This window comes from Phragmites australis, chromosome 15, assembly GCF_958298935.1.
Source record: "Phragmites australis chromosome 15, lpPhrAust1.1, whole genome shotgun sequence".
Taxonomy (NCBI): domain Eukaryota; kingdom Viridiplantae; phylum Streptophyta; class Magnoliopsida; order Poales; family Poaceae; genus Phragmites; species Phragmites australis.
In genome coordinates, this window is record NC_084935.1 from 27,098,400 (window position 1) to 27,213,572 (window position 115,173).

Sequence of the window (115,173 nt, forward strand, 5' to 3'; positions counted from 1 at the left end):
AACACGAAAGCAACAACATATAAAACAAGATATAAAAATATCACTCTAGCATTCAAAATCATTCTAACAGGAAAAGAGATAAAGAATAAGTTGACACTTCCATCTCAAAGAATACAAACACACTACGCTTTTCTGAGAAGCTATATACTGAGAAGCCAAAAAATTATTATAGAAAACAACAGCCTATTTCCAAAAACAACTTTTCAGACAAGCCAAAAACGTAGCTTTTCAGAAAAGCCCAAACAAACATACCCTAAATACTAAACTTTCTTATTTATTACATCACGGTAACACAAAAGTGAATAACTATGAAGTATACCATGTGCTGCTTCTCCCATCCCCTCATGTCATACATCAGTTACCTAAAATGATTAAGCAAAGGTGAGATATAAAATCTTAGCAAGCAAATTTGTTTTGACAAGCTATTTAAACCATAAGTTGATTAAGCATGAATTTAATATAGGAATTCTCAAGGCATAAGGCAGGTTAAGATAGTATCATCAATATTAAAGAATAGATTCGAATAAATGTCACAACAACACGCATAACTATATATCCACAATAACATATAAATGTTATTAACTCCTATGAATGTATAAGAATACAATAACATATATTCTTTTACATCGCACCCCTTCTCAGGCAATGTACAATATGTATCAGTATGATCGTGATCTTTACGACATAACTTCCAATATATATGCAAATACAAATAGACATGGTAGAAATATGCCGCACTTGCATTAAGGTATACTACTAATAATACTTTAACTTCATTTTCAAGTCAAACAGTAACATAGTTCAGCAAGAATTATAGCAGCATAAAGATAGACCTAAGGCAATGATTAAATATACTTAAACGTAGAATAGCATAGAGTTCAGATCATAGTTAATTTTTTCATGACTCAGAAATAAAAGTGTAGGTGATGAAAATAACTGAAAGTGCATCTAGGCCCCTAAGTGGGTTTTAGTGATAATGACAAAGTAATTAAAGAACTAATGAGTTTTATGAGTTATGGACAGGTGTTAGTTCCATCAAGTGAAAAAATGTGACGCATTGTGAACCCCCAAAAACGGATAAAGGAAAGTGGTTTGGCTCCTATGCTTTTTAAATTCTTTTATGCTTTATATTTGAGTTTAGGATACCGTACTATAAAGGGGACATGAAATCTACTTGGTTGTATAGAGACAGTGGTCAAAAGTCCAAACAAACCCATGAGAGTCATAGAAAATTAGCCCTAAATCTTTTATTTCAGAAAAATGAGGAAGGTCCGCACTTTTCTGCGAAGTATCCGCACTCGTGCGGAAGGTCCGCACTTTTCTGCGGAGGGTCCGCACTTTAGTAAGTTCTCGGCTAACTGCGGAAGGTCCGCACTTTTCTGCGGAGTGTCCGCATAAGTGCGGAGGTTCCGGACTTGTGCGGAGGGTCCGCACTTTTCAGAGTATAACAGCTAGTTTTTTGAGTGTGGAGTATAAAAACCCCACACCCTTCAATGCAACAGCACCTGAGCTTTTCATAAAGGCTTCTAGCTCATTAAAAGCTCCTTTCCACTCCCCTTTTGTGATTCTTGTTGAGATCTTTGCTAGGGTTGAGTGAGTTTAAGCAATAGTGCTAGTGAAGTACAAAGCCATCTTTTGAGCACTCGTTTCTTCGTCAAGCCGGTGGTTTCAAGTTCTTTACTCTTGGTGGTTCGTCCACCTAGATGGCTAGGCATCGCACGTTGAGCTCCAAGTTTGTGGTGAGCCCCGGGACGTTTGTATCACCCCGACAAGTTGAGTAAGAAATCCGAAGCTCGATCTTTGTGGTCGCTTTGGGGAGGATAGGGTTGGAAAAGATCCGGCTCTTTGTAAGCTACTCAACAGAGACGTAGGCACTTCTTTGTGAAGTGGCCGAACTCCAGTAAACAAATTCTTTCGTCAACTTTGTTCAGTTTCTTGCATTTAGTTATACTCTTTTGTTTGAATGGAATTCTAGGGTTTAAACCCGATCTATCTCGTTGTAAAGTTTGAGCTACAAGTATTTGGTCTTATAGGTTGGCATGTATTTACTGGTGCTTGGTAACTTGTAAAATTGTAACATCTTATCTCAGATTTCACTCCAGTTCAAGTTTTCCCAAAAAGTCCGGAGTATCCGCACTTTTCTATTGAACCTCTGGATAAGTGCGAAGATTCCGGACAAAAGTGTGGAAGGTCCGCACTTTTTCTGATCCGCTGTTTTAAGTTCGTAGAATTTTTAGGTTCCGCATATTCACCCCCCTTCTAGGTGACATTTCAATAACAAGTCAAAACAGTAGCAACATAACAATTATGTTTACTTGTCTTCAACTGGCGATAACAGCAAACTTTAAGTGTGAGATAAAACACCACCACCTAAACACAACCATATCTCAGCACCAACACTCCTCATAATATGAAAATACAGGATACAAAGCGCTCATAAGCCCGAAACCCTCGATGAAGCAAAACCAACAAAAAAACAGCACACACACATTCTTTTGACAGGAGCAGCAATACTTCTTTTTTCGTATCTATTTTTATACCATAGATATGATAAAAATAAATATATTTTAGGAAGAAAAGACTTAGGGCTATGACTTTAGTTATGGCGACATAATTTTTTTTATGCCTCTAAGGTCTTCTAAATGGCCTATCAAGACAACTCTGGAAAGCTATGATTAATTTCAAACAGTAGTCACTCCAAACTGAATATTTTCAAAAATACTCAACAAAAAATTCTAAAATTTTGTGGACATGTATATCACAACATAAGCTTCAGCTTTGGTATAATTTGGATCTACATAAAACATCATTATCATGGCCTAATCAAGCTCTAAATTTTCTAACGACAACATGATAAACAAACAACAATATCTCCTAAACCGTATGGGAAAAAAAAATGAAATTCATACAATAGCTAGATTTCACAGTTAGCTACAACTTTCTTGTTGACCTCTTCTGCAGGAAAAATCATTAAGGTTGCGAAAACATCTGCCAAAGCAGAACACACAAACTGCAGTTTCAGATCAGAAACAAATCAAACAGTAGAATACAACCATAACTCCTAAAGCGTGTAGGCAAAAATTCTGAAATCATTGCAGAAGCTAGGCCTTGAAATTAGCTACAACTTCCTAGTTGATGGATTATGTAGTAAAATTCATCTATGACACCAAAACCTCAACGACATCAGCACTGCCCTATCTGCTTACGCGCGGAACAAACAATTCGACATCAAACCACAAATCCCCTCACTAGTTCCTCTCGAACCAAGAACAAGCTACCAAAAACATCAACAAAACATGGGGAACAGCAGGGGGATTGATACCTAGGGTTCCTTGATGGAGAACAATGGGAATTCACAGGGATACGCCGGGAATAAATCCTTCCCCTCCTAATCCCCCCTTCTACTCCTCTTTTCTCCCTTTCTCTTCTATCTCTATTACACAAGAGCAACAGCAGGGGAGGGCGTCTAGCAGGGGGTGGGTGGCGGCTAGGGAGGTGGGGGAGGGGTTGGTGATTTAGGGTTGAGGTGGGGGATGACCAAATAGGCCTTGGGCCCAAGGGGAACAAGGTTGCCCAGGCTGGTGGAGCCCCACGGGGGTTTGGCTTGGCCCTCCCTAGCAACCCAGAGCCAGTCCAAGGCCAACCTTTTTGCTCCCTCTTTAACTCCACGAAAAACACAAAAGGGAAAAAAGAAACACAGCATCCTAACCGCGGTAAGCAGATTCCAACCTTTTATTCTTTTACGTATTCTAAAGTAGAAAACACCTTTTCTCACTGTGCTCCTCCCGCCACTTGAAAACCAAAAGTGATAGAACTGGAAAAAAAATGACGTTTTAACTTATCGAGCGTTACACTTTCAGAATTATTCTTTTTATTTCAGGGGATATTATGTGATCGTCTTGTGTTTTTAATTGATATATGATTGACAAGTTCTGGCTTCATGCAAACACGAAAACTGATGCACTGTAGCTACTTTTCATTTTTCAGAACTATTCGCCTGATTTCGATGAATGTTTCTATTATCATTTGTGTTCTTAGCTGATACATGTTAATTTTTCTTCTATATGTTCATACCACATAATTTATCATGGGTCGTCAACATTTCAAGGCAACCAACATGTGAGTCTTGGATTCAACCTATTTCCATAATTACAAAATGTGAGTTTACAAAGAAATGTATTTTAGAATAGGCTTAATATGTGAACCATAGTATATCTCATGAAAAAAATCTCTAAATAATATCATGTTTGGACCTTTTTTTCACTCCACTTGCCAGACATATGAACTCCAACTTTACTTGCACACCTTTCACATGACTGAGGAAGAAACAAACTACCAACCAAATGTACCTAGCACTAGCATTGCACAGCACAGCATGTGGGAGGCAACCAAAATTGATTCCTGCAGGCTTTATTTTGGTGGCAAAAGGTTGGTGAACTTGTATTTATTTCATGATCATTTTTACCCCTTTCTTATGATTCCAACCTGGCTCATAAAATGGCTCAGTTTTTTTCCCATGTGAGCACATGATTTCTCAAATTGAACAATAAGTGAGCTATTAAAAATTTGGCAAGAAAGTATCTTCTTTTTGAGGTCCCAGTGATTCCGTGGAAGTCATATTTATTATGCTCCTATTTTTCTCCTTGCTAAATGGACAAAATTGATCCTTGGAGGCTTGGAGAGTTGACTGGTCAACACCAGGGCAACTGCTAGTGAACAAGAGAGGCAACATCAAGCATGACAAGCTGTTGAAGGAAGGACACCACGAGGACTGCAATCCATGTGGTGTGAGCAGGGTTAACAAATGCGTCTGAGAATAAAAACCGAACCCAGTGCATTCTTCAAAAACCGGAGAATTCGGTCAAATTTAATATAATTTTATCAAATTTTTGAATTTTGAATTGGATTTTGATCAAACATCACTCAGTTTTTAAATGCGAACCAGACCGAATTGATCGAAAACCGCGCATTTCGAGCAGTTTTCGTCGCATTTGTTAACCCTTGTGAGGCAAGACAATCAAATAAATTATTTTCATCACTTTAATTTTTTTAATACATGGTAGAGTGATTTGGGAAATAATTTGATAAATGTTTTCTAGGATTTTTCATGTTAGTTTAGTGCCTAAACCAAGAGACATTTCATGTTTCCACTTAAAGTCATGGTTTCCATGTGACAGCGGTGCCAAATTCAATGAGATATTGTTCTGGAGATATGAACAAATACTAAACATGAATGGATCTTTTTTGGAAGATGAACAGATACTAAACTTGCTCTTGCATTCTTCAGAAGATGAACAAATACCGTCGTCACCATAAATTTGACAACATGATTACTTAATCGAAACAATATGATATACTATATGACAACATGATTACTTAATCGAAACAATATGATATATTTGACAACATGATTACTTAATCGAAGGTAATTTTCGCGAAAAATTTCTGCGTTCCAAACAGAGTTTTTTTTCTTCTGGAGCTGAACAGAGTTTTTCTCTAAGCCTAATCTTTAATGGCTGAAAAGAAAAAAAAGAAAATAGAAAAAGGACCACTGCTACATATAAAAAGGCAGGAAAGGCTAATGATAGGGACGATTAGATCTGGGCCGCTGATTATTTAAGTGCGCCCTGCTCGCTTCCCTCCCTCTCTTTTTCCTCCCCGTCTTGCCCCCCACCCAAAACCCTAGCTCGCCTCCCACCATGGCCGCCGCCGCCGCCGCCGCCGCCGCCGTCGACCGTATCCTTCAACCCTACTGTGGATCCCTCTCTTTCCCCGCTGCTCTCTCGTTTTTCATGGTTCAAGGTTCTCGAGACTTGCGCGGATCTCGCGGTCCTCGGTTTTTTTTTTTCCTTTTTCGCGTCTCGCTTCCTGGTGTTTTGGAGGGGTTTTGCTCATGGAAGGTACGGGTCTTTTGGGCTCTGTGCTTGATTCCTTTCGGTGTGGCGGAGTGCTTGGAGTCTTTGATCCTCCGGTTCGTGCGTTTCTTGCCGCGGTGATTGAGTTCGGATCGATGGTTAAACATTCTTTTTAATGGCGGAGTGCTTGGAGTCTTTGATCCTCCGGTTCATGCGTTTTTCGTTGGTTGGGACCGGAGTTGATTGGTGAAAACCATTTCGCGTGATGTTGCGGTTGGTTTCCCTTGACCTTTGTTTCTCCAGATGCTACGGATTTGCTGCAGAAGCTGGCTCTGGACCCGACAGGCGACGCCGGCGATGTGCCCGCGGTGAAGGAGGAGGTGAGGCCCGCGTACGCGCCCGCAAGATTCTCCGATCACCAAGTGATCCTCGAGTTGTGTGTGTGTGTGTGCTCTGGAAGTTTGGTTGGTTGATTTGATGCGATGTTCACTTTGTTGTTGCAATTGTTGAAGGCTTCGGCGAAGGGCGTGGAGGCGGCTGTATTGACCCTACAGCCGGGGATGGAGCGTTGGGGGACTCCGCAGGTGCAGGATTACAAGGACGCAAGCATGTACTACGGTGCGTACCCGGCTTACGCCTACGGAGGTAATCAGCTGCTGGGTTTCAATTGTTCCATGCTTGAATTCGTAGTAGAATGTTATGTGAACAGTTTGTTCTAGAGTTTCAGACTCCCTGTTTTTGTGTCCATCTGCAGCCTATGGTGGTTGGGGGGAGTACTCCACATACTTGAGCCATGATGGAGCACAGACACCGACTGCTGTGAGTGATTCTTCTACGTTTTATATGTTGTTTGTGACATAACAATAATAATCGTCCTGATTTTCATGTGTTTGGACTTTGAAAGTGCATTCAGATTGAATAATCTTCCTCATTTTCATGTGTTTTGGGTGTATTTGGATCGAGAATAATGCTATATTCGTTGGTTTATTCAGGGTGCTTATGGTGACTTGTACTATGGCTACCATCCATATGGTGTTGCAACTTTGGGGCATGATGGTCAGATGTATGGGTCTCAGAATTACCAGTACCCATCCACATACAACAAGCAGCAGAATTCCACTGCCAAGCCGTTGTGCGAAGGTAAAACTGAAAATTTGGCTCCATTGCCGCATGGGGATGTCTCCACCAACGGTGTCGATGGGGTGAAAGGTCTGAAAAATTCGAACCTGCCCCTGAAGGCAGACCGGAATACGCCAGGTTCCAATGGCTCATATGGTCGATCTAGTGGGCGTTCTGGTACCTACCAGAACCAAGCTAACTGGTCAGCCTATCCGTATTACAGTAGTCAGATCTTCTCTGACAAGCAGCAAAAACTTAACAGCAATCGCACTTCGACCACTTCCAATGCTAAAGTCAAGGGACAGTCTAGGAATCAAAACATGAAACAATATCCTCATCTTATGGTAAGCTTTGGTGCTTTTAATGTTTGCTAATGCTGTTTTAGTTCATTTAGTTGAGGCTAGGTTTTTTTTTGTGATACATATACTGTCTTTTTTGGTTCAAATGCTTTGCTTGGTATAATTCTTGTTGGTCACTTGGTCTTACTCATCTGATTAACTGTTGCTTGATGAAGGACCTGTTAATTTTGGAGCAGAATTCTTTTCTACGAGTATGTTAGTTAATATCACAGGGGTGACATTGCATTAGTTATGGCATTCTGATTAGGTGCAGTAATGCTTGTGTCTCCTGTCTCTGAGCAAGTTCAGAGATTTACTGAATGGGACTTTACACCTTTCTAATCATGAGACTGTCTTGATGGTCTGCAGACGCCAACTTCACCAATGGGACCACCACCAATTTACTCAGCTAATGGAGTATATGGGTATGATGGGAATTCTTATGGATCTGGCCTTTGGTATGGATCACACATGTATAGTTCTGGATTATATGGTGGATGGAATGCACCTTGGGATGGAAAGTACAAGTCCAAAGGAAGAAGCAATGGATACTATGTTCATGGCAACGGAAACATAGATGGGTTTAATGAGCTGAAAAGAGGACCAAGAAGTGGTTTTTTCAAAAATGACCAAGGGCCTGGAGCTACTAATGAAGTACCTGCAAAAGAGCAGGAGCTTTCGGCTGTTGATGGCCCAAATGCTGCCATGAAGGATCAGTATAACCAGGCTGACTTTTTGGAAACATACTCAGATGCTAAATTCTTTATTATTAAATCATACAGTGAGGATGATGTTCACAAGAGCATTAAGTACAATGTATGGGCTAGCACGCCCAATGGTAATAAGAAGCTTGATGCTGCATATCAGGAGGCTAAGGAAAAATCCAGTGAATCTTCTGTCTTCCTTCTTTTCTCTGTAAGTTTATGTTTCTTTTTGCGAGAAACTAAGTTTTACCAATGCTCTTAGATTTTCTAATGAGATGGTGGGTTTCATTTTCCACATGTGTTCCATTTTTCAGGTGAATGCAAGTGGTCAGTTTGTTGGTCTTGCTGAGATGGTGGGTCGTGTTGAGTTTAGCAAGACAGTGGAGTATTGGCAACAGGACAAGTGGACTGGCTGTTTCCCTGTCAAGTGGCACATTGTGAAGGATATTCCAAACAGCTTGCTGAAGCACATCATTCTTGAGAACAATGAGAACAAGCCTGTGACAAATTGCAGAGATACGCATGAGGTTAGAAGAATGGCTGGTCATTCTTTTGTTTTTGCCTTTTTCTTTGTCCCAACCGATTCCTGAGATCTACAAGGCTACAACGTTAGAGGACATTGCCATTAGCGCTATCATAATAAATTGTGTAGGCCTAGTATGCTATCTTGCTACCATGCTATTAAGTGCTTGATGCTTCTTTGTTAACATGTAGTACCATTGGAATGAAGGGCTCAGTGAGTTTGTGTACTTTCTATGGTGGTTTAACAGGTGAAGCTTGAGCAAGGACTTCAAGTGCTTAAGATTTTCAAGGATCATGTTTGCAAGACATCTATACTGGATGACTTTGTTTTTTATGATAACCGCGAGAAGATGATGCAAGAGAGGAAAGCAAAACAGCAGCAGTCACTGAAGAAGGTATGGAATAGCTTAGCATCTTTGATCGACTGCCCTTTATTGTGTTCTAAAATCGCACGCTGATTGTATATGGTTATACATTTCTTGCAACTGCATATGTCAAGATGTGTTATTAAACATAAACTATTTGAATGCTCCTGTGTTGCTATGAGTACATGAGCAAGAGCTGACAGATTATTTTGCTTTCTTACCTATATGCAAGATAAAAACTTCTTGGTTTAATACAGATTATTTTTTCTAATTAATTCATTTTTGTAAAAAGAGAGGCTTGATTCAATACAGCTACCTTGATAACTTATTTATCTGACACTAATGAGTGGCCTGTAGGTCACGGATGTGAAGCTGCTTAACACTATTGACACACAGCAGAAAAGGCTTAGTGGGGAGCCTGGATCACAGAAACTCACTGAGGTTGAGGTTGGCACCTTGAACAAAGAGCCTTCGCATGACAAAGCAGGACAGAAAAATGATGTGAATGCCTGAAAGGAAATGGTGGTGCCCCACAAGACCTTAAATCTCCAACTGAAAAGTTGGCAGGTGCAAATGGCTGTTAACTTTGTTGTCATCAGCTCAGCCATCGAGGGTAGTATGGGGTGGAACCTTGTAGGTTGTGAGGGCTTCGGTTTGAGACAATTACAAATCCCATTAAGCGTATTTGTTGTTCTTGTTTACTATTTCCCCATAGCTTGCAGTTAGGAGTATAGTTCATAGGAGCTAGAGGTTTAACTTGTTGCTTGTGTTTAGTGATAGTTGTGGGCTGTGTTCTGGCTTATTAGGTATTTAGGAATAGAGGTTGATTAACTGGGTTTTGCAATGATGGATCATGGTCATGGGTTTGAGGTATTTTCATTTACTTTCTGCCTCTTTCTGAATTCCGGGCAAGTGTAGCCTTTTCTTAATGTTGGCTGATGTAAGAACCTGAAATGAACCTGGGAAATCAATCCAGGAATTTTAATATTGTTTTTCTGCAGTACTTCCTGGTCTATGCGAAAATTGTGAATGATTCTGTGTGTGAAGTTTCAGCAATCGTTACTTTCTGTTATTGTTGTGATCCCAAGTTTGTTGAGAAGGGTGGATTGTACTTTACATCCTCCTATCTGTGCCTCTACTGTTATATTGTACTGCTTGCAAAATTTTTTTGCAAGGGATACATGTGAACTATAAATGCTTGGCAAATTTTGACGTGAATTGTGCTGTTCGCTTATGAACAGACGCAACATGTACTTTGGTGAATGTTGTAACTTTCTTCAGTTAGGTTGGTTTCTGCAGAAGCTTCGTACTGCATTCTCTTGAAAAAACAGTTCTGTGATAGATTCGTTACTGAGGATCATTGTCACGTGCAGTACTTATCATGGGCCATGTTTATTCAATTCAGTAAGATGTTTATTTACTCAGAATTATTGACATGTACAGAAATTGTGATGGATAATGATGAATCTTTGGCTCTGCAGCTTAACAATGAGATGGTTGGAAAGGGCTGGAGCTCTTGATCATGGAGATGGCCTGGCAAGATACTGCAGCCACTCTTCAGGTAGCCCTTGGTTCCTCTTGAGCGTCCTGAATACAGTTTTTGTCAAGGGCACGGCCAGAATATCGTATTCCTTCGGTGGCTGCAGTGCAATTCAACAAGAATTTTATTGTTCAGAGCAGTTGGTAGCTGCAATTCAGAGTCTTAGAGCACTCAGAAGAGTGAACCATAACATACCTTGGGGACCTTGAGTAGCTTCATGTTTGCTTGCTCCAGTGTCTTCTGACCCTTCCTGGAGTTGCATCTTGAACATGCAGTCACCTGCACAATTCAAAGATGGACATAAAACTAGTAAGAGACCACAACAACTAGGAGTCTACTGAGCAAGTTATGCACCAAATAATTTTTCTTTGGGAGAGATTGTTCGTAGAATTCAAGAACTGTAGTAAAATAACAAGAACAAGATAGTAGAAACACTAGATTTACGTACCAAATTTTCCCATTCCCATTTACCACCACGCGAAATCGGAATAACATGGTCAATGGTCAAGTTGTCGCCGGAAGAGCAATATCTGCAGGTAATGCAGCCAATCAATTTCTAACTAACTGAATAAAGATAAAATATACTTTTCACTCAATGCAATCCTAGCCTCTCTTCTCCACTGAGAAATCATGCGTCTCTCTTTGTCCAATAAAAATACCTCAAAATCAAAGACAATTGGAAAAATCAACAAAGATACTTAAAAATTAAGAAGAAAAAAGGTATATTGTTCAAACATGCCAAGGGAAAAAGCGCTGTGTTTAAACCTTACCTATGCAAGGAAAAATGAAAATTCTGCAGTAATGCTATACAAGGGGAAATGAAACTTCAGCAGTATTGTAGTACTTACTGACAGATAAATCCGTCCCTGTAAAGTATGTTTTTACGGCTAAGGCTCTGCTTGACTCTTCTCCTCTTGACGACCTGCAGCAGCTGCGGAACCTGAAGAAGAGGAGAGCAGCAACAACACAGTGAGGTGATGAACTGATGATGCCAATAACTAGAGATAAAGAGGTGATGAACTGATGATGCCAATAACTAGAGATAAAGAAGCTAATATATTACACACCCTCAGAACTGCAGGGATGTAGAAGGATCCGCTAGGCGAGGAGACGGTTTGATCGTAGTACTCCAATACATCGGCCTGCATAGCTAAAACGATCAACATATTATCAATGTGTTGGTAGTGCAAGTAATCATGAAATTTGATCAGCACAGATCCCAAATGATGATCTTGGAATGGCGATGAACCGTTGGTTGGCAGCAGAGAAGCTAACCTTCTCCATGAACTCCAGACAAATCGCGCGCTTCCAGCAGACAACATTGACAGGCCTGGGCACACTTTCAAGACTCTTTAGGATCAAAATGCACAAAGTATCTTAAACTTCGAGAACAAGAGTGCTATTTAAAATTGGAAATGCCATGCAGAATGTTCATGGTTGCTGGTATGGAAGAAAACACTAGTTTATCAACAGTAAATAATGTTACACCAAGAGAGTTGCTACTCTTGCTAGACACATGTGCAGATGAATCCACTCTCTTTATCTGCTACCTACAATAACTCCAAAAGTATAATATTTTGATGAAAAAAGGTTCGAAACAAGAGAGCCCATTTGATCCTGCAAGCAAATGGGACCCACATGTCTGATATGTGGACCCAGAAGCTAATGTCCATAAACCGCTTCAATTGCTTAGTTTGGTCAGATGCTTTGTTCATCTGCTGATCACTTACTCGACGTACTTAACTTCATGATGCAAGCTACGAATAAATCTTGTTAAAAATTAAGGTTTTTTTAGTATTGAAAAGTAAATGATACGAGCTATATGATCAGATCATTATTTTTTTGTGATCACAACACAAGTTTTAAGGCTACCTGTAGGACAGATCAAGAACCAGGCCCCTGAACCCGGACAGCTCGTCGCCGGCGAACTCCTCCTCGTCCCCGACGTCGACGATCACCACCTCGGCCTCCTCCTCATCAGCGAGCTCGTCGTCCTTGGTCGTGCTCCGCCCGCCGGCGCCGGACCTGTTCCTCCCGCGCGCGCGCGCCAGCCACGCCGGCGCCGCGGGCCTGCTGCCGGTGCCACTGCTCCAGCACAGCGCGCTCCCGCTCCGGCCGCAACCTCCCGGCCGCCGGCCGAGCGGTCCACGCACGTCGCGGCGCAACGCGAGCGGCGCCGCCACCTTGGCTGCCATCGGCCGGGCGTTCGAGTGTGATCGTGGGGAAATGAGTGAGTTGTTGATCTTTTGTTGCTGCTTTGTTTGTTTGCCGGCTTGTAAGGTGGGAGAGAGAGGCAGAGAGCTTGGAATGGGGTGTGGGGGAGGTAGAAGGCTCAGAGCCACTGGTTCTTTCGACTGCATGTAGGAAATATCTCTGTTGATTTTGGACTTTTTTCTGTCATTTCCTCGAGAGGGTAAATGGTTTTTTCTTCTACTCTTCTTCTTCTCAAGAATATGAATAAACCGATAATTTGCAACTCAAAAGATTGACTCTTAAATTATAATATCACTTGTACTAATAAAATATAGAACCGTCTGAGTTAATGATTGTGGATCAGAATAGCAAAATTATCATGTTCGCTCATTTAGTACTCCAACTTAAGAGAATCATAAGGTCTTCACATATTCTTCTCTCGCCATCTATCGATTGGTCCGCAGGGGTGGATCCAACGGCGGTGGAGGCACTGTTGGTCAGCAGAGGGGCACCATGAGGAGTTGAGGAGGAAGAGGACTCAACAAGGAACTAGCTAGAGGAGAAGAGCAACAGGGAGGAGATATTGATTTTGAACAAAAAGAAAGGTAACACATGTAAAGTGTTGACGGAGGTCGAGATTGTACATAAGGGAAGAACATGGTCTTTTGGTAGAAAACAGTGTGATTTCGGACTTAAAAATCGATGTCAACGAATTAAAATTTTCCTTTTGATTGCTCAAACCAGGGTTTGCATGTTTCTATTAGGATTCCAACGCGCATACGAGCTGTCACGGGCGTGGGTTGTCTTGATCCATGCGATGACTAATGTATTTAGAAATGTAGAAAGGCGAAGTGACTCAGTTTGTAGGGTGTTTATAGTGAAACCTGTTTGCTCAGGTTTTAGTTATAGATTCGGTACGAGTGCTCGTATTTTTTAAATTAAATTTTGAGATGTATAGTACATACATATGTGTAGGACATATGTGAGTGTGTGCGTGCGCACGTGTGTATCCAACTTTACTCTAACAAAGTTAAGAATAGGGATGGCAATAGGTCCAGACTCGTCGGGGAATATCACCTCATACTCGTACCTATTTCAAACAAACACGTCCGCTACAATATTCATACCCTCACACAGGTGCAATTTTTATCCATACTCGTACCCGTGCGAGTAACGAGTACCTGATGAGTAACTCACACTCGTAGTCGTATCGCTGTAGGGTGGGGAAGGCTGGGTCACCAGGATAGTTGGTGAGGCGGCGGCAGCCAAGATCTGGACTGAGACAGGCAGAGACCATCGAGAAGGGCAGCTGACGACAGTGACTAGGATTGGGCGAGACTTGGGATAGGCGACGATGGTTTGTGCTACTATGTAGTTGCTTGGACTTGGAGGCGACCGTATTAGGGAGGATCTGGTGGCGACGGTGATGGCCAGGACTGAGAGGGGAATGATGGCCGAGAGAGGAACGATAGCTGGGAGGGGAATGATGGGTCGAAGATGGCTAGGATCTGGCGACTCTGTGACGGTGTCCGCCAGAGGGATCAAAGGAACGACCAAACATGAGTCAGGAGCAACCAAGTGAGTAGCGGGGTAGGTCATGGTGTTTTAGGTTTCATTTGCATGGGTGAGTTGTTTGGGCTACGGGTTACATGAACTAGATTCTACTATAGGGATCTATGGGTAAACAGGTTTGAGTACTACAAGAACAAATTTGAATCTGCTCTATAAATAGATAAGGTTTTTACTTGTTAACAGATCCACGAGTAAGAGAAATGTCCCATATCTAATCTCTAATAGAGTAATTACTCTCAAATAGCAGAAAACAACCCTCTTAAAAGGGTTCACCTAGTTGACGCACTAACCCGACCCGATACGTCCAGTTGTCGGGTCTCGGAATCCGATATTTACCCAATAACAACAAATGAGCACGTGCGGAGGCGCGACACGTTGGCAGGCGCTCATCGTCAGCGCGTGCTTATCTCCCCACGTCACTCGCAGCCGCGGGGCCCGAGGAGAAGAGAAGCAGAGCACTGCAGCGGCTGATCCAGCTGTTCCAAGAATTGCTCCCACTCCCATCTCCTGGGATAGCTCAGGTCGGAGAATCCCCGATTCCTGGAGGCGTCGATGGCCACGAGGACGTTGAGGGAGGTTGGGAGGAGGAGCTCGGCGGCGCTGGGGATCGGGCCGCGAGGCTTCTCCGGTGGGAGCGCTGGGGCGGGGGTGGCCGAGAGGAAGGAGGGAGGAGGAGAGGGAGGGAAGGCAGTGAACCTGTTCACGGCCGTCAACCAGGCCCTCCACATCGCCCTCGACACCGACCCCCGGTGAGCCAGCCTCCGGTTCTCGACCCCCTCTTCTGTTCTTCCAGTTTCAGCTGACCTCCATCTGCTCTTGCATGCCTATCTGAACATTTGCCTTGAAGTGACATGCTGTAATCGTATCAGCTGATTTGGCGAAGATACCGGCTCCATACTTTGCTTTTGATTTTTCAGTCTAGGCGAGTGTCAGATTTCTGCTTGTCGTATGGGCTCACAAGTGATTCTAGGACATCGAAGATATGATGTCAATAACAAACCTGAACATCCAGATATTCCAATTCAACTTTGAAATAAATCCCTCCGTTTCAAAATTCCAGTTCACTCAAGGTTGTTATGCACACAGTTTAGTCACCTGAAGATAATTTCCATTTCGACAGTGCTTATGTCTTTGGAGAGGATGTGGGTTTCGGTGGCGTCTTTCGCTGCACAACAGGGCTTGCCGATCGGTTTGGCAAGAATAGAGTATTCAACACACCGCTATGTGAACAGGTGCGCCTTTGCTTCGCGTATTTGCTGACTCTTATGTCAAATTTACAAAAAAATATTTGAAATTTCAGCAGCGAGGTCAGGCTGACTGGCTGAGAAGCCACCTATTTCTGACAAAAAGTTCAATATACTATTATTGATTCTGAAATACGTTACTGAACTTCCATTGGTTTCAATAGTAGGGACTGCATCTAATCAAGTTATTATTTTTATTAATGCACCTTCATTTTCCTGACAAGTTCTACTCAACAGGGCATTGCTGGATTTGCAATTGGCCTAGCGGCAATGGTGAGTCATGTACAAAGTTGATCTCTTCTGTGTGATTCTTTTATGGGAACAGTACGGGGAACCCTGCTGAAATAGTTGTATTAGTAAGATTAAAGCACAAATTATAACACAACAGAAAGTCTAATAGGTTCCGAGGACCTTAAATCTGAACAAGATACAAATGAAATTAATTTACCCAATACTAGATGGTCCAAGATAGGTTTTGTTCATGTTGTACAGTTTCAAAACGAAAATCTTAATAGTAATTATGGCATATAATGTGGTACAGCCTGATTATTCTTTTAAATAGGAGATCAGGGTGTAACTGTGATCATATTTTCTACCATTTTTGTATAATTTGCTTTGCATAGCAAGTTGGCTATGGCACTCAACTAATCAGACCTTAGCTAACTTTATAATTGGTTTATCATACACTATTACATCCAGTTAATTAAAATGTGAAACTTCCACTCTTTGCATCACCAGTAAGTTGATGGTACTTCTTGTTGATCACCAATTAAGATTTACAAATCACTTGTTCACTCCTAACATCTTTGCATAAATATACAAAAGAATAAAAATTTAACCATCCTAAATAAGCCTAAGTTTTGATCTAAAAAAGAAGCTTAAGTTTCTTTGCCTCTTTCAAGCAGGGTAATAGAGCTATTGCAGAAATCCAGTTTGCGGACTATATCTTTCCAGCCTTTGATCAGGCATGTCTCTAACTTCATTCAGTATTGCCTTACCTACTATAGTTCTTTTTGTCCGTACGGATGGCAACATGTTCATTCAAATGCTTTCTTTGCTTTGAAAACATGATATTATCTTCGTCTCAGGAAGTGCCTTGTTTCTTTGTTCCAAGTGCACCCGAACCTTCTTTTTTCACAGTGAAATCCCTCTACTGCAGATATTTTTGCAAGGCTTCATTTCTTCAACACTCAATTTCTTATTTGAGGCTATTTGTTTCCGGTCTATATTCTTGCCAAATTCAGTGAATATATATTTGTTTGATCTATGTTTTGTGTCAACCTATTCATACATGATACGAACTTTGGATGCAGCTTGTCAATGAAGCAGCTAAATTCAGATATCGGAGTGGAAATGAATTTAACTGTGGAGGTATTTATTTCTTCCCAACATTTCTGATGGACTTTTTCTATGTTACATGCTGGAGTTGTTGATTGAAATACCCGTCTTTTATAGGTCTAACAATTCGATCTCCTTATGGTGCTGTTGGGCATGGTGGTCACTACCATTCACAGTCACCAGAGGCTTTCTTCTGTCATGTTCCTGGCCTCAAGGTTAAGTTTGTGGCTCTAGCATACTTTCATCATTAACTATTATCCTTTTCCAATACATGTCGAACAATATTTTCTAGAATGTATGCCTGCATATATTCTTCTGAACATATCTACAACTAAAGCAGCAACACATTCATGGTAAAGGTAAATGTTAATATTGTTACCCTATTTTTTTAATTGATTCACTAGAGTATTCTACCTTTAAAGTGGGTTCTCAACTTGCGGATGGCGCTGTTAGGAGGGCTCTCACGATCCGGCGACTGCTTGCCTCCTCCCACCAAGATCCACCGAGATCCACCAATCCCTACAACAAATCCTGCTTGCCCACCCTCAATACGAGTCTCCGCATCTTTCCCTTCCCTGCTTTCATCTCAGAACCCGTTAGATCTAGTTCCTCTTGCCCATGATGAGGAAGAGACAGTTCCGAAGACCCCAGATCTGCAGCTTAAGAGGGATCATATCCAGCAAATTCCATAGTACCCTTTGCCAGATCCGCTGCTTCAGAGGGTCGTCGCTGTTTCTGGCAACCAATTCGGTCAGGTTCTGGTGTATCCGTAGGCGGCAGTCGCCGATTCGCCCTCAGATGGGGTCTTGGGGCTATCAGGTGTCCCCCCCCCCCCTCGGATCCTCTAGCGCATGACCTCCTGTGGCAATTGGCTCAGCACGCGGGCTTCAGCTGCGCTAAACTTTGGCCGTCTTGCGAGCCACTGTTTTGTCTGAACTGCAATTGATGGAGCAAGGTGTCGCGAGAAAGTAAGTTTCAACGAAGGATGGAGCTGCTCTTGCTCGGCGCTCCTCCCCTAGTCCGGTGAAACAGTGGAGTCTCCAATCTCAGTCTTACTACAGCGCCGAGCCTTCTTCACTGGCAGCCATGGAGATGCACAGCCCAATGCAGGGTCCAAAGAAAACAAGGCACACTCTGCTACGCACTGCAGCCAGTCGTGTGAGCGGGAGACCCATACGTCATTGCGTTCACCAACTGAACTACACGCCTGTGCAGCAACTCTAGGGGCATCAGCCGCTTCAGAGCTCAAGGCTAGAGACGATTGTGGGGAGACTTTGTGTGATGAAGGATGGCGCACGGTGAAAGGTAGATACTGGTGGAGGAAGGAACCTCAGCCAAGGACCACTTTTACTTCCCAACTATCTGCTAGTTCCCAGCAGAGGAAGGAGAGCTACAAGAGAAGGATGCAAGGTAAATGTTTCAATTGTCTAGCAAAAGAGCACAAGGTAGCGGCTTGCAAAGAACCCACTCAATGCTGGAGGTGTTGGGGTTCTAGTCATTGAGCATTCTAGTGCGCTGCTTTCTCAAGAATCTCCAAAGCTCCACTCTCCCAGAATCTCCACTCACACTCACCATCAGCCAGCTATAGCTCTGCTTCTGCAAATCGGTCATACCTCCAGGCACTTCTGAACAACCTGCACCCGCCCAACCACGACGGAGAAGACCCAAGTAAGGTCCCAGCTGTGACCAAGAAGAGCAAGAAGATGATGGTGCCGTTCCCGGGGTTCCCTTCAGCTGAGAGCAAGAAGTTGATGGTGCCGGTTGCTAGGGGCCAAACACCTAGGCTGCCGGTCGAACGGTTCGATAGACAGCCGGAGGCACACCGGGATTGGAACAGAGACGATGAAGATAGAGATGACGACAAGAGGTGGGCACGACGGCGCAAGAGCACATCACCCTGGTCGCGTGTCACTCGCCGTGACCCAGGGTACGCCGCACCACGAAGAGAGGAGCGGGGGAGGCCGTTACATCGAGACCACAGAAGGCGTCAAGCACGTACTGGCCCACTCTCCCGCAGTAGCCCGTTGTCGCCCAAGAGGGTTCAAATCCATGCGCCACAATCCATTGATACATGCGGGCATTTGGTGGAGGACCTGAGGACAAGGAGGCGTGTAACCTTCACCTCGCCGGTGGCGTTTGTAATGGGGGGCGCAGGAGATGGGCGGGGGCAAGAGCCACTGAAGGAGGAGTATGACAACACGTTGAACAACAAGGGCAAAAACAAGTCCGACTAGGTGCCGGAGCAGCAGGGTATGGGCTTACACGCTGAGAAGCTGAGAGAGATCAACAACAATATGCATGCAGAGCTACACAAGGGTATAAGGCGGAAACAGATGCTTGAATAGAACGTAGAAGTCTTTAACAAGGAGAACCGTATGCTTGATGTTAGCCTAGCAAGCAGCCAGGACCCTAGCCAGCATTGGCATCGAGGGTTCGTCTGACACTTGGGTGTGCTAGATGGAGAGAGAAATCTATGAGATTCACCCACCACACGCCTACAGACAGATAAGTGAAGATCAGCCCCGTGGAGATGATGATCGTGGGCGAGGCATTGCTGGATCGAAATTGGGTAAGCGATATTAGAGGCGCGCTTTCGGTGTTGGCATTGGATGAGTAATTGCTACTTTGGGACCTGGTGGAAGCGGTGCAACTACATGAAGGGGCACAGGACCGCCATGTTTGGAAGCTTTCAACATCGGGGGTCTACTCCACTAAATCGGCCGATCAAGCTTATTTTGTAGGATCCATCAGGTTCGTGCCGTGGAAACGTATATGGAAATCGTGGGCACCTTTGCACTACAAGTTCTTCTTGTGGCTTGCAGTGCTCAACCGGTGTTGGACGGCATAGCGACTGGCTAAGCGGGCATTGTCGTACCTGGTGCGATGTCTGCTTTGTGATCAGGACGACGAGATGATCCAACATCTGCTAGTGTCGTGTGTGGTTGCCAGACAGGTTTGGCTTGCTTTGCTGCAGCGAGTGGGCCTCCAAGCTGTTGCGCCACAACCTGATGCTCGCTCTTTCTCTAGCTGGTGGTGTAGCGCATTGAAAAGGATCGACAAACAGCTGGGAAAAGGATTCAATACCCTGGTGATCCTAGGTGCTTGGGAACTCTGGAAGCACTACAACGTTTGCGTGTATAATGGAGGGTCCCCATGTTGGGTAACGGGCAACAGAAAAAGAGTTGGAGTAAACCAATCCAACGTCGTGCACGTCAAACTCCTCGAGCAATTTCTCGATCGGATAAGCAATCAACCCTGCGCAGGTGGTCACGCTCCCCGACCAACTCCGAGCAGGTGGTCGTGCTTCTCGACCAGCTCCCGATCAGGTTTGTCGCGTCCTCGACCAGTTCGTCACGGCCGGCGACCAGTCTCGAACACGTCACGATCAACTCGCCGAGAAGATCAGCGCCGCAATAGCAACAACGTCTCTACGGTATCCACACGTATTGGGCAGAAACGCCGAGCGCCGATGTGCTAGCACCGCACGCGCGGCTAGAGTTTTGGGAGATCATATAGAAGACTACAGCTAGGGTTTCAGAGTGGCTCAACCTTAGCACGTCTTACCCACGTCTCTCTTTATATAGAGCTCGTCAATGGACTCTCACCTTGAAAGCTCTTTAGGACTTTAACTTCTCATGGATCATAATCCAATCAAAACCCATATACGAATACAATTCGCATGTTTTGTTCCAACATATTAAGTGTGTGACCCGTTAGGTTTATGTACAAACGGCTACGACTCGGAAACCCTTTCCAAACCGAAATCAATAGCGGTCCCTATCAGGACATGTTGACTCCCGATTATACACAAAAGATCATATCGGCTGAACCATAATATACACATGCACTGATTCCTTCGCCTCATGATACCAGTCAAGCTCAAGACGAGATGCGTGCCATCATTGTGATAGCTCGATCATTCATTCGATCAAGTAGTGGATTCATCATGACTAACTATTTAATCATATTGGTATGACTATGCACTTTCTTGACCCAACTACCTCGAGGGGCCCAGAGATATCTCTCCCATTATCAAGGAGAGGTAAATTCCATCTTGATCGCTTACACCCCACGAAATGTTTCATGACAAGCCTGAAAACTACCTTTATGACTACTCAATTACGGAATAGCGTTTGACAACATCAAAGTATGTCACTACACATTCTGGGACTCAATGACGATCTCAGATCTAAGGATCCTACAGGTACACCATTGAGATAACAACTGATGGCACATCATAAATAACAATCCCAGCAGTATCTCAAAGTGGGCATATTCAACATCATGTTCTCTAACATAAATGTCCACATTATTGATTTGGTATCTCTATACCTGTGATCTATGAAACGTGATCATCAATCAATACATGTGCTGGTCTTATGTATCATCACAATGATTGCGACCAGACTAAGAATAATATTCTAAACAAAGAGTTTCATGAACAAGTCACATACTTGTCAATCAATGTAAAAGTTAGTCATTCTTGGAATAACATATTATTCAAAAGTACATTAACATAGACGTGTGATATAATCATCTTTATGATTGCCTTTGGGGCATATCACCTTCACCCCGGATGTGAACTTTGTCCTGCGAGCTGTAGGCCTGTAGCCGATGAGGGGGTGCTTTGGTGTGCCGCCGGTGCCCATGAGTTGAGAAAGCTTTTGGCAAGCTAGCCTTTTTGCCTTAGGTCGTTTCTTCCTTTTACCTGTGGCGCGCATGTGTACGCCTATTTTTCGTTTATTTTCATTTCTCCCGGTCTTGACCGGTGTTATTATGTACTACCTTTACTCCCCCTTAATGAAATGACACACAACACTCCTGTGTTTTTCGAGAAAATAAATTCGTATTGTAAGTTTTTTGGTATACTAAAAACACAAAGAATTTCAGGTTGTCATACCGCGAAGTCCACGCGAGGCTAAGGGATTGTTGTTGGCTAGCATCCGAGATCCAAATCCGGTTGTATTTTTCGAGCCAAAGGTAGATAAACTTTAAAATATTCAAGTGCTAGGATAGCTGCATAAGAATCACCACTGTACTTTGTAACATTAAAAGTAGCTTTCATCTCTTTCTACAGTGGTTGTACCGTTTGGCTGTTGAAGAAGTTCCTGAGGAGGATTATATGCTGCCTTTATCTCAGGCAGAAGTGAGCATATTTCTATCTCGTTACTGTATTGGTCATCAGTAAATCAAACTATTTGTGCAACTTGTGTTCTTTAGGTGATTGCGGAAGGAAGTGATATAACACTTATTGGCTGGGGAGCTCAACTTGCAGTACTAAAAGAAGCTTGTGAAGATGCTGCAAAGGTCAGTAGTTCACATAAGCTCTTAAACGTAAAAGATGTTAGCATTGTGAATCTGGTATGCTTCGCAAAACCTGCCTTATTATACTTGGGTTAAGTCCAAACAAACTGGATATTCTGCTATATTTTGTCCTGACCTCATTAATGGGAAGAATGGTTTATAAGTACTTGATTATATATGAGCCACATGTTGTGTGTGAAACACTGGACGAAACATCTAGATGCAGTTAAAATGCGCATGCTCATCTGGAAAGACGGATTTTCTTTACTAATTAGTTGATATTGAAATAGAACAAATTTTTAACTACGACTGGCCATTCTGTCATAGTGATGATGCCAAGGTTAGCACGGGTTGTCCTTGTATCTTAGCGAAAACTAACATTACTTTCGGAAAAGATATCATATAATCAAGTAGTTGCAATTTGCAAATGATGCTTGTATTTTTCTTCGAGCTTCTTGATTGTTTCCGTACTTTATCATATCCATCTCTTCATGTTTTTCTCACTTCTTCATAGAGTTTAGCTGACACTACTATATGGCAGGATGGAATATCATGTGAGCTTATTGATCTAAAAACACTGATACCGTGGGACAAGGAAACAGTAGAAGCCTCAGTACGGAAGACTGGAAAGCTCCTCGTAAGCAGCACTTCGCTCATGTTTATTATCTTTACCAATTTTCATATATGAAATACTATATTTATTCCCTAAAAACTGTAACAGATTAGCCATGAGGCTCCGATCACCGGGGGGTTTGGTGCAGAAATTGCTGCATCCATTGCCGAGCGCTGCTTCCAGAGGGTAGTTAATCTTCCAAGTTTTTGATACAATGAAACACATATAGGAATGGTACTTCATCGTGAAGCTCATCTGATCACATTCCTGAATTGATCTGTTCCAGTTAGAAGCGCCTGTAGCGAGGGTCTGCGGCCTCGACACTCCTTTTCCTCTCGTTCACGAACCATTTTACATGCCCACAAAGAACAAGGTAGCTTCCTGATCAGTAACTATCCGTCCTAAGCTATGCAGCTATATAGTGTCTAATCAAAGTATGCATATGTGCAGATCCTGGACGCTATAAAAGCAACTGTAAATTACTGAAGTGCCAGACCAAGCTACTGCTGTACATGTTCCTTGATGGTACATGCATAAAAATTCTGTTCTCCATATGCACATATGTGATCTTTACATTGCTGGCCGCTGTACCCTGAACATGCATGCCAGAAACTAGCTTATTCAGCAATATTGCACCAATAAAGTTTCAAAGATACAAATGATTGTTCTGCAACTGAATATCAGGCTCCTATCTCATGATACAGTGAACGCGTTGAGAGTACGTTGTGACACACTAAGTACTAAATGCGTTGTGCCTAGAACATGCAGTCACAAATTGTGGTCATAAAGTTAAGTTCTATCCGAGTATCCGACTATGCCTGTGCAGTAGAAGTATGCACTTAAAAGCGCCGCCGACATTTCTTACAAGATTCCCCGAATAATTTTCACCTTATGCCAGTGTGGAATGCGTGTTTTTCTCGTGAAGTCCTGTGCTGAACTGATGGAATGAGTACTCAACGGCCGGTTGGACGAGAATCCCCTGACTTCACGCATTGAAGCGTGTGGTCAGGCTGATTTGACGCGTCAGTGATAAAGTCACCGTGACATCGATGTCAGGTTTCGGATCCCGCCCGGTTATCTGCACCATCCAAAGCTGTTCTAACTAGATGTTTCAGTCTTCACTTGGAGCTGGAGATGTCGATGCTACTGCACTTTAGGACACCAGATCCAAACAGAAACGCAGACCACAGATCGTGGGAACGCAAGAGGCGTCGACGGCATAGCTCTTCGTGAGAGGCCATAGATCGTGGGACCACGGCTCACGAGACGCAGGCGCCACCTCGTCGTGCTCTGGACGCAAGCGCCGATCGACCGACGAGAGACGTGGACCGCGCGCGCGCCGCACGCGGGAAGTGACGCGCGTAGATAACACTGGACGCGCGCGCCCGAGGCGCAAGAATCCCAGAGCCGATAGAATGGCAGACGCTAGCAGCGCCGCCGCAACGGCCTCGGCGCAACCGGCGGCCTCCGCGCCGCTGGCCGGGCGCGTGGCGATCGTGACCGGCGCGTCGCGCGGCATCGGGCGCGCCATCGCGGCGCACCTGTCCTCCCTCGGCGCGAGCCTCGTGCTGGGCTACGCGTCCAGCGACGCGGAGGCCGAGGCGCTCGCCGCGTCGCTCCCGCGCGCGGTGGCCGTCCGGGCCGACGTGTCGGACGAGGCCGGCGTGCGGTCCCTCTTCGACGCGGCCGAGTCCGCGTTCGGCGCCGGTGCGCACATCCTCGTGGCCAACGCCGGCGTGCTCGATGACAAGTACCCCTCCCTTGCGGACACCACAACCGAGTCCTTCGACCGCACCCTCGCCGTGAACGCGCGCGGCGTGTTCCTGTGCCTCCGCGAGGCGGCCAACCAGCTGCCCCGCGGCGGCGGGGGCCGGATCGTGGCGGTGACGTCGTCCGTGGTGGGAAGCCTCCCGACGGGGTACGCGGCGTACACGGCGTCCAAGGCGGCGGTGGAGGCTATGGTGCGGACGATGGCGAAGGAGCTCAAGGGCACGCGCATCACGGCCAACTGCGTCGCGCCGGGGTCCACGGCGTCGGACATGTTCTTCGCCGGGAAGACCGAGGACATGGTGCGGCGCAACGTGGAGAACAACCCGATGGAGAGGCTCGGGGAGCCCCGCGACATCGCGCCGGTGGTCGGCTTCCTCTGCACCGACGCCGCCGAGTGGGTCAACGGCCAGGTCATCAGGGCCAACGGCGGGTACGTGTGATGCTCCTTGACATCGATTGCTGTTAGCCATTTTGGCTGGATGGAGTGTATCAGATGTTCCAATAAAAAAAGTGTGATTTGAAAAAGGGCTCGTCATCGTCTGATAGGGAGCATACAGTGTCTTTTTTTTTTCTCGAATACGCAAGAGAATTACGTATATTTGTATTAAGAAGAGAAAAAAGTTTAATACAACTGACGATCGGTCAGAAGGTTCCAAGATTTCTTATAGGACAATTATAGATTGAAAATCAATCGAAAAGCACAAGTAGCGATATGAACAATTAGAGCACAGAACCAAAGTTGTGCAGCCGCTGTAACAGAGTGCCTAGGTTCGTAGCACCAATGAGGCACCAGCGTTCCACGTCGTCTCGAATTAGAGATGTAAGAACGTCCGAAGACACACGGCGACCGTTGAAAACGATGTCGTTGCGTGAGAGCCAAATCCGCCATGAGGTTAGGAGTATCATGGAGTCGAGGCCCTTATGGAATTCACCTGCCACATGTCTCCGGAGTTCCAGCCACCAGGTGATAAAAGAGACGTCCACCGAAGGGATGGCCACGCCCAGAACGTGCCACCATATCTCGCGTGGTAGGACACAATGCAACAACAAATGGTCGATAGTCTCCGGCAGCTGGGAGCAATGGGCACACGCGTCTTCATATTGAAGGCCATGCTCTTTTTGCGAGCAGCAGTCCAGAGACGTCCGTGAAGCGTAAGCCATCCAAAAAACTTTACCTTTGATGGCGCTCATGTTTGCCGGATCAAATTGGTGCCAGCAAAGAGCGTGGATCCATTGAACAAGAAGTGGTATGCTGATTTCGCTGAATAAACACCGGTAGTTGACCATTTCCAAACAATTCGGTCTCTTTCGTCGTTCAGAGCCACGGACTAAAGCTTGGACCAGAGCTCCAGATATTGAACGATTGTGGGAACAGTAAGAGGGCCGGAAATGTCTACGATCCAGCGACTATTGGACAGCGCGTCCTTAATAGTCCTAGAGATCCAGCGCGACGGGATGATGCATTCAAGGAGGTCCGGCACCAGGTAGCGGATGGAGTGACCGTTAAACCAAGCGTCATTCCAAAAGAGCGTAGATTTATCGTCGCCAACAACAAAAATGGTTGAAGCATTGAAGATAGCACTGACGGCCCGCTCATGATGGAGAGGAAGGGCAGCCTAGGGTTTCGAAGGGTCGGTCTGTTGGCTCCAAAGCCATCTGAGCCGTAGGGCTAAGCCCGCTCTCTTGAGATCCGAGATTCCCAATCCGTCATACACCGTTGAGCGGCACACGCGCTGCCAAGCCAGAGTGCAACGTCCCCCCAACGCAATTTTGTCACCAGACCACAAGAAAGCTTTCCGGATCCGATAAATCTCCTTAGCAACCCAAGGTGGGATGGTGATGGAGATGAGCGTATGTATTGGCGTCGAAGAGAGCACGGCCTTCACCAGAGTGGCACATCCGGGCTTAGAGATGAGCTTGGCTCGCCAAACTGGGAGTTGACCAGCTACCTTATCCACCAGGGGTTGAAGGTGGAGCCTACGAAGGCGACTAGTTGAGAGAGGCACGCCAAGGTATGGGATTGGGAAAGCTGAGCATGCAGAGTCTTGCAACCGTATGATGCAAATAGAAAAAATGTTTCACGCAACATCAACATCTAGGCCAAAAATCATTTCCGATGCAAACAGCAAAAAATCCCGCCACAACATCAAGCTTATTCCAACTCATCTTTTGCTAGTTCCAGGCAAGACAAAATCCCCTTCTCCTCAAGTAGGAACAAATATGTACAGCTACAACAAACGAAATCCACTTCTAAAACATCTAGAAAAAAGCCTACTGCAACAACCGGAAAAGGCATCTTCATATCCATCTCCATCTCGATGTAACTGACCGAATCCTCTTCTGCAACATCCAGAAAAGCATAGCTCAACATCCAAAAAAAGCCAGTGTAGCATTGCAACATCCAGCGGAAACTACCGCAACATCAAGAGAGAATAACCATCGCAACAAATAAAATTACTTGTTGCAACATCCAAAAATCTCAATCTCCATCTCGATGAAACAAACCAAAGCGGCTTCTTCAACGTCTAGAAAAGACCATTGCAACAAATCAACTTATTGTTGGAACATTTCGTTAGAGCTACTGTAACATCAAGAAGGAACAGCTACAAAAAATCATTCTGCATGTCACAACAATCGGGATCGACGTATGAAATAATCAAAAGTCAAATTAAACTGATGCAACGTCCCAAATCACCTATCGCAACATACCGCATTTTGCCCATCAATACCTTCCTTCTCTCTTGATGCCCCCCTCCTCGCTGATTTTCAATTGGCTGAAAATTTCTCATCTTTCAATCACCTAAAACAACAAGGTACGAAGCACGAAGCTGCAAAACTACGTAAAGTTGTTCCATGCTGATCTAATGGTTCACGGAAGTGATTGAAAAGTGAAGAAATTCCAGCCATTTTAATAGTTATCAGGCGCTTCCAAAAACCATTTTTTGGGTGGAAGAATGGCTTTTCCAATTCTCAAGTGACTGTAAATTACGAGAAGAACTTCAATTCGCTACCAAGAGGTTAATGCCAAGGGAAGTCAGAATGAAGGATTCAATGTGCCCCGAATCATAGCGGGAGGGAGCGGACTGGCAATGAGAGTTAGAGGCGAATCATAGATGGGCGGTGGGCGGCAGAAGACATTGTTGCCTTGCCGGAAAGGAGGAAGAAGGAAGTACCCCGCACCAAGCAGAACCATACAAAGTTGATTTTCTTTGGTTCTATCATCGTTCAGGTGATGATTAAGATTATATTTGATAGAGCTCTAGTTTCTAATATCATATTAAATCTTATGTTTGTAGGTTAATATATAGTGAAATAAGTCTCTATTTTTAAATTAAAATAAAAATAAAATAGCTCACTCAAACACCGAAACTTTTAAATAGCATGTGCGAGCTAAGGAATCTGCTCGTGCACGACCTTTGTGTACTTTTTGGCGAAAAAGGTTTGCTGAAAAACTTTTTGTGAAAAACTTTTCGTGCAAAACTTTTTTGTGAAAAAAGTTTGCGCAAATTTTGGTGAATTTTTTTTTTGTGCAAAACGTTTTGCAATAAGTTTTTGTTCATACTTTGGTGAAAAACTTTTTGCCCCTTCCCAGATTTCTTTCCCTGGGTTGGTCACAGCGCACAGCGGTAGCAGGTGAAAGCTACGCCGTCAGAAAGATGCGCTAGCAAGCTTTCTCTCGTTTGTGTGAATTAGCACGGTCCCCCACATATCTTAACTATAAATATAGCTTTAGCTTTATAAATTTCTAAGCTAAAAATATTTAGCTCTAAATTTTTTTTAAAACTAAAGCTTTGTCAAATAGAATCTAAATTCTTGTGAAACTCCCATGGTTCCGAGCAGACCTTCAATTCAAAGCTGATCGCTAACAGCTACGTAGAGCAGAAAGACACAACGCTGCCGGCCGCGTACTAGGCGGAGCCAAGAAGAAGCTAGCAGCAGATCAGTGACACGTCTACTCCCTACATATTTACAGCTCGCAAGTGCGTTGCCGTATGGCAGACGCCGCCGATGCCTTCTCCCGCTCGCCGGCCGTGTGGCCATAGTCACCGGCGCGTCGCGCGGCATCGCCTCCCACATTTCCTCGCTCGGCGCCAGCGTCGTGGTGGGCTACACGTCCAGCGCCGCGGAGGCCGAGGCGCTGGCGGCCTCGCGCCGTGGCCGTGAGGGCCGACGTCGCGGACGAGTCCGCCGTCCGGGCGCTCTTCGACGCCGCCGAGTCCGCCTTCGGCGGCAGCGCGCCGCTCATCCACGTCGCATGCGCGGGCGTGCTGGCCAACGCGGAGAGCCTCACCTTCCTGTCCGCCACCGCGGCCGAGGACTTCGACCGCATGTACGCCGTGAACACACGCGGCGCGTTCGATCCTGTGCCTTCGTGAGGCGGCCAACCGCCTGCGCTGTGGCGGCGGGGGCCGGATCGTGGCCATCACGTCCTCGTTGGTGGCGTCGCTGCTGCCGGGCCACGCGGCGTACGCGGGGTCCAAGGCGACCGTGGAGGCCATGGTGCGGCGCATGGCCAAGGAGCTCAAGGGAACCCGCGTCACGGCCAACTGCGTCGCGCCGGGGCCCATGGCCACGGACATGTTCCTGCCGGAGACAGCACCGAGCTGGTGCGCCGCTCCGTGGAGGTGAACCCGACGGGGAGACTCGGAGAGCCCGCCGACATCGCCCATGTCGTCGGGTTCCTCTGCACCGACGCCGCCGAGTGGGTCAACGGCCAGGTCATCCGGGCAAACGGCGGCTACGTGTCATAGGCAGAGTCACTGCCTTGTGGACCACCCGCTACTAATACCTCGTCGAGGTGGTGCGTATGATTGTTGTGTGACAAGTTGTATGATCACGCATGATCTCTATCATATCACTATTGGAAATCCCATATCTACAACAATGCTAAAGTTAATAAACAAGGTCCAATCATAATTTTTATGTTGAATTCTTTTAACGTTTGGGCATGATTTAATATCCCTTGGGAGATTATAAAACTAATTTAAATGTAAAATGAAGTTTAGAAATATGGATCCAAGTTCCCTCTATCCAAACAAGCCTTTAGATGATATTATTGCCTCCTACACGTGCCCCTTTTCGGCGAGTTCCCTCTTCCTTCTCAAAGAATACAGTAGTGTTATTTTTCATGGGTCTAAAAATGGCATTTGCTTCAGGCGATACATTTCAATCGTCCAATCGAGATCTGGGTGTCCAATTATCATCTTCTTCCTCTGTTCCTGCCGCTCTCTACTCTCCCTTGCCTACTGCATGCCTCCACCATATCCGGCAACGGGGATGCCGTTGAATCCATGCCCTCCGCCTTGTCGCACTAATCTGTCCGTTTTAGAGCTCTCCCACCCTAGCACCGACCACTGACGGTCTGTCACCTCGCCTATGGCCGACGGTGTCCCTGCCACTCCACCCCCATGTCCATCTCCTCTAGTTGGCTTACATGCCTCCTCTAGAGCCTCTTCTAAGTCCATCAACCATGGAAGAATCCTTAAATCCCAAAACCCCTAATCCTAACCCCTGCAGGCGTCCACCGTTTTTCATCTCCTAAAATCGTGCTCATTTTCAGACATATGAAGAATAGGAGGATTGTATAGAACTAGCAACTGCATACGTATTTTACATACATAGAATCAATCTAGGATATAGTAATTTGAAGAAGCAAAAGAACATAATATAATAAAAAGAGATATTTGTATACACAAAATTCACAATATGATCATATAATTTTAGAAAATGAAATAATGGCGAGTAACTGGATAGTAGGGTGGAGGAGACCGTATCATCTAGAATTGGTCATCCGTAGCAATGTTATGAGAAGGATCAAAAGAGTGAACGATTTGTGAGATAATGAAAACAATTCTCGTATGGTACCTTGGTGTAAAGATAACGTGAGGGAGGTGACCTCCGTGGTAGACGGCGGTGAAGGTGACATGCGGGTGGCGGAGCACCCTCTCCAGAAAGCCAGCGTTGTAGGCAAAGTCCTGGAGATGGCGTACTCTCTGAAAAAAATCTAACGATGAATATATGAAAGATAAAAATTAGATATCTAAGTATGAAAGATATATAAGAAGAGATTGAATGTTTTTTAAATGTATGAAAATAAAATATTGAATGTCTAGGTATGAAAGATAAATAATAGCATATTGAATGTATTTTTATATGGGGAACGGATTCAATTTTGCACGATGACCGTTTAATCAATTTGGATAGACGGTGAAGATTAATCAGATATATCATAACTCATATAATTTACCGAAATATAGAAGTATAAATATGTTAATATCGCCACTTTTCCTCCGTATATTTTCAAGCATCCTCAAGTTTTTTCATGCCACCACTAAATCTGAGCACAGCCTATCTTAACTGATGATACCGAGGTACGGCCACAGATTGATGGGAAGGTATCGGTTGGTATGATTTAGGTCTGTTTGTTTCAGTTAGAGATTCTGAAAAGCAGTTTATAAAAGTTGGATTGTTAAAAGCTGGATTGTGAAAAGCTTTTAGACTGTAGATTCTAAAAAAATTTAATGAACAGTTTAGTAAAATGGACTTTCACGATCTATCAAAAACTGAGGAAAACCAGCTTCTCAGATTCTCACAATCCAACCAGCAGATTTTAAAAAGCTATAACCAAAAGCTGCCTGTTTGTTTCAGCTTCGGATTATAAAAGCTGAAAGCCAGAATCCGAAGCTAAAACAAACAGGACCTTAAAAGAACATTTAAAATTACTTTTATAGTCACCTCCATCCATCCTTGATAAAGGCAGTTTCTATCTATAATTTTTGAAAGAAAAAAGAAACTCTGATTCTAAAATTAGATCATACTAATCATATTTTTTATTTCGTTTTCTTCTGATTTCCCTTTTTATTTTCGTTCCTTTTATTTTTTTCATCTATAGTAATTTTATTTCAAAAGAATTTATAAAGAGAAAAGAGATAATTCTATCCTAAAGAGAATAATTTTGAAAAATCGTTAAAGCATTGAATAAAACAAAAATTATTTTACGAAGTAATTCTCGTCCACGTAGAGATTGCCCTGGGATGATCTTAGTCCTGTTCATACGGCCTAACATTAAGCACATACTGTATACGCGGGTATGACGGAGACTCCGACCTAGGCGGGTATAGATGGATACACGTGTACATTAGTAGCGAAAATAAATAATACACGCGTACGACCGTATACAAATACGTATCGTGTCCGTTAAAATTTCCTTGTGAATCGTGCGGCACGTGCAGCACCGAGTCGGACACGTGGCGCGAATCCGACTCGAGCACGGCCACGACTCCACGAACGCCTGCGCCTATATATCTCGACCGCCAGAGCCCGACAGATCAGATCAGGTCCTCTTGGCGCGCGCGTACATGATCGAACCCGCCAGTGCTCCGATCAAGATGCGCTTCGTCTCCAAGCCGGCGCCGGCGGATGTCACGGAGACGAACTCGTCGGCGCCGTCCACGCCGTCGAGCTCCTCCTCATCGGATACGACCGCGCCGCCGTACGGCGCACTGCGCGCCTTCTTGTTGGAGTCGGCCGCGCCGTGCGCGACGCTGTCGTCCCAGCAGCCGATGTCGGGCGCGGCGTGGGGGCTGGCGCCGGCGCAGCATATGCCGCTGCCGTTCGCGACGGCGGCTGCGCCGCGCGTGGAGGTGCGGCAGGTTTGGGCGCATAACTTCGACTGGGAGGTCAAGCTGATCGAGTCGCTCCTGCCCAAGTTCCGGTACTTGGCCGTGGACACGGAGTTCCCGGGCACGGTGTACCGGCCGGTGGGGCCGGCGTACATGCTCACGCCGGAGAAGCGGTACGCGCTGCTCAAGGCGAACGTGGACGAGCTGGAACTCATCCAGCTCGGCCTCACGCTGTTCGACGCGGGGTGCCGGCTTCCGGGCCTCGGCGGCGGCTCCACGCGGTACGTGTGGGAGTTCAACTTCCGCGAGTTCGACGTCCGGCGCCACCGCCACGCGCCGGAGTCGATCGCCATGCTGCGGACCAAGGGCGTCGACTTCGACCGGACGCGCGAGGACGGCGTCGACGCGTCGGTGTTCGGCCCGCGGCTGCGCAAGTGGCTGCGCGCCGGCCTCGGCCGTGCCGGCGTCGTCACGTTCAGCGGCGGCTACGACCTGGCGTACCTGGTGAAGATGATGTTCGGGCGCGGGTACAAGCTGCCCGCCACGGCGGAGGAGTTCGAGGGCGTCGCGAAGTCGCTCCTCCGGAGGAAGCTGTTCGACGTCAAGGAGATGGCGCGGCACTGCCCGAGAGACCTCCGCGGCGGGCTGGACAGCGTCGCCATGAAGCTCAACGTGTTGCGGACCGTCGGCGAGGCGCACCAGGCCGGCTCCGACAGCCTGCTGACCTGCCACACGTTCATGAAAATGAGGGAACGCTACTTCGACGACGATGACAAGCTGACGAGGGTCGCCGGTATGCTCGCCGGGATCACGGCATTCTAATCAATACAGACGTGTAAATATTTTACGTTAGAATCGGTAGGACTTCGTTAGGATTTAGGATGGAAAGTAAAACATTTGATTTTTCATTGCACAACATTTTTATTGCATAATTCGAAGCTTTTCTTTCTTTCTTTCGTCTGGCACTTCTCCTAAGACTGCAAAGTGCCATGTCATCTCATAAAAAATCTTACAAAAGTGCAAGAGAGGTATTTAGAACATTGGTAAAGTAAGAAGGAAATATCAAGATTTCGACATGGCAAAAGGGGCAATGTTGGAAGGCCAATGCCACCAATTTTGAATTGCAGCATCAAAACCTCTAAGGCTCCGATTGGTTCTCGGAATTGGGATTGATGAATTGAATTGGGTCTCAAATCCAAAGCCATGCAAAAATAGAAATGAGACTCCAATTTAATTCAGCTATGTGGGTCACAAATGAATTCCGTTTTTGGAATCCAGCTCCATGCCAATCCCAAATGTTGTTTGGACGTGTTATTTTTAGAATTGATAGAAAGCTTCTTCCAGAGATGTGATAGGCAGCAGCAATCCGACGACCGGACTTGGGGAATAAAAAGGAGGCAACGACAACTAAGCAAACGAGCAACATCACAACAGGAGGCGACAAATTGATCAACCTTAGGGAATAAGGAGGTGGCGCTGAGAGATCTTGATGGTGTCGCCAAAGTTGGGGAAGATGGTGGCAGCGCTGGCGGATCTCGATGGTGTTGCTGGAGTTGGGGAAGGTAGAGGCGACACTAGCGGATCTTGATGGTATCGCCAAAGTTGGGGAAGACGAAGGCAGCAGCAGCGGATCTCGACAGCATCATTAGACTTGGGGAAGGCGGAGACGACACCAGTAGATCTTGACGGTGTTGCTAGAATTACGGAAGAAGGAGGTGGCTTGGCGGACTTGGGAACAAGGGCGGCGGAGTCCGACAACGGTCGGCGGTGGAGTCCGGTGGTGGTCGGCAATGAAGTCCAATGAGAGGCCACCAGAGGACGGGAGGGGTCATAGGCATCGGGGTCGCTGGAGCCTGAGTCGGAGAAGGTTAGATACTTAGATGTCGTCGATGCTTCCTGTGTTAGTTGTGATTCCGTTTGGAAGACGTGCGATTCAGAAGGGTTGGGCTCGGTATTGATGAGCTCTCAATCTAGTTTCTCTCAAATCCAGATAGAATTGAGCTTCAGTTCTATTTGTGATTCATTGTCCATCCAAACAGTTGAATTCAACTGAGCCCAATTCTAATTCAACGATTCTAGCCCCAATTTTGAGAACCAACACAGACACTAAACAAACAGACCTAATTTGATAACCTCGATAACACATTAGCTGCTCGAATCGCAACCTAAATTGAACTTCCGCATATGATTCCATCTAGGGACGAAAATGGATGGAATAAATCCCAACCCGTTTCGATCCGTTTTCTATATTTTTTCCAATTGTTTTCGGATTTTCAGGACTTGCACGGAAACGGGACTAAAAAAGTTTTGTTGTTTTCCCGGTCGTGTTATCAGTATCCAGTTTTTAATTAGGAATTTCCTTTTTTTTCCAATTGAAACTAAGCTTCACAAATCACAATGTAGCCCACAGGTCAAGCCCAGCAAACTAGCCCAAACATCACCCAATCCCAAACTTCACCCAGACCCCAGTGGCCCACTCTCAGTCGGCTACCGACCTACCTATGTTATTCAAGCTCTTACGCCTACGCCGCCTCTAACCCTAGTCTTTGTGTGATTGTATGTTACGTCGAGTACTCAAGTTACGACATGATACCTGTTCTTCAGTTGAGACTTATATCATTAAAGGGTCTATCTGTGTATGGTATGAATTATTTTTGTTGGTGTGGATTAATTATGTGTCGCGCTAATACTTAAAGTCATGGTTATATAAGTCAGTGTTCTCAGTTTGAATTATCGGTTCCCGATCGATACCGGTATGTTTCTATTCTGTTTGATTTTTTATATCCCGACATTCTGGAGTTCATACCCATTTTTTATTCTATTTTTGAGAGAAAAATTGAAAATGAAAATGGTTATGGTTTTTCTGACCGTTCCTTCCCGTTTTCATCCCTAATTCCATCCACTATTCCCACTTAATGACTTCAGAAATAGACAAGGCTACGAGTAATATGAATGTACAAAAGGATAAGCTAGACATTTGTATTGACGAACGCAAAAAATAAGCTAGATATTTAAATAATGGGAGTACAACTCATGGTCTTTGCATGAATAAGACATCAAGAATGCACACAACGATAATGATAAGCTAGATGATTCTCATTAAGTAACTAAGGAGAAAACATGATGTGTTCAAGATCTAAAAAATAGTGGGCAAGCAATAAGCTGGGAGAGTGAAGGGGTTGGCACCAGGGTTTCAAAATCCGAACTTGGATAAAAAACTAGTCCCCGGTAGTTTCGTCAATGTTTGCGAATAACGCTCGAAAACCAATGAAAACCAGTAAAATTTGGACAAATTTTGCAAAAAATTGAATTTGACCAAATTCTATCGAATTCCCCACCGGTTTCGGTTATCGAACCACAGCGAATTGACCAAAATTCACGAATACCGACCAATATTCGGCGAATTGGTAAACCCTGATTGGCACTCACGGGAACTGTAGCGCATTCGAAAAAACAAATGACACATGACAACGCCGACCACTCCCCCCACCTTTGGATGTTAAGCGGAAATGCAAGTGAAGCAACTTGATCTAGCAGCTGGGAAAGTGATGGGGCAACAATGGTGCTGCATGTTAGAGTATATGGTATATGATACACAAGAATTCATTTGTTATGGTAAGTTAGGATTAGATTTCATCCTATCTCTATGGTTGCTTGATATCCAAACAATCTGTATTCTATATATTCCGCTCTCGAGGCTCAATACAATACACACAAAATTACCTAATCCACATATTATTTCATAGCATCACAGGTTTAGGTTCTTATCCTAGGCCGTAAACCCTAGCCACCACCAGCTTCCTCACCGCGCACCCCCCGGGAGATTGATCTCCATGATCTCCGCAGAGGGCAGCTTCGCCTGTACCTAGGGTTCGCACCACCGATTGTGTTGATCGACCGCCCTGGAGTGTCTTTTCTCGATCCGTTGATCGGGGTTTTCTCTCTCGCTGGTCATTTATTGATGTTTCTTTTGGGTTTTTCTGATTCAAGATCAGTTTGCGTTGCCTGCTGCCCGTCATCTTCACGCGCCTTTCCTCTAACCTCGGTACGATGACACCGGCTCCTCCACCCGCGTGCGGCATGGCCGGCTGCTCTTCGTTGACTCCACACCAATCTCCGCTCCCAGATCAATCGACGTGGACCACTCGCACGTCCTCCCTCCTGGACGGATCCTCTCATGCGTCGTGCGACACGTCCATTGAGCGGCACGTTCACGGCGACGGCTCCTCCCATGCGAGCGATAGTCACCCGTCTTGGCACCACGCGCCTGGATATACACCAATGTCTCCACACATCTCTGTCACCATCTCCTACGTCGTGCTGGATCTCCACGCCACATCTCCACACGATGGTCACCACTCCACACGCCACGACTTCACCCCACACATCTCCGTCCATGTTGCGTTGCCTATCCACACGCCTGGATTGCACCACATTTCCAGTCTCCATCTCCATATCCCGCACGCTGTCGCCCGACCCGTTTGGTTCGCGTCGCAAATCGTCCATAGACCATGACTACTCATCTCGACTACTCATCCATCGACCACAAATGCTCACACCACCCGATCACGTGCTAGACCGTCACCCCCGACCATGGCCACCGCTTGACCAGATCGATGTGGCCTCTTGACCAAGCCTCTCACCTGTCTCTGCACGCGCTGTCGCCAGTACATCATCACTACTGGTACATCATTGCCTACACCACTAGGAACGCCTCTGCCACAATCGCCTCGCCTCGCTCGCCCTCGGTCTGATCAACCAACCGCGTGTGGTTCCTCCCGACCAATAGGGCGTGGCTCCCATCGGCGCGTCTTCCTGAGCACCGGGGCTAATGCTGAGTTGCCTTTAGACCGCAGTGCTGACACCCGTGGCCATGCCTCCATAGCGCCGTCGTGTCCTCCCAAGCGCGGTCCGGCAGAATAGAGGATCTCGTCGTTGCCTTTCATCGCTGTCCTGCGTGCCACGACGCTTCGATCAATCGACGTTACCTCTCTCGGCGCGTCATCGCCTCAGTCATTGGTGCATTTGATCTTCATCACGTTGTTCGGGTGTTCTTTACCATCTTCTTTGAGAACTGCCGCTACGCTCTCTCGGACACTGGCGTCGCCACTCTAGGTCGCTGGTTCTGCCTCCCTCTACCGCCTTCATCCAGCACAACTTCGTCACCAATGTCACAATCTCTTCCCCCAACTACTTCATCTACTCCGGGAACTGCGGGCTGCATCAACACTCTTCTCCTCGCCGCTCTGCGCACCGCAACCGCCGAGGCCTTTTTTTGCTAGTCCCTCAGACACTGGAGCATTGTTGGGCTCCCTACCTTCGTGCGCCCGATAATGGCAACACCGGTGTGTGTGCCTTTGTCCCTAACATGTTCTCGGGCTTAGCAAACCCGGTGCATACCTCGTCCTCAACAGCCTCGACTGAGTCGACTTTGGCATCGACCTCTTCTCAACAATCACCTCATCCGTGTCACCGTCTTCTTCCATCGGGTCTCCCTGCGCCTGTTACCATGGCGTCTTTTTGCACCCATGGCTTCATGTGTGGCTCCCTTGACCACGACAACCCTGACTACGGCTATGTTGACCATGGCTATCTCACGCATGGCATCCTCAGCCATGGCTACTCACCTCGCTCTCGACTACCTTGACTTCGGTACAAAAGGCTACCATCTACATGAGCAACTCATCGATTTCTTCAGTCACAGCATCTGCATAGTATTGTTTTGACTGCGGGGGGATGTCATTCGTCTTCCTCTCCAGTCTCATCATCTACGACGCTCCTGCTGTGACCACGGGTGATGTTAGAATATATAGTATAAGATACACAAGAATTCGTTTGTTACAATAGGTTGGGGTTAGATTCCATCCTATCTCTACGGTTGTTTGATATCCAAATCATATGTACTCTATATATTCCGTTCTCGAGGATCAATATAATACACACAAAATTAACCAATCCTCATACTTTTTCACCGCAGAGGGCATCATAGTCTTGCAACAAATTTCTGTCATGATGGATGAAATTTTGCTCTAGGAGGGTATGATATATGATGTGGTTACAACGCTCCCGAAATGCTTTAACTATTTTTTAAAAAGGCTTATGGAAATTGGTGCACTATCCTGCAGATGCAGCATGTTGAGACCAAGATAATGGACTTAATGGATGCGAATTTAATTAAAGATTTTACTGTAAAAAAATTAAAGATGCATTATTTTTACTAGATTGCACCATTGAAGGCTTTAGATTCAAAGGGGTTTCTTGCTAGGTTCTTCCAAAGCTAAAACTACTTGGGATGTGTTGAGGGGTGATATTGTCGATGTTGTTTAACTATAGGTTTCATTGACACCTCTATATTCCTAATCCCAAAATTGGACTCACTAGATGATCTGATTTTCGCATTGCCTGTCTTTGTAATGTTTATTGTTTAAAGTGGACTCAAAATACTTGATCAATAGATTGGCATCCGTAAAGGCACAGAAATTCAAAGGTTCCTTTAACCATCTAGCGAACATATGCTTGTTAGAGCGTCCCTAAATTATATCTAAACCCATCAAATAGCTGTATGAAAGTCCTTTATCCTCATTTGCAATATTTAGAGACACCGCAGCTGCATATATAAGGCAAGCCTTCACGTAGGCAACTTTAGTTAACAAAAGGATCGAAGATATGAATCACCTTTAATTTGCCACAAACCTCATGAATCTAGGTGAAAATACATTGCTCACATTTCTTAAACAGAAAGATTTTTTGGGTATTGATTGTTGTATAAAATTCAATGTGGTACAAAGGCAACGGCCTCGAGCTCTATGCCTGACTGACACAGTTTTAATACAAAATAATCCTGGCCTACTTCTAGTCAATCAATACTATATATTAAAGCTCCAAGAATTAGAGTGATGGTAGAGTCCAAGGCACTGTAGCTATTGTTGTAGGTCCTGCATATGTATACATGTATATATGGATACAGATATATATATATATATATATATATATATATATATATATATATATATATGTATGTATACATATATGTATATGTACATATATACTTGTATGTATGTATAAACATATTCATATATTTATATGTATAATATATTTTTTGAAAACTTCAGAAAAATAGCAAAAGGTATAATAGTTATATTGATAAATCGGTTGAAATAATCTAAAATACACAAAAAAATATCTAAAACTTAAAAAAAATATGAAACAAATTTTGTTAGGTTCGTATTATTATTATCTACATATTAAAATTATGTGCATGCATAAAAATAATATTATTTTCCCCATAATTAAATAAATATGTTAAATATTAATAAATTTATAAATAAATATTGAGATATCCAAAATTAGTGGACATAGACTTCTTTTATCATGTTTTGTGAAGAAAAAAACGGACGCGACATAAGCATACCAATCCGTTTAATTTAGACGTGAAAGAATGTTCAACGGTTGGCAATGTTCGCCAAGTTAGTGCTAGCTGCCAGGGTACCACCACGATATTATGGAAACTGATGGTATGGACGGTCAAGGCGCCTTGGCATCCATATATAGGTTATGCAGGTGGCACCATAGACGTTGATGGGCTTTGATGTTGAAGAGACTTTGCTAGCTCAGTAGGCCCGTATACTGCTACACATGGGGACTACGGCACCTCTTGTCTTCTTCCTCCTCCTTCCTCTTTATTCTTTTTCTATTGTGCATAATCATGACTAGGGATTTTAATTTTGTTTTACAATTTTTTCGTTCACCGATGAAAAGATCAAAATTCATGAAATTTTATCAAAATTTTGGTTATTTTTCGTCATCTACTCTGTTGGTCTCATATTTTAGTGAAAGAAAAATTCTGTAATTAGATATTTCGTTACCCTCCGAAATTCCTAAAATTTGTGAAATTTCGTCGAAATTTAATCCCTGATCATAGCAGCTGGTGTAGAAACCCTAGGAACGCCATAGGCACTTGGACAACATAGAGTGGTGGTGCACCGAACTTAATACCTACTATGACATGTTTTCTTGTACTCAAGGGGCTGTTTGGATCTCGCCTTCAGGAAAGTCAAATTTTGATCATGTTAAAATTAAGGTCATGTTAAAATTTGGTCATGCCAAGCAGTATTTGTTTTGAGATCAAGTTAAAATTTTGGCGTACCCGCGGTCATTTTGGATGTCAAAATCTTATCTAGCTTGGCTATAGAAAAAATTTTGCTGGCCAAATTTTTTGAGCAGCCAAATTTTAGTTTTAAACCAAATAGAGCTAAATTTTTTAAATATGACTAAATTTTAGCTTAGCTTATTGGAGGTCAGAACCAAACATCCCCAAATTTTCTCTCCACTTTCCACTTATAGTAACCAAAACTGTCCTATATTTGGCAGGTGGTTCTACTTTATAGGCGCCTTACAAGCACCATTGGTACCTGCCAACCAAGTGCTGTCAGATCAAAGTCACCAAACAACCTTTTTGTCCACAAAATCCACTAAAACCACACGCAATAAGCACGTTGCTAAGCTACAGTAGCGCTGTGCCATCATATCACATAACGCACAGCGTGCATGTACGCATTCTACACCACCAACTGATTATCATCACCATAAACCAGCAAGAAGACGCAGGATTAGCTAAAAAACTGCAAGCTTATTATTCCCGATCGCCATTGCACAGTTTGTTCCATATCCATTACATGCATCCATGAAGAGCTATGCATCTAGCTAGGCGACCAATTCCTGCGTCCATGGATGCACCACCATTACTGCATATGAGCTAGAGATCAATCACTTCTCCTCCTGTCCGCTATGGCCGTCGCCATTGCCCCGGCCTGCCATGATCCACGACACGAAGGCGTCCATGGTGCTCGCGTCCGACCGGTAGTGCTTCTGCGTGAACTCGAGGAACTCGCGCCACGTGAAGTCGGGGTACGCGCGCGGGCGTTCGGCGCCGGCGAGCGCGTCCGGCGGGCGGACGACGCGGTCCAGCTGTGGGTTGAGGAAGAAGGTGAGCGACCTGCGCGCGGCGGCGCTGTTCACTACGGCGCGGTGGAGGCAGCTGGCGTGGCGCCCGTCGGTGAGCGCGGCGAAGGTGTCGCCGATGTTGACGACGAACGCGTCCGCGAGGGGCCGCACGGCGCGCCACGCGCCGTCGGTGAACACCTGCAGCCCGCCGACGTTGTCCTGGTGCAGCAACGTCAGCGACGTCGGGTCGCGGTGCGGGCCGGTCCCCAGCGTCAGGTGCGGCTGCCGGCACGGCGGGTAGTGGTTCAGCCGCATCACGGAGTCGCCGTCGGCGAAGAAGCCGCGCAGCACGCAGCGATCCGGGAGGCCCAGTGCCGCCGCGAGCACCTCCGTGATGTCCAGCGCCAGGCGCGTCATCACGTCGCAATACTTCTGGTACACTTCCCTGCATTCATGCGGACACGTAAGAATATTACTCGATCTTTGCACTGGGATTAACACAATGTTTTGTTTGTGATGATAGGCTAAGAAATAAGTGTAGCAAGAATCAACTAGATTTATAAGTAGAGTTTGCATGCTAGAGAAAAATAAAATATATATCCCCATCTACATCTGGAATCCAAGTATGTTTGCCACACGAGGGTTTAAAAGATGTCCAAAATGCAGAAGTTTCACAGGAAACAATTCAATGCCCATACCATTGTAAAGAAAGAATCCCGTGTTCTAAAGAGAGCGATGGTTTTGCAAAAAATTAAAAGATCTGATTGCGGAGAGAGTACAAAGTAGGCATGGGTTTTTGACACGAATCGATTGACGTGCAGCACGTACCCCATGTAGCGGTACTCCTCGCCGAGGACGGCGACGAAGTAGTCAGCGACCGCGCGCTCGCTCCCCGACGCGGCAGAGCAGTTGAACGACAGCGTCTCCTTCCACGGCAGCTTGCAGTCGAACCGGCCCGTGAAGCTGCTGGCGTACCCGTGGTTCTCCCCGGGGCGGCGCTGCGCGCGCTGCTTCTCGACGAGCGGTCGCGCGTAGAAGGCGTCGAGGCAGCGGTACGCCTCGGCGAGCAGCGCCGGGTCCACGCTGTGGTTCACCACCAAGAAGAACCCGTGCCGCTCGCACGCCTCGGCCACGCTGCGCGGGACGGCACCGCCGCCGCGCAGGAACTCACCAAGATCCACCGCCGGTATGGCAATCTCCTCCATTGCGCCGGCGCCGCCGGTGGCGGCCGGCGCCTCCTCCGCGGGCCACACGAACTGCGCCGGGATGCTCTCCTCCCGGCTCAGCACCCTGGCGTCGAACACCAAGCCCATGCCGACCGATCTTGCCGTGCACCGACGACGAGGTGGCTAGCCTTCTCGAGCTGGAGGCGGAGGCAGAGGCTTTGCGCGTTGCCACGCTTGGCCGGCCACTCGCCGCCGACACGGTTGTATATAGCTTGCACGGAGCGGCGGCGGCAGAGGATTGTGACAGGCGTGGCGTTTCACGCTGGACTCACGTGTGAGAGCATTCCAGGGAGGTGACTTGTTTTGGAAGGACTAAAAAAAGTAAATATCTATATCCTATGTTATATTTATTTATATTAATGGCCGATTGGATATATATGCATTACCACCTAAATTGAGAATCCTAGAAGCTGTGGGCGAGTTTTATGTAAAGCAAGAAATTAAGGAGGCTGAGTGGTTACGTATTTGCAGATTTTTGTGAAGCATTGTCTGGATCAGCATGGCAAATGTGAGCCTGTGGCTACGAATGTTTCTTTCATATAGTTATAGCTTGACGATATGTATTGGTCGTATGGATTAATAGATTATTATGAAGTAATGAAGTCACGAGGAAACACTGTATGGTGGTGCGAGATGAAGCTACGGTGGCAAACTTTGTAGGCGTGGGATTGGATTTGTACTTGTAGATGTACGGGTGTGGTGTGTATATACGTGTGATCAATGTATGTAGTAAATAATCCTTTGTAATTAAAAAGTATAGTATAATCCTTTGTAATTAAAAAATGTTGTCTGGTGGTAGATTGGTGTGACTCGTATTGGCCGGGTTGAACAATCATGAATTCATGCATGTGTAAAGCAACACACCCACAAATTAACCTTACCTCACTTTCAGGGGTGTAATCGGATCCGATATATACAGATGCAAATAGTCTCGATCACGAATACGAATTTATAAAGGTCAAATATGTGATAGGTCGGATACAAACAATATCGGCCAAGAATATTTATTCAGATATTGAGTGAAAACAACAACCATATATATTGCATATGTTATAATTGTTCAATTATTCTACGTATAAAAACTCAACTATATTAGAGATCCTATAAGCAAATCAGTAATATACTCTCATATAGAATGAGTTAGGCTAAAGCGAAATTGGAGAAGTTACGAGCATCCAATATGCTGACTAGAGCCATAATTTTCATATAAAGATATTCTCTATATGACCCCATATGAAAAAGTTATCAACTGCGAAAAATAGACTTAGATATTTATGAGATAGTCTTCGCATATATTCGATTTTATTCTCGAATATTCGATATCTAAAAGATACCTAATATTTGATGTAACTATCTAAGATCTAATCCAATATCTAAGATTTCTTTCAAATATCGAATATAGGAGATCTGATATTTGAGATTTTTTTGATATCGGATATCCGATGCCTGTAACGTATTTGCAGATTTTTGTGAAGCATTGTCTGGATCAGCATGAGAAATGTGAGGATGTGACTAGGAATGTCTATTCTATAGTTATAGCTTGACGATATGTATTGGATGTATGGATTATTATGAAATAATGAAGTAAACGAGGAAACACTTCAAGGTGGTGCGAGATGAAGCTACGAGAGTTTTCGGTGGCAAACTTTGTAGGCGTGGGATAGGATTTGTACTTGTACGTGTGCAAGTGTAGTGTGTATATACGTGTGATCGATGTATGTATTAAATAATCATTTGTAATTAAAAAATGTTGTCTTGTGGTAGATTGGTGTGAATCGTATTGGCCGGGTCGAACAATCATGAATTTATGCATGTGTAAAGCAACACCCCAACAAAGTAAGCCTAGCTCACTTGGTTGGAAGCGTGTGTGACAGGGTGTATATTACCATTTGAATTCTCTTCGACTCAAAGATTGGTGTATACTAGCTAAATATATGTGTGTTATAATAAAAATATAAATATTAGGCTCAGTAATATTTAGTAAAAAATCAAGATATATAGATATAGATATACTATAGGAGTATCGCCAAATAAATACATAAAAGACATAGTTTAATTTCAGATAAGATCTTGAAAAGAAGAAAGATATTATCCACTAATTTTTCTCTTAACTTATTTATTTATTTTTATTACTAAAACATATCTCATATCCGTAACCGGTAATGAGCTAAAAAGACTGGAGAAAGAAGGGAATGATAAAAATAGATAAATTATTTGAGTTTTAAGAGAAATTATTAGTTATGAGTAAAACAGAAGAAAGAGCTGATACGAAAAATAACTCATATTTTATATAATAAAACTTTTATTATTATTTAAAGTGCTATCTAGGTCCTCCTAATCTGGTCAATTTATTTTTTCTGTGCAACAACCCAACTAATCTTAGGCCATTTCCAACAATTACCTCAAAATTTTGTATCTATAACACTATTACAGTATCCACTATCACTATTACAACATTGACTTTTCCAATCATCTCTAACAGATACTCTATAAATCAACTCTATTTTTCTCTCTCCTATATTAAATTATTGTTCTCTAACCGAACCGTTCACTTCACACCTCAAAATATCTCCTTCCGCCTCCCCTCCCTTCCCATCTTCGTTCACTCCGCCGTCCCCTCCCTCGCTCCCAATCCGCCCCCGCGCCCCCGCTCTCCCTCCAGCACCGAGCTCCGCCGGCCACCAGTGCTGCTCCCAATCCGCCACCGCGCCCCCTCTCTCCCTCCGGCACCGAGCTCCGCCGGCCACCAGTGTTGCTCCAATCTGCCATAGCGCCCCCTCTCTCCCTCCCCATACGCCGAGGATGTTCCGGAGGCTGGTGATGCGGGTGGCCCCGGCTGAGTGGCTGGCCGGGGACGGCAAGGAGACGGAGAGGGAGAAGGATGAGAGGCTGCTGGGCGTGGGCGTGGGCGCGGGCGGGGAGGCGGAAGTGGGGTCGGTGGCACTGGACCGGATGGTGCTCAGCTTTATGGAGGACCAGTACTGCTCCCCATCCGCACCAAGGTCCACCGCGCTCCGACACCGAGGTCCACCGCGCTCCGCCACCGCGCTCCACCGCGATCCGGCACCGAGCTCCGCCACTGCACCTGTGAGAAACCGTCCAAATAGTATTCTAATTAATCATCAGGAGGATCATTATTCATAATCACAACCTCAACGATTAACCAGAATACCATTCCGGTAGTCCCGGCACGTGTTTTGTGCCCAGGATCGGAACACATGCCTTCCAACTCAAATATCACAACACAGTTTAATAGAGGGCAAATAATTAAACTGGATTACCATTGTTAAACAAGCAACTGTTTCCACAATTTACAACAAAAGAGGAACAACAACAACTACTATGCAGCGGAAGAAAAACCTATACAACAAAAGAGTATGGAGCCGTATGCCCTTAGGCTCCATACCAAAAGCGCCGGAGTTCGGAGTAGAAGGTGCTACTCCTGCCCGCCACCCTGATCGGCAGGCACAAAGTAGCCGAACACTGCCTCATCTTCGCCGACCTGCGAACCTGAAAGCAACTTAAGGGCAGCACCCTTAGTACGAAGGTACTAGCAAGTCTTACACAGTATGAGTATATATATTCTCGACTCCAAGGATCATGCATTTAAAGCTGTAGCAAGGATTAAGACATGTTTAAGTTCATTAAGCGGTAAGCAACCTAGACTCTAGGTGTAAGCAACTGACTTAACCAACCACCGACTCAAACCCTGCCAACCAACTGATCAAAACAGATATATAACAACAAGTGTATAAAAGCAAACCATTCCCACCAAACCACCAACCACATACCGACCAAGCCACCCCAATCCAACCATGCCACAACCCACATCGAAACTCTACGACCAAAACATGGTCGCTCGGTGGAGATAAGCGATAGCGATGCTCATGACCGAGAGCGCGGCAGTTCGAACTGATTATACACCCTGCAGGGGATACTCCTGGACCCACACGACACAGGGACCATACGGCTTGTGCCACCCGCTAAGATGCGCACAAGGGGGTACCCGTGACAACCTTTCCCAACCAGGCCCAACCATGTGGATCAACCATAACTCGGCGAGGCGGTATTAGAACTACTCCCCGAGCAAACTAATACCGCTAAAAGCCCGGACTCAAACCGGACTCACACCGTCTATGACGAGGCCCACATGACCACGCCTGCGAAGGTAATCAGCTCGCCTACCATTATATCAGCATGTGGTGAGTAAGGTATGTGCTAAAGCCGACTACACCGATGATCGGTGCTTAACCGGTGCAAGCGGTCTACGGTGTCCGGGTTTCCTCCCCGAACTGCCTGAGGACTCCTCGTGAGCAGATGACACCCCTAACACCGCCCACACCTCGTCTCAACTCACCATTCACCAAACCGACTCATCATCAACACAACCATAAGTGTGAACAAGTAATAAATCCTAGGCTCGCGACAACGGTGGACGCCGTCGTCGACTTCTACCGGAAAGCTTAAGTACCACTAAGCATAGCGAACTAAAATTAGACCTCGATGACACCACTAGGCTCCTAGGAACAACACATGACATGTGACCGAAATGGGATAATGCATCGGCATAGGTTCTACCCAACTCAGTACCCGACACATGCAATGTATACATAAGCGTAGATAACATATTAAATTTTCAAGTAGACACGGTGCAATATGAACGATGCTTGCCTTGCTGCCCTGGATCAGAAAGGTGGGACGCCTCACGATCGCCCACGGCCTCCGGGATCGACGGATCGGCGTTCACTACAGAAAGCAACGTGTGCAATGTAATGAGCATGTATGAAATGCGACCATGTAAGAAAAATATGCTCCACAATACATGACAACATTATTCCAAGATCGTACTGTCCAAACCAGAATTTTCCAAGTGATCTCAAAAAGTTTGGAGTCCCTACGAATTAACTACGAATTTTACAAGCTATCAGCTATCAGGAAAGCCTGATAAACCGTGCTCGGGGTGCCCGGGATGAACAGTACTCGCGGGGGTACCCGGGATAAACAGTACCCGGGGGCGCTCGAGGTGAACAGTACCCGGGGTGCTCGGGTAAACAGTACCCGGGGGTCCTCGGATGAACAGTACATGGGTGCTCGGGTGCTCGGGTGAACAGTACCCGGGGGTGCTCGGGAGTGCTCGGGGGTGAACAGTACAGGGGCTCGGGGGTGAACAGTACAGGGGTGCTCAGGTGAACAGTACCCGGGAGTGCTCGGGGTGAACAGTACAGGGATGCTCGGGTGAACAGAACCCGGGGTGTTCCGGAGTGCTCGGGGTGAACAGTACAGGGGTGCTCGGGGTGCTCGGGTGAACAGTACCCGGGGTGCTCGGGAGTGCTCGGGGGTGAACTGTGCTCGTGATCGGGTGAACAGTACCCGGGTGCCCGGGTGAACAGTTCTCGGCGCTACAGTAAAATCAGCATCGCGCAGCTCCAGAACAGCAGCCATTACGAAGGGAAAAACTGGGCTAAACTAACCTGGGAGTCTCTCTAAATCAAAAGTAAAAATACCTAGAAGGGTGTACAGGATCTAGACTTTGCTCAACCGCCTAGCAACATGATTCCTAACTCAAATCCACATAAATCCTCATTTGTTCCCAGACTGCAGAACTTTAAGAACTTTGCAACCCTAGTTCCAAATTCAAGATCTATCCAACCAAAAATGAGCATACTTGCCATGGGAGCCTAGCAGACTCACCCAAGGTCCTTTGCTGAGGTTGGTGACCGCCAGTTGAAGGAGGAAACGACGGAAAATGGCTTGGAGAAGAGAGGAAAAACTGTTGCTTCCTTGCTTCTCCCAAAGAACACCAAACAAGTTCAGAACTAGCTCGAATTCTTTCGGGGAAACTGAAAATGAATTGGATGGACGAGTAGTCCTTGAGCTGGTGGTCACGTGAGTACCACATACGTACCTTGATCTTGCTCCCAGAGGTAGGGATCCAAAAGGGGAAAAAGGGAGCCTAAGAGAGAGAGTGAGAGACAGCCAACTCCAACTTGCTTCCTCAAAAAGCCTTATCTGGTGGAGTGGGTGAGTAGTACGTATGGGCAAGCTTTTTAGGGGGAGAGAGAGTGTTGTTGCCCACCTATAGAGAGATATTTTCCACCCAAGTGGGCCCCATTCACCTAGAGGAAAGTCCAGACTTGCTTCTAGCTCTTTTATTTCTCTTAGTTTTTTCCTTCTCCCACCTCATTGATTCAAAGTGAGGTGCTCCAGTGACCCAAACTGGAACATGAAGCTGAAATTGCATGTTTTTAGGATTAAAACACACAATTACCGATTTTAGGACGTGACAGCACCCCCTCTCTCCCTCCGCCCCGAGCTCCGCCACCGCGCCCCCTCTCCCCGAGCTCCAACACCGTGCTGTGCACGGACAACCTGGTCGTCGTGCTCGGCAAGTACGACTAGAGGGAGATGGTGTACGTCGGGCCGCCGTCAGAGAGCTACTCCACGCCTTTACTTCAGCCACAGCGACGGCAACCTACTCACGGAAGAAGCAGCCACCTCACCAGGCTCCGCCCTTTCGTGGGAAAGGCGTGGCGGTTGGGGAACAGGAACCTCCACAGTGTTGCGGTCGATTCCATCCACCTTGAAATTTGCCGTCGGCTGGACAATTTTTGCGGGGCGCCACATCACTGTAGAGGTTGATACAGATTCTGTTGGAGACGATTGCGGGGCGCCAGCAAATGGCATCCGATGTGGATACCGATCCGGAGTTAAATGCCGACTCTCTTGGAGTTGGCCTTACAAGGCCAGGCAGGGAACTGGACCCATCTTCCCCAAGCCAGCACGTGGCACCCACCGCAGGAGGTAGCCGGCCATGAGCAGATCTCCCGGCAGAGAATTCGCTTGAGGAATAAAGGGACCGTTTGGTAGCGCTAAATGGAAACTTTACCGAACGTACTATCGTAGAATTAATTTTGCGTTAAAATTAAAAAAAAATCACTCCTATATATAAGATAAAAACCGAAAAATCTAGCTTCCACCGGTTTGCAGCTGACTCTTCTTAATTTTAACATAATCTTCTATCAGAAATCACTTCCACCACTAAATATCAAATAATTTTACAAACAAAATCACTTTCACCCTAAAATCTTCCACTACATAATTAAAAGGTTAAAAAACTCTACCAAACAGCCCAAAACTGTTAAGTATGCGCCACAAAACGCAGAATTGATCTACGAAAAATGCAGTCTAGAAATCGCATTCCCGAATTAAAAAACAACGAAACGAGAAGGACTTTTATCGAAGCTTCAAACTAACAAGCAGCGATATGATTTCCATTTCATATCGATCAATTTTATTCGGTTTTTTTTTTCTATTCTCGGCGGCCAGATGAACACACTTGCATTGTTACTAGACTCGCTGATCAGCTCATCGGCCATGGCCTCGGGGCCAACAACTGCGAGGGGAGAACATGAGCGGGTCAAATCTTGAAGGCCTTCTCGACGCTCTCCCTCCGCGCGCCGACGGTCTTGTAGACGCGCATGAACTCGCGGAACGTGACGGCGCGGTACCGCGGCGGGTTGTCTTCGCCGACGAGCTCCTTGGCGGGGCCGACGAGGCAGTCCTCGGTGGGCATGATGAACGTCGCCACCGACGTCCGCGGCAGCGCCGCGTTGGGCGTCGCCCGGTGCTCGATGCTCTTCAGCAGCCCGTTCGTCGCGATCTGCAGCACCAATTGAGCATCAACAGCAGGATCAAGAAGCATCAGATCTCATCATTAACTTCTTGTAATAATTAATCTGACACAGATCGAAGTGTAGGCGTGTGCCTGGACCTCGAGCTGGTGGCCGAAGTTGACGACGAAGGCGTTGGGCACGGGCTGGACGTTGATCCAGTCGCCGTGGTAGGAGACCTGGAGGCCGGGGACGTTCCCCTGGAGGAGGAGCGTGATGAGGTTGCGGTCGCAGTGCGGCGGCAGGCCGAGCGTTCGGGCCGGGTCCGGGCATGGCGGGTAGTGGTTGACGTTCACGATGACGTCCCCGCCGCTGATGTCGCCGTCGAAGTGGTCCGGCGGCAGCCCCATGCCCTCGCACAGCAGCCGCAGCAGCTCCATCCCCACGGCCCTCGTCGGCGCGATGAACCGCTGCACAACCTCCCTGCATCCGCAGCGAGAATCATCAGCAAAAAGCACTGATCATCTCCCTCTCGACAACCTCAAAATCTCAGATTGGTTGAGTGATTGGTGGCGGTTGGTTACCGGAGGCGGTGGGGCTTGTCGGGCCAGCCGTTCCTGGCGTCGTCGTCGACGGGGAAGCCGCAGGCGAGGCGGAGGCAGTCGCGCCAGTACCGCTCGCCGCCGGTCCCGTAGGTGGTGCTGGAGAAGAGGCGGTTGGGCCTCCCGGCGTCCTCGGAGAAGAAGGCCGCCTTGTCCTCCATTGGCAGGCGGAAGAACTCCTCGCACGCCGCCTCCATGTCCCGCATCGCCTGCTCCGGCACGCCGTGGCTGACCACCTGGAAGAACCCGAGCTCCTTGCCGGCGTCGAGGACGGCTCGGCGCACCTCGTCGCGGTCGCGGGAGAGGTCGATGACGGGGAGGGAGACGGCCGCGGAGGACGCCGGCGGGCGCTGGTCGGGAGGGAAGACGAAGCTCTCCGGGAGCGTCTCGTGGGACGCGGCGAAGGAGAGCAGGCTCTCCATCGCTGCCGGCCGCTTCCGATGAGGGGACGGACGGACCAGCGAGATCGGGGGAGCAAGTCAAAGCAGTGAGTCAGCACAGCTCAGATAGCCTCCCCCCTTCGGGCCTGTCGTATCCTTTACACCACACGTGTTCGCTTTTTTAATGGGCCGTGCTGAGCCCGGCGTTAGCTTGGGCCCAAAAGGGAGGCCTAGTTTGGGCTCGATGCGTGTGGGCCCCACTGACGGACGCAGTCTGACTCAAATGAAACGGTTTTCTAGCACGTCCATGAAGAGCTTACGGGGTAGCGCGCTTTAAGATTTGTGCCGAGGGGAAACCAAACGGTCCTAGACGCTTCTTCCTATTCCCAGAGCGCGCAGCGTCATGCTTTGTTCTCACGATTAGGGTTATGGTTGAGGGCCGCTGGTGAGCCCTTAACTCCGGCGAGAATATGATTTGGGTTAGAGTTTCGGACTATAAGATTAGGCCAAGGTTAGGGTTTTGTAGTCTGTAAGCTTCAACTCTAGAGGGAGACTTTGGGGAAAGGGTCGATCGGCGGTGGTGGCAAACACAGGGTGAGGTGACGGGGACATCGTTAGCCACATGAGGCAGAGGACCCCTGGTGGGCAGTGTTGGGGAGGGGGCATCATGGCGACAGTCCCCTCGCGAAGCCGAGTTAGCAAGGAGGGCGACGAGTGCAAACCTGGGGGAGCCACCGGAGACTAAGGGAGAGGACATGGAGGGTGTGGGACATCGGAAAAGAAGAAAAAGAAGAAGGTTGGGGCTGTGAAGAAGAGGGGCGAAGGGAGGAGTATTGGCAAAGAAGGTGGTTGTCGGCAGGTTGCACCAGCGACGGCGAGGCGACAGGGTGGTGAAGCACGAGGTGCAGGGCGGAGGAAGATGTGTCGATAAGATGGAGAAGAAGGAGAGGCGAGACGTGTGCCACGCTGACCATAAGCAAATGTCAGATGAAATTCATATCCATAGATCATACCTCGCCTACGCATCATCAACTACAATCAATTAAACAAACTAACATTACATGAACATGATCAAACTCACTAATACAGATCAAGTTAAGGTCATACAGGCAACTAAACGTACCTAGCAATTGCAGCAGCCAGCAAGATCCATGAGACACGGAGTGCACGACTACACATGATGATGAGCATCAGTGGCGGACTTAGAATTTAGCGATTTTGGGTATTAAATATTCACAAATAAAAAAATTGTTCAATCTAAAATGTGAAAAATCTATAGGAGCGTAAATTAAAGTATAAATTGTTTATAATAGAGAAGTTTCAACTAATTAAGAAAAAATACAAAGTACTTAAAAGATAATTACAATTTAACTTTACGTTCATTTATAGCTTGAAAGAGTTTGATGATATCACTATCCTTAACCTTAAAAAAACAATCACGCTCAAGAAATATAACCAATAAATCGTTCAAGTATTGGTCTCACATCTTGTTTCTTAACTTGTTCTTCATATAATTTATTGTAGAAAATACTATTTCAATATTAGCATTTGCTATGAAAAAAAATTAACACCAATTTAAAAAGCTTATACACAATATCATGTTTGATGTTTTTTTTCAATAAGCATAATAGAAAGCTCTGCAAGATTCTTTACTTTTCTAAACTTTTCGTCTCTACATGTATCAGTTAGAAAGTGCATAAGTTGATAAGAAAGATTGTGCATTTCTATACTTGAAAAATTCTTATGATAAAACTGAGCAAGATTAACCAAGTTGTCTTTATCAAAAGCAGCAAATAAACCAGCAGGATTGAATGATACCATACAAAGAAGCAAAACCATGCTTACCTCATCAAATTAATCACTAAGCTCTCGAAATTGCCTACCAATAACACTTAAGAATAAGTTAATATGGAACCAGTGCATATTCTTGACTTTTGAAAAGAACCTCCTGTCACGATACAGAGATCATGAGTATATGATATTTATATTGTTATGGTATGAGAAGGTAGACTCTTTCTAATTAATATGTGAGTGAAAGATACATGATAGCTTGGGCTCATATTTTGCTAGGTGGTCTCATCGATTGAAGTAGTAAGTAAGCAAGTCAGTACAACTAAAAATATATATACGCTGTTCAGTGCTATATACTCATTTTTTCTTAAAAAGTTAGATATTCCGTTAAATACACTTGCATCAGGGTGGATCCGCCCCTGATGAGCATGCTGGCTTATGATCGGGACCTGGGAAGAGGTCACGCATACTCCTCTCATCGCCCGGATCCCCGCCGGCCGCGCCCTCCTCTAACCATTCGACCGATCGACGTCGGCGTGGCCTCGCCGCCGTCATCCACGGCCGGAGTCGCAGCTTGCGGCGCCTCGAGAGTTGAACCCGTCGTCGCCCTCTGCGACTGCGCCTTGGCGGGCTGAACCAGGACGTGAATCCAGCTCTGGCTGGCTCGGCCGCTCGCGTCGTTTTCCTCCGAGTCGCGCCGCGCCGCTGCCGACGTGCGTGACGGACGCGACGCTGCCGTACAGCGCGCAGTACAGCCGATTCCCTAAAAAGAAATTAACTGATCCAAACCTGACAAACATGAAACATTTAGGACACCCCATTCCCTTCGGCCTGTCACCCTACATGCTATATGTGTGTAATTTTCTTCGGGCACAAATCTCGAGGAGGCAGTGGACGGCGACGACGGTAGGTATATGTGCATATTCTCTCTCTTTTTGCTATGAGAAATTAGTGTCACCGCGCTATGCATACATGCCAGTCTTCTTCGTCACTCGGACAAATAAAGCACAATGTCACGATGGCGCATTATTATTATTGTTAGTACCAACAGGGGCAGAGACAGGGGGGCAGGCAGGGGCAGCCCCCTATGGCCATTGGAGCATGCATGTACTGGCCGCCCCTTGTGCAAGTACTCCACTGCATCAATGCATAGCGGATTCAACTCCCCTTGGAGCATGCATGTAAGTATTTGGAATGCGTTTAGTTTCCTGATGAGGTTTTATATTATGGTTGATTGTTTATATAGGCAAGATTTTATGATATTAAAAAGTGTATTTGTTTATATAAATAGATGTAAAGAGTTTATATTTGTTGAGGCAGGCTGTAGAGTAAAGCTTGAATCAAGTTTTACTTTCAGATCAGATTAGAACAGGAAATATGGATAAACAAACATGTTTATTTATAAGATTACACACATCCACCATACTAGGCTAGAGCAAATTGAGGCAACAAAACACATCATTAAGTACTTCTTAGATGGCCATGAGGTAACTAGTGCATGTCCAATATACGTCTACTGAAGCAACGTTCTCCATCACTTGCGTAATCAGGAATTATGGTGTTGTTTAATTTAAAAAGAATCCTCTAATTAATGAATGATTAAGGGATCCTTATAAGTTTATACTAAAAGATAAATATTTTGCATCAACTCACGAAAACAAAGAAAAAAGAGCTAATTGACATACAAATTCATTTTTATCTATTATCTATATTTCAAGTATTTTATGTATTTTTTAATATATTTCAGGTATTATATATTGTCAAGTATAATTAATTTACTAAGTATAGTAACTATGAATATATGTAACGAAGTATTTTTTTTGCCAAACTTTACCAAGAGTAAATCATTTATCCTTAGTGATCATGATTCATGTTGTATTACTCTATTATCGAACTAGAGTAATAGATATTTTTTTAGCAACTTCTATCATAAGCTTATATCAAACTAGGAAAAACAATATTAGGACGTTAAATGGATAGATCATTCGTTATATAAAAGGGTATATATTTGTTACTGTAAGCAAATTTATGTATGAATAAAAAAAGATGTTTTAATTTGATTATGGAACATAGATCCATCGCAAGATGCTAAGACCTGTATTTCGTTCTTCTAAAGAATGAAAAATACATTGATCAATATTAAGAGAAAATTATATATTTTACGAGAATAAATTCAACCGTTTCTAGAATCAATTTAAATTCGTCTCTTCTCAACCCATCATATTGTCCACACCTGACTCCGTCCCTGAGTACCAAACGTCGTACTTTTTCCTATACACGTCACTAGCAATGGTAAAAGACACATTTTTTTTGTCGATGCTAGACCAAGTACGAGTCACTCTTTTTATCTACTTTTTGACATATTTAACCCATATGGAACACCCCGTGATCTAAGCTAGAGCCAGCTCAAAAATGCTCAAGCTACCTGCATTATCGTCGGTAGACCCAGCGTTTGCAGCTCCCAAAAGGGAACCGGCCCGCCCCCGTCGCCGCAAAGTGGGCCCACGGCTCCAGGGGTCCTCGGTGGACCCGTTCCACGCCGAACCCAAACCCAACCGCAACGGCTCCCGGTGTCCACCGCCGCTGGCACGCGGGACCCGCGCTCCGTCCGGCCCCACACGCGTCGACTCGGATTCCGAATCTCCACGCGTCTGGACCCCACCCACCCCCAGGCTCTAGAAGTCCATTACTGGTTAATCCCGCCGGTTAATCGCGGCGGTTAATCTAATCGGATCCAGTAATTCCAATTTCCAACCCGTCGAATCGGGAAAGGCTTGGCCTTTATAACCGCACGCCGCCCTCCCCGAAATAAACCGACGCCTCCTCTCCTCCTTCCTCCTGCCTCTCTCCGGCGACGCCAACCCAACCCCAAAAAAAAAACCTTCTCCGTGGTGGAGCGGAGGAGAGGAGTCGCGTGCCGTCTCGCCCACAGGTTGGTTGGAGCCTCCTCTCGTTTCGCCCTGCCCAGATCCGGCCGATCTGGGGTTCCGTGTAAAGGCTCGCCGTTGACGCGCGGGTGGTGTGGTTGGGTTTTTCCCCCTGTTTTTTTAAGATTTTTTTTTTCTGGTTTTTAAGGATCGTGTGTCTGTGCCTGGATCAACGCGTGATTGTTGGATCTGCGTGAGTCAGTTAGGCTGGTGAGGTTGGTGGCACCGGATTTGCGCGTCGCTGTGTTCCATCGGGCAGTTTCGGGGGAGGATTTGGGCTCGCTTTTCAATTTTTCTTGTGCCTTTTTCGGCATCATTTGAGGCCGTGATTAGTTTTTAGCCTGGGAGGCGATGTGAGGCAGGCGGTTTGACCTTTAGGAACGGCGGAGGATGCGTGTTTTTGATGAACAGTAGGTGGTTGCCGGCGGGTGCTGGAACTCATCCAGGACAAATCATGGTTGTTTGTGGCCTCTCGCATCACGCGTGAACGTGCGCTACATGATGGAGAAGATATACGCTAATAAGGAAGGTTTCTTGCGGCCCTTCCGTCGGGATGGATAAAGCAGCGAGCCGTGCCTGCCCTATTAAGGGATGATGGGGACGATGGCTCGAGGTTTTGTGGTGAGCATGGCAAGGTCAATTGTTTAGACATTTGGCTGAAGTGCCGGGACGGAGTTTGACTGCGTGAATTGTGTGTGCATCTGGGTTATAGGGATGGCGGGCGTAGATTGCTTTGCCTTTTGCTGTTGGTTGCCTGCCTTGCGCCGGTGGTGGGCAAGCAATCTTTACTTGGAGGCAAAAAAAAAGTTGGCTTCATGCTATGGTTGGTTGAGGAAGTTGATTACCGAAGGTGCAGATGCTCAATTTATATAGGCTAAGGATGAGATAGAGGAGCATTGGCCCAGCAGAATAAAATCAGCTCATACAGAACATCGTGAGTGCAGGGCATTGGCTAATAATTCCGGTGCTGATCTGCAGGTTTGATGTGATGCTGGTTTTGTTCTGCCAGAGAAGCAGGCAGATACGTGGTGTTTGAATTATTTTCAGTATTACAATTAGTTGCAACCTAAGTATGTACTAGTGGAAAGTAATCTGATCAGGAAGCTAGAATCATGGATAGCAACTTTTGATGTTTGGATTAACTTACACTGGGTGCGGATTGCTGACGGAAGATAGAATCATGGATAGCAACTCTCGATGTTTGAATCAACTTGACACAGGGTGTTGATTGCTAACATTGCCCCTTGCCTGCCAACTAGTGTTAATCTGAATAGATGTGGGGAGTCTTTGAAACAGTTCCTTGTTTTAAAGACCTTACAGAACGAGTTGAACAAAATTGGCTAGAGCTTTATAAGCTTGGGATGTATTTATCGGCACTTTGTTGCAGTTCATATTAGTTTTTCAGTTGAAAGCCTGAATCATGTGCAAATTTTGAAAAAAAAAGGAATAAAATTGGCTGCAATCATAGTCATGATTCCATCCTACCCTGCCAATTTTCCCATTAGTATCTTTCTGTACAGCATATATACTTCAACATCAGGTTTTACTTATTTCTGACCCTGAATTATGTATTCTGGTTCTTGTTACTCTTACTGGGTTTATGTTAGTGGTTATTTCTGCATTACTCTTTCTTACTGATGAGTTGTGAAACTTGTGTGCCTGCAGCCCATCGATAGCAATGGCACAAGAGAGCTGGAAGCAGGAGTCCCACGCCCCTGAGGCCCCAATATTGTGCATAAACAACTGTGGTTTCTTCGGCAGTAGCATGACAAACAATATGTGCTCGAAGTGCTACAGGGACTTCATTAAGTTGATGGAAAGCGATGCCCCTGTGGTGGAGAAGAAGGTGATCACGATAGCCTCTTCTTCCGTGACGTCATTGGAGACATTTGAGGCAGCGAAGCGAGATGATGTCCCTGCTGCCGCTGCAGCTGTGGACGAGAAGCAAGCTGCACAGGAGCCTCCGAAGCCACCCAGCAACCGATGCCTGACCTGCCGCAAGAAGGTTGGGCTGACAGGCTTCCAGTGCCGCTGCGGCGGGACCTTCTGCTCCATGCACCGTTACACCGACTCCCACGAGTGCACCTTCGACTACAAGAAGGCGGCCCGGGAGCAGATCGCCAAGCAGAACCCTGTTGTGATAGCCGAGAAGATCAACAAGATCTGATGGATGGCCATGAAGGATCGTTCAACTTATATTCCTGGGTGCCCGAGTCTCCTTCAGGTGGTCTGGGTTAGTGTGCTAGGGTCTGAATTGTGTCTATCCTTCTCCTTCAACATGGTTTAATTCTCTCGATTGTGTAATAATGTAAATATGCCTATTCAAACAGTAATTTAATCCTATTGCTTTCTACTTGTGTGTCGATGATGGTTTATCCGTGATCATGACTGTCAAGTGACGTTATCCTATCTTGTGCTATTTTACTTCTTGTTCTCAGCAAGAAGTGGTTGAAGTGCATATCAGGAAACTAGAGCTGAAGCAGCATAGTATCTTGGTAAAAGGATAGCTGTTTGTTTGTGTATCGCTTTATACCGAAAGTTCCTGCTGAAAAAATGCCGCGGTTTTGCGTCGTCGCTTCCTCTGAACGTTGTTTAAGATGATACGATAAGGTTGAACGTCAGGTAGCTTATTCTGGTCCTGAAGGGAGTGGTATTGACATGTCACCGGTTTCGTATGTATCACTTGTGCTGAAAGTTGTTCTAGACCTGGAGGTTATTTAATACTACCTTGTCCGTGTGATCAGATAAAGTACCAGATAAGCATATAGTAGATTATAGACATCAGGCTGTTCCTTGGCTTGTTTGTGATGTCCCTTGCAAGGTGCAATCATACATGCCCGGATGCAGTTGCAATAAATTCTTTCATATATAAAATATTTACTTCTCTTAATTTCTCTAATATTTAATTAATGACATAAAAGCCATAAATTCATCACACTTACTGAATTAAAACTCCACTTTCTAATAACCTTTAATATGAACGCTCTAGTAAAATACTACCTTAAAAACCTAAAACGATATCTATTTAAAAATAAAAATAAAATTTTAAAATAACGACTATTTGAGAACAGAGATAGTAGATTATAGACATCAGGCTGTTCCTCGGCTTGTTTGTGATGTCCCTTGCAAGGTGCAATCATACATGCCCAGATGCAGTTGCCTTCGTCTTGTCACACTCATGATCAACTTATATTTTGGAAGGCTTTTTGAGTAGTTCCACGAGATTATTATAGCCGGGAGAGAAAAACACTGAGAGAAAAGGATTCGTCATGGAGTCTTGACCTTGCTTAGGCTGCATCTCTGTCACAGATAAAAGAGAAATTGCGAGAGGGGCAAATGAGAGTGACCCCTCCTTGACTTATGTGAAATAAGGGATCACTGGGGAATTCAGAGATGATGAAGTTAACACTCTGTTTTTTTTTTCCTGAAAGAGACTTTCAAAAGCAACATAGAATATTCTCTGTCACTAAGGAATCGTTTTTATCAAAAAACTTCCAAGATAACTGAAATTTTATTCAGTGTTTGTCTACACAGTCCTCATGAAGAAGCTAGACCTAAATTCTAACCGGTGCCTGTCTGATCAGCCTCCATGAAGGATGAAGCCATCTACAGCACTGAACCTTTTCAGACCACAGAATAAGAAATCGTGCTTAGTTTCATTTATTTATTTTTTTGCGAGGACTATATGAAATTATTCTAGTTGCATGAGGCAAAGATCTATTTTTTATAACTAAAGCAGGAGCATAAGAGAAAGCAACTTAAGCCAGTAGAGGTCCATCGGTAAAGGAATATTTCACAGTCCAAAACCAAGGACCTCAGATAATTCTCTCTTTTCTTTTCGATTTTACTACTCCATCCAATTTGAAATATAAGTCCATTTGGAGGCACAAGAAATAAGGTGATGGATACGTTGCCGAATAATTATTAGTAGAGTTAAATAGGAGGCAAGTTTACTATATTGGTTAGGGTGCATTTAAATAGAGGCAGGCATGGAAGAATAAGGCATAAAATTGAATTGGAGTTAGTATGTACTTATATTTGGTGCATTTGTGATAATCTTATATTTGAGATCGAAGGGAGTATATTACAAGTGTGTGCTGGAACACGTGAACTTTTTCCGGCTAGCCATTTATCCTTCTCCAGCAATAAGCAAGAGGAGGCTCACCCGTGACAGGGAGGTAGGGAGGAAAGGAAAATCTTGTACCATTAAAATTCAACTAAAATACAACGTATTCGAACCATCATCCATCAAGTGATTCTAATCATTGGATCTAAGTAGTACACAAATAGTCGTAAGTTGTACAAAATACATGTAGTTTTGTGTGAACGGGTAAACATGGTGGTTCTGGATTCATGGTGCCAACAAATTCGGCGTAGCAGTGATTTTAGCATTTCAGTTGCGCAATCGTTCATCGGGGATTGTGTTAAGCAACACCTGAATGTTGCGGAACTCAGCCAGAACCTTCCACACCTGAATCGTGATCACATTCTCAACTCAACTTAAATTTGCAGTTTACTCATTCCGGTGTTCAGAAATCAAAATTACGTATCAATTAGTTACACGCGTGCAAATTAGTGAGTTCTTGAATCTTGAATCATCAGGTCTGCTACTGCAAACAAAAAGAAAATGATTGATCCCAGAAGAGCAGAATTGTAAACCATGAATCCAGGATGGTCAGTTACAGGGGACCTCAGAGATCTTGGTGGTTTGAGATCATCAGAAGGGGCGTGGCACGCCCCATCAAGAGTAGCAAATATTTTGATCACATCACCGGGGCCCAAGCAATCACACACAGACATACACGAAAAATAATTCAAAAAATTGTTTATTTTAATATCACAACAACCCAATGACATGGATATTGAGTCAGAAGTAGCTGGTTAAAGATCTCATCTTTCTTTAGGAAATCAATGGGAATCCGATTGATTTTCTTTCGTCATCCTCGCCATGCCAGTTGGTACACGCTGATCACCAAGATTACTCTAGTAAAATGAAACAGACCAAAAAAGAATCAAACAGAAATTCGCCTGCTTTCTCACCGGCGAGCCCTGGGATTAAACAGAGCTCGGCCGGAGATTAAAAAGCAGGCGGGAAGAACTAGGAAAACGTCCTCCCCTTGGCTTCAGTCTCAACTAAGGATAGATTGTTCGCCGCACCGGATGCAGCGGCGGACAATTGCAATATTAGGCCAGCCGGCAAGACAACCAACCAACCAACAAATAAAAGCAGCAAATCAAGATCGCGAAAGAACGGAACCGAATCAGATTGAAGAAAGGGAGCGCAAATCGGGATCGACCGAGGAGGGAAGGTTAGGGTTTATCTGCTTCGGCGATGAACCCTAGTTTGCGAGATGGGGCGGCGGCGGCCGAGCTCGGGGTCCGGCGCTCGTGCCTTTTGTAGCGGGTTGCGGTCGTGTCGGGTTTGGACTTGGGTTCGCTTGCCGCCGGCCCATGGAGGAAATGATGTACACGTACAGGTTGGAGGTTAGAAGACCTAGCCATTTTGGATTCTTTTTAGGAAAATTTAAGTTTATGTCATTTGTTCAATTGTGGTTTTGGTTTTTGTCATTGTCTTTAAATTATTAGGTGCATGCTACTAGTTCGTAAAAATTATTCGGTTTATGACACTAATTGACTGACGTATTTGGATCGAAAAACTTGTTCGGTTTATACCACTTATTCGGTCCAACTAGTGATATGAGCTTAGCAAGTTTTAAAACTAATTACATGAATCGAAAAATTATAAGTGATGGCAAAAGTGAAAAATGCTATTGACACGATGGTATAAACCTAAATTTCTCTTTTTTCCAATGTAAAATTTCAGATATGTCATGTTCTTTGCTGAATTTGAATTCTCCTGCTGGGAAGTCGAAGGAAAGATGCTGTGATAAAAATGTGTCCATTTGTTCTTTTTCCATCCTCTTCGAGCCCTATTTTTCCATCCTCTTCGAGCCCCAGGCTCAAATGTAAGCAGCAAGATGACACTTTTTAGTGGTAGATAAATAAATTATCGTTGTAGGACCAGAAGCTAATTTTGTTTGAGAAATTCAATTTTTAGTCAAATTTCCATGAGATACAGGGCTCCGTAACTTCTTCAGTCAATTACTTACTGTATTATCTATATTTTTATACATCAATATCTATACTTACACTTATAAAATAGATGAATTGTGACAGATTCAAACAATATTTACCATACATCTTATATAATCAAACGGTCCACAATCAAAGTTCTCTCTAACCTCGTCTTGTCTCATCTCCTATAATACAGAAAGTCACAATCAATTAGTCAATTAATAATCAACATACTCTCCACGCGTCGTGTTACGTGCTCTCTTTTCTTCTGTCGCTCTATTTTCAAAACTTAAATCAAAATAAATGATCATCACACAATAAAAGACCAATAATAATCTACTTGTATCCTTTTCTTCCTCTCTTTCAAAACTATACCAAAGATCTTCAACGATTGTGAAAATCTAGTCAGTCTCTGGTCCGTACTACCAACTACACAGATTGATAAGCAATAACCTCAACTCTAATCACCTCTGCTGATATGTGTTGACTACCTTCACTCATCGGCTCGCACCTACCTCATCAACGCTAGCCACCTCCGTTGATCTTCTCAACATCATCCATCTTCGTGTCGCACGGTCATCTGAATTCAATCATCGTATATATAAATTCCTTTTGTTATGATATTTTTTTTTTTTACTTTTTCAAATTATAATATCTCAAATTGATTCTACTTATGTGAACATGTATGCAGTTTCTAGTCCCCTTAATTATCAGCGTCTAATCCAGTTGGAAAGGTCAAAGCAGGGTTGAAATTTTCAAAAAAATAGAACAAATCAACAGTGCAGATTGATCTTTCCGACACGTACACGAGTACACAAGCACCACGGGCGGCAGCAGTAGCTCCTACCACAATGCCAAGAACTGGATCAACGCCACTAGCACGGCAGCCACCACGGCGCCGAGCGCCGCGCCGCTCCGGCCGTGCACTGACTCCGGCGCCGCCGCCGATGAGGTTTGGATCTGTATGGTGAAGTTGCACGACGCCGTGGACGGGTCGGTCTCCGTCGGCAGCGCGAGGCCCTGGAAGTCGCACGCCGCGTCCTTCTGGTTCTGCGCCTGGTAGTAGGCGTTGAACGCGTACGAGGCGTTGCCGGCGGTGTCCATGCCGTTGCACGTCGAGCCGTACCCCAGCGGTGTGCAGTCGGCGTACGTGCACGCGTAGTCGATGTTGGCGCCGAGCCGGCGGAGGTCCTTGGCGTTGGGGTTCAGCGCGCACCACGTCCTGGACAGGTACTTCACACCCTTTGCCGGCACGAGCATCGTGTTCCGGCCCTGCCCGGTGAGGTCCATGGCGTACTTGGGCTGCCCGTCGTACCGGAGGACGCCCCAGTGCCGCTCGAAGTTGCCCGGCGCCACGCTCTTCCTGTCCTCGTCGACCAGCCCGAACAGGTACACCTCGATGTACTGGTTCGGCCGAGCCGGCGTGCCCGTGTTCGCCGCCAGCCGCTTGAGCAGCCCGGCGTAGAACCGCTGCGCGTAGGTGGACTTGGCGTGCTTGTCGCCGTCAGTTGGCCAGCCGACCTCCCCGACGATGACGGGCATGTCGCCGTGCCCCACGGCCTTGAGCGCGGCCACCAGCGTGTCGAAGTTGGCGTCGAACACGTTGGTGTACATGATGCCGTTGTCGTTCACCGGCGTGGCGCCGCCGTCGAAGAAGGCGTAGTCGAGCGGGAAGTTGTCGTTCAGGTACAGGCTCAGGAACGGGTAGATGTTGACGGTGAAGGGCGCGTTGTTCTTGGCCAGGAACTTGACGATGTCCGTCATGAGGCCGGAGATGTCGGCGCGGAAGCGGCCCGCGGACGGCACCGGGTTCTTGGCGGGGGAGTTGTACACGTCGGCGTTGAGCGGGACGGTGGCCTTGATCCTGTCGCCAACGCCGGCGTCGTTGAGCGCATTCTGGATGTTCTGCAGCGCCGGGAAGGTGATGTTGATGAACGAGCCGTTGTACGACTCCAAGAACGGCTCGTTGCCGACGGCCACGTACCTGCAAGAGAGGATCACAACAATCTTAGCTCTAACTTGTCTGAGTGACCATGGCATTCGGCAAGCATGTAGGATAAACTGAAATCTCTTGCTTTTCATTTGTCGAAAATCATCTTCCACGATCACCTGGCAAGGATTAACTTTCGTTTAATTCTCGAGTTGCAAGTCAACACTAGTCCTCGAGCAAATTGTCGGTATAATTTGTTCGGGTTTGCGCAAAACGGAATATTTCAACATGAGTAACTTGGCAAAAAATAGCCCTCGACCACATGATCATCAGTAAAAAAATTACAGAAAATGTGAGGTGGGCAACTGGACATCAGTACTGGATGGAGGGCAACTAGTTGCAGGGTGTAAAGGACAAAATCAGATCTCAGTTGGGTTGGAGATTAAGGGTTGTTTGGTAAAGCTATTTAAATTCTCTGCGGGAAGTAACTCTGTGATTTGAAGTGATTCTTTTGGATAAACTCTACGAAGGAAGTGATTCTGTGAGTTAAGTGAATTAAGGAAAGTTGGTTTTCTCAGCTCCCAACATTTAGTTCATTTTAGAGAATCACGCACACAGAATCACTCTGCGAGTTGAAAACTATAAACTACTGCTTGACAAAGCTCCCATCAATTCCACTTTGAAAATTGCTCTGAAAACTCTGCCAAACAAACTCTAAAGTCCAACCAGTGCGTAATAATTTATGGTCTCATGACAGCTTATAAAATTCTTTCACTATTTCTAAGCAATACCCCCCCCCCCCCAAATATCTAATTATATGTTCAATTTTAACAATAACACCCTAAATAACCTAAATTATTCATTTTTTTGAACAAGAAAATAGCCTAAATTATCATCAATCCGTGAGACCAACTAACTACCTGAAAGATTAAACGGGATTGTTTATTTATTTCCCATGGTCCAAACACGGCCTCAAGTACAATCAACCTGAAAGATTAAACGGGATTGTTTATTTATTTCCCATGGTCCAAACACGGCCTCAAATACAATCAATCGAACCAACATTGACCTTGCTAGGTTCATCTGGACCGAACCTTCGAATTAATATCCTATCTTACAAATAAATTGGTATTCAAACAATGGCAACCATCCTGACATTATCTATGTTCCAAACATGTCCTAAACAAATTGATCAATGAATATTGACCATGCTTGGTACAATTGGACCATCCTCGAACCATCGAATTAATTTATTTAATGCCATTTATAGTGATACATCATATATAACAACTCATGTAATACACCTAGCTCAATAAATAAGACAGCTAGACCTTAGCAAGGGAGATCCAATTATTTTTTGTTCTGGTCCTGCACAGTTGACATTATTCCATATTCGAAAACGACTCATAGAAAATTGTGATGCCCTGCACGGTACCGATCTTGCCAACAACCTCCTCCACTGACTACTGTCCCCTCTATCCAACCACCCTCATCCAAAAAAAATAATCAAATTTGATGGTTGATGCTCTTCAGAGTTGCAAGACGATAGCTTTGCGCCCAAAAAACACAAAAAATTTAAACATATCATTGTCGCGAATGCTTGGCGGGATAATTAAGAAGCACAACAATTTAAACATGACCTATTGCAAACGCCGTGGAATCCATAAAAGGCAGCGTGATCATAGAGAATATTTGCCGTATCTAGTGAGAGAGAGATTGATGGCGCACGGCGGCTGCTGATGAGAGAGAGATTGATGGCGCACGGCGGCTGCTGATGAGAGAGAGAGAGATTGATGGCTCACTTGATGGTGACGCCGCCGTCGAAGTCGTACCGCTTGACGTTGCTCTTGACCCAGTCCTTGGCTTTGCCGGAGTCGCCGGCGAGGTCGGCGAGCATGTTGTTCGGGATGGCCACCATGACCTCGACGCCGCTGCCGGCGAGCGCGCTCATGGCGGCGAAGTCGGTGTCGAACAGCTTCACCTTCTTGATGCCGTTGTCCCGGAGCAGCTGCACCACCACCTTGGGAGGCAGCGGGTGCGTCGCCTGCGTGCCCCAGTTCATCCCCAGCCCCTCCGCCTCCGCCGCCGCCCAGCACACCACCGCCGCTGCCACGAGCAGCGCGGCGGTGACCCTCGTCATCGGAACGGACACGGCGCAAGCGCAATGCAACCCGCTACTCTTCAAGCTCGGAACCAATCGGGCCCGGACAGGAGTGCAAAGAATTCAAGATTTCCGCCGGGAATCCGACGAAGACAGCAATCTTGGCAAGAAAACACTACAATTTTGGGTGGATTTCGCGGAGCTCGGCTCCAAGAATTGGGGGAAGGTCGGGAAGCTGTTGGAATCGTGCCGGTGAGCTGTCCAAGATTGAGCTGGCCACAATCCAGCTCAGAAGAGCTGGAGCCCTCAATAATAACTCGCAGCCAAAAGCTAGAAAAAAATTCGAACTTTCGAGTCGAGCAAGCAGGAGAGGAGAGCTTACAGAACGAGAACCGAGGGAGAAGGAGGAGGCAGAGAGGCAGCGAGCAATCCGAACGGGCGCCTTGGCCACTTGGGGTTTGGCGAGTTTTTATCGAGGCAGGGGACCGGGCATCGGAGTGGTCGGCGGCGACCGGAGGTGGGAGGAGGGATCGCTGCGGTTGCATTGGTCGGGAGGGGTGTTTCGGTCATTTTGCGCGGAGCGTGCGCGAGTATTTTAGTGGAGGATGATGTGGCAGGCTCATCGATCCGCATGGCCGGCGCGCTGACGTTGGAGTGTGGGACTTTTAGCCCTGGAGAAAGTAGATTTTCTGTTGCCTTTTGTTTCTGAAGGAATATTTGGGTGATGGAAGCAGTAAAAGCCAGGCTCCGCGTACTTTGAAGTAAATTATGTAAGATCTATAAGAGAGATTTTTGTGAGATCTTTATCTATGTCATATATTTTGGATCTAATGATTTGCGTATTTACGTGCAGATGTGATAAAAAAACACGTGTCATGCAGAGATAGGAATCTACGTGTGATACCCGATGTCACATAATTTGCTTTCCGCGTACTTGGTATTCGGCTATTCGCTCGTTGCGTTGGGGAATTTTCCCAAAACACCCCTTAATCTAGCCCCCTCTATTTCGAGAACGTTAAATTCTAAGACAAATTTGCATCTATGCCACCAATCTAAAGTTGGTACCTAATAACATTGTCGGACCCCTCCTTTAGGGTCACCTCGTGTAGCTCATACCAGTCCCTGGATCAGTAGCTGGTATGCACGAATTCCAGCAGAAGTAGACATCACAGACATACATTGATTAAATACGATAATAAGGCATAACACATAGTTCATTACAACAAGACCCACAGGCATAAATTAACAAACCCTCACAGCACAACGGAAACACGCAAAAGCGACACATACCCTACAGGCAGCTTGAGTGTAGACGAAACCAGCTTCTCTAATCTTCATCTTCTCTTTCGACGAAGTCGGCCTCTGGATCATCTGGGTCCATAATTAGCAAGTGTGAGTACATAAGGTATTCAGCAAGTCCTACCTCAAGGGGGGAATATTAGATGTTTATGGGTAGATCAAGGATAAGGTTGTAGAGTCTTTTAGATTTTGCGGAAAGCTAGTTTTGTTGATGTAAGGTTCATTTTGCAAAGACTAACTTTAATAAAAACACTTCTGAAGAGAACATGTAAGTTGAGCTTATGGGGGGTTGACGGCCCTGGGGGAGATACTTCCATCCCGCCAGTTCCCACAAGTCTTTTATCGGCGGACACACAGTCCAGGAGGCTTAGGGCACAAACCCAAAACCCTTCTTTTCGAAAACACGGGCACACAGCCCACTCACACACCAATGAGATACTCACGCCGAAAGGCTAATCATTGTGACCAAACCATAGCATGTCCTTGACTGATGACACGGCTATCCGAATAGGTTTAACACTCTGCAGAGGTTGTACACTTTACCCACAAGATATGCACAGGCTCCCACCTTAGCAACTGGTGAAGCTGTCATAACGAGACGTAACGACCTCACAACGAAGTCACAATATCCACCCATGGGGCACTAAGATACCATGGGCCTGAGAAGATCCACGGGAAGGACCACTTAGCAATCCCAAGGTTTTGACATAGCCTTAACAATATCACCAGCCGGACCTTGAGCTACGCACCACCCAAGTCTTCTCCTGGTCCCCATTGCCACTACCGGCCTCCGGGTGGGTACCGCATTAAGTCAAAGGGGTTAGGTCAAGTCCTGCCCATTCAGGCCATGTGGTTGTACGAGTGGATACTAGGTGAGATATCACAGCGAACCGGTCCTTATACGACCGAGGCAAGAGTCTCCCAGCAAGAACACCACAAAGGCGAACCTTACTCCAAGGTAGTTCCCACCTCTTTGGGGTACCTTACTCATCCTCGTCAACACTACTCTAGAGCTTTCCCAAGAACACAAGTTTTACACGCACACGCACCAAGCACACATCACTTCACATTTTTGAAAAGCATGATTAACATATGTAAATAATCTAGTTCTTTCTTTTGAGCAAAGCAATCCTAAGCATAATAGTAACAAGCATTCATCCAAACAATCATTATAGTTGATGTTGGGAACCTTCTAGGGTTTCAATAGAATAAAGGTAACAATGACAAGACATGGGATAAACAAGCTAGGTCATAACTATTTAAAATCATAACTATTAATTTAATCATGCATACTCCTATTGTTTGAAACAACGGCTCTACGGGTTGTATTTAAAAAGACATAGGATCAATATGATCAACGGTTGCAGGACTTGCCTTCGTTGAAGTCCTCGTCTGCTCCTTCTTCAAACTCCGGGTCCTCGAGGTCTTCCTCGAATGCTCCTTCCTCTAATAATCGCAACAACGATAAAGGTGCACACGATCAATCAAATGGTTAAAACAATGACCAAACAATTTACAAAAATTATGAAATTGACATGATTGGGTAGATCTTGAATTTAGATGAATATCGGTGGAAGAATCGTTGAAAACGGAGTTAGGACGGAGGAGAAACGGGCTTCAGAAGTTTTACCGGGAGAGAAATTCAGGAAAAAAAAGAAAAGAGAAGAATATTCCTAGAATATTCTGTTGAGTCGGCTCGGGACTGGGCTCGGCTCATGGTTCACGGCTCGGGCTCGGCTTACGGTTCACGGCTCTGCTTTCTCGGCTCAGCGGCTCAGCTCGGCTCAGTTTTGGGTTCGGCTCGGGCTCGGTTTTGTCGGTCGGCTCAGGGGCCCACTAGCCAGCTGCGGAGAGAGATAAAAGGGAGAGAAGAGAGAGGAGAGGGGGGGGGGGTGGTGGCCGGCTCAACGGAGAGAACGAGAGGGCGAGAGAGGGAGGGGCAACGGGCGGCGGCGTCGCGCCGACGGAGGCCGACGGCGGGCTTCGCCGGCCGGATCCGGCTGGCAGGCGGCCAGGGCGGCGGTCGGCGCCGGGGAGGCCGGCGGCTGGCAGCGGGAAGGCGGCGGCCCAGCGACAGGAAAGCGACGGCCGACCGTGAGGAGGCGATGGCCCGGCACCGGAGTCCCATGTACGTCCACAGGGGAGAGAAAGGAGAGAGAGGGAGAGAGAGGGGGGGGGCTGGGGGAGCTCACCGACGGCGATGGTGCTCGGAGGGAGGCGGTGGGGTGCTCGGAGGGAGAGAGAGTGGATGTGAGGAGGGGATGGGGAGTCCTGCACTGTTCACCTCCTTTTATAAGGCCGGAGGTAGCGGCACAGGGCGCGAGGTCTGCCGGCGCGGCGATGCAACGGCGGGCGCGGCACGGTGTGTTGCGGCAGGCGACAGGGCATGCAGCGGGGTCACGGGGAGGGAACGTGAGAGACGGAAGAGAGAGGAAGAAGAGAGATAAGGAGAGAGGAATGGGGAAAAAGAAATTAGGGATTTGACAAACACCATCAAACTTTGCCCCTTCTATCTATACCATCACACTTCCAAAATCTTTCCACCCATACCACCAAAATCACCTTCACACCTCACAGAATGTTAAGGTCGTTTATTTGGTGCCAAAATGGCCTCCTGTTCGTCTCTCTTGTTTGTCATCTCCTGTGCATTTTCTTCATGCCTCTGCCCAGAGCTGGGACTTTAGGCCGACCTAAGCACGGCACGGCCCAGTCCAGCCCAAGCCCAAGCCTAACCTGACACGAGCACTGATGGGCTAGGCTGGGCCTTGATATGGGGTCCAATGGGTGGCTCGGCTCGTCACGAAAAATGGGTTGTGCCTGGACCGGCCCAGCACGAAAAAGCATGCATCGACACGCGGTGTCGCGCCCATGCCGACGCGCCCTCTAGTGTGGTGGACGAGCGATGTTGGGCCCTTGCCAGCTCGGCCCGACGAGGCCCATCGCGCCTTCATGTCGGACCTGGATCTAGCTGAAGGTAGCTTGGGCCAACCCGACTCGGCACGAATAGTTTCTTAGGCCGTCCTAGCACGACCTGAAAGGCCCAAGACCCGAAGGTGCCGAGCCGAGCCGGCTCGACCCGGCCCAAGTCTCACCGTTGGCTCTGCCTCTGCCACTGCCATCTCCATTATCTACTGCTGTCGCCCACCAATCTGACAGTCGGCCACAAATCGAGGCACGGGCCCTTATCCGACCGCAACCCCCCTCTCATCGATTCATCTTGACCCGATGCTACTCAGTCCAGCTAATAGGAGTCTCGTCCATGCCCTATCATGGAAGCCCATATCGCCGGATGCTTGCGAACAGAGGTAGCAAAGGGAAGAACTCGCTGCGACCTTGGGAGGATGGTGCCCGGCTAGGAGTGCAAAGGTCAAGATTCCTCCCCAAATGCATCTGAGCAGCAGGCCGTAGATGAAATCCTTTAAGTGCTGGACTCGAATTCCTCATCTACCTGGTTCTTTGATGGTTGTTAAGCGGAATCAATTGGCCTATCAAAAGTGCTCAAGAGAAATCCGTGGAAAGATTGATGGGTTAGCTTGGTATGGCTGCTGGCTTGCACAAGAACTTGGCGTTGATCTCGTAGCGGGCGTGGCGTGGCGTTGATCTCGTCCAAGCAATGGAAGTGGATGGAAGCAAACAGATGGTGGTATGAATGAAAGAAATTTGAAGAGGTAACGGTATAGATGAAACGGAGCAAAAGGTGATGGTATTTTTGGGACCACCCTTGGTTTGATGGTATATGTGAAATTTCCAGTAAATTCAATGTCATTCGCAGAAGGCAAAATTTTGGTAGGCCTAACTTTAGGCTCCCTTTGAAGTAAAGGAGAAGTAATGGAATTTTATAGGATTCTAGTCCTATAGAAAAAATTTCCAATGTGATTCTTTGGAACAAAGGCATTCAACCTGAGTAAAACTAAGAAACTCCTAAGGAACGTCTCAATCCATATGGAAATTTTCCTTTTGTGTGTCTCTCTCCAAGTCCCTGTATTTTTCCTATGCTTCACTCAAACGCTATGTACGGAGATTTCCTATGTTCTATATTCATGTAGGATTATAGATTTTTTATATTATTATATTTTGAGGATCCTGTATTCGAAGAGGGCCCTGTATACCATGTTGATTTTCATCCAGTCAATTAGCCTCACCTAATTATAACCTACCCAAAATATGATTGGCTAGTTATACTCCGTTTGATTAAAATCGTCAATTATTTGAAAACGGTGGGAGCCATGGACTCGCCGAGCAAATCAGCCGTCCTAATCGTGTCATGTCCCTCTCGAGTCGTGTCCCGTGGTTGGCTTCTGTGTTCTGGCTCCAACCACTGCGTACATCGACGGCTGCTCTCGTGCTAATCGCCATGTCTTCTTACCCATAACAACGGTAGATTAACAACAAACATAAAATATTAGAGGTGTTCGTATAATAGTATTAGCCATACTTTTATGACTTGGGATCTGAAAACACGGCTTCATTCCTGACATTTTCATTCTACGATTCGAAGGTCCGGAAAAGAAAAAGAAAAAGAAAACAAAGAGAGTTGGCCGATGAATTGGACATCTTCCTTAATTCCGAAGCAAGAAACTAATCTGTCGACAACATTGTGCAATCTATGGACCACCGAATCAGTGCAGATCTTCCTGTTTGAAGCGACTGAACACGCGTATATATCGTGTCTGAGCAGAGTTCAATCTGTGGATGCGAAAAGAACACTTGTCGTAGTCATAAAGTATCCGTTCACTAGTTGTAGTTATTATTTATTGGTCGAAGTTACTGTTCATATAGCAGAGTATTTAGTTACTGTAGTCGGAGTACTCTATTCATCATGGTCGGAACACTTTTCATCATGGTTGGAGCACTGTATACAGTGATCGAAGTACTGTTTATCGATGGATGTACTGATCAATAGTCACCTATTAAATTAGTCATTGCTGCAATGACCATTATAAATATCAAATTTTATCATCAACACATACCCCCTGTTTTTTGGTGAAGCTTGCTTATAAAAAACATATCATTTATCTTCCTACCTACTTAGGGCGATGATTAATACACTACATATGAATATTCATTAGGATGATGGTAATTAATACATCAGCCATATTCCTTTAAGCATCTTTCCACACATTAGAATAAAATTTCTTCAAGTATCGACCATTAATAGCTCTAGGTAATTTATCCCCTTGTAAACTTTCTAGCAAATAAGAATTTCAGGAACGATACTTAGAACTTTATATGAGCCTTCCCAACTTAGAGACCATTTGCTGAACTTATTGTCCTTCGATCATACAGGCAAAATAGTATTTTACACAAGGTTTTCAATCTGAAATGACTTTGCTCTTACCTTCTTATTGTAGGTTTTGGCTACTATTAATTTATCATTCTCGATCTCCCTCAAAACTTTCAACCTTTCATCTGCCACTTCATCAATCATATCCATCATTAAACTATAATAATCCACAACTGATAGATTATTCTGCTCGACCAATCTGAAAGCATTAAGATTTACTTTAACAGGTAAAACAGTTTTTTTGACCATAAGCAAGTTCAGACGATGTTATTTTAGTGGCACCATGTCTAGATATTGAAAGTGCCTAGAGGGGGGGGGGTGAATAGGCTTTTCTAAAAAATTAAAACTAAATAACGGATTAAAACTGCTGGATACTCCGGTGAAGGTCGGATACTCCGGTCTGGTCCGGAGTATCCGGTCTAGTCCGGAGTCTCCGGTGACAGGAAATCAAGAACAACTATGAATTAAAGCGAGCAGCTAGAATCTAAAGTTGTAGCTATGTCTACTAGTTATCACAGAGCTAAAACAACAATTAATACTAGCAAGATGATCACTAAGGCAACTTATATGTAAATTCACAAATTCACACAATTAAGTAAATTGCACAAATAAGAATGCGAGAGATTATCCCGGAGTTCGGACCTCACAAAGAAGTGCCTACGTCTCCGTTGAGGAGCTTACAAAGAGCCGGGTCTTTTCCAACCCTATCCTCTTCTAGCGACAACAAAGATCAAGCTAGAATTTCCTTACTCAATTTGAAGTTGATCACAAACTTCCCGTGGCACTCCACAAAGATTGGGTGCTCTACGGGTGACGCCTTGTCGTCTAGAAGCACAAAAGTTCAAGAGTAAAGATCAAAGCGAATGCTCGAGGAAGAACTCAATGCTCAAGTGGCTTAATCTCACTCCAAACCCATACTCACTAAATTTTGCAAACTTTGAACTAGAGGTGGTTGGAGAGACTTTGAATGCTCTTAGAATGCTCAAGGAGTCTAGAGTTCACCAACAACAGCAAGCATTTAATGCCAAGGGGTGTGAGAGTATTTATAGCCATCTCTCAAAAACTAGCCGTTACTGTTCTGTTAGACCTGACCGGAGTATCCGGTGAACACTGGAGTATCCGGCCCTAAATCCAAAAACGGCGTCAGAACGGTCACAGAACGTGTCAGAACTAGCTGTTACAATTCTGTTAAGTTACCGGAGTCTCCGGTCCTGACAGGGCTATCGAAAATACTAAGTCTGGAGATTTGCCGGACCCTCCGGCCTCTCCAGGTACTGGAGTATCCGGTGAACACCGGAGACTCCAGTCTTTTTCAATAAAAAATAAATGCTAACTGAGACACCCCTGCCGGAGTCTCCCTCGGAGACTCCGGTTAAAACATTTTCTCCTACCGAAGTATCCGGTGAACACCGGAGACTCCGGTCTTTTTCAATAAAAATAAAGACTTAACCGATTGACCTCTGACGGAGTCTCCCTCGGAGACTCCGGCCTTAAAACTCACCAACTACCGGAGTATCCGGTGAACACCGAAGACTCCGGTCTTTTTCAACAAAAAATAAACCGGGACCGAGCACCCTCGGCCGGAGTCTACCTCGGAGACTCCGGACTGAATACTGAGTACCGGAGTATCCGGTGAACACCGGAGTATCCGGACTCAGTGAACTTTGCAAAACAAACCCGGTGTCCGTGGGTGAATGTGTCTCTCAACTTATTGGTTCTAGAGGATATCTTGAGCATTGAGACACTAATCAAGTAATCAAATGCAACCCTCTTAATAGAACGGCTACCCTAGACTCAATTTCAAAAATAAAAGAATTTAAAACCTATTGAGTACTCCTAGTTTCTTCTCATTTCTTTTCGAAGGGCGTTAAACGTCATATGCCTTCTCAACTTAGACTTAAACCTGTTCATGACTTACATAAACATATTAGATCCTTAATCGTTTTGTCATCAATAAATCAAAACTCACTTAGGGGGCCTAGATGCACTTTCAATCTCCCCCTTTTTGGTGATTGATGACAACACGATTAAAGCTCATAAAAGATATTTAAAACAGGATTTTGAATTCTAGAAGATATGGTGAGCTCCCTCTAAATGTGTGCATTGATTTAAAATTGAGTTACACTCAAATGCATATATTTAAGATTTAAATTTGCAAGAGCTCCCCCTATATCCTAGGATCCGTGGGATGCAATATTAAGTAAACAAGATGCATATGGTAAGATATGAATCACACTTAATTTAAGAAATACGACAAGCATCACACTAACATAAAAAGTCTTACAAATTCAAATGGAGCACATAGTTCATCACACAAACAATAGAGTCCAAATGTCCAACAACGATGAAATAAAGTCCAAAGCTAGAAAAGAAAGAAACTAAGGACACTAAGAATTGGATAACTCTCTCTCCCCCTTTGGCATCAAGCACAAAAAAGAGATAGAACCTAATCGTTGCTGGCTTCTTCTTAATGAGCTTAATCAAAATCTTATTACTAGACTCAGTCTGACTATTAGCCTGAGCATAATATGGAGATGAATTCAGAAGCTTAATTTTCAATGACTCGATAAGTTCACGTAATTGATGTGACATGAATGAAATACCTTGATCGGTAGTTAAAGTCCGTGGAATGCCAAATCTATGAACAATATGCTCAAATATAAAATTAATTACCTCCTTATGTGTCACGTTGTTAAGGGAAACAACTTCAGTCCACTTAGTAAAATAATCAGTAGCCACCAAAATAAAGCGATAACCTTTAGAGGACGGATGATGTATCTGGCCGATGAAATCCGAACCCCAACCTTAGAACATGCATGGTTTGATAATAGGATGCACAATAGCAGCAAGAACTGATTAAATATCACCAAACTTTTTGAAGGGTCGAGATACGACATAGAGGGGGGGGGGGGTGAATAGACGTTTTTCAAATAATAAAATAGAATAGCATAACATAAACATATATTGGATATTCTGATCCAGATGATCGGATGTTCTGACCTATATCAGAACTTCCTATATTCATGATCAGAACTTCTGGTTTGCTTGGATTTCAAATGAAGCTAAATCTACGAGCAACAATAAATTAAACTATGAAATGCAAGATGCAACATGATAAGATGCTATTCAATTTTAAGTAAGACTACCAAGCACAAATTCTAACTCAATATATTAAACGATTTGCTCGAAATCACATAAGAGGAGAGAAATAACCAAAGCGGGGAAACGCTACGAATTTGTTCCCAAAGTTCGGATCCTTGAGGGAATCATATGTCTCCGTTAAGAGGCTCGATCGCACTTGAGCTGGGTCTCTTTCAACCCTTTTCCTTGTGAGGTTGCACAAAACACTCATCAGCTCCACTTGATATTCCTTCCCTTTTGGCAGCAGAATCCGACCTTCACAAATTTCTCACAGCGGACCACAAGTGAATCGGTGGCTCGTGAGTGACTCCTAGCCGTCTAGGAGATCTCAATCTCCAAGAGTAACAAATGTGCATGAAGAACGCTTGGAAATGAATCCTAGTACTCGAAGATGCAAACAATTCACTTTCACTAGATCTCTCGCTCAAATCCCTTTCTCAAGATGTAGTAAAGTAAGGGAGAGGAGAGGTGAACTTTAGGACTCTAGAGAGGTTCTTTTCTATCAAAGCATAAGTAGCCCAAATAGAAGAGAGAGTGGGAGTATTTATAGGGTACCCCCAAAAAACTAGCCGTTATCCACTTTTTTGCCCCACATCGGAACTTCCAATTTTATAGTCAAAACTTCCGATCAGTGCAAAGTAACAATATTGACTTGCTCTACTCAATCCAAATATGGAGATATCCACATATCAGAACTCCTGATCTGACACATATGGCCTAATAAATCCCACTTTCAACAATCAGTCTATTTCTTCTTTGATCCGATCATACATATTAGGATTAAACCTTCTAGGGGCTGTTTATAAGACCTAAAACCCATTTTAATAGGCAACCGATATTCTACTAACCCTCGGTCAAGTCCTGATAGCTCATGATATTCCCAAGCAAAACAATCAATATACTCTCTAAGCAACTCAATTGTTTTAGCCTTGTAATCGGCTTCATATTTTTGTTTACAAACGTCGGCATTGGAATAGTACCATCACCTATATCAACTTCTTCTAATGGATCGGCCGATGAAAAACCTTAACCTAACTTATCTAACCCATCTAAATCTTTAATTGCCTCACAAATATCATTCTTATTTGACTCATATTGCTCCATACGCTTGTGCAACCATTTTAAATTTCTATCTCTACTCATTGATACATCATGCCATTGAGCCGATTATCACAAATCGGCTTTACAACCACGGGTACAAATCCGTCCTTGGAGACAGTAAGAAAATCATAATCTGAAAAATCAAGACCCGACAAGCACTCAACATTATCGTATCTCCAATCGGCTGAAGCATCGGCCAAAGCAACATAGGCCGAAGTATCCGCATGAATTATACCTACCTCATCATACACCTATTGAATCAAAAATTGATACAAGGTGGAAGGCAGACAACCATTTGCATGAATTCGATCACGCCCAAAAATAACACAGTTACCTTGCACCTCGATGACAAATAATGTCTTGCTTCCAATAGTGAGCTCTATAGAGATAACCCCTTTGGCCTCATTAGAATCACCCGCAAATCCATTGAGCACCAAATAGTCTTCATTAATTCGTTGTCATAGCTACTAAGCTTCTTGAAAATTGAGTATGGCATTAAATTTACATCAGCTCCACCATCAACAAGTATACTAGAAATCAGCTTCCCATTAATATGACCCTTCACATATAATGACTTCAAATGCCGATCTGTCTCCTTTGGTTTCTCAAAAATAGCCTCCTTTGACTCAAAATCCAATTGAGCTACTTCACTTTCATCCACAACACGAAATTCCAAAGGTAACGTAAAAACCATATTTATATCCATACCTTCGGTTGGTGAAGCATCACTATTGTGCACTAGCGAATCATCATAATCAAGCAAATCTTCTTCTTCTCCATCACCTTCCATAGGTGTTGGTGTTATTATTGGAGAGAGGGCTGATGTAGGGGTTGTCTTGACATCTTTCTTTGATCTTCATACTTGCTTTGCAGGTTTCATTGGCTTTACTTCATTGGAAGTGTCATCCCACAATTTTTAGCTTGCTGCTCCATTAATTCATGCTTACGTAGTTGCTGCAATCTTCTCTTTTTTTGTGTGAGATAAGCCGAAGGAACACCACCTCGGCTGTAGATATTTAGAAAGTGGCTTGCTGCTACTTGCTTCATAATTATTAGCATTTAGAATAGCAAGTACAACAGTAGGTATATTTTCATATTTGACCGATTATTGCTAATCATAATCGGTCTCCAGTCAAGCTCTTCGGTGACTATTTCATCGATCCAATCTCAATAATATCAGCAGTAGTGGTCCTTGTTTCAACGACACTAGAATCTTAATTTTGAACAGAAACTCCAGTCCCCTTGATCCGGTATTCTTTTCTCACATTTTTAGCATGTCTAACATCACTAGACCGATTTGTATGCCCAAATCTATCGTGAATAACACATGATATTCTATCACAAACCGGCCTACGTGGTGCTGTCCATCTCGGATGAAAAGGATGAAATTGCATAGGAGGATGAGACATCCACATACCGTTATAGCCCCAAGTTGGGCAAGGAGAAAAAGGCATCGGAGGAGGCATCCATTACCATGGCGCCGTCCCAAGTGGTGGATGAATAGCAGCAACACAATCCTCCTTTGGTTGATGATGATCATGCACTTCTTGCTTCATGATCTTGACCGCTTGAGATTATTTGGCCGATTTGCATCGTATTTAGACAAAATTTGCTTGAAAGTTGGCCTAGGCTTCTTAACCTTGTCATGTCTTTTTGCTTTATTCACCTTCCACTTGCCAACCTCCAGGCTATTTGGTTTGATCATCCTTGGTTTAACATTGCCATGCCTCCTGGTGATTGAAGTGTTCACCACGATCTTGATTGAATATTTGCCTTCGGGAGTCTTCTCAAGTAATACCTCTCTCAACAAGTTTTTGTTCTAACCTAAAGGTTTGGGCATTTCTTCACCAACGATCATATTTTTTCCTTTAGCTGATTCGATTTGAGTTGGTTGAATTAAAATACTCTTGCCTTGGAGATCAATTACATTAATCGGGAACTGTTGCTTGTCAACTTACATCTCCGAGAATTTCAATCGTCCTTCATTAATGGTCTTCGATTGAATCTACCGACGAAAAACATTGCAATCATTAGTTGCATGAGAATAAGAATTGTGCCACTTACAATAAGCTCGTATCTTCAATTCTTCTAATGGAGGAATCACATGACCATGAGATAGATTAATCTATAATTTTTTAGCAAGTAATCAAAAATTCTATCGCACTTTGCTACATCAAAAGTAAATTTAGTTTCTTCTTGCCAAATTTTGGGAGGAATCGGCTTAAGAGCAGAACAAACAAATGGTTTAGACTTAGAAGACCAAGCTCACTCGGCTACACATACATCGGTATCATCATCGTCTGAATTTTTAGATTCGTACTCAAGCAAATGAACATTAGAACGATCAACTCTAGGTTTATCATGTAATTTCTGAAAATTTCTAGATTCTTTAGCTCAGCTTTCTTGTGCCAAAGCTCTTTGCAAAACTTAACTAATATCATATAATTCATAACCTTCTAGCTTTTCCCAAAGATGTGACAACAAACCCGAATAAGCTAATTCGGCTAAGTCTTTTTCAGAAAATATCAAGTTAAAACATCGGTTCTTTGTATCTCTAAATCTTCTAATATAATCAACAACTAGTTCATTTTGTCTTTGTTTAACCGATATTAAATGTGAAAACCTCAATTTAGTATCAACACTATAAAAATACTCATAGATTTTTCTTCTAATTGAGACCATACGTGTACAAAATTAGGAGCAAGAGATGTAAACCAAGTAAAAGCAGTTCCAGATAATGACAAAGGAAATAATCTAATTTTCAGCACATCATTCGAACTAGCTTCACCTAATTATGCAAAAAAAAAAAGCCTACATGCTCCCTAGTTGTCCTATTATCCTCCTGGTAAACTTTACAAAATCAAGAACTTTAAAACCACTGGGATATGGAATTGTGTCATAATGCTTGGGATATGGCTTTTGGTATGTATGAGCCTTTCTCCTAACATGTAAGCCGAATTGTTCCCTTAATATAGTAGCTACTTGTTCATGCATGATTCGGTGTAATCGGCCACAATCCGATTAGGGTTATCTACTGGCTCAAGTAGTGGTGTGGACACATTCGACACATAAGAGGTGTTGTGGTGAAAGTTTGTTTCGATATCCGCCCATAAGGGATTTTTGATCCTTATAGAGGTATAGGCGGAACACTATATGCTACGGTTTGATAATATGGTGTTTGCACAATGGGATAACTTTCGGCTCTATAAGCTTGAGATGAAGAAGAAGCATGATGTCTAGCATATGGTGTTTGATATGAGTTTTGTGTTACATCAGTTTTAATAGCATAAGAAGGAACATGATTTGGTGCAACACTACCCATATAATTTCGGCCATCATGAGAAATTAAAGCACTAGGTAATTTATTAACCATAGTAGGTAAAATTGGAGCGCTAACATTTTTAGTAAAAGTTTTTTTTTTCAGATTTTGTTCTTCATGAATTTGCATAACTAAAGGCTGAATCTTTTCAGCCAATGTATCATCAACTATTAGCCATGATTGCACCAATAGATTGATCAATCATACCAGCAACTTACATTGGTTGGTACCTTAGGGGTTTGGTTGGTGGGCGGTAGAGAATCTTCTTTCTTGAACACATCTTGCCAAGATAACCAACCAAGAGATAACCGAAAGACTCTATTCCCTAGCGGAGTCGCCAAAAAGTGTATTGACGCGAAAAGATACCACGCCAAACACCGAGCACCTCATGTGCAATATCCGATGAGTAGCACCCAGGATACTCCGGTTGTGACACTGCATCATCGGACCTTCGTCATCATCCATGGCTTGTCCTTGTTCGTTGGGATCAAGAACAGGTAGCAATATGGATTGGAAAAGAGAATGAGACTACAGGAGCTAGGCAAAAGATAAAGGGTAAAGTATATTGACTTGATCGATTGATTCATTTTTTCAATCGCCATGACTCTCTCATATTTAAAGGGTGACACGTCTTAGAGGTAAGAGATCATGACTCCTAATTCAAACCGAACAAGACTTACAGATATGATTCGGCTATATTTTTTAATCTTCAAACATTCTATAACTAACATACCTTTCCTAATCGACCATGTAAACTCACATATATCTACATGCTTGACGTATCTTTTATTGCAACTCGACCATCTTGGATTTGACTACATGCTTGATGTATCTATGTATTTGAATCCGACCAGCTCTTCCACCTGTCCGGAGACCAACTGATGAAACAAAACATGGTCACTGATCACCTCACTGGTCATGACCACTGATCGTAGTCACCTGGTCGTGGTCATGAAGTATTGTTCACTGGTCAAGTTACTATTCATATGACCGAGTACTGTTTATTGTGGTTGGAGAACTGTTCATCATGATCACAACACTATTCATAGTGGTCGGAGCACACTACGTGAAAAAATGCCAAGGGTAACGGGTTATAACGAACATGATTGACAGGTCCCACCCTCGTCACCCCGAACACGTCACTAATGACTAGTTATTGGTGACGGGTAAGGACCCATCATCAATAATATCATCGGTGACGGGTCATAACCTATAAACGTCTCCCATGTGTTGGGGTGAGAGACATAAGTGTCGGGTAACCTCTTCACCCGTTAGTTGTGTCCTGACATAAGTGACGGATAACTAGGTTACTTGTCACTTATGTCTATCACCCATGTGCTGAGAACGAATATATAAGGGACTAGTAACCTAGTTATCCGTCACTTATATTGAATATAAGTGACGGGTAACCTAATTACCTGTTACTTATGTGTACGTTATCATGTTGGATTGACCTTCTTTCTAGCTGCATCATAGAGCATAGCCAAGATTTGGCAGTCGTCTTCTCTCTCCAATCAACATCAACGCATCCAAATCCATATTGACAAACACTAGCTCGAATAGTATTGATCACAGAATTGCTTCCAATCAATTTATTACAGAATCACAAATGTTATAAAGTTCCTATCAACTCATATTACATAAGGCATCACAACCTAGGGGTTCTATTGCAGAACTCGCCATGTGTGATAATGACTTCAGACACCAAGAACTCGGTGATCCGTCGTCAAATCTTCGGGAGTGCACCGTTGTAGAAAAAGAGCATCAAATTCTGCATAATTTGACGTGTAACCAATGTCATGTTGCCATAGAATTAAATTAATTACTAAAATTAGTTACGAATAATCTAGTATTAAACTTACATCGAAGGATTTTATATTCTTCATGCGGAGCGTGAGGAGCATGTTCCATGCAACATAGAATTCGCAGGCGTTGCCTGATGGTTGTTGGTGGCACTGTTGGAAAGAAAATTTAGTCGTTCTTTTGTGTCAGTCTGGGGCCGTGTTTCTTGTTGTAGTCAGGTTGAGCTCGAAGGTACTTATCAAAAGCCCTGCATAAAGATGGATCAATTAGGGAGCATTTGAATGTTAGAAAAGTTAAATATGTAAACTAAGCTAGACAGAACTTACGCATCGAGGATTCCAATTACAAGACATGCGATGGAATCCTTGTTCTTCTTTGTTTCTTTCATCAAGTGTCTACAGATAAGAACATAGTTAGATTCAAGACTCAGTGATATTAATTCATGAATATTCAGTTTCAAGGGACTTACAATGTAAAGATCCATAGTAATGAAATGTCTAGACTATCAAGGGTGAAGAGGTCGCATAAGTCATTGAAACCCACAATGAAGTAGCTATCATCATTACTTAAAAGGTGTCGTTGTTTGTACTGTACGACTATGGATGTGGGATTGCTATCTCTAAAAGCCTGCATGTAGTAATTATACAGGTCGACACATGCTTTTTCCGCCCTTGTTAGGCCATCTATCGTCATCATGGACTTCCCATATTGGAATTTTGTGTTGGCACTAGTCCACGCTGCTCCAATATCCGTGGACTTCTTTGTCGGTATAATGGCTTTCGACATCTTTGGTAGATGCTTCTTAGAGACTTTCTTCTTGGCCTCCTTCTCCTTCTTCTTTGGACTCTATGGGGGAGACGGAATTGGATCTGGAAGTGAGGCTACCGGATGCGGAGGAGAAGGCAGTGAAGCCAGCTTCTCTGGATGAGGAGAAGACAGTGAAGCTGCCTTCTCTGGAAGTGAGGGACACGACAGCAGTGCACTTGGAGCTCATCCAGACTAAGATACACTGGAGACCATGATATCACTCCTTTCCCACTGGATCCTTTGACGAAGAGTTTTACCTAAAGTTGTGACTTCATCATTGGGAGGGGGGGGGAGCTCCAACATGTGATCAGTGGCATTTCTATGTTCTATGTCCACCGTAATCACGGCATAGCCTGCACGTATCAGGGCCGTATGTAAGATACAGACGCATGTAAGCACCTGGCCCCTTGCAACTTCAATGTGATACCCACAGGTCTGATTACAAGGCTGCAGGGCATGAGCCATTCTAGCAGGTCAATTGTATCCAGCTCAGTAACGGCAACGACTACTTATTGCTCAACCTCCTTAGAGACGCAGTTACTCTTCCCTGTAGCTCCGGGGCTAGCTTCCGCTGGCATGGAAATATGTATTCCTTGTGATGCAAGTTGGTCCATGACGTTTGCATAAACTTTTCGGGTGATGTCATGTGTCGATGCCTGTGTTAATGCATCCATGTCCACTATAGACCTCTTCCTCTTCTTGTACATCCCAAGGTCTTCGGGAAAGCCGTATTTCTAGTCCTGTGAACTTGATACACCTTTCAATAGACCTGGGTGCTTCGGGTTTCCCAGCGCTGCTAAGAGAACATCATGTTCCCTGACCCCGGTGAAAGAACTTTGGCTAGCTTCGACTGCCTTTTCTTTTTCTTTTTCTGCGACTGACTGGGTTTTACTGTTTCTGAATGTGATTTCTCTGCTTTCGTACAGCTCACCCCTTGCACGCAAATATGATCGTGATCGTCCTAGGAATTGCAACCAAGGATTCTCGTGACCTTCTCTGCCTAACTTTTTATCCTTTCCTGCCATTTTGGCCTTTTCCCAACATACCCAGTTGCGCCAGTCCTATGGTTGTGCTTATTCCTAGCCTGAAGCTGCTTCTTCTCCTCATTCTCCTTTTCAAACTGCTATGAGTTCTTCATTTGCACAAAAGCATCCCAATCTTCCTCTTTCAAGTGCTCGTAGCTCTTGAAGGGCACCACCTTAGCCAAGTACCGATTCACAAGCTTGTTCTTAAAACTTCGGTGAATTTTTGTGATCGCTTTCATTACTGCATTGACTGTGGCGATCATTGACACTCGCTCATGTTTTTAGGGTACTGCAGATACTCCTTGACAACATTATCAAACAAGTCCCTCTTAGCTTCGTCACTAAGTTCTTCGAACTTAGTCGTTATCGGCACCCTCTCCCTAGCAATGAGCCCTACGACCCTCCGGAATCTATTCAGTGCATTTTCATAAACAAAAATATTTCTCCATTTAACAAGTATAAAATACATTGACTCATATCAATACCTCTTCAGCGGGATTATATTATTCATCACTTGCACAACGTCGGCTCTCCCGCATCGGTGACGGGTCAGGGCTCGGGCTGCAATATTGGCTTTTGCTGTTGCCGGAGGAGGACGACGCGTACGGGCTTGGGCTCCTATCCGCCCCATCTTGTGTCGGGGCGGCCTCTAGTGCTAACATCCTCTGTGCTTTTGGTTTCTCAGGGGTGACAGTCATTTTCTACCACATAGAAACCAAGTGTAGTATATTCTGTTCTCAATAGAGGAAAGAAAAGGAATCAAGGATACTACAAACTGCTCATATTACTACAAACTTACACCTTAAGATGTCATCGCTCAAAAGAGGTGACGGAAAAACACAAACAGATAAGCCAAATTCTCATGCTTCTATTAACAGCGTACTAGCAAGAACCAAGATTAAGAACTACACACATTCACTATATCACGCTTCTACTAACAACATACTAGCAAGAACTAGCTGACTGCAACAACATCATCCAAAGAATGCCAACAATCGAAGAACTCTAAGCATACCCATTAAGATATCAACATACACAGTGCCCCTCTTCTGCCCCATGGTTTCTTAGATGAAAAAAAAATGAATCAAGGTTAAGAACATAGTACAATGCAAATATTAGTAGCTAGATCATAGGGATGGATGTATTGAATTGGAAAATGCCGAATCAGATTATAGAGATAATTATATATGAGTGCAAGCTCGATTGGGAAAGTGAAAATACGTGCAAGGTGCATGTGTAATAACCATCCCAGTCGAGCTTTGCACTCATATGTATGGTAAATAGTTATCTCCTTTCATCATTTGCGGGATGGTTTCAAAAGCACGGGTATCTATCATCATGTTTAAAGCATCAAAGGAACTACACATGGCTATTGTAAGTATAATTACTTTCAGAAGATAAAAAACAATATGAGCATGGATCTCATCTTACATAAACATAGATAAAGAAATAATAGAATGAACCAAATATACATGACATTTGAAAGATATAACATCAAAGCACAAAAATCAGTTTCCAAAATCATGTATACAAAGTGTATTAGACAACAGATACATATTATGCATAATAGTGCTTTCATAAAATGAATGACAATTGGCCCCACGACTAACTAGGTCGTGCCCTCTAATTGTCCTATCAAAAACATCATTGACTGGATAATTTATCAAGTTCTCAACTAGTTCTTAGACTTTGGATCGAGTTCTCAATAATTAAAGAACATCATCAAAAGCTGTGCTACTGTGTCAGAACAGAAATAGCTCATATACTGAACAGAACTATATGGTAGCTACCGAGTCAGAGACAATCAAAAGAACATCAGGATTCAAACCAAGTACTGATAATAGCAAAACAAAATAAACCACCTTAATTATCCATAATCAAAACTGGTAAGCTATCTCTGGTCTAACAGCAGCAGCACACAAACTAGTCATCGGAACCACAATAAATAGCCCACTGGACAATCAACACATGAAATGTGTCTCAGTACTCAAATTCAGAAGGCAGTGAGAGCCACTAAATTAAATCACCAGGGGCTATCACACAAATCACAGAACTAGTGTATCATAGGTCTAACTAATATACTTAATAAATTGTCCAGTCTCAAATTATCAACTCATCATCAAGCAACTAGAGTATATAATAGTGCTATTCAGAATAGAAAGAGAGGAAAACTCACAAAGTAAGAGCTTATTTAGATAACACATGCTATGAAATTATGAATGCCATATTTCAAAGTACCCAAAATAGATACATGGCCAACAAAACAACGATGTTAATAGGACATCAAGACAACCAATTCTACCATGAAATAAGCATTGGCACTAAAAAAAACCAATGAACATAACTGTAAGAAAAACAAGGACCTCTTTAACCTAACTGAGGAAAACAGATAAACAAGATATTACTTTCTATTGGGTCAAGATATGTCAGAAACTTGAGTATAATTTGCACCATTTTTTTTTGAAGAACTAACCCATATTTTCAGTACAAAATCTGGACCGGCTACTTTGAACATCATAATCAATAAACAAAATTTGGACTGGCTACAAGATCAACAAGAACAAATAGTAGCACGATGTGCTGATCTATTCACTGAATCAACTTATCCAAGTTCAAGGACTTGGTGCAAGAGCGCAAGACTCGAAGGTCTCTTTCCACTGCAGTTGAAACATTCAACATCGAGCAAAGATGGGGGAGGAGATGAAGGGGGAGGAGCAGGGGCGGGGGCATACCTCGGTATGGGGAAGATCGTGGTGCACTCGAGGGCAACGGCGATGCTCCGAGGGAAGCGAAGAGGGCATCATCGGCGGGGGGTAACGACGGGCTTGGGGGTGACGGCAGCGACAGGCTCGGGGGCGACGACGACGGGCTCGACAGCGACGGCAACGGGCTCGGCGGAGGGCGGCGGCAAACCCTAGCGCGAAATGATTTAGTCGTACGAGCGGGAAATGACTTAGGCGATGCGCGCGGGGATGCAGCCAATATACACATACAACTAATAGGTGACAGGTGATATATTTTACCCGTCACCTGTTACAATTACCCATCACTTATTTTAGAGCGTCAGTAACAGGTAATAATGTTAACCTGTCACCTATGAGTTTCAATAAGTGACGGGTAACATTATTTACGCATCACCTATTATAATAAGTGACGTTTGATTAATTTCACCTATCACATTTTACTTTTCAAAGAGAAAAAATTTAGCTGAACAAAAATTCAAATAACTTGAAACCTAAAATTCAAATTTGACATTAATACTACAAATTCAAATAACTTGAAACCTAAAATTCAAATTTGACATTAATATTACAAATTTGAAACTCAAATTTAAATTCGTCGTTTTCGTACTTTCTTGACATGAATCCCTTCATTATGGTTGGAGCGCAGGTATGGAGTTTTCTCGGTCGGCGAAAGGCGTGGCATGATTGCAGTAGTGAAAGTGCATCTAGCCCCTATGTGTGGTTTTGGTAATTAATGACAATACATATGGACTAACAATGTTGTTGAGATTGTTAGTAGGTTGTTCAATAGGTGATGCATGGAGAAGAGACATGCATGAACTCTAGGTGAATAGGAAGATTGAAAGTACATCAAGATGAATGAGCTCTAGGTGATGCTCGGATGTGATGCATAGAGGAGAACCTCTCCCACTCCATTCTAGTGTGTGATTTGAGAAGAAAAGAGAGTTGGGTTGAGAGATTGGAAGATTGAGTGCAAGTGAGCAAAATCCAATCTTGAGCACTTGAGTTCTCGGCAAGAAGTTCGTTGTCGTGTTTGTTACTCTTGGAGGTGAAACCTCCTAGGCGGCTAGGCGTCGCCGACGAGCACCCAAGGTTGTGGGTTGCCGCGGAAGTTTGTGAAAGGCTCGATTTCGCCTCCGCAAGGGAAGAAATCAAGAGTGGATCGAGGAAAGCGGTTGAAAGAGACCCGGCTCGTTGGAGCTTCCTCAACGGAGACGTAGGATTCACGGCGGTGAATCCGAACTTCGGGAAACAATTCTTTGCGTCTCCTCTCTTGTTTCCTTACTTTTATATTCTTACTCAAATCTTTGTGCATATTGCTCGATCTACTTGTTTGTGTGTATTTGAGTGTAGGTTCTTCGTGAATCTACTTGGAATCATCTCCGGGAACACACGACATCACTTGGTTTGAGCTAGAACTCTCCACTCATTAATTTTATTCAGTTTCGGGCTCTGTTCTGTACAGAAACCGGAGAATCCGGACTTTACCGGAGTTTCCGGACCTGTACACACCGGAGTATCCGGACTACACCGGAGACTCCGGAGTGAACAGTAATTCCAGGCATATGAACAGTATTTTCAGCCTTTTTCAATTTAAGTTTTATTGCATATCTCTTGCTAGAATTGAGTAATTTTTGTCACCTTAGGATTGTAATTTCCACACTTATTTAGGGTGATTGTGCACTAGTTGAGCCTAGCATATTTAGGTTTTTCTCTTGTGAAAAACTCGTTAGTTTATATTCCGCTGCAAGTTTAGGCCAACGGTAAAAAGGGTTGAATTTTTGTTAAAACGCCTATTCACCCCCCTCTAGGCGACATCATTGTCCTTTCAAGTAGCAAAAGAAGGGATTTCATCAAATTGATTGAACTCCTCCTCATCAATGATGTTTGCAACTCCGACGATGTGTCTTTTCCCAGCAAGAACCATATGGTGTTTCTTCTTTGTTGTGTCGGTCACATCAAAAACTTGGCGAACATCTTTAGCAAGTACGAATGGTTCAGACTTGTATCTGACATATTTGAGATCAACGCTAGTGAATATATATTTGTCATTAGTGACGCCCTTTGACCCATGTACTCAATGGCACTGAAACAGGACTACCTTGAATCCCAAGTAGTTCAGCTCCCAGATTTCCTCTATTTAACCATAGTATGTGCCCCTCTGCATGTTATTGTCATAAACATCTATATAGACATCACTGTTCTGTTATATGCTCTTCTCATCTTGGGCAACCGTGTAAAATATGTATCCGTTTATATCATACTATTGATATGTCATAATTGTGTATATAGGGCCCGATGCCATTTTTTTTATCAGAGCACTTGTAGGAGTACTCAATTGTCTGATCCGATCTCGGAACCAGGTCATGAACCTTTACATATGTTGCCTCACAACCCAAGCTTCGGTATGCCCTGGATTCTCTTTAAGTAGCATCTGGTTGTGCTCATCGACATATGGGCACAGTTCACTCATTTGTTGCAGCACGAGAAAATGAGTTTGATCGTATACCTTCAGATCAAGAGTTATTGCCATCTTCCTCAGGATCCCTACACATGCGAGCCTCCCCTCATAGTGAGACTTTGGCACGCCAATTGGGTTATTTGAGTTAATGTAATTAACATACCACTCTAATACCTCCTCCGTCGCGTAACCCAGCACGATGCGTCCCTCAGGAAAGGCTCGATTCTTTACATACGACTTGAGAACGCTAATATCTCTCATATGGAAACATGTGATGTAGGAACACGGGGCTAAAGTAGTGTATCTCCTTCACAAGGTGAGCAGTGAGATGTACCATGATATCGAAAAAGGATGATAGGAAATACACCTCAAGAATACATAGAGTATCAAAGTGTTTTTTTTAGCTCTTGGGAAGGAAACATCGATACCGTATATACACTATTTTCTTTGAGTTGTTCAACCTCAAACTGCATGTGTCATCTAAGCAATGAGGGCAAGCTTCACCTTTTCTTTTGCTATGACCTGACAAGTTACGAAGTGCTGACAGATCATTGATGGTGATGAACAACACAGCGTGCAAGATAAAATACTCTTACTTGTACTGATCTCAAATCTCGACGCCTTCTGACCAGAGTTTCTTTAGATAATAGACTAAAGGCCTGAGGTACACATAGATATCGTTACCAGGTTGTTTATGTCCTGATATCAAGATCAACAATATAATGTATTTTCGCTTGTTACAAAGTCAGGGTGGAAGGTTGTAAATCGATAATACAATAGGCTAGGTGCTATATGAGGTACTTATGTTACCGAATGGATTCATGCCATCTGTGCTCATTGCAAAACTAATATTTCTCAATTCTTCAGCAAACCAACCAAATATGGAATCAACAATTCGCCATTGAACGGAATACGCTGGGTGCCATATCATTGTGTCGTTCTTATGACCCTCCTTATACCAACGCACCAATTGAGCCTCATTTCTGTTGGCAAACAGATGCTTCAAACGGGGAATTACAGGAAAATACCACACCACTTTTCTAGGAGCCCCTTTACTTTTCTTGCCTCCATCCTCATCATCACCGTCATTTCTACGCTTATATCGATAGGTTCCACAAACGGGGCATTGATCTAGTTCTGCATACTCTGCACAAAACAAGATACAATCCTACCTACATGCACTTATTTTTTCTATTTCTAGTCATAAAGGACAAATTATTTTCTTCGTGTCATAGACGCCCTCGGGCATCAAGTTCCCTTCTGGTAGCATATCCCTTAGTAGATACAGCAATGCTTCGAAACTCTTGTCTGTCCAAACATAGGTTGCATTTAGCTGTAGAAGTTTTAGGTTCTCAAATATCCTTATGTATTTCTTCTTATAGTTGGGATGAATGGGTATTTTGGAATCCCACACAAATTCCTGGAATTTAGCAAACTCACAATTGTTATACTTGTCGTGCCGCTTGACATCCCACACCATCTGGTCCACATTCTTCATAAAATTCTCGAGATCATTATCATTGAAATATAATATGTCCTTATCCCTGATATCATGATCTATTTCACTGGATGTAAGTCCTTGATCCATACTATCGGTATGGAGGGCCTGATCCATCTCTCCCTCGTTAAGTCCTTCCTCACCATGTTTGTTCTAACATGTATAATTATCTCTAAATCCATGCATGACCAAGTGTGCATGGATATCGTCTGTTTTCGGGAACTTCTTATTATTCTTGCAGTCGCGACATGTACAATACATTGTTGTTTTACCACGATCTTTCAGATCCGCCAAGGCAACACTCATGAAATGCTTCACCCCGCTTAGTTACTCCGGACAAATCCAGGTCTCAAGGTACATTCAAGTTCTGTCTGTCATCTACAATTAATGCAAAAATATTCATTCTTCATTAACAATTATCTTATTTTTGTGATTAAGCATGTGATTAAAAATTCCATACAAATACACTAGATCCGTGGCATCTCGCAGTAGATCGGACAAACTTAGTAGCAAATCTAACATAAATACAACTCACTTATACGAAGATTTTGAATAAAGATATAAAATGGCCGATTACAACTTACAGCATAATAAATCTACCAAATAGGGATTATAGGAGGAGAAAAGGTGGAGATGCAAACCTTCAAAGACCTAGCACCAATTCAAACTTCAAATCAATAAGATATTAGAAAATCTCTAGCGGAGCTGGTGAAAATCGCCAACACTGTGTGTGCGACATTGTTGAGTAACTGTTCGCCCGCACAATGACTAGCGAGCTTTTAAAATATATCCATATAATAAGTGATGTGTCATAATATAACTCGTCACTTATTACTTGTCATAAGTGAGAGGTCATATTACGACCCGTCACTTATGATTGGCCTAGAGAGACTAATCACTTATGATTGGCATAGAGAGACCCGCTATTTATGATCATGCTATAAGTGATAGGTGTAGTTATTACCCGTCACTCATGTCATATGTGACGGATAATATTATGACCCGTCATATTTTACCTGATATCTGTGACGGGTCTATACCCTGTCGCGATCCGATGCGACATAAGCAACGGATCGTATAATGACCAGTCACTAAATTATATTTCTTTATCCATTTTTTATGTAGTGGGACTGTTCATCAATCGATATACTGAACATTAGTCGCTTATTAAATTACTCATTCCTACAATAACCGTTGTAAATACCAAATATTATCTCTCAATCGGATCAAACGACTGCTCATGCCAATATGTCATGGTGGAGGGCATCAAAGTTGGACCGCGACTTATGATCGAGCTCACGATGTCCTGATCTGAATGGATTCTTTTTTCTCAAGGAAATACTAGGACTTAATCTGGATTAATGTGCATAAAACTTCAACGACTTATCAAGCCCGTACATCCGTGATTAAAAAAAACTCGATTAGCTTGAGAGTAATTAGATATCATTATAAATAAGAAAAAATAGACATTTAAATTTATATTAAAGAGAACTTAAACTTAAATAATCTAGACGTACATAACACCCAAGCTCAGTTTCTGTGCATGCGTGATTAAACAAGGTGCATTGCTTTCTTCCGCGAACACACGTGTTGCGTCGAAGGAGTTTGAAGTACTGGAAAACAGGTGAACATCATGTAACAAGTGTACACTTCAGCATATTTTAAATTTAGGGGTATCCATATTTGAATCTATATGATACATAAAAGATAAAATTAAAATGCTAATAACTAATATTTTATTTTTCTCTGGTGCCAGTGCTCTCGGGTGAGAACATGTAGCCTAGCCCTTGCATGTTCCCGTGATTCAGCTCATGTGCAGGCGGTGGATCAGCTGAATTCGTTGCGCGAGCTCTGAACTCTGCTTCTCCGAACCAATCGAAATGGGAAAACGAAGAGTTTTGCCCTACAAACAGGAACTATCAATGACTCGGGGCGACATGCACCAGCACGACGTAGATAGACGTAGATACCAACAAGATCGGGTAATTTGTTTTCATTGAGAAAATAAGGTGAAGAAATGCACCCCAAAATTGGGACTTATGTGCTGCTTAATGCATAACTAAACAAGAATTGTTTTTTTTTTTTTACCTTCAAGCTTGCTCATTTTATTCTACCACATGTTCAGCAAGATCGCGAACCACCTAATCGTTTACAAAGTCTGGGAGGAGGCGTAGTTAAAAGATGGTTTTTATCTAAATCACTACACGAATTCCGGAGGAACAATGCTACATTTTAGTTTGTTTTTTAACTTGCATTCGGGAGCTTTGATGTCATGGGCTTGGCTAAACTCGAATTAGCTGGTCTGCTCTGCCTAGAATGGTAAAGAAGAGGTCAATGACTGTGCCGATAAATGAGCTGATTACTGTTCTGACTTGGGAGACAAAAGACATGCACCACTGGCGAAAAATGACAAGGAGAAAAAAATAAAAACATGCACCAGCCGGGAATCGAACCCGGGTCTGTACCGTGGCAGGGTACTATTCTACCACTAGACCACTGGTGCTTTGATGTTTAGTTCAGATACATATATAATAATAACAAAATGAACACAATAAGCATCATTCAACAGTTTGGCTGAAATAAACAGATTTTGCGATGCTTAGAAAACTCAAATGGTTACCCTAGTCACAGTCTAGGAGACGAAGCTAGCGTACACATAGAAAGAGATCAAGACGCACATATGCACACTCGCTCGTGACTCGTATCATACAACTTTATAGCTTAAAGCTCTGTACTTAGTTTAGTTGCTCCATGAAATATTTTGAGAATTTAACATGCTTCTACACTTACAAAGGTTAGTAAACATAAGGAATGATAAACTTGAAGGCTCTCTCTTACAGATGGCCATTTTTTTCCAAAACGACTTACATATGGCCATATGACATATGAGCTTACAATCAAAGGATATCTCATTCAAGAACAAGAGTGGACCCGAAACTCGAGCATAGGTTCTCAGAGTATGCGTGTCATTTTAGTGTTCAAAAGTTGTAACTAGGGTAATGGCTACGTTCAAAAGTTGTAACTAGGGCAATGGTCACACAAACTGTTGTAGTTATGTATTTGTCAGTTGCCGCAACAACAATGTGAAAAGTTAAAATTAGAATTTTAGATCGAGGAACTACATGCATGGTTTCCTACGTAAATAAACTAGATGTACTTCTGCTTTATACCCAACCTCTAATAGAATAAAGCTATTCCAATCTCTACATCCGAAGATGCATGACAATGGAATTTCAAACCGTTCCTTCTGATGGAATAAAGCTAACCTAGCCTCTACATCCGAAGATGCATATATCCGGTTCCTTCTACTTATTGATAAAGATATGATGTGAAATAATTAGAGTGCTACGCAAACATGTTCACATAATCGTCACAACTTCCTCTCGAGAGAACACTACATTTTTAATATTTTGTAACTCTTAGAACAAAACACATAATTACTATGGCTTCCTCTTGTAATAAGAATAAGGGATGTGGTAATTGACAACCACATGAAATATTGCTTTGCTACAGTGGACGATCAATAATTGTTATGCAAATCCAACCGTCCAAAACATGAGTGTTACTGTACATCTTAATCCTTGTATTGCTCCTTCTTTATCATTCCCTTGCAAAAGCTCACCCCATCATGCCTGAGTCTTCCCGCCTCCAATAGCGCTGGCACTGTCAGATCCATATGCCACCACATATCCCCATATTAGCCACTTCATTGTTAGTCGCTCTTGCTACCAACACTGCCCACCGGTCATCCTCTACCACCTATGGGCCTCGACCGGCCACCTCCCAAGGACATCTCTCTGATCCCAGCACTTTTGAACCCTCTCCGAACCCTAATCCCTTTCCCTAACCTCGCTCCCGCTGTTCTTCTCCGTTGAATCATCGTTTACCATAACTTTTCGCATTTTCAGTCGTTTAAAATTTAGAAAACGCATAAGAATAAACATAATTCAAACTCAAAACGGAATCTCCATTTCTTTTTTTTTTGCTTGCAGTACTTATGGACTCCTATCGTCAAGGTACACCTACCATCCTAAAGCCTAGAAAAACCCTGGTCTAAATTCGAATCCCAAAACCCCAGGCAACATTTATAAGCGCACACGGCGGAAGCCAAAGAAACGGGAGAAAGTGATAAGGTTCGGGGCGCGTTGCCACCCTCTCGTCTCCGTCCCGCCTCCTCCCACTTCGCCGCACCCAGCTCCCGCCGTCGCGCCCCCTCCTCCTCGAGATGCTCGCGTCCCCCGCCGCCCTCCACCTCCTCCTCCCGGCGCCGCCGCCGCACCACCACAGACACCTCGCGTTCGCGCTCCCGCTCCCGCACCCCGCGCCGCCGCTCCCACTCTCCTCCCGCCGTGCGCGGAGGCGGGCGCCGAGGCATGGGGGCGCTAGGGCCTCCGCCGCTGCTGCGGCGGAGGCGGAGTCTGGCGGCGGAGGCCCGGCTAAGTTCTCCGTCAGGATCCCCGTCGGCGACCGCCAGGTGAGCCGCACTGGCCTGACGCTTATCCGCTCGTGCAACTGTGAACTGTGGCGCAGTGCTCCGTTTACGTGGCGGGAATCGGAGCGCTCTCCCGCGTTTGGCTTCCGCTCATTTGTGTCACTACGTATTCTGCACGGTGAATTCTAACGCGCGCTCTATGATTGTGTGGCTTCGTAATTTGCTAAATGCTGGTGTGAATCCAAACTGTGGTTTCTGAGGTTGTTCTTAGGATTAAAGACCACCCAATGTGCCTTATTGCGTGCACATGTCATTTGCATGGATGTTGTTACACTCGTTATCCTTTTGGGTTTCAGTTGTTTGATGACGCAACCTGGGCGTTTCTTAAGTGGAGTATATTTTGTTCGGTTTTGTTATCTCCTGAGTGATTTTTTTTTATATTTTGCTTCCCAGATACTGGTGGAGACGGGCCACATTGGGAGGCAAGCGAGTGCTTCTGTAATGGTCACGGATGGCGAAACAGTAAGTGACCAGAATTTAGTGTCTACTTACCTGTTAAGAAATGGCACATGCACGTGCGGTGGTCTATTTTATCGCTTTCTTGGGTTTATAAAATTCTCAGCATTCGAATATTTTCAGAAATCCTTTCAAAATTCAAATATTAGTGGTAGACTAGTAACTACACATGTGGCCATTCCATTCTGCCAAAAGAGCAAAAACCTGAATTCTTGACTATTTCAAAAATTTAGGTTGCCATGACTTACCCACCGTTCTGATTTTTATGGTTGTGACATGCATGGCAATCAAATTGATCTGCCTCGACCATGATTCTGTTGTTGTTGTTGGTTACCATAAATCACGAATACCTTTCCGGAAGACTGCATATTGCCAATTGCATAGCACAATTGTGCCTTTTCCCAAGCTCAACTCGAGGCTGCAGTCTGGAATTTATTTCCTCCACTTAATTCGATGAGTATATGAGCATATCAAATGTTATAATTTGATTATTTCAACTTTAATCCTTTATTATGTCTAATTTGAACTGCACTGGCAGATTCTCTACTGTTCTGTTTGTCTGGCTGATACGCCAAACGACCCTTCTGACTTCTTCCCTTTATCGGTTCACTACCAAGAGCGCCTTTCAGCTGCTGGGAGAACTAGGTACATAAACCTAAAACTGTTCTTGCATTGTCATTGTCCACCCTCTGTTTGTGTATTTTATGCACTCTTACTCTATATTTCAACTGACTCCAGTGGCGGTTTCTTCAAACGAGAAGGCAAGACAAAAGACCATGAGGTTCACTATCATAACTTCAACTTTATTCAACTGTAATGTTTGTTGGGTGATTATAATCTCTTTCTTACTTTCTTTGCAGGTTTTGGTATGCAGATTGATAGACAGGCCCCTACGACCCACCATGCCCAATGGCTTCTACTATGAAACTCAGATTCTATCCTGGGTAATCGTTTAACTTGCATTGGTGTTTGCTGTGGGAGTTTGGTTGCATGTCTTTTTTTTTTCCTGCAACACGTGTTAAAATTTTACAAGTAGCTCGACATCAGTTACATATTTTCTCCCTTTGTTGTAACCTGTCCTAGTATCTTCTAAATAGCGGCAGCCTCCTTCAATGATCATATAAGGCTATAAGCAGTGTAATGATGACATGATAATTTTCTTGTCAATGGCCAATTTATGTAAATCATAAGGTAGCTCAATTCGAATTCACAAACTGGACAATCCCATCCACAATTCAACCTTGGAAGCTGAAGTGCTTGTTGTTTGTGCTTTTGTTGGACAAACAAGCAAATTGAACAATAAAACCTTACTAAAACTGTGAGGCTATTGTTCCATTTATGAAACCGACATGCTGTATATTTCTTACCAGCAATCATCATAGATGGCTGTTCTATGATTATTTATGCAAAATATACAGAGCCTTTTCATAGAATCTAGGCATGGCATGGCATCGAACGTGATGATATTTGATTTGCAAGTTAATTTGTTTTGGTTATTCCTATTATAAAATGTGCGATAATAAGAGAGCATATATATCCATATTCCATAAAAAACATAACAAGAGCTCAACAGATTGCAAAAGATATACATGAACTCGCAAGAATGAGCCGCAAGTGCATAAACCAAGAGATCATTCATCATGTATATAAAAACAGTACTGAACAACATGATGAGGTATTGAATTTTGCTCTCAGAGGATTCTAAACAACTGGCCCCAGACCTATAAAGATCTGCTCCCTAGCTGAACACAATACACATAAAAAACAGGGCATTTAGCTAAGATCACACCTAGAAATAGAACCTGTCATACTTTCTTTGAAAATAAACAAGGCTTCCTGGACAGAGCTACTGATCAGACTCAGAAAAACAGAATGAAATAGAGACTGCAAAGACTGAGATTAACTGAGCAGTAGACCAATAGATGTAAAGGAAAGACCATCAATTCTACAGTGACTCTGATCACAGTAGCAACATATCTAGAACTACAAGATTCCAGACAAAGCATAAAGAATCAACCGAGCCAACAGAACTCGGTATACAGGGACTATACTGAGATCCCCAACACATAACCTTCACAATTTGCCTGAGTTAATATTCAACATAGAAGTTTACAGGTTCAATCTATTGTATTTAGACTAGATGCCCAATTTCAATGAACATTTTCATCACCGAGCATACATACACAAGTAACCATGCTGTTCAGGACAAAAGAAGGTAAAAACTCATAGAGAGACTTCACGAAAGGAGCTGACAATAGAGGCAAGGCACGACTCGAAGTTTGCCGTCCCAGAAATCCTATCGCCCGCCGTTGCCACCGGCGAGAAGGAAGTCGGAGATACAATTTCCTACCACACTGCAATGGCATATGTGGGCGAGCCTCAGCTACGTAGCTCCGGACACCACCAAATTCCTCTTCCCAGCACCAAGCACACCGGCCAAGCACGAGGAGACGTCGGGCTCAAACTCACCGATGCAATCCGAGAAGAAAGACAGGAGGGAAAACAAGATGTGCATCAATCTGTTGTCACCGAAGGGAGGAGAGGAGAAGATAAGGGGAATCCCCGATCACCCGCACACACGAGGGCTCGGTTCTCACCTCCGAATCAAGCGCGCCCTCCTCCAATCGTGGGGCCCCTTGGGCAAATCCAGCGGCCAGTAGGCGCACCAGCTGCGCATAACGCGCCCAAAGCCTCCCACGGGCGTGAGAAGGACTCGCCCCGGCCATTTTGCCGCCGCCACTGCGTGCACGAACCAGGCGCCCCTCATCCTCATCTAGAGCCTCACTTGTGAACCCTAGCAGCCGGCGCTCACAAGACAGGGAGACCGCGGCCCTGGGCCAAGCAAGGAAAGGAGGGTCGGCCATCCTGCTAGATTCGCGACCCACAAAGAAATTTCACACACATTAAAATTTCCAAAATCAATAACAATTCCCTTATTAAGGACTTTATTTTTTGAGGGAATTATTAAGGACTTTATGATATGCTCTTGCTAATAATTCACTTTGCAACAAAAACCAGAAATATGAATGCCTACCTTGTCAGTTAGAAACATCATGCCTGGCCACCTTTTCTCTTGACATCTTTGTGCCTGATGGGCCAGCTTCAAATATTGTATTTTGTTATTCCACCTACCACATTATTTTCTTTAATGATGACCTCCATTAACCACTTGATGAGATGAGATAGTCTGAGTATTACAGGTTTTCAGTTATGATGGCATTCACTCCCCGGATTGCTTGGCTATCACAGCTGCTGGTATAGCCGTGTAGGTCTAATGAAAAAACAAATAATCTATTCCTTTTTTGCGAGTTTAAATTCTATTTATCTTGAAGCCACTCTTATTTATCACCACAGGGCTCTATCTGAAATTCCAAATAAACAAACAATTGCTGGAGTGAGAGTTGGCCTGATTAACGACCAGTTTGTTATTAACCCAACTACTGAACAAATGGAGAAGTCAGAGTTGGATTTGATGATGGCTGGGACTGATAGTGCCATATTGATGATTGAGGTTTGTGCTGAAGCTTTGTTTGCGCACATGCTTCACCCTATTCCCAGCATTTTTTACTTAAAAAAATGCAAATCTTTGCATGTGATACTTTCATTTTACAATATATATTTAAGTCCTCAATCTATTGTTAGAGGTAGGTGTTAACTTTGGAGATGAGAAGCTGACATCGATTATTCATTTATCATTGATTTAGAAGACCGCAGTCATTCCAGGTGTAAGCTTCACTGTTTTATTGTTGCCCTTATGATAACAAACTTCCAGTAGCTATATTAGGGTGGGTTTGGTTGGTGGCAAATATTCATGTACCCAATAAGTGTTAAAAACTTGGCATTACCAAAATTGAATGAAAGTTGGCTGACCCATAAATTGACCAAGATTTGGAAACAAGATGAACTAGGATGCCAGTATGAACTAGGATGCCAGTATCATCTTGTTTCCAAATCTTGGTCAATTTATGGGTCTTGATTATTTTCCTAGAATTGCTTCTCATTTTTTTTCAGTTGAAGTTATCTCTTGATTTCTGACTAGTTCTTGATAGGGCTACTGTGATTTTCTGACTGAGGAGAAGCTGCTTGAAGCAGTGGAAGCTGGACAGGTTAGCTTATATCCTACCATCAATCTATGCTTTTATATAGAAGATATTGCTCCATAATACAAATTTTGAAGGAAGTGCTTAAATCTCATGGCAAGATTTTAGCACTTAGTACTGTAGTTAACAATCAATTACTCAAGTATTTGACCAAATAATAGGTTTATTTGTTTGTTTCCTCGTTTTGTTCATCAATGCTTTCTAGTAGCTCTTAATAATAGAGATCTGTGTTTAATTTATAATTTTTTGAGCAGTTATATTGTTCTTGAGTCATTTATGGACCCTTTTTTTTTAAGAAGAGCTGCTCTCTGCTAATTGTTTTATTTCTCACATTTTTTGCTTTATCTCTTTTTACCCAGTTCTTACATACTACCTCCGTTCTCAAATAGATATCATTTTAGAATACGTGCAGTTAAATTTCAAAAACTTTGACCATTAATACACACAAAATTGCTAGGATTCGACACGTGCAAATGATATGAGTGGATTCGTCATGAAAAGTACTTTCATATGATTATATGTTTAACAAATTTCACTAAGAAATAATTATAAAAAGTAATGCCAAAATATGTGTATTGGAGACCGTGTCAATGTCCTAAATTACGAGTAAAAAAGAACGGACGTGGTAAATGCTACGCATGTCTGCCTAAAACACAACTTTTATGCTGGTCTAGTATGTTTTTGTTATTCCTTCTTTTGTGATTCTGACATAGTGTAGAAATTAGGTGGCAATTCGAGAAATCTGCAGGGCAATTGATGCTCTTGTCCAGAACTGTGGAAAGAAGAAAATGGTTGACGCTATCGACTTACCGCCTCCTGAACTCTACAGGCATGTTGAAGTATGAACATACTGCAGCTCTTTATTTTACCAACCGTACAATCTTTTAAGTTGTTGATAGCTGCAACTACGGGTAGTTAATAGGCTTGTAGTAGGTTAAATAATAACTGTACTGTCTAGAATTTGTGGTGACTGGTGACCAGAATGCTGTTTTCATTCCTCCTTTCTTCCTAGTTCCTATATGTTTTAACATTATCATTGATATGCTGTTCTCGCATATTCTTCATTCAGGTGGTCAGTTGGATTGTTGCGGCATTTAGAACCTTTCTTCTTTTTATCCCCCCAGTTAGTTGGCCTTAATGTTGGTTTTTGTGTGCTTATGTCCCGAGCCCCTCGTCTGAATAAACCTGTGAGCAAATAAATCACATCAAAAGTGTACGAACCCTGCCAATTATTTTCTCTTTCCTTCCAATTTTTTTAATCGGTGACACTGTAACTTGGATGAGCCTGAAATTTTTAAGTTGGAAATACTATTGATAGTTGTGCAACATCCTTTTTCCTTTCAAGTCTGCATTTGCCTCTGGTCATTGCCCATTTCGTCGGAACAAAGAATCATTCTGCTTTACATCTTCTTGATTTCGGTTGTTGATTGAACTCCTATTCTTTGTTCAGGAAATTTCTGGAGATGAGTTGGTCAAGGCATTACAAATAAAAGAAAAAATTCCCAGAAGAAAAGCTCTTTCAGCTTTGGAGGAGAAAGTTATAACAATACTTTCTGAACAGGGGTATGTTGCCAAAGATGATTCATCAGGAACCACTGAAAGTTTGGCTGATATTGTTGAGGATGAAGATGAGGATGAAGTTATAGTGGATGGTGAAGTAGATGAAGGTGATGTTCACATCAAGCCGGTTTCAAGGAAGCCCCCCCGTCAGGTGATGGCTATTTTTATGTTTTCTCTGAAGATGTGGTTGATTTAAATGCTTCTTCAAAATATCAGATATAGCATCTTATAGATAGGCCTTTGCTTATGTGATTATATCCTGTAAAGGTTTTCTTGGATTTTTTTTTTCTTCTAGAATTTCTTATATAAGTAGATTTGATTTTTCTGATTTGCTGCATTTTTTGACATTTTTAATCTAGCATCTCATTCGCTATTGATCAAATGGCATTTTATACTGATTTGCACTGTGCTTCTTCTATATAGCTATTCTCAGAAGTTGATGTCAAGCTAGTCTTCAAAGAAGTTTCATCTAAATTTTTACGAAGGCGCATCGTAGAGGTATTGATTGTCCTTATCACCAAAGGGTTTATTTCGGGTTGCTGCTAACATGATCCCTGGACCTAAATGTTATCTTAGTAGGATGCTTCCTGTCATCTATTGCATCAACTTTGTAGATATCCAGTTTTGGTGTGCATACTTGTCTTCTTATTTGCAATGCTGTAGTGCATTGTAGTCTTGATAATCAGCCATGATGAATCATCATGGGTTTGTAATGCCTGTATTTGTTCAGCGTATACATTTGATCACAACTGTGTAAAATTTTGAAAAGATCAGATGAAAATTTCTTGTTCTTGCTACAAACGATCTCTGGCTTTCTTTTTGAGGGGGAAATACAGCAGCGGAGGCCCCTATTGCACATTTTATTATTAAAAAAAGGAGGGGGGGTGGGGGGGCGAACAAGGGAACTGTAAGGTTAACAGAATAACAGGTAGGGGAGAAGGCGTGCAACAGGCAGCCAAAAAGGAAAAGATACACTGGCTTTCTTCCTATGTGCCTTTTGGGTTTGCAAAGATTCCTTGGAAAGATTCATGTAGAATGTAACAATGTAGCTCAGCAACAGGAATCCAGTGAAAATGTAATAGATATTTCAGTCCCCCCACTGGTCTCCAAAAGAATTGTAGTTGTCATAGTTAGGAGAAACTGCTGCTATTGCAACACAGGTAGTTGCCAAACTAACAGAGACAGTTCGGAAAGCAGGTGCCCCCACGATCTAGCATTGTGTATGTGTGGCGATGCCTGCCATACATGCCTTTATTCTTCAACATTAGGTTTAATAATTACCGGGTTGAATTTTAGAAGTAATGTTATCTGTTGGGACTTTCTCTATGATCGATGAACTTCCTACTGAAATATATCACTCTGTTTCATAATCACAGTTCCTTGGGGATTTTTATGTGGTTGAATAGCGTAAATTTGATACTGAATATCAATGTCGCTCAAACTTCAGGGCGGAAAGCGAAGCGATGGACGGAGTCCTTGGGAACTTCGACCCATTAATTCTCAATGTGGAGTACTTCCACGAGCACATGGCAGTGCTCTGTTCACGAGGGGAGAAACACAGGTAAGGTAATACACCTCATTTGAGAGTCTATTGGGAATATTTTTATTCTTAGCCCTTTAAATCTAATATTTTAATAGTAACCTCCCTCCAACTAAATTTCCAACATCTAGCCCTTTTGGCCACGCCACATCCCATGGCATGGCTCAATGTGGTGTGGCGTGACAACCCATTTAGCTATGCCATGGGCCATGGCGTGACCAAATCCTTGGCGTGGCAAAAAGGTGCTGGATCTTGAAAAATGAGTTGTGGAGGGTTATTATTAAAATATCAGATTTAAATGGGCTAAAAAATAAAAAAACTTCGAGTCTATTGTAACTGACATTGCTCACAGTAGCCCCTGATTTTATGGCTTCATCTGTAATATCCTGCTGTTGTTAGTGTCTTAATAATCTTGTTCAATCTGTTCTGATGTTTTTAGGAATTTTGGATGTGCATTCTATTCATATATATCTCATGTATATTTGTAAGCTACCAGCTTTCTTGCAATGAATAACTTTTGCAACTTTGTATATGCATTTTATTTTGAGGAGGCCATCTCACAACAACAAAGAGTGGAACTATTAAATTTTATAGCTTTATGCTTGTCTGCTTGTTTATTAAGAGAGGCTGTTTCAGCTCGAGTCAAATGCATTAAGATTTGCGATCTGTATCTTTCCTCTTACCTTTTTTGTTCAATCATGCAGTCACTGGCTGTGGTCACTCTAGGTGGCTATCAGATGGCACAACGAATTGACAACCTTGTTGACACCGAGGAATCAAAAAGTTTCTATCTTCAGGCAAGCAAATACCTTTTTGTTAATTGAATGATAAATCACCCTCCTAGGCCAGTTCATCTCTAAAGTTCAATAGCTATATTTGTTGTTCCTCATATGTTTCCACTTACTAAGTTTATCATTTGCTGTGCATTTTTAGAAATTTCCATTCATTTGGGATATCATTCGGCTATGTTTTTTTTAAAATCTTCACATCCGGATTTCTGAACAAGTTATGCAAAAATAGAAAGTGTGATGACATCAAATATTAGCCCTTTTTAACATATTTTATGTAGAGGGAAACATGTGGTATGTACAGTTGATACTATTGTCCCCGCTTAAGTGCTACTAGCATTTTCACTTATGGCATTAAACCCGAGCTAATTCGTTCGTAGATTGCAAGTGGATATGAGCTGTCAAGATGCTATCTTTTATCTCATTGAGTATCTATCACCTGAGCTGTGCCTGGATTATATTTCGTGTTTTAGTCACCTCATTGAGATTTTATCCGTGGTCAGGGCGTCTATGAGTAATACTATCCAAGCTCTGTCTAGTCCTTCGAGGATCACTTTGTGAAGTTCTTTTTGAAGGCTATATGCTTACTGTTTTCATTTCTAACTTGTGCAACAGTCACAGATTGTTTCCTGTTCTAGCTTCTTGGAGTTTTGTTTTCAACAAAGTTAAACAGTAAAAATGACTCAGCAGTATTAGCTAATTTCTGTTGACATGCTGCAGTACTCATTTCCTCCATCATGTGTTGGTGAAGTTGGTCGAATTGGAGCACCTAGTAGGAGAGAGATAGGACATGGGATGCTTGCAGAAAGGGCACTGGAGCCAATTTTACCTCCAGAAGAGGATTTTCCTTACACTATTCGTGTTGAGAGTACTATCACTGAAAGTAATGGCTCGTCCAGGTAATATTATTGTTTCATGCTAACATTCATTTTCCTTTTTAATTTGCTGAACTGTTAGAGAGTTGGCACCACAATGTTCTTTCTATTTTATTTTTATATGTCTGTTATTTGTCGCTTCCCATGGAGTTATCAGCGTATAGATTCAGCTAGCCGGTCGGTTGCAAAAATTAACATCCTTGTGTGCAGGGTAACGTGAATTTTTTTACTTAGTGTTTCTGACAAATTTAGCAATCAACCATTTTTTTCTTGCATACAATAGGGAATTAAGCTTTTGATTACTCTCCTCAATTGCTAATACTTCTTCTGTGATACATCACCAGCATGGCTTCTGTTTGTGGAGGTTGTTTAGCACTTCAAGATGCTGGGGTTCCTATAAAGTTTCCTGTTGCTGGAATAGCGATGGGCTTGGTTCTTGATACACAGGAATTTGGTGGAGATGGTAGCCCACTTATACTTTCTGATATTACTGGAGCTGAAGATGCCTCTGGCGACATGGATTTGAAGGTGTGACTTGTATTCTACCCTGAATTGTGTCTTTCATATGGAAATGCATTATCAAGGTTAATTCGTGGTGCTGCTTGAATCTTTCAGTTTTCTTATGAGTCAACTCTTGTTGCAGATTGCTGGTAATGAAAGTGGTATAGCTGCTTTCCAGATGGACATCAAGGTTGTAATGACTATATAGATTATCCAGCATTTTTCATGTAGCTTTGCTGCTACGAGGGATTGCTATAATGCCTAAGTTAGCTGTTTGGATATTGTGTCGTGGCAGGTAGTAGGGATAACTCTACCTGTGATGGAACAAGCACTCCTTCAAGCTAGAGACGGTAGACATCATATTCTGAGTAAGTCTGTGCAAACTGATCATCGTTTTTTTTTTAATATAAATTTCAATGTGCTTACACCAGCTATCTGCAGATCCATGATAATTGATGCACCATAACTAAGCTGAGGTTAAAAAGAAAAAAAGGGAATATGAAAGCATAGCAACTGCCGGAGTTCTGTTTTGAGTTCATTTTTAAACATAAAAGTTGACCTATAATTCATGCTTGTTACGGATCAGGAATGCACTGTTTGTCGTTAGTATAGAACATGCAAAACAGGATATGCAGTAGCTGCTTTCTCTTGTGCTGGTACATCGGGCATGTTGTTCTAGAATAGATCACTTTTCATGATATCATTTACAAACGTCCCTACTAAATTTGTGAGCAATAATGTCAATACTGAAATATTATGTCACAGGATGGTTGGGACTTGGAACTTTTCTTAATATTAAGTTCTCCTTAGATGGTCAGGGTCAACAATAGTAACCGTGTTTTCCTGTCTTCCTCAGATGAAATGTTTCTTTTGTATATTATACTAGCATTAAAATTTTCTGCATGTTTATTTTGTATATTATATTAAATTTTTCCTTAGTCTGTCTTCCTTAGCTGTCATCATTTCTTCATGCTTCTTTTGTATATTATATTAAAATTTCGTGTCTGATGTTACATTTTGTTTGCTCAGATGAAATGTCAAAATGTTCACCTCCACCATCAAAAGCACTATCTCGACATGCTCCCTTAATTCACGTTATGAAGGTTAGTCTTTTCTTCATGAAGCGTATACACTATGTATGTTTTCTTGCAACAATATTGTTCTAAAATGTTGTATTACCATTGTTCTTCAAGGTCAAACCTAACAAGGTGAATTTAATAATTGGTTCTGGTGGAAAGACAATTAAAAGCATAATTGAGGAGACTGGAGTAGATGCTATTGATACTGGGGATGATGGCACGGTATGGAAAACTTAGTGAAACTTTTGCTTTTTAGCCTTCTCAAAATACAATCGGACAAATGCTTTTGGCAGGTGAAAATTACCGCAAGGGACTTATCAAGCTTAGAGAAGTCAAAAACTATAATAGCTAATCTTACCATGGTTCCTAAAGTCGGAGAAATTTACAGGTATCGATGTTTATCCATGGATTGTGTACAGTAATTATCTCAAAGTATACTTTCTCTCATGTTCAATTAATTCCTCTGCTTACTTTTTCCTAAGCAATTTTCTGGGTTTCTAATTAACACTCTTTTTCCTTGGAAACTCATATGCCAGGAACTGTGAGATCAAATCAATTGCTCCATATGGTGCTTTTGTCGAAATTGCTCCAGGGCGTGAGGTGAGCAGATATTAAAATTTACTTTATTAATTCCAGCATTTTCACATATTTATCACATGTATATAATTCACAAAAAAGAAGCAGTACTTCTCAGTAGCAAATTCACATGGCCTCATTGCCTTCTGTGCAATAGAAAGGGAAGTTCTCATGAAAATTTGTTCCGGATTAATTTTGATAATCTTGCTGCCATAATTTGTTTTTCTTAACTCAATGGGCAGGGTTTATGTCATATCAGTGAGTTAAGTTCGAGTTGGTTGGCCAAGGCTGAGGATGTGAGAAATTCTCACAAATTTGTTTTATTTGCTTTGATTTTTTCTGCCTTGTTTACATAATCCAATCTCCTGTAATTTTGTGTAGGCTTTTAAAGTTGGTGATCACATTGACGTCAAGCTTATTGAGGTTGGTAGCTCTTTTTAATTTCATCTTGGGGCAATATTTGGCTGGTTTGAATTTCGAATCTTGCCTAATTCGAAGTACATATAAATAACTGATCTTAGCTGGTTCTCTAAGTTGTTTCTGGTAATGGTGTTACTGTAGGATTTGTATGCAGTTTTTGTTTTACCTTAACTTCCCACTGGCTGATAAACTGCTTCTAGGTCTTTATAGTACTATGCTACAACTCCACCCCCAGAAATACCATTTCGTAATGTTATCTGACTATATGATATGATTGCTTTTCTAAGCTTTCTTGATAATCTGAACCAGATAAATGACAAGGGTCAACTTCGATTAAGTTGTCGAGCTTTGCTTCCTGATGCGAATACGGAATCCAACAGCAAACAGCAAACAAGTGGTTCAACAAAAGAGAAGACACCGCAAAAAGATGATCTCAAGATGACAAGGAGACCTAGGCGTAAGAAACAGTCTGAGCCATCTGGAGCTGAAAATGCCACAACGGCGACTCTTGAAAAGAGCACCGCTGCTCCAGCTACTTCACAAGGCAGTGAAACCGCAAAGTAGGATCATACCAGCAAACCTTTCACCTTAATCAGACGATTGCTTCACACGACTGGCCGAGTTAAAGAGATCTACACATCAAGTGACTATATGATGCTAATCAGGCAGGCGTTCCATGACAAGGGTTCAGAAAATATCTAGATTGGATCATACAGAAGAATTAATTGGTCGGCCTTGCAGAGTTAGTGAAATGCCATTTTAGGACTTGGTAGTTGCTGCTTCATCATGCAGCATTCTAGAATGTGCTACATACATGATCTGCATTTTTGTATACCTGACCAATGCTGTAGTTTCCTAGGGGAGTAATTTGCACCAAGGAGAAGTAGCTATTGCTGTTTATATGTTAGTTCCACAGCATTTTTATCGTGTTAGTGAATTACTGTAACTCATGTACTTGAGAAATTTTGTCATTGCCAGACTTCAAGCTTGTGATTATCTATAGCATGCCTGAGCAGTTGTGGATTATGCCATAATGAAAACATCTTGGAACCTGAATACCTGATCAACCAGTGGAGAAGTGCATCTCCACCATTATTCACATGTGAGTCTCAGTAAGATCAAGATTTGGTTGACTAGTTTATCAATATAAAATGTTGAGCGCATATAAATTATTAAAGGCACGAAATCATAAATCCAGATTAAAAAATAAATTACGAGAAGGTAGAAAATAAAAGGGAAAGCGACTTCAACTTCAATAGGTATTTGGTAGCCACTTATGTCGAGACTCCGTAGCAACTCACAAATTGGCTCCAATGTGAGTCCCCAAATCCCATGTTACGTGTTGGAATTGGCAGCTCGATCTGCTCCCCCTCTCACCTTCCGACATGATTCGGATGATGAACAATGATTTTGTGCAACATTGAAGTTGCTGTGTTTTCTGGTTTTTTCATCTGATTAAATAACAAAGCTGATCGACGATTACAAGTGGGGATCGTGCCCTGAAACGCTTGTCATGAGCCGTTGCGACATGCGCCATCCCACTTGTCCAGCCCATGCCGGCGCAAGACGCGGTCATGTCCTAAATACTAGCGGGCATGAGCTCAACCTGAACTAACTGAATGTGCAGACGCAACCACGACTCTAAGTAACCAACCAAATGGCAAATAAGCAGGATTATAAGTTAGAATCTAACATTTTCTCCTCCTAATCCTGACGTATTCATTTTACCTTGACTACATTCATCTTTGCCTGAAGTTCTTCGAATCTGATGTGTCTGAGTGGCTTGGTTAATGTGTCTAGCAATTTCTCTTCACCACTGACGAACTCCACACTGACCTTGCCTTCCTTGATGCACTCTTGGATGAAATGGTATCGCGTGTTGATGTGTTTGCTTCTTTCATGGAACACAGGATTCTTACACTGCGGCCTTGTTGTTGACCTTCAGTTCGACGGCTCCCTCTTTGCTGCCACCGAGATCCTTCAGTAGTCATCCCAGTTAGATAGCTTGATAGGCTACAGTTGAGTATGCGATATACTCAGCCTCACATGATGAGAGACTAATGATCCTTTGCTTTTGTGAGTTCCATCTCACTGGACTTTGCCCGAGGAAGAAGATGGCGCCAAACGTATTTTTTTGGTCATCCACATCTAGGGCTAAATCGTTCTCGCTGTAGCCATTTAGTCGAGGGCGCCCAACCTTCTTCCTCTCGTAGCGGCACCCATAGTTCATCATCCCTGCAATGTAGTGCATGATGCGCTTTACCGCACCGAGATGATCTTCTCGAGGATCTGCCATGAACCAGCTCACGTACCCAATCGAGTATGCCAAATCTGGTTGAGTGTGGAAGAGCTACCAAAGACTCCTAACAATGCTCTAGTAGTGAGTGGCGTCCACCAGCGGGCTGAGCTTCTGGCGCGGCTCCATCGGAACTTGGATAGGATCTCATTTTGCCATGCCACACGTTTCCAAGATCTTCTTCGCATATGTTGCCTGTCCAATGGTGATTCCAACCTCGGATTGGTGAACTTCAATCCCAAGGTAATAGCTCAACAGGCTGAGATCGCTCAATTTGAACAAATCAAGCATCTCCTTCTTGAACACGCCGATGACAGTGGTGCTAAACCCTGTGATGATGAGGTCGTCCACGTACACCCCGATGAGGATCTAGTCCCGTCCTTCACCATGGCCATACACTGCATGCTTCGACTTGCTTCGATGGAAGCCAAGCTCAATCAAGCTTGTGTCGAGCTTTGAATTCTAGGCATGAGGGGCTTGATGCAAACCGTATAATGCCTTCTTCAACCTCGGTACCTTCTACTCGGCGACGTCGCCGACAAACCCGGGGGCCTGAACCACATAGACTTCCTCAGAGAGTTCTTCGTTGAGGAAATCACTCTTTACGTCCATGTGATGGACCGATCACCCTTCATGTGCAGCCATGGCTAGGAGAATCCTCACCGACTCCATCTTGGCAACGGGCACATACACTTCTTCAAAATCGATGCCCGGACGCTGCAGATACCCTTTAGCCACCAAGCACGCCTTAGGTTTGACAATTTCCCCGCACTCATCACACATGACCTTGAAGACCCATTTTACACCTATGGGCCGGTGGCCGACGGGCAGGACCACCAGTTCCCAGGTGTCGTTGTCTGTTATGGCTTTCATCTCTTCGAGCATCACCATGTGCCAGCACTGGTGTTCTTTGGCTTCGCGAAAGCTTGTCGGTTTTTTAGCTATGTTGAACATCGCCTTGGACTGCAGTGTGCATGATGCTAACTCGTGCGACGTTGTAGGCCTGATGATGTCGTTGATGTTGCGCAGTCGCAAAGGTGCGTCGTTGTGGTCGGTGTCAATGTTCTCCTCGGAGTTTCCTGGTTGCGATCCAGGTTCATCTGCAGTTGGTGTGGCTGGCGGTGCATTAGGCGTTGGTGGCGATATCTCCCTGGGTGCGTCGATCTCAACTTGCGGCAGGAGCATCGTGGTAGCCTCATGGTAAATTGCTCCCCTGTGCTTGCCGCGTCTCCAGTGCTGTCGTCGCTCCACCTCCATTGAGCGGCTTCATCAAACACCACATCATGGGAGATGTGAATTTGATTGCTAACCGAATCATACATCCAATAAGCCTTTGATCCTCCTGCATACCCGATGAAAATGATCGGCTTGCTTCTGTCTTCTAGTTTCTTCAAATTCAGGCTTGTGTTCTTGACATGGCTAATTGAAAGAATAATTATGTTTCTTAGAGGGGGTGAATAGATGTTTTTACAAAAATTCATTCTATTTTACCGTTTAACTAAACTTGCAGCGGAAAATAAACTAACGGATTTTTCACAAGTGTAAATCCTAAATATGTTAGACTCAACTAGTGCACAATCACCCTAAATAAGTGTGGATGTTACAATCCTAGGGTGACAAAGATAATTCAAAACTAGCAAAAGTTATGCAAGAAAATTCTAGTTGAAAATTTTGAAAACACTTTTCAACAGAGACTTCGGGTTGACTCGGATACTCCGGGTTCAGCACAGAAAATGAACTCAAATTGAAATTAAACAGTGTTTAAAGGGTTCTAGTTCAAACCAAGTGAAGTCGTGTGTTCCAAATAATTATTCTAAATAGTCCACGGAGTACCTATAATCAATTTCACACGAACAAGTAGGTTGAGCAATATACCTACAATTAATTTCACACGAACAAGTAAATTGAGCAATATACATAAATATTGAGCAAGAAAAAAAAAAGAGATGAGACACTCGATTTGTTTACCAAAGTTTGGACACCTCCTTTAGAGGTTTCTACGTCTCCGTTGAGGGGCTCGGTCACACTTGAGTCGAGTCTCTCTCAACCATTTTCCTCGTCAAGCTCGATCACACTTGAGCTTGGGTTTCCACTCTTGATTCTTCCCTTCTGGAGGCGAAATTGAAGCATTTACAAACTTCTCACGACACACCACAACCTTGGGTGCTCGTCGACGACGCCTAGTCGGCTAGCAGCTCTAAGCTCCAAGAGTGACAAACGCTTCATGAACTTCTCAATGAACTTAAGTGTTCAAGAATAGAGTTTAGCTCACTTGCATTTAATCTTTTAATCTCTCAACCTGACTCACTTTTCTTCTTAAATCACACACTAGATGGGTTTTGAGGGGCTGTTTGGTTCTAATTCAAATTTGACCAATATCTTACCTAGCTTTGCTGTAGAAAAAATTTAACTGGTTAAATTTTTTGAAGTGCGGCCAAATTTTTGCCTTGATTCAAACAGAAGTCAAATTTTCTAGACGTGACTAAATTTTAATTTAGCTTTTTGAAGGCCAGAACCAAACAGTCTCTGAGTCTTTAGGTAGGAGATGCGCATTAGTACATGGACTTCAAAATTTGAAGGGTCCGCCAACATATTTCAAGTCTGCCAAAACAATTCGTGATGACTCATACCAATATCGTCATAAAATGTTTCGTTTTCTGTAACGAAAGCCAATCTATCGTCACAAAACTAGCTTCCCAACCTGCCCAAGATCAGATTTATGACGAAATCACTAGAATGGTCACTAGTGAATCATCATACATGACAATCTCGCTTTGTATCACGAAGATATTCGTCATAGAAGGTCAAATCTGTCGTAGTGCGATCCATATTAGATCTTGGCCATCGGATGCTGTTGAGTGGGAGTCGTCTATGTGGTATATTTACTCCTGTCTTCAGTCTTGCACACCCTTACGAATTTGCTGTAACTTGTCATATTTCTGAAATTTCTGAACTTGCTAGAAATGGGCTATTCTTATTTTTATTTGGACTATTGTTACAGAATCTGCAAATTACTTCTCTGTAGGTTAACAGGTGGGGTTGCCGGCTCTCTCCGGTTCTCGGCGCTTCTTTGGGTGTGGCAGCAGCAGTGTACCCACACTTCAAAGATGCCATTGATTGGACAATCTTTGGGCTTTTTGGTGGGCTCATTCTGGTGATACTAACCTTGATGCTCGAAAAATTTTTATATATTTTTTTAAAAAAATTCAAGATTACATGTCTGTTTTAAAAATAATAAAATCTATCTTACCGTCACCTGTTTAACGGGTAAGAATAAGATCTCGTCCGTTGAATAGGTGACACCTTGTGGACCCCGGCTGATAGCGTATTTAATAATAAGGGAGAGGAATGTCTCGCCCGTTCAGCGGGTGGGAACAAGGTCTCGCCCGCTGAACAGGCGAGACCTTCGTAGGGTCCTTACATAATCCAACATAGTCATTTCCATGGCGTCCAGATGCGGGTCTGACAAGGGTTAGACAAGATGGACCCTTACGAGTTATGACGTGACATCCATGATCATGATACAAGCGTGAGGACGAAGAGCGAAGGAGAAATAAAGATCTAGATCGGGAGAAGAGGAAGCTGAAGTTGGACATAGAAGCGCACAACGCACGCATGCCATGGTGCGACTACAGTAAAAAAAAGTAAGTCTGAAACCGTTCCCGCTTGCCACGGTCGCTTGGTTTCAATGTGGGGTAAGTGTGCATGGCATCATATCGTGCTACAAATTTTATCTAATTCACATGCTTTCCTCCAACAGTATGACAAGCCCAGGTACAAGTACGAATGGTACGCGAACGAAGAAGTGTACGCGAACATCAACTGTGGCTATAATGAGGCGTGCGGATGTTGAACGGCCGAAGATGAGGCTACAGGAACTCAATGAAGAGTGATGGGATAAATACCTCACTACATGCGACAACATGCAGGTTCCTCCATAATGCGTGTGCGGCCTTCCGACTATATCGGGGCCTGTGGCATATGGACTGGCACAAGGGTACGTGTGCCATAAGCCCTATCCCCATGGATTCAACTTCCAAGAGATCCGTTGGGAATATCTAGATGAGAAACATTTATTTTTTTCACCAACCCAGTAGATACTTTCTTGCACCCGACAACCTGTCTTTCCATAAGCTATGCTTTGTTTAGCGATAGAGTACTACATGTCATTGTATCTTGTCGAAGATTGTGTACGAGTAGGGTATGAGCCGGTGCATATTGTCTTACATACTGTAACCATAGACATGTAATAAATACTTACGATGACCCTTATATGTGATGTACTTTACTTTTTTTCAATAAAATGGTCAGAATTTATCATCCTACCAATATGTTTTTTTTCTAAGCCCAATGATTTCATTGGATTCCTTGCCTTACATGCGGAAGCAATAATAACTACTTGCTGAACTTTTGTAGAATGAAATGACCACACCAAGCAACAGCTTCCATAGGAAATCTCTGTCAAGTATCAATACCACAACTTTTTCAGCTTTCACAGGAAATACTATGCTCCAACCCCCAGCCGAGCCCGTGCACTCAGTCCATGCACCAGCCCCCATCCATTATAAATAACCCCACCCTCATCCATGGTTAGATCACTCCTTCCTCAACTCTCTCTCAACTGCAATGTCTTCATCAGCTCCACCAAACCCACCCAAGAAACATTAGGGGATTTTCGTCTCTGAAGGGATCAAACCACCGATGTGCTTTTTGTGATGACCCTTGTAAGCTTCACGAGTCTCAGGACATATCCTACACATATGGCCTACGCTTATTCATATATGCCAACTACTAGTACGACAAGCCTCGATATGGACCGTATAAGTAATCACCGGTATAGCGATATAGATCACTTATGTGACACTTTTTACACTATTTCATACACTCTCTTTCTAATCTCCCATTTTGTTTCTTTTGTCCAGTTTTCTCCGCCTATCCGTGACTTCATGCAATGGCTGAACATGGAGTAAAATGAGAACCAGAAGCAGTGGGTGGATATGGAGATGCGGTGGAGGAGGGAAGCTTACCAACGGCGTGAGTACGAGCGGTATCAGGAGGAACTACGGATGAAGCGACAAGAGGAGGAGCGTATCAGGAACGCAGCGAAGGAGCGCGTCGCGGCTTAAGCACGCGAAGCAGAGAGGGAAAGGAAGCGGGAGAGGGCCCATCGCGCTAAGGCGGGGGGGGGGGGGCTCGATGCTCTGAGAAAGGGTAAATATCCTATGTGCACTCAATAGAAAGCATCTATTGTACCCTAATATATTTCCATTCCCTAAGGCATGTTAGGTTTAGCAACAACACGTTATTAGGTTAGTATTTAGGCGTAGCATACATGCCAATATTTGTTGTCATCTCTTTACAGTTATGGTCTATTTGTGCAACGATGAAAAACCCAATGTTCATGTAATGTTTATCAGCGTATGTAAACTTCATGCCGGGTTGTATAATATTTGTGCTTCATAACTACTATTGTTCGATAAATTAGATTTTGTATTCTCACAAAGTCACTTCGTACAAAAAATTTCACACACTTTTACACCAACTAAATAAAAGAATTTGAGAAAATTAATGTACAATATTTTCAATTTACCGAATACAAATTCTATTAAAAAAACTAATTATACATATAGTTCTGCAGTCAAATTAAATCAAATGAAGGTATCATCCGTTGAACGGACGGGATCTTACTCTCCCCGATTATTAAATGCACTGTCAGTCAGGACTCATAAGGTATTGTCCGTTCAACTGGTGAGATCTTATTCTCGCCCGTTAAACGGGCGATGGTAGGTGGACTTTTTTTTTAATAGGCATGTAATCTTAAAAAAAATTGAGAAAAAAATATAAAAAAGAATATTGGTTGAAGCTCGGGGTGTTGGCGGTGCCATTCACTTCATCTGTGAATCCGGAGTCAGTCAGCCGGCATGCTACATTCGCTTCCTTTGCAATAATCATTGTTCTGCTGACAACCGTCTTGTGCACCATGCTGTCAGGCAAGGGGTTTATCACCTTCTCTGCCATAAGAGGTGTCTTGGCACTGGTTGGTCTGATCTACCTGAGGAATATCATGGAAAGCTGTAGATGTGTACAGGCGCGACTTGAGGTATATCATGGAACACTCCTAAATCTGAACCACAACTTGGCCTTGTAAAAAAACTGAACCCCAACTGTCTCTCTCACACGCACTCTCGAAGCACACAAGTACATAAAGTTTTCTTTGATCTTATCAGCACAAGCCACAAGGTAGTGCCCATGGAGTACTAACTATACCAGCAACTTCTAGCATTGCTCTTTGTCATACTTTGAGAGCGTCAGCCATGAGAGGGC

General features: G+C 43.8%; 9 protein-coding genes, 1 long non-coding RNA gene, 3 other non-coding genes and 2 pseudogenes across 14 annotated transcripts; 8 read left to right on the top strand and 7 right to left on the bottom strand.

Annotated features, from left to right (window-relative positions):
* The first annotated feature begins 5,637 nt into the window (after positions 1–5,637).
* On the top strand, positions 5,638–9,906 carry LOC133892644 (YTH domain-containing protein ECT3-like; annotated as a pseudogene).
* A 388-nt stretch (positions 9,907–10,294) lies between these two features.
* LOC133892645 (uncharacterized) lies at positions 10,295–12,780 on the bottom strand. Of its 2 annotated transcripts, none has more exons than XM_062333537.1 (7): positions 12,316–12,780; positions 11,719–11,782; positions 11,511–11,585; positions 11,292–11,383; positions 10,892–10,973; positions 10,639–10,722; positions 10,295–10,543 (listed from the first exon to the last, which is right to left on the bottom strand). In XM_062333537.1, exons 1-7 carry the CDS (start codon positions 12,636–12,638, stop codon positions 10,424–10,426), a joined length of 840 nt encoding a protein of 279 aa, XP_062189521.1. In that variant the 5' UTR covers positions 12,639–12,780; the 3' UTR covers positions 10,295–10,423. The 2 variants fall into 2 exon arrangements, with proteins under 2 accessions (XP_062189521.1, XP_062189522.1); XM_062333538.1 differs by having other exon boundaries at positions 11,719–11,773; positions 12,316–12,776.
* LOC133892646 (uncharacterized) lies at positions 11,319–12,555 on the top strand. The gene is made up of 2 exons (XR_009904395.1): positions 11,319–11,417; positions 11,456–12,555. It is a non-coding gene; the product is annotated as an uncharacterized LOC133892646 (long non-coding RNA).
* Positions 12,781–14,604: 1,824 nt separating the features above from the next.
* Positions 14,605–23,385, top strand: LOC133891893 (2-oxoisovalerate dehydrogenase subunit beta 1, mitochondrial-like). The gene is made up of 13 exons (XM_062332597.1): positions 14,605–14,957; positions 15,329–15,440; positions 15,690–15,725; positions 16,358–16,417; positions 16,766–16,823; positions 16,908–17,005; positions 21,681–21,770; positions 21,868–21,936; positions 22,011–22,097; positions 22,636–22,731; positions 22,816–22,893; positions 22,994–23,080; positions 23,158–23,385. The coding sequence occupies exons 1-13, from the start codon at positions 14,761–14,763 to the stop codon at positions 23,191–23,193; spliced, it is 1,104 nt and encodes a 367-aa protein (XP_062188581.1). The 5' UTR covers positions 14,605–14,760; the 3' UTR covers positions 23,194–23,385.
* A 128-nt stretch (positions 23,386–23,513) lies between these two features.
* LOC133891894 (NADPH-dependent aldehyde reductase-like protein, chloroplastic) lies at positions 23,514–25,002 on the top strand. Its single transcript, XM_062332598.1, has one exon. It carries the CDS (start codon positions 24,123–24,125, stop codon positions 24,915–24,917), a length of 795 nt encoding a protein of 264 aa, XP_062188582.1. The 5' UTR covers positions 23,514–24,122; the 3' UTR covers positions 24,918–25,002.
* An 864-nt stretch (positions 25,003–25,866) lies between these two features.
* LOC133892264 (NADPH-dependent aldehyde reductase-like protein, chloroplastic) lies at positions 25,867–29,346 on the top strand (annotated as a pseudogene).
* A 2,489-nt stretch (positions 29,347–31,835) lies between these two features.
* On the top strand, positions 31,836–32,921 carry LOC133892265 (probable CCR4-associated factor 1 homolog 11). Its single transcript, XM_062332952.1, has one exon. It carries the CDS (start codon positions 31,836–31,838, stop codon positions 32,919–32,921), a length of 1,086 nt encoding a protein of 361 aa, XP_062188936.1.
* Positions 32,922–40,749: 7,828 nt separating this feature from the next.
* On the bottom strand, positions 40,750–42,387 carry LOC133893287 (gibberellin 20 oxidase 3-like). The gene is made up of 2 exons (XM_062334275.1): positions 41,871–42,387; positions 40,750–41,487 (listed from the first exon to the last, which is right to left on the bottom strand). The coding sequence occupies exons 1-2, from the start codon at positions 42,353–42,355 to the stop codon at positions 40,866–40,868; spliced, it is 1,107 nt and encodes a 368-aa protein (XP_062190259.1). The 5' UTR covers positions 42,356–42,387; the 3' UTR covers positions 40,750–40,865.
* A 7,131-nt stretch (positions 42,388–49,518) lies between these two features.
* On the bottom strand, positions 49,519–50,990 carry LOC133893664 (2'-deoxymugineic-acid 2'-dioxygenase-like). The gene is made up of 3 exons (XM_062334752.1): positions 50,463–50,990; positions 50,040–50,361; positions 49,519–49,928 (listed from the first exon to the last, which is right to left on the bottom strand). The coding sequence occupies exons 1-3, from the start codon at positions 50,900–50,902 to the stop codon at positions 49,686–49,688; spliced, it is 1,005 nt and encodes a 334-aa protein (XP_062190736.1). The 5' UTR covers positions 50,903–50,990; the 3' UTR covers positions 49,519–49,685.
* Positions 50,991–55,435: 4,445 nt separating this feature from the next.
* Positions 55,436–57,931, top strand: LOC133892678 (zinc finger A20 and AN1 domain-containing stress-associated protein 9-like). The gene is made up of 2 exons (XM_062333579.1): positions 55,436–55,583; positions 57,244–57,931. The coding sequence occupies exon 2, from the start codon at positions 57,257–57,259 to the stop codon at positions 57,743–57,745; it is 489 nt and encodes a 162-aa protein (XP_062189563.1). The 5' UTR covers positions 55,436–55,583; positions 57,244–57,256; the 3' UTR covers positions 57,746–57,931.
* Positions 57,932–60,265: 2,334 nt separating this feature from the next.
* Positions 60,266–60,357, bottom strand: LOC133894199 (small nucleolar RNA SNORD24). Its single transcript, XR_009905009.1, has one exon. It is a non-coding gene; the product is annotated as a small nucleolar RNA SNORD24 (small nucleolar RNA).
* An 83-nt stretch (positions 60,358–60,440) lies between these two features.
* LOC133894205 (small nucleolar RNA R12) lies at positions 60,441–60,525 on the bottom strand. The gene has a single exon (XR_009905014.1). It is a non-coding gene; the product is annotated as a small nucleolar RNA R12 (small nucleolar RNA).
* A 1,774-nt stretch (positions 60,526–62,299) lies between these two features.
* LOC133893132 (glucan endo-1,3-beta-glucosidase 8-like) lies at positions 62,300–66,262 on the bottom strand. Its single transcript, XM_062334098.1, has 2 exons — positions 65,386–66,262; positions 62,300–63,637 (listed from the first exon to the last, which is right to left on the bottom strand). Exons 1-2 carry the CDS (start codon positions 65,721–65,723, stop codon positions 62,497–62,499), a joined length of 1,479 nt encoding a protein of 492 aa, XP_062190082.1. The 5' UTR covers positions 65,724–66,262; the 3' UTR covers positions 62,300–62,496.
* Positions 66,263–92,598: 26,336 nt separating this feature from the next.
* TRNAG-GCC (transfer RNA glycine (anticodon GCC)) lies at positions 92,599–92,669 on the bottom strand. The gene has a single exon. It is a non-coding gene; the product is annotated as a tRNA-Gly (tRNA).
* Positions 92,670–94,247: 1,578 nt separating this feature from the next.
* On the top strand, positions 94,248–107,579 carry LOC133893560 (probable polyribonucleotide nucleotidyltransferase 1, chloroplastic). The gene is made up of 24 exons (XM_062334614.1): positions 94,248–94,640; positions 95,052–95,120; positions 95,653–95,759; positions 95,853–95,895; positions 95,975–96,058; positions 98,315–98,379; positions 98,469–98,625; positions 99,164–99,220; positions 99,940–100,053; positions 100,665–100,925; positions 101,198–101,272; positions 102,222–102,335; positions 103,019–103,111; positions 103,823–104,001; positions 104,322–104,505; positions 104,621–104,668; positions 104,774–104,846; positions 105,508–105,581; positions 105,672–105,779; positions 105,851–105,945; positions 106,094–106,157; positions 106,376–106,429; positions 106,515–106,556; positions 106,863–107,579. The coding sequence occupies exons 1-24, from the start codon at positions 94,392–94,394 to the stop codon at positions 107,115–107,117; spliced, it is 2,664 nt and encodes an 887-aa protein (XP_062190598.1). The 5' UTR covers positions 94,248–94,391; the 3' UTR covers positions 107,118–107,579.
* The last annotated feature ends 7,594 nt before the right edge of the window (positions 107,580–115,173 follow it).

Excerpts from the sequence above, each read along its gene's own strand:
- LOC133892678 (XM_062333579.1), top strand. The coding sequence starts at position 57,257 with ATGGCACAAGAGAGCTGGAAGCAGGAGTCCCACGCCCCTGAGGCCCCA.
- LOC133892265 (XM_062332952.1), top strand. The coding sequence starts at position 31,836 with ATGATCGAACCCGCCAGTGCTCCGATCAAGATGCGCTTCGTCTCCAAG.
- LOC133891894 (XM_062332598.1), top strand. The coding sequence starts at position 24,123 with ATGGCAGACGCTAGCAGCGCCGCCGCAACGGCCTCGGCGCAACCGGCG.
- LOC133891893 (XM_062332597.1), top strand. The coding sequence starts at position 14,761 with ATGGCCACGAGGACGTTGAGGGAGGTTGGGAGGAGGAGCTCGGCGGCG. Across the intron at positions 14,958-15,328 it reads GCCCTCGACACCGACCCCCG|TGCTTATGTCTTTGGAGAGG; the intron begins GTGAGCCAGCCT and ends CCATTTCGACAG. Across the intron at positions 16,418-16,765 it reads TCTTTCCAGCCTTTGATCAG|CTTGTCAATGAAGCAGCTAA; the intron begins GCATGTCTCTAA and ends CTTTGGATGCAG.
- LOC133893664 (XM_062334752.1), bottom strand. The coding sequence starts at position 50,902 with ATGGAGAGCCTGCTCTCCTTCGCCGCGTCCCACGAGACGCTCCCGGAG. Across the intron at positions 50,362-50,462 it reads GACAAGCCCCACCGCCTCCG|GGAGGTTGTGCAGCGGTTCA; the intron begins GTAACCAACCGC and ends CTGCGGATGCAG. Across the intron at positions 49,929-50,039 it reads ACTTCGGCCACCAGCTCGAG|ATCGCGACGAACGGGCTGCT; the intron begins GTCCAGGCACAC and ends TTGGTGCTGCAG.
- LOC133892645 (XM_062333537.1), bottom strand. The coding sequence starts at position 12,638 with ATGGCAGCCAAGGTGGCGGCGCCGCTCGCGTTGCGCCGCGACGTGCGT. Across the intron at positions 10,974-11,291 it reads AGGGACGGATTTATCTGTCA|ATATTGCTCTTCCGGCGACA; the intron begins GTAAGTACTACA and ends CATTACCTGCAG. Across the intron at positions 10,723-10,891 it reads AATGGGAATGGGAAAATTTG|GTGACTGCATGTTCAAGATG; the intron begins GTACGTAAATCT and ends TGAATTGTGCAG.
- LOC133893287 (XM_062334275.1), bottom strand. The coding sequence starts at position 42,355 with ATGGGCTTGGTGTTCGACGCCAGGGTGCTGAGCCGGGAGGAGAGCATC. Across the intron at positions 41,488-41,870 it reads GAGGAGTACCGCTACATGGG|GGAAGTGTACCAGAAGTATT; the intron begins GTACGTGCTGCA and ends GCATGAATGCAG.
- LOC133893132 (XM_062334098.1), bottom strand. The coding sequence starts at position 65,723 with ATGACGAGGGTCACCGCCGCGCTGCTCGTGGCAGCGGCGGTGGTGTGC. Across the intron at positions 63,638-65,385 it reads GACGGCGGCGTCACCATCAA|GTACGTGGCCGTCGGCAACG; the intron begins GTGAGCCATCAA and ends CCTCTCTTGCAG.
- LOC133893560 (XM_062334614.1), top strand. The coding sequence starts at position 94,392 with ATGCTCGCGTCCCCCGCCGCCCTCCACCTCCTCCTCCCGGCGCCGCCG. Across the intron at positions 95,121-95,652 it reads TGGTCACGGATGGCGAAACA|ATTCTCTACTGTTCTGTTTG; the intron begins GTAAGTGACCAG and ends CTGCACTGGCAG. Across the intron at positions 99,221-99,939 it reads AAGCAGTGGAAGCTGGACAG|GTGGCAATTCGAGAAATCTG; the intron begins GTTAGCTTATAT and ends TGTAGAAATTAG.